The 144,179-nt window shown below is 35.6% G+C and overlaps 1 protein-coding gene across 1 annotated transcript; it reads left to right on the forward strand.

Moving 5' to 3' along the window:
- The first annotated feature begins 258 nt into the window (after positions 1–258).
- GABRG1 (gamma-aminobutyric acid type A receptor subunit gamma1) lies at positions 259–71,745 on the forward strand. The gene is made up of 9 exons (XM_003985410.6): positions 259–993; positions 14,028–14,176; positions 25,466–25,533; positions 47,043–47,263; positions 48,140–48,222; positions 51,369–51,506; positions 51,629–51,781; positions 56,566–56,777; positions 67,273–71,745. The coding sequence occupies exons 1-9, from the start codon at positions 890–892 to the stop codon at positions 67,540–67,542; spliced, it is 1,398 nt and encodes a 465-aa protein (XP_003985459.1). The 5' UTR covers positions 259–889; the 3' UTR covers positions 67,543–71,745.
- The last annotated feature ends 72,434 nt before the right edge of the window (positions 71,746–144,179 follow it).

Raw genomic sequence — 144,179 nt, forward strand, 5'->3', positions numbered from 1 at the left:
GGGAGCAGAGAGCAAGGACTACCCATGTAATAGGTCTCCAACTCCTATGGCTAAGAGGACCTTTTTAAAATAGAATTTTTGCTTATGTTTTTGTAAAATGAGATTGTTCTTGCCGGGGATTATTCATGAGCATCATTTTTGGTGCCCTGGGAGAGGCGACTGCCAATCCTCTCACTCATAAGGGCAGCGGAAGGGGGGGGGGGGCGTTGGAAACGTGATTACCAGGAATGCACCAAGCCCGCTCATTCATTCATTCAATTATATATTCAGCATCTCCCGAGAGCTCATCTGTGCCGGGCATTGTGCCAGCTGCTGGGTCTGCAAAGAGAAACGAGACACCGGCCGACACTCCAAATTACCAACGATGATTAACAAAAAATAGCAGAACCTTCGTGAGCCTGGGGAAACGGATTAGGTACTGCCTTCCCCTGGAAGGCAGTTTCAGAATCCAAACGCGGGAGAGAAAAAGGCAGCAGCCCCCGAAATAGAGTCAGGCAGGAGGGAAGGTCGGGGGAAGAGGGAGACTTCTTTTCCCAGGGAGGGAATCTGTCAAGGCCACTCAAACGTTTCTCCAAGGCTGCGTGAGAGAAGAGGTTTGTTTTTCTTTTGGAAAGACGGAGCCCTTTTCCCTACTGGGCTCTGATTTCTAGTAGGAGAAGCCCCGCCTCTCAGGGCCGGAGATTGGCCCAACTCGTTCTCAGATAATTTATGCCAGCATCCCCTCGGTCTTATTGGCTCCCCTGCTCCATTCCGCTGGGAGTCGCATCCTACCTGGTTGGGAGGTGTACTGCCTTCCCACACTCTCCCGTCTCGTACTCACTCACCCGGCTGCTGCTGAGGTGGGAGAAAAAGTCCTGGCTGGGAGAGCTGAGCGGAAAAAGCAATCCTGATGGGTTCTTGGAAAGCTGCTCTCTTCTCCCCTTTTCTTTTGTGGAGCCAAAGTAGAGTGGTGAGGCTGATGTTCTTGTTACTGACCCTGCATTTGGGAAACTGGTGAGTACATTCAAGGACTTGAAACTATTCTGTGGTATCCACCCCCTCCCCCCTCATTTCTCTTTCTTAAAAAAAAAAAATCATTCTAAGTTAAGTAATTTGCATTCCCCTGGGCACAAGTGCGATATTTTACCGTCGTTTTATTTTCCGATTAGATCTACTTGTTTTCAGATAGAATGAAAGGAACCTACGTGTGAAAGCGCAGAGGGGAGTTGAGTTTGGGTTTGTTTTGTTTTGTTTTGTGTGACTTGACCCATGGAAACTAGTAAAGGTTCAGTTACTGGGAGCAGGGAGGGGGAGTAGAAATGATTTTGCTACTAAATTTAGTGAATGGGTGTCACTGATGAACTTTCTGGATAATTCTGCATTTTAAAGAGAAAGTTATTTTAGAAACTTGTTACACAACATGGTATGTATGATGCTTTTCTACAAAGTAACGTTGATTTTTCCCTTTTTTTTTTTTTTTTTGGTATTCTGGAAAAACCAAAGTTTTATATCAAGAGAGATTATAAATATGGCTTAAAAATCTTTTGGGTTTGAGGGTGTGCTATATTTAATTTGGAGATAACCATGTATATTTTATTGACGTATGTAAATAATTTTTATTTTAATTGGTTGTCTACAAGTAAGAAAAAAAATGTATGGATGTGAATGTGGTGTGTGTGTGTGTGTGTGTGTGTGTGTGTGTGTGACAGAGAAAGAGAGACAGAGAGGCAAAGAGAGAGACAGTAGCATCCCCAAGCCTCCAATTTAACAGGAACAAGACTTGAGCTTCTTGGATTGTAATATCTTCCAATAAAACTTTGAAATAATTCTGGTAGAAAAATAAAATGGTCAGGTATAGAGGAGTAGTGGCTGAATGGAATTAAAATATATTAACAGACACTATTTAGGTCTTGGATATACAATACATATCATGTAAATGTATTTTGTATAAATGCATATTTAAAATTATATTATTATATTATGTTATTCCTGTTTAGAACTCCAGAATAAAATCACTATGCAGATGGAAACATGCCTCTATAACTACTTGTATCATTATTGAAATAAATTATTATAACGATTAATTGTAGTATATAGCTAGAGTGAATATTGTTGTCATTACCAGCAGATAGAACAACTGTATTTTCTCTCCAAAAACAGGAAATGGATTAAGCTATACTAAGCAATATTAGGCTTGTCAGAAAATGTTTGACATGCAATGTTTTTTTTAAGTATTACAGTTTTAGTTTATTTACCTTTTTCCCTTAGAAACTTAAATGTTCTGCATGGGCACAAACATACTACCGACTAATTATTTGTGGTATATAAGTTGTACCATGATGGCTTATTTCTTTGAATATATTATAAAATTATAGAAGATATTTTGATAGATCATGTATCAGTGCTTTCATGAATCTTCATAATACTACAAATGAATCTGTGTTCTCATAAGTAAAAACAGATTTACCCAGTGGCTTTCTGAAATAACAACCTGTATGCTCCTTTACCTTTATAAGTAGGAGTTTCCCTTGCAACCTAATAGGCTGATCCTTAAAGGACATACTGTCTATCTTCAAAGATGTTTTATTGAAGTAATATCTTTTGTTTTTGAGGATATTTACATTGCAATCCTCATAATTCGCTCCAGAAGTCTCTTCAAGCTGCTTAGAATTAAAGAGTTGTGCAGTGTAGTTGACAGGGATGGGTTCTAGAAGTCTGGAGACATGATCACCTGTGTCAAGAGTCCCTAACCTCCTTGAACAGGTTCTTCATCTAGGAAACGAAGGGTGGTTGGAGATCATTAATGATTTCTACACATTTTCGTAGTCAATATGTTTACTATTTGAACTGAAACATAAAATACCCCAGTGGTTGCTCTACTGGGTTTTCTTTGCAGTTTTCAAGAGTGAAATTCTAATTGAAATTCCATGTACTTTGTTTTACCTTATGTATGAGTCAGAGAGGAGGCTTATGCAGTTAAAATTATATATAGATAAATAATTATATATAGATATATAGATAGATATAGATATATAGATAAATAATATGTATATATAAATAATTCATTTTATCACAAGACTACAGATAATTTGGATTATTCTGGCCAATAAATAAAAGAATATTAAAAAATAAAGCTATATATTGCTGTTATAATTAGCTCTCAGGGCCTCCATAATGAGAGTTTGTGTCTTCACTTTAAAGTAGCTACAGTTGTGGTGAAGTTTTCATCCTTTTAATATTTAGTTGGAGATAATTGGTTTCAGCATGTATAAACCACTTACAGTCATATTTCTTTCTCCCTTTCTCCTTCTTTTGAGGGGCCTTTCTAAAAGTAATCACAGTTCTGTTTTTAAGAATTTTGATATGCTGGTTTCTAAAATAAATCTTTAGAGTCATCTATTTGGGGATTTACCAAATTGGGGGTTATTATTTCTTATATCTAATCAAAGACAATAGCTTGCTTCTTCATTAGTTTCCATCAAGTGCACAGAGAAGAGACACTATATTGATTTTTATATTGCTGAACTCTGAAAGCCTATCCTCTTATTGTAACTAAAAGCTGTAGTCATGGTACCTGTGTTTCATTCTCTGTGAGGCTCTATGGCATCTTGATAAGTTGGTTAAAATCTCTTAAGCCTGATTTGACTTATTTTGTAATGTTGAGAAAAGCTAATTATAATCAGATTTTTAACAAGAGTTGAAAAAGTAGTCGGAGGTCTTAGTTCTTTTAAAAAGTAATTTATGATAAGCTTTGACTAAGAAGTTGTATTCCAAAAGAGCCCAGGGAAAATAACTTGTTTTGTTTTCTTTTTTCAACCAATTTCATGAGTCAATAATCATACAGTTTAGCGTTCAGTTGCCCAAATGAAAATATTCAAATACATTTGCTTTATAAAATATATTATTTTCAAGTAATTTCAGTAATATATTTTATGGAGGTACTAGTGAATGATTTTTCTTTAAGCATTTAGATTTTTGACTTAATTTTCTAATACAATACAATGCAAACTTGAAGACAAAATTACTGAGTAATGATATTCCATGATCATAAAATATTCAAAGAAAGACTAAGAGACAAATGCTTTTGAAGCTAAAATGCAAATATCACTATTGATAAATCTCTTGTGTTTAGACTCTTTTAGTTATGCCCTTCTTCCATTTTATTCCATAATATATTATGAGACATGCTTTTGCCTAAGCAACAAAAGGACATGTTTGACTTTTTATTCAATCATTAAATGGGCTAACCTAATATTTTATAGTTATATAAAGGTGATTAAAATTTGTCTAAGAAAATATTAATGAAGGCAGGGTCCCAAAGGAGAGGAGACAAGGTAGGGTGGAAAACCAAAAAAAAAAAAAAAAAAAAAAAAAAGGCTCTTGAGATTTATTTATTTATTTATTTATATCAAAATATAATAAATAACTGCCATGAGAGAAAGAGGAAAGGTGGGCATAAATTAAATGTATGGACCTCAAGAGAATAATTCACAGGCACACATGGTACCAATTGAGAATCCTGGACTTGGCCATTAGAATGTAAATTCTAGTTTTAGCTCCACCATTTCCCACTAGGGTGATTTCAGGAAAATCTTTGAGACAGAGTCCTCATTTGTGAAAATAGAAATGACACTCTCCTTTCCAGCTTGTTTCAAGACCAAGAGAGAAAATTTGTGCAAAGTACATAGCATTTAAAATTTTAACTGAAAAGATATAACGATGGATATTCTGGGAATTACAGTGATTCTGGTATAATTTATACTGGTTAAAGTTGTCTCAAGTACGGTAAAGTCCTTCAACCCTTATGCATTATTAGGTGTCTTTGGGATTCCAGTGAGATCATTCATAATTTCATTCAACAAATACTTCTTGAATGCCTGTTACATGCCAAACAAAGTGCAACGTGCTGTGTTTGCAGTGGCAAATAGACTAGATATGCGTACCACCTATATGCAGCTTTTACTCATGGTAACTCCTGGATGTATGGTATTAATCAAAGCAAAACATCTTATAGTCACAATAAGGAAGTATATATTCAGAACGCCAATGATAGAAGAAGAGTCTGCTGTTGGAACAGATCTCAATCAAGGAAAGAGAATTAAAGAGCCAACAGATTTCTCACCAGCAATACCCGAAGGGGGACATGTCTCCAGAATTCTAAAGCCACATGTTCAGCATAGAACATTATACTTAGCCAAATTACCAATCAAGTATGAAGGGAGAATAATATTTGCTTCTATTATTCTCCCCGTTTTACAGATGGGAAAACTGGGGCACAGCAATTTTTAAACTCGCTAAAGATCTTGCTGATAAGTTCTGAATCCAACACTCAAATCCATGTATTCTATGCCCAGAGCCTGCATTCTTAACCACCACACTTCTCAGATTACAAATGCAATTTAAATCAAAGCAATTAGCATGACTGTAGATGGAGGGGGGAAAAAAGGAAGAGAGGGATGAAAAGAATGATGGAAAGAAAGGACAGACCATGCAGTTGATGGAAGCATAGTAAGTATAAAAATTTGCGTCACTATCACATAATCTGGAATACTATGTATAGTGCCAGATTAATTATTTTAAGAAAACCTTTAACAAAGTGGAACACTCGATCTAGAAAAAAACACCATAGGATAAAGAGTTAATAGCAAGAATTTGGAATCCTGAAAAGATTTTTTGAGGACTCGGAATGGCAACTTATTTTTCAGGATGCTAAATAAAATCATGGTTGAATTTATTACACATAGGTATAATAGACATACCATCACTGACTAGTGGAAGCTACGTGAAGTCATATTTTCTTTCAACACAAAAGGCCTCTAACAAAATTATGGATGCCTTATCACCAGACTTCTTCAAGCAGAAGCTTGTTAGAGTTCTTGTGCTCTGTGGGAGGCAGATGAAATTTATGTCTCTTTCTATTTTTAAATATCTCAGAATCTAATTCTATCTACACTAAAATAGTGTAACCAATTGAAGCCTCATGTTTCAGGAAATAGTCTTAGCTATTAATTCACTCAGTAAACATCTATGCAGCATTAGCACTCATTCAACAAATATTTACTCAGGGCCCACGGTGTGTTAAGCAGAGTTCTGACAGCTGGAGATGCACTGGTAAGTAAGACAGAATCCTTGCCCTAATAACATTTGTGTCCTGTGTATGGGGCATATATGGAACAGAATATATGCTCAATGTACAGAACAAAGAAGACAGAGTCCCTGTCCTCAGTGAACCTGCATTCTGGTAGTTTATGTTGATGATAAAATGCTATATAATTGGTATTCCGAATTCTAGATGAACTAACTGTAGTGCGGGCATCTTAGAGGCTGGCATCAACTGCAACTCTGGGAAAGGACTCAATGTCATGGGCATAAGTTTGGGTCAGTATTAGTGAAGAAGAAAGAGTGGGAGAGACAGAGAGAGAGAGAGAACATTTCCTTAGTAACAGTTCTTTTTGAAAAACCTTCAAATTGTCAGAACCGGAATGACTAGAAAGATATTTTTCTTGTTTCAGTTCTACCCATTTGTATTCTCTTCTTTTTTAAGTGAATGGTCTGAGAGGATCCTTATGTCAATGAATATATTTTAACCTCTCATTTTGTGATTCTAAGAGTTAGGGAAAAAAGGTATATTTTTCTGCATTCAGAGGAACTCATTGCCATATCTTTATTCCACTCGATTTTAAGATCTTTTAATATGTTTTATAATTTAATAAGCTTCCATATTATGCCTCCACTTTGTAAAATTTTTAGCAGAATTATAGATTTTATCTGATGCATAAGAACATCAAAGGCGTAGAGAATGTGAGTGTCATGAAGAATTTTACTGTTTCTGTTGTACGTTCTCTCAGGGTCTATGTATATAAATTCGAACACTAGAGAATTTGGTGTTAATTTTAATATACTTTTAACCCAATGGTCACTTTTTTAATAGATTATAATGAAAATTATGGTTTATTTTCCTTCCTGTAAGAATATGTTTTCTTTTTATTCTGGCAGGGCCAACTTCATCTAATAATTCTTTTTTCGATAATTTCCTATAAACTCCCATACTGATTCTTCTATTTAGTTATGAGGATTTTAACCTCATACATGTGAACTATGGGATTCTGATTAAAACTTCATTAAATTTACAAGCTGATTTGGGGATTATATATTAACGGTAGTGTCTTGTAGCCAAAATATATACGTTGCCTTTATGTTTTGTTTCTGTTCCGATAGTCTTCTGTTTTTTTTCACATAAGACTTGTACCTTCCCTGTTACATTTCCTCTTACTAATTTTATGTCAATTTTATAAGTCTGACAGTAGTACTAGTATCAGAAAGTTACTTTGTTCTTTGAAATTAATTTTATATTAGGTTAGCTACATTAATAAGTTCCTATTAAGGCCAATGATTTTTGTTTTTATTTGTTTGTTTTCTTGATTCACTTTAATTTTACTTGCAAACAGCAAGATGGGCTCGAATATTCTTTCCATTCATTCAGTGAATTTTTTTTATGGGACACCTACTGGGTGTCAGGCACTGGTCTGGGTGCCAATGATGTAACATTGAAAACCTTAACCGCTGCCTTCAAGGAGTTTAGAGATGTCCATAAATAAATAAGGTAGTTAAGAGGCCCCTGGGTGGCCCAGTCAATTGAGCGTCTGATTTGGGCTCATGTCACGGTGTTGCGGTTCATGAGTTTGAGCCCCGCGTCAGGCTCTGTGCTGACAGCTCAGAGCCTGGAGCCTGCTTCGGATTCTGTGTCTCCCTCTCTCTCTGCCCCTTCCCTGCTCGCACTCTGTCTGTCTCTCTCTCTCTCTCTCCAAAATAAACATAAAAAAATAAATAAAGTAGTTAATTAAGATGCAGTGTGGTCAATTTTATGGGAGAATTAGATACTGGACGCTTTGGAAACAGAGTGGAACACACTTAATGTTCCAGGTTAGGGTCCCTTCTCCTTCCTCAAATTTCCTAAGTATTCCTTTTTGTGTGTGTTAAGTGATGAGTCTTACATTCTCTCGTGCTAAAAGAAAAATCATAGAATTGAGTGGGCTATCATTTCACCTCTCTAAACCTCCGAAAGTTCAGATCTGTAACCCTGTTATCTACCAGGCTTTTACTTCTTCTGCTTCCCTAGTAACTTGTACAAACAATAAAAATGATTCAGAGCTGCAATTGTAGAAGGGAGCTTTGTATAAAAAAAAAATTAGCAGCTAGAATATAGAGGAAAAAAGAAAGCAAGAAAATTCGCTTTTCTATTTTACTTTCATTTTCTTGGAATTTCAGATCTAAAATCAATATCTAGTCTCTAAAAACTAGCTCCTGTAGGCTTTGGCATTAGGATATCTCCTACTCAGAAACATGAGAACAGGTATGTTTCTTTCCTGGAACTTATCACTTGTCTTATGCTTATAAAAACATATTTGAAATTTATAAACAAAGGCTAATCTGTCATGAACAACAGATCACAGATGAGGCCTGGCTTTGAAGTATCATCTTGACCCTCTAAACAGATTAATGGAAGAGTTTTCCCCAGGTGTCAGAACCAGGGCATTTGAAGTCACCTTTATATGCACTATATACAGGGTGACTATATAATTTATCATCCAAATTAGGTCATTTTGTGAGTAAAAGAGGGTGCAATTATTATTCTAGGACAACAGATAGAAACCACGGCCATCCTGGGCAAACTCTGATGAATGTTTAGCCTATGTATGAAAGACAGGTTATATTACTTGATTGACTTGCTATAGACCTATATTATTTTTCTCTGGCTATAAAGACGGTATAGCATATATAGCGTTACAATTCTGTTTGTAATTCTCCTTATAATTATAGGGTATAGCATACTTTGGTTTACTTAGTCTGTTTTAATTATTATTAGTTCAAAGCTTTTGCTTGTTTTATTAAGAATAGTAATAACTCATTAGAGTAGTTTTTCACAAACAGTAAGTATATAAACTGATTGATTTGTATAATGTATTAAAATAGCCTAGTAAAACAAAAACAAAAACAAGAAAACCCAACACTGATGCATGTGACTCAAAATTTTTCTTTAGTAAATAGTTAGCAGTGTCAGTTAAAAAATATGTGGGAGGCAGAAGCTTTGGAGAAGCAGATACCAAGCTGAGATTAGACACGTAAGAGAGTTTTTGATCTTTTTTCTTACATTTATTTATTTTTGCGAGACAGAGAGAGATAGAGCATGAGCAGGGGACGGGCAGAGAGAGAGAGGGAGATACAGAATCAGAAGCAGGGCTCCAGGCTCCGAGCTGTCATCACAGAGCGGACGCCAGGCTCAAACTCATGAACCACGAGACCATGACCTGCGCTGAAATCAGATGCTCATCCGACTGAGCCACCCAGGGGCCCCAAGAGATTTTTGAGAGCAATGCCTATGTAAGGTAAGCAGGAGGAAGTGGACATAAGGAAAGAGAGGCTTCAGATAATAATGGAAGTCTGACACCTGTGAACACAGGGGAGAAAGAAAGTTTGTGTCAAAAGAGTCTCAGGCTTCTAATCAAGTTTTGCGCAGGCTAGTGAGAGTTGTCTAACATAAGCTGCCCTTTAGAGGAGTCCCTGGTCCTGTAGGAATGGAGCTGTACGACTAGGATTTCTACTACGTTCAGTTATTGCTACGAGCAGCCCAAGGGAACCTTGGGTCTCCTGTAGATGCAGGTCTGGTCCAGAGGGCCGGCAGCTGGGCCATCAGTCAACCAGGTTCCCATGGAGGGAAAACTGAGCAGCGAATTTTCAGGGCTGCCCCTGCTGTTTTCTTGGCAGAATATAAAGCCCGCTTCTCTCTATAAAAGGCTCTGTTGAATTACTTAAGTTTATGATTAGAAATTTATTTGCGAACACTATCTGATGTATAGGAAAAGGCAGTTCATTTTTTAGGTAGGCATTAATGACAAATTAACTCCTTTTCATGTATTTGTATTATAAAATTCCTCAGAGAGGTCATAGCATACTATTAATATACAAACAAAATTTAATTTTCTATAGCTCCACTAGTGTAGAATACTTAGAATACTCATTATGCAGCTTTCCCACCAAATCTTCAGCAATTTTTTACATAGGCTTTGATAAAAGCAAATTGTTATATGTTATATATAACATTAAATCATGAAAATAATGTTCTATTTTTTACAGACTGTTCAATCTGTATGGTACATCAGTCAAATGGGTACAATCAATCAAATCAATCAAGTGGGTACATTCATTACATCATAGGGCTCTATAATTATTTACTTAAATGTCCTCTTAGTATTTAAAATTTGTGCTATTTAAAATTTTTTTTAACGTTTTTATTTATTTTTGAGACAGAGAGAGACAGAGCATGAATGGGGAGGGGCAGGGAGAGAGGGAGACACAGAATCAGAAGCAGGCTCCAGGCTCTGAGCCATCAGCCCAGAGCCTGACGCGGGGCTCGAACTCACGGACCATGAGATCGTGACCTGAGCCGAAGTCGGACGCTTAACCGACTGAGCCACCCAGGTGCCCCTAAAATTTGTGCTATTATAAATAATACTGTAATAAATATCTTTATATGTTATGGATTTCTGTGTCATTTGTTTAAATAGGTTTCTCCTTTATTAAAAAATAAGATAATCTAGATCAGTAAAGCAACTTTGTCTTATTTTCAGGACTTAGCACATTGGTAGTACATGATATTTACTCTATAAATGAGTTAAAGCATTGGATTGGAAGTTGAGCACACATGTTAGAAAGTCTTTTTCATCAGAGCATATGTTTGTGATTCCTTGAAATTATTATTCTAACCCTTTGGAATTAATTCAAGGATGGAGATTAAGCATCCTATTCATGCACAATCCAAATATACTAATTACTTACCATAAGAGTTGCTGTGTTCTTATGAATTAGAAAACTCACAGTCCAACCATCCTGAAATTTTTAATGAAGATAAAATGTGATGATATTATGGAAACTTCCAAAAAAAAAAAAAAAAAGAAAAAAGTGAGAGAGACAAAACTAGTCTTCAAATTAATCAATATTCCTGGTTCTATTTTTTAAAAGGGTGTGTCCTGGAAATTCTAGAAATTTATTTTTTCTTATCTGTAAAATAGAAACATTAATATTTATTTCGTGGGATTACTCTGGATTAAATGACATAAAATGTGGAAGAACCTAGCACACAATTACTAAAACATGGTAAGAACTTAATGATGCACTACAGGTATTCAGTAGTTGATAGTAACAATAAAAATGTCAATCATTAAGATAACAATTATTAAAATTTTATACTCAGTGGTCTAAATGTATTTCCACTAACTATAAAATTATACTTAAATTATTTAAAAGAAGTGCTTGAGCATGAGTCAAGAAATTCTCAGTGTTACCTAAGAAAATCATACATCTTTCCCCTATGTGAATAGTCACTCAACATATGTAAACATTACAAATATCCCCCAGCCTGTGAAAGATATCGAGACATCAGATCAACTAAGTGAATTATTTTTAAAATTATGACAAGTACTTTTTAATCACCAAAATAATACCAATAAGGTCTTCACATACTTAATGAATATTCCAAAGGTAATTTAGAAAGCTTGGAGGGAAGATACAGAAAAATTAACCATCATGAAATTTCCTTTCTATTATTGCCAAAAATGAGGACAGTTAGCTTTGTGATAGCACTGAGAGTCTCATATTACCTTCAAGCCAGCTGGGAAAAGAGGACTATAAATCACTATGAACTTGTACTTTGGGATTATCAGGACATTGCTACTGTTAAAAAATAGAAAAGGCTTTTATTTTTTTTTTCATGGAAACTTCCATTTGACTACAATCATATTTCAAAGAAAGATCGACTGCTTCTATGTTCAGTGGCCTGCTTTAAACCACCAGATGTTTCACTCCATAAACTGGGAGTTTAAGCTAAATGGATGCTCTAGAATTTGGGTTGTTGCCAATATCTTAGCAATTCTAATTGGATAAGATAATGTTCCTGGAGGACACACCAGCAGGGACTCTTAATACTTCACTATTTTTAGTGATTTTGTTTATCAATGAATGTAGGTGTGTGTATATTTCATTGAGAGAAAATAAATTATTTTAAGGATGATCATATAGCTAGATTTCAGTAGTGTATACTTTTTGAAGTTAAATACAGCAATACAAATCATATAAATGAGTGCTTCCTTGAAAACCTGTTAACTAAATGGACCATTGGAGTTTATGTAGGAATTTAAGTTGTATACAGTGGTAATAAAGTACCCCCAAATCGCAGTGGCTTACAACACTCAATGTTTCTCACTGAGGATGCATGTCCCTTGTAGATCAGCTGTGGCTCTGTCCGTGTTGCCTTCGCTCTGGGAGTGAAGTAATGGAGTAGCTTCTACATGTTTCTGGTCATTTGGCAGAAAGACAAGAGAGATATGATGAACTGTGCTCTGACATCAAATCTGTTCGGTAGTGATGCAGGCCACATATATTCCATTAGCTAAAGCAAACCACAGGGCCACCCCTGAATTCAGTAGAACAGGGAAGTACAATTCTCCAGCAAGGAAGGAGCATTTCAAGTCACATGACCAAATTAGAAGTCAGTGGAGTGAGAAGTATAATTTTCTGACAGGAAGGAGAGAAGAAATACTGAGAATAATAGTCCTCTTCATTATCTGTTGATAATAACCATCAATAGAATTACAATGGAGAAGAAATGACTAGTCGATACTTTAAAGATGAAGTTTTCATTTATAATGCTAATTTGTACTCATTAAGAATAAAAAGGGTGGATGTTAATTAAGCTTATTTACCTTTAAATATACATATAATTATGTTGTACACCTTAAATTTGTACTATAATATACATTGGCTATATCTCAATAAAACTGGAAAAAGTTTTTAAAAGATAAAGAGGGGGAAGGCTGCATTAGGGAAGATGTTTTAGGTCCAAAGCAAAAGAAATCTAAATGGATAGTGTGGAAAAATAAACTAAAGATACTGAGATAAATTTGCATGTTTACTGCTAGAGGGAAGCCTATCTCTGAAATATTTGGAAATAACTGATACATTTTGGATTTACCTAATTTCACCAATGTAAGTGTTTATCCTTTTGACCCTTTTTCACTGGAGGGCTGAGAATTGCTGGAGTAGGTGTTAAGTCTAGGATGATCATACTCATTTGAGGATGGCATTCTTTATGAATAATGAAGAGTAGTTTGTTACTTCTGATGAATTGTAGATGAATATCTATATTGCTGCATTTTCTACCACAACGCAGGATTAAGCTGCATCCTTATGCTTGTTAAACACAGGGGTGTAGTAGGAAGCATTAACTGAAGAGTTAGTTAGGACTTGTTTTTCAGTTTTCCTAATAAAAGTGAGTTTGTGCATTGGCTAGTTCCCTACTGTCTTCAGTTTTCTCATTTACAAAATGAACGCAATGGTGTTATTTGGTTTCTAAAGTTTCACTTCTGTTCATAAAACTTGATAGTCGTGTCCCCCTTCATATATGTCAGGTGAGTCACCCATTCAAGATTTGATGACAAGACAATCTCTGAAAAAGTTCTTAGAATATGATATCTAGGTTCTTCTGAATTGAAAGAAGAGGCATAGATGTATTGAATACTTTTTCCTTTATTCTTCTTTTCTACACATGCATTTTTAAATATCTCACTATATAGCAATTATTACAACTTTTCCTGTATTTATTTACCTTTTAATTTTTGGGGGGGGATGTGTTGTGGTTGAGTCACCATAAACAGTTGTGCAGATTCTATACTGTGCAAATCTAAGACCATCATTCACATTTCCAGTGCATAATCTCTATGACCTTAAATGACAACTGTGGATGTGGTCAAGATTTAACTTATTATTTAAAAATTATGTGCTACACTTCTTGTACTGAATTCTTAATTTTTGAGTATTATTATATCAGCATGATTCATATGAAGAAAGTATCAGTCTTACTGAATGTAAAATATTTTTAATGCTTTTTTCTCCTCTTACTACTTCCTAACAAAGAAATAAGAATTATGATTATCTTAAACTGTGTTTTTAAGTACACAATTTGTTGAAATTTCTATCATTTTTGAATTATTTAGTGTTGATAAAGTGGATGACGAAGATGATGAGGATTTAACAGTGAACAAAACTTGGGTCTTGGCACCAAAGATTCATGAAGGAGATATAACACAAATTCTCAACTCATTGCTTCAAGGCTATGACAATAAACTTCGCCCAGATATAGGAGGTAAGTTTGAATTATCTGTTTGGGGACTATGAAAATCTTATTTACTGATGTCATTTTAATCATATAACTCATATTCCTTGAGTGTCTGATGTATGTCAGAGACTAAGTTTGATAATTTATTAAATTGGCAGTGTTACGAATTCACAGTCTGATGTGGGAAGAAAGACATAAATATTTTTGATATAATTATTTTACAACTGCTACAATAAAGAGTACAACAGCAAAGTTTTGATAAAACTGCCTGAAAAGCTGAGAGATATTTCCTAAAAGAGATTATTTGAAAGGTAGGTAGGGATCTAGTTTTGTGCCCGTGCAACACTGTTTTAATTAATGAATTCTAAGCCAGTAATAGTGCAGGTAATCTGACTTTGTTCTTCTCAGTCATTTGTATTTAAGTGTAAGTTTTATAATAATTAACTTCTAAGTGCCCCCCATGACTTTTTTAAAACAAACAAAAAATATAGTTCAGCCAACATTTTCACTGGGATTGCATTAAATCTATGCTCAATATAAGAAATTGAAATCTTTACCATATTGAATTTTTACCATACCAAGTTCATAAGCATCATCCCTCTCTCTCTCTCTCTCTATATATATACATATATATATGTATATATACACATATGGATATATGTATATATGTATATACATATGCATATGTGTATATATGTATATACATATGCATATGTGTATATATGTATATATGTATATATATGTATATATAGTTTCCTGTGAAGAAATGTTGAATATATTTTACTAGATTTAATTCTATATATTTGGATTTTGTGTTGTAAATGTAAATACATTTTTAAAAATTTATTTTCTAATTTTACATTAGCAATATATATATAAATGGCTAAATTGCATATTTTTTGTCTTCAGAAGCCTTGTGAAATTTCTGTATCAATTTTAATCATTTATTGTTATATTCTTCTAGATATTCTATAAAGATAGTTGACCATTACAAATAATTACTGCATTGCAAATAGTGTCTACTTTGCAAACAAAGAATATTTTACTTTATTTCCAAAATTGTGCTTTTTTTCATGCCATGTTGAATTAGGTAGGACTAGAGTACATTTTGAATAGTCTTGGATTGTTCCTGGTATCAGGGAGAGCAATTCATACTTCACTATTAGGTATGATTGCTGTAGGATTCTTTTTTAAGATGCTTGTTAGTTTCTCTTATTTGCTAGAATTCTTTTTTTCCTCAATGTTTTGAATAATTTCTGTGCAACCACTGAAACAATCATATTGATTGTGTTTTGCCCTTTATTCTACTTACTGTTTGTTCTATAAGTAGCTTTGTCTGATTTTTAAAACTTTGCAGTTCTGTAACAAATACCAGTTGGTTGTGATATGGTAACTACAAAATATCACTAGATTCAATTTGATAATATTTTGTGTTGGAATTTTGTATCTATGTTCATGAAAGACATTAGCCATTTATTTTACTTTCTTTAATGTCTCTTTTAGTTGCAGAACTGAGATCATGATAACATCTACAAAGAGTTATGGTTTACCTCCCTTTTCATCTGAGTTTATCTAAAATGGATGATATTTTTTCCTTAAATATTCAGGAAAATTATTTGGGAAGTCATGCTGGTATAGAGTTTGATTTGGGAAAAAAATTTTAACAGTTCAATTACTGTATTTTATTTTTTTAATGTTTATTTATCATTTTATTTTGAGAGAGAGAGAGAGAGTGCAAGCACAAGCGGGGGAGGGGCAGAGAGAGAGGGAGAAAGAGAGAATCCAAAGCAATCTCCACGCTATCAGCACATAGCCCAACTCAGAGCTTGATCCCACAGATCATGAACTGAGCCCATATCAAGAGTCAGACGCTAAACCAGCTCAACAGAGTGTGAGCCATCCAGGTGTGCCGGTTCAATGAATTTAATAATCAGGTTTAGTAGGCTGAACCTCTTAAGGAATATAAATTTTCAAATTTACTAGTGTTAAGTTGTTTCATAATAACATTTGCGGTATTTTTTGTATTTAAGATCTGAGGTTTTTTTCCCTTTTTTGTCATTTCTTTTTTTAAAACTTTTAAAAGTGTTTATTTATTTTGAGAGAGAGAGAGAGAGAGAGAGAGAGAGAGAGAGAGGGAACGAGAACGCACAAGTGAGAGCCAGTGTGTGAACAGGGGAGGGGCAGAGAAAGAGGGAGAGATAGAATCTCAAGCAGGCTCCATGCTGTCGGTGAAAAACCAATGCAGGGCTGTATCTCATGAACCACGAGATCATGACCGGAGCCGAAATCAAGAGTCAGACACTTAACTGAGTCACCCAAGTGCCCCAAATATCCATGTATTTTTATTTTATATTTTGAAATACCAAAATTCACTCTTATTATCAAAGTGTTTAAAAGCAATTAGTTTTTACCATGAAATTATCCCATTTGTTATTCTTTACTTTCTTCAGTACTGTGTCCCCATTTAGAAAAAATATTCCTTACAGTGTTTCTTTTGGTGTAAATTTCAGGGCAAAAAATTATTTCTGTTTTTACATGAAAAATATTTTTATGTTGCCTTCATTTGAATGATATTTTCAGTTAACATTTAAACCCAGGATAGTTGCTGTTTCCTTTCCAAATTTTATAAACCTCACTCCATTTTATTCTATATTCTATTATTTATGTTGAAAATCACTTTTCAACAACAATGTTGCTATTCTAGAAATAGCCTATCTTTTATCTCTGCAGGGTTTTTTTTTTTGTCTTTGGGTTTCTGCAGTTTTATGTAAGGTCCCCAGACTTTTTGTTTTCTTTTTGGTATTTGGGAGAGTTCATAGGGCTTCTTGAATCCATTTGTTGGAATCTTTGATTGCTTTTGGAAAATTCTTCGTGAATATTTCTTCAAATATTTTTTCTAAGTCAATTTCTTTGTGACTCCATTGCACATATGTTTGACGTTTTCCCTAAGTCTTTTTTTTTTAAATTAATGTTTATTTTATTTTTGAGAGAGAGTGGGGGAGAGAATGTGAATGATGGAGGAGCAGAGAGAGAGGGAGACAGAGAATCCCAAGAAGGCTCTGTGGTGTCAGTGCAGAGCTCACTGTGGTGCTTGACTCCATGAACCATGAGATCATGACCTGGACCAAAAATCAAGAGTCAGATGCTTAAGTGACTGAGCCACCTAGGTGCCCCTCATTCTCTTTTATTATTGGCCTCTTTTCTGGATCAATAATTCTTACTTGCAGTATTTGCAAATGATTTTTAAAGTATTTCAAGTATTTATCAAATTTGCCATCTTTTTATCTATTTTCTTATACATATTAGCTATAATTATTTTAGTCTTTGATAATCACAGTATCTTGATCACTTGTATAACTTTTTAAAAAATTTCTTTTTCATTTTATGTCTTGGTTTAAGTTGATTTGCTTGTTTCATTTATTGTATGTTAATTTTTTATTGCATGCCAGTAGAGTATATTAAAAATAATGGAGGGGCGCCTGGGTGGCTCAGTCGGTTGAGCGTCCGACTTCAGCTCAGGTCACGATCTCACGGTCTGTGAGTTCGAGCCCCACATCGGGCTCTGGGCTGATGGCTCAGAGCCTGGAGCCTGCTTCCGATTCTGTGTCTCCCTCTCTCCCTGCCCCTCCTCCGTTCATGCTCTGTCTCTCTCTGTCCCAAAAATAAATAAACGTTGAAAAAAAATTAAAAAAAAATAATGGAGACTTAGATGATGTTATTCCCTTCCAGAGAGGATTCTAATTTTGTTTTAGTAGTCAAGTTAAGGAAATTGCCTTTATTTGGCCCAAACTGGTGTATTTCTTTTTGTAAAACTTTGCTTTTCCTCAGGGCATAACCATTTGAAGTGTTTCCACTGACAGCCTGAGGTTTGTACTAGGAACCCCTTTCCTTGATGGCCCCACATATGCCAGAAATAGCTGAAATCTCTACATATTATTTCAATTTTTTTTTCTTTTTCAACGTTTTTATTTATTTTGGGGACAGAGAGAGACAGAGCATGAACGGGGGAGGGGCAGAGAGAGAGGGAGACGCAGAATCGGAAACAGGCTCCAGGCTCCGAGCCATCAGCCCAGAGCCTGACGCGGGGCTCGAACTCACGGACCGCGAGATCGTGACCTGGCTGAAGTCGGACGCTTAACCGACTGCGCCTCCCAGGCGCCCCTCTACATATTATTTCAGATTCTGATTTATATTTGGTTTCTTAGCATCACACTGTGCATATGCACAATTTAGGAATTAGTAAATACCTTTTAAGGAGAAATTGCAGGTAGAATGTTTGATTAAATTCTTCTCTGTTGGTTCCTTTTTTTTTCTTTTTTTAATATGAAATTTATTGTCAAATTGGTTTCCATACAACACCCAGTGCTCATCCCAACAGATGCCCTCCTCAATGCCCATCACCCACTTTCCCCTCCCTCCCACCCACATCAACCCTCAGTTTATTCTCAGTTTTTAGGAGTCTCTTATGGTTTGCCTCCCTCCCTCTCTAACTTTTTTTCCCCCTTCCCCTCCCCCATGGTCTTCTGTTAAGTTTCTCAGGATCCACATAAGAGTGAAAACATATGGTATCTGCCTTTCTCTGTATGACTTATTTCACTTAGCATAACACTCTCCAGTTCCATCCATGTTGCTACAAAAGGCCATATGTCATTCTTTCTCATTGCCAAGTAGTATTCCATTGTGTATATAAACCACATTTTCTTTATCCATTCATTAGTTGATGGACATTTAGGCTCTTTCCATAATTTGGCTGTTGTTGAAAGTGCTGCTATAAACATTGGGGTACTGGTGCCCCTATGCATCAGCACTCCTGTATCCCTTGGGTTAATTCTTAGCAGTGCTATTGCTGGGTCATAGGGTAGATCTATTTTTAATTTTTTGAGGAACCTCCACACTGTTTTCCAGAGCGGTGCACCAGTTGGCATTCCCACCAACAGTGCAAGAGTGTTCCCGTTTCTCCACATCCTCTCCAGCATCGATAGTCTCCTGATTTGTTCATTGTAGCCACTCTGACTGGCAGAGAAGTCATAGCTGTTTGGACAGATGTTAACTTCAATTTTTGTTTCTCCAGCCCAATGCGGCAGATGCAAATTCTAAGCCATTTCTGTGCAGTAAAACAGCAAATGCACCAATGGGGAAAAGTGGCCAGCATAATGTAGAGCTTACATCATTGCATTTCCAATCCTTCAAGGAAATTGTTGCATCAAATCCTGATTTTGTTAGCTGCTGTGTGATTCTTTCAATAATTTTAAAATTTTTAAATAAATTTTATAGTTATGTTCATTGGGAAGATTAGTTTGATACCAAATATTTATCACAAGAAGCAGAAAACTGTAGTTCCATTTTACTTATCATACTTCACTATTATTAGTTGATAGTCTGTTTTCTTCCAATAAATAAATTCCCTGAAAGTAGAAATCACCATATCCCTAGTTGTTAAAGCAATGCCTGAAGCATAAGGTTCACTTAATATTTGCTGAATGTATATTTTCTGAATAGAAGCCAGTACATATAGTCTTTTTTATTCCATATGTAGGTATTTTGATAGCTCTATTTCAACAATTTACATTTAAAGTATATTATTTCAGATCAAGATATGGGATTTCAAATTCTATGTACATCTGTGACATCATCACTTTGCTTAATAGTGTAGATTAAACATGTCCCAAGAACCTTGATAATCGTACCATGCATAGTAGCACTTCATCTGTGTACCTCAGAGTATACATAATGAATAGTTGACTTGTTTAGGTGACCTTTGCAGGCATTCCTCTCTGTCCAGAATTTCATTGCTATCTTTACTCTTCATTGATGCTATGAAAATTTATACAGTCAACTTATTGAGGACTTCTAAGCTTAAGGCAAATTAACATTAAAAGGTTGTCTAATTCTAGTGAATTTTCAACTACTCTATGTTGAATCTTCTTTTTTTTATTTCTTAACAACTATTAGGATAGGGTCTATGGCTTTCCAAGGAGTTTTAGTGATTCAAATAGTTTGAGCTAATCTAAAAATTAATATCTGAACAGAATCAATGCCATCACTCTCCTAGGTCATGGGGTAGGCAAGTGCTACTAGAGAGGGACTTGGTGGGGTGAGGTGGTGAGGAGGTGTGATCTGCTCTTTTATTCCATCTGCTTAAGTCTTTGAGGTTCTTAGTGATGGGAACATGAGGAACTACCAAGGGGGATGGTCTTCCTGTTCATTTCATTGGATGCAGTTGAAACCTTTGTCTTGTTAGTTTCCACTTCATTTCAGGCAAATCCTAATTAGCCCTTGATATCCTTTGAGAGGCATTTGTATAAATAACAACGTTTATGAGTAGGAGGGTAGGATTGTTTTCTGTTGTTTGTTCATAGGCGTTTTATACTGTTTACTTCCTTGACCTGGGAAACCTAGATGGTTCTACCTTTCACCAGCATCAGCCCTTCCATCAGTAGATATGAGATGTGTGCTGCTGGTGCACAACTTTCTTGGGTCAAAAACCTAGTGAGATCCTTCTAGCCCAGTCAGCTTCTTTTGATGTGAATTATGCCCACAAGAAATTAAAATATCCTAGACACACAAAAGAGTGGGTGTGAAGATACTCCACTGCTTTTCTCTCTAGAACCCATGGCTCCTCTGTTTCTTTTACCTTGATCAGGTATAGGAGCAGGAGCAGGTTGCTAAGTCTGCTGCCTACAGAGATGTTTAACTACAGAACAAGAGGCCCATCTTATATTTTCCTAAGAAGACAATTTCAGTAAATAAATAAATAAACAAACAAACAAATAAATAAATAAATATGCTTAATTAAATATATATAAATTAGGTTATATTAAAAAAAATTAATGTTTATTTATTTTTGAGAGAGAGACAGAGCATGGGGGGAGGGCAGAGAGAGACAGAGACACAGAATCTGAAGCAGGCTCCAGGCTCTGAGCTGTCAGCACAGAACTCGACATGGGGCTCGAACCTGCCAATTGCGAGATCATGACCTGAACTGAAGTCAGATGCTTAACCAACTGAGCCACCTTAATTTATAGGTGCCCCCATAAATTAAGTTATATTAAAATAGATAGTTAAATATATATTAAAATTGTCATATATGTGCATTGGATACTTAAATTGGTTATTGGCTATTGAGTATTGAAATGTTGTTTGGCTAAGAGAATACAGTTTTACTTTAATTTGATTAATTTCTATTTAAGTAAGCATATGTACCATGCATAGTAGCATTTTACCTGTATCCATAATAAATGACTTGACCGTTGAAGTGCTCTTTGTAGGCATTTTTTTCTATCCAAAATTTGTGTTAGTATCTTTTCTGGATTTTTGTGTTAGTATTGTGGCTACAGTATTAGACTCACTTAAGTACTTATTTACCCATGTGTACCTTTTCATCCACACATAGCCAAATACCTATGTGCCCATATGTAACCTGCAGAGGGAAATGGTGAGTGCTAGTTGACATTTCCCTGTTAGCAAGTCCTGGAAAGAAGTATCTGGACCCAAACCCAAAAAAGTATCTGGGTTGAGAACCCCTGCTGTCTTTTCTGTGGCAAGAAAAACATTAATTATGGTTCTTTCAGAGTCAGTGTGTTATAATGGTATCGTATGAATCAATGGGTTTGTTTCTTTTTTTAATGGAAAAGACTGTTAAACTTATGTTCTAGGATTAGAGTTTTTAATTGACCAGAATTAATTTTTAATTAACCTTAATTAATTAATTGGAATTAATATAAAAAAGTGACCCAGAAGCTACATGATCTGCTAAAGATATCTTTATTTGAATATGTCATCCAAGAAAGCATGGTTAAAAATGATTATGAAGAGAATATTTTTTAAATCCATTTTATTTGATGTCTGGAAAAGAGGTATCTGGTTTTAGCTATCTGGAAGCTGAACATGGAAATTTCATTGACCTCACTGCTTTTTTTTTTTTTTTAATTCTTTTTCCTTCTTCATACTATTCTCTGCACTTTCTTTAAGGTGCCCAAAATGTCCATTCTTTCCATATATTCACTCCCACCAAGAGTTTATATTCTGGTGAGATACTTAAAGCAAAGTACTTAGAATCACAATGCGGAGAGGGGCTTTGCAAAAATAATCCAGTGTTGTCTACCTGCCTTCCATCTATGAAAAATGTAATTTGCTATGGAAGTACATGTTTTTTCAGCATTGTTATGTTGTCACAAAAAAGGAGATCTCTCATTTCCATGTGTGTTGAAGAATTAAACATAGTCTGTGGCCGCTTTCTAATGATCACTTAATGAGCCTGGAATGACAACGTCCTTTTAGTTTTCTTTTTTAAATACCACCCCTGCAATTAAACAACTTTGGACTGAGAAAATCATGGTGCTAAGAAAAAATATTTACTCTTCCAAGAAGCCTATATTTTCAGTGATTTCACCCACAAGTATTGTTTATAGTATGAAGCAATAAAAGTGGTAATGAGTCACTGTTAAGGAACAATGCAGATTTCTGTTGTTTTCCTCATTACTGTATATTTTGAAAGATATCATCTCTAGCTGTAGTTTCAAAATTAATCTGAAATATTTTAGTCCACCTGCAGGCTTATTCTTCCTCATGTTTTGGGCCTGAAGTTTAAAGAACCGAATGAAATACAAAGAGCCCAAAGATCTAAAATAGAAGACACAATAACTTTAAAAATACTCCTGGTATGCAAATATATATTTGTTGAGTTATTTATTGAATATCTTCATCAATAGCAATGTTCTACATGGGACTCACTAAATGTGATTCTTCATTCGTCCCATCCCAGATGGACTTGTTTTATGTTGCTCATGAAATATTTCTGTGTGGCTATGCCCTAATGCAAGAGTTAATACTTTTATAGTATACATATATTTGTCTTATAATTGGTTAAGGAAATATTGATATCAGGAAACCAGGATAGATCACTCAAATCTAAAATGTTCTACACTGTAAATGTGAAAAGTACATCCTGTATATAGAAATGTCTTCAGGAATCTTATTTCTTGGCATAGACAATGTTCAGCCCTTACTATCATGCAGTAAAGAGATGTTTAGTGTTTGTTGATTTATCAGATGAGCTGAAAAATAATCTAATTAAATAAGTCTGAACGTTGCCCTTAATTGCTTTAACTGGCAATATATATACTTACATATGGAACAAATCAACCTATTTTTTATTAATTGGGTTTCATAAAATCCATTAGTGTAAATCTGACCAAAATTATCTTAATTTTGTATGATATTTATTGGCTTCATTTCATAGTCAAAAATAAATGGCAAATCATCTCAGAAGTCATCAGGCTTTATAAAGCCTTCTATAAATCATGTGACCTTACATTTATACAAAATATAATTATTGGCTAGCAGATTGAATAACACAGTCATGTATTGTACAGGTCTACAGACCTATAGTTTTGCATACTAAATCTACTTTTAGCAAATCTCATTTATCTTTCTAGTAAGGAAATATATATGCCACCTACTAAAATCTTTATTTGAGGAAAAACAAACTTTGTAAATGTTATTATGTTTTTCTAAGTGTAGTTTAGTTTTAATCACAAATGGTAAAATTTAACATTTTTCAAAATTCTCTAGGCACTGTTTTTGCCAAATGCCTCAAGTATTCCATTGAATCTTGCTGGCATGGGAGACCCTCTAGCTTGGAAGTTTCCAATACAGGGGCCTTGGAGCAGGATAGAGACTCTGACAGGTGGACTCAGCTATGTATTAGAGGTGGATGTGTGTCCTGAGAGGTTGAACATAGTGTCAGAATTGTAAGAATGATAAATATTAGGCCAGAAATGGGAAATCAGATAAAATTTAGCAAGGGGAGCCGAGTAAATACTACTAAACATGCCACTTTGGTATAGAAACTTTCAATCTACAAGGTGTTTTTTTTTTTCTGTTTTCTTTTGTTTGCATCATCTCTCTATAAATCTCTGTGAGGTATCTAATAGGTTTTCTTCTTGAAACGGTTTTCTTCTTATCTACTTTGTGAACCCTTTACATTCACTCCTCAACAAGTATTGGCTAAATCAATAAATGAACCCTTTATATTTTATTTAGTAGGATAAGGAGAATAAAAGAAACTATGTGACAATGTTTTTCACAGCAAACAAATAAGCACAATTAAATATGGTGGCATTGCAGATGTTTATTTAATCATGTCATTTGACAACATTTAAAAGGCTGACCTGCACTACACATTTTGATAGAATATAAAAACAATGATATACAGTATATACCATTTAAGACCAACTGGAAAGACAGAAATGGTTATGTATGAAACACAATAGATGAACTCTATAGTGACATCTCTACAATATACTCTGTGAAAGTTAGATAAAAATACACCTAACTCTGGGGCACCTGGGTGGCTCAGTCGGTTGAGCATCCGACTTCGGCTCAGGTCATGATCTCACAGTCTGTGTGTTCGAGCCCCGCATCGAGCTCTGTGCTGATGGCTCAGAGTCTGGAGCCTGCTTCCGATTCTGTGTCTCCTTCTCTCTCTGTCCCTTCCCTGCTCATGCTCTGTCTCTCTCTGTCTCAAAAATAAATAAAAACATAAAAAAAAATACACCTAACTCTGGAGCCAACTTAAACAACCTAAAGGAATGTTGTTAACACGGGAGAAAGAAGTAACAGCAAATATTTATGAAGCTCCCCATAAGAATCAGACCTGAACGTAGATGCTTGACAGACATTATCTCTTTAATCCTCAGAACCATGCTTCAAGTCCATTGTGTGCTAGAACATGCTTATATTCGCTCACAATAGCTACTTGATATTGTCCCAAGTCTGCTTTCAGCAACTTCCCATTGGTATCCTTAAATGAGTCTCTGTGGGAATAGTCACCCATGGATATCTGTAAGAACGATAAATCAAGGCTTCCTCCCCACCCACCACTGGAGCAAGGCTGTTGTTAAACATTTACCAGCACACCATTGATATGCATTAAGTAGGATTATTTTGTATTTAGCTTCTAATACCCATTCCAATTCTAAAATCCTATAATATTGCAGAAAGCAAATTATCTAGCAATTTTTATTGAATTAACTTTGTTAATTTTAATGAATGATTTAAATATTTATAACACTTTTAGGTTGTACATTAAAATATTTTAGTTAAAAGTGTTAATTTTTACATACATAATTGATTAGTAAACTGAAAAGGTGTTTGTGTTTTTGTAACGGGCTATGTTTCCTCATTTTCTAATGAGGGATATTTTATTATTTAAATGGTAAATGTTATTATTTATGAAGATTTATTAAAGCTAAAATTTCTTTAACACAACTTCTGATCTTACCTTTGACCACTCCTTGTGTTGGTATTTTGCAGTGAGGCCCACAGTAATTGAAACTGATGTTTATGTAAACAGCATTGGACCAGTTGACCCCATAAATATGGTGAGTAATGAATATTAAATAATTGTCTGCCATAGAGTTCTTGAGTGTATACCTTCACAAAAAAATGGTTATGTGACTAATTCTGATAGCTAATTCTGAATGAGCTCAGGGCAACTTGTGAAATTACTGTGTGCCAGGTTCAGGGACTAGAGCTAGAATATTCCTTATCTATGACTGTGTAGTCTGTTATTCCGAAGTGCTGTGTTTGGTAGGAGCGATGCCAAGGCATAAAAAATTATCTGTAGAAATCTGGAAAGAGAACCAGAAGGACTGAAGGGAAAACAGAGAAGAAAAGGACTTATTGGGAGAGTGGAGAGCACACACAGAGTCATGGAGAAATGAAACAACCTAACAGGATCAGGGGAACTTCCAGCAGTTTGGTAACACTGGAACATAAGGTGATATGTGAGGAAGTGAGGCTGAAAGATGCTTAAGGTCTTTATTAAAGATAGTCTTCCAAGCCATAACAGAAGGCTGTGTGTTGCATGAATTATATCCACTTGGATCAGAGAAATGACTGGAAGCTTTTCATCAGGAGGGTATCATAGGTGGATGTATATTTTAATAGATCACCATTATAACAGTGTAGAAGATGGCTAAGACCAGTTAAGAGAGTTAGAGAGACCACTTGAGAGGTTGCTTTAATCTGGGCAACAGATCTTCTATTCTGGGGCAATCTAAAATTCATATTCTGAGGGAGTACGGCTTAGGGCTTTAAAATATAAATTTTAGGGTGACACAATTCAGCCCATAACACCACCTAAAGATAATTCTTAAGACTGCTGATTTACTCTCTTACTTCATTTATCCATTAGTACAACAGTCAAATCATGTCTTTATTATAGATCTTAACCACTTTTTTATCTGAATAACCATCATGCCTAACAATTGCCTGTGTCTGCTGATTCCTACAGTATTACTGTGAGCCCCAGGTTTTCTCTCACTTAATATGATGTTCACGCAATTGTCATTAGCTTTCACAGCTGCCTGCATTGACTACTGTACTGACAGTATTTTGGCCACACCATAACTGACATCCTTGTCTCCTTGTTGCAAATGAATATGAATTGGCTGTGGAAAGAAGTTGAAGTTGAGAATCCGAAATGAGGAGCTAACTCTCAGGAAAAAGAGCTAGAACAAGTATTTGTCAGAAATTAGCTAAACCTCTGAGAGATGGGAAAAACAATCTTAAAGAGAAGGAAAGAAGGAATAAATATCAGACCGTAAGGAACACATACATTGAAAGACCTGAAAAATGAAGTTGAGGTAGTAAATGAAACATCAAAGCTGGCAACAAAAAGAAGATAAAACAGTGGCAAAGAAACCAAGGAAAAAGGAAGCTCTAATAAGTTTTTGAGTATTAGCTCTGCCCAAATTGAATTCCTAAACAAATAGTTGATTTTTGTAAAGATGAAGCATTCTATATACTTGTGTGTATCAACATTATGTAAATTTGATTACCAAAATGCTCATTTTCTCCTTAGGAGAATCTTACATAATGTTTAATTCTAATTAACCAATGCTTAAAGAAAACAACCCTACTGCAGTTTATGGAAGGCTACGTTTTCTGAACTGTGTGTTTTGTCTTGGGCTCTTGTTTTCAATTTGTTGAATTCATTTTAAAAATGTGGTCATTGGGGCGCCTGGGTGGCTCAGTCGGTTAAGCGTCTGACTTCGGTTCAGGTCATGATCTCACGGTCTGTGGGTTCGAGCCCCGCGTCGGGCTCTGTGCTGACGGCTCAGAGCCTGGAGCCTGCTTCAGATTCTGTGTCTCCCTCTCGCTCTGACCCTCCCCCATTCATGCTCTGTCTCTCTCTGTCTCAAAAATAAATAAACATTAAAAAAAATTAAAAAAGATAAATATTTAAAAATGTGGTCATTAAAATAAAGAGAAATAGGATTTAAGGCTTTGTTAGTATTCCAGAGATGTTTTGACAAGAATGGCTACTGAGAGGCTTCTATAGTGTTTTTGTGTATAAAAGTTTCATAGGATTAAAGATTTAGTTTTCCCAGTAGGGCAAACTACACACTTGTAACCCTGGCCAGTGATAGTTTTTAAAAAAGCTAATTAAATGAAGTTGCTATTTAAACTGGTGATACTAAAAGCACATACGAGGGAAAAAAAAAAAAACACATGGAATAATTGATAATGTTTATTAAAAGGGAAACATTGTCATACTGGGGATTAATAAGAAGCAGTTTACCTGGAAGTCTGTTTTAACTAAACAATGCAGGAAGATTAGAATTCAGTTTTCGTAAAATGAACAAAATTGCTTTGAATGGGAGTGTCATTGAGCAAGCAGACTTGAGTGTAATTAAGCAAGTAGGAGGAGAGGGTGTTCTTTTTTTTCCCCTGTTAACTACTCACAAATTTAAGTTACTGGTAAGGAACAAAATTAATGTAATAGTTTAATGGTTTTATTTGTTTTAATTAGCCAAAATTTGGTTTCATGTACAACGGTTATTTCTTTTTCAGCTTGGCTATAAAAAATGGTATCTCTGTAAATTACTGAGAAGACCTAAAACATTATTCTACAGTAAGATATATTTTTCCTTTTTTTTTTTTTCATGGTTAGATTAATGGTTTCAATTTTGGTTTCACTATCAAAACTTAGGATATTCAGTAATTGACCACTGAAGAAATTAGTCAATAAATAGATTATTTCTATAGTTTACATTTAAATTCAAAATGAGTAACAGAGGCATTAATGAAGACTGAACAAAAATAAAGTAACTTGGATAAAGGCTGTTCAACTACTTGTGCTCTAATTAAAACTCTGAGTAATTTATGAGCACAACAGTGTATAAAATTGTTGAATCACTGTATTGTACACTTGAAACTAATATAACACCATATATTAACTATACTGGAGTTAAAATTAAAAAAAAAACCTGAATAATAATAAACAACCTTAAAAAGAAAGAGAACAAAAACATACAATTGGAATTAAAGGAAAAATAATGTTAAAAGAGGTTATTAGCCTGGAATTAAAATGTGTTTTAACCTCTTCATTTTGGGGGCTTTGGGAAAATTATGAGTTGTTACTCTTCTGAATAAATATCTCAGGATAATGTAACAATACCAGCTTACCCTCTGATAGCTAAGACAGCATTCAACGCGTGCAGCAATTCTCTGACTCAAATGGAAATCACTAAGAGTTCTAAGCAATCCAGGATGACGTTATGGGTATCTAACAGGAGGGTAAGCACAAGGGGGTTAAGTACAGAAACAGTCATAGGTGAAAATTCCAGGTATAGTTTGGAGGGAAAGACCAAGCAGGCACTGCACCAGGCGGTGGAGATGGGCTGGGGAATTGCACAGGCAGGCACCATGATCTCCCTGGAAAACAAGCTCACCTTTTTCACTGAGGACCACTCCCACATCTTCACCTTTGGCGGATACAACCTCCAACCCCTGTGGCGACTCTATCTTTGGTCTGGCCCCCATGGCGAGCGACACGGACCAGAAGCCCTCCGCTGCCATCCTGTGTGGCAATGGGCCTGGCTACAAGGTGGTAGGCGTGAGTAAGAGAATGTTTCCATAGTGGATTATACTCACAACAAACACCAGGCTCAATGTGCCGTGCCCCTCTGCCCTTAGACCCATGGCAGGGAAGATGTATCGGTCTTCGCCAAAGGCCCCACCTGCTGCATGGCAATCATAAGCAGAACTACTTTCCCCACACAATGGTTTATGTGGCCTGCGTCGGTAACAACCACGACCACTGTGCTTTGGCCAGCTGGAGAAGCAGATCCTCTCCAAGCCTCCTGCTCCTTCTGCTGGGCCTGCTCCCCTTATTTTGAAGGCCCAGGGCCTGGGCCCCCACCAGCCTGTGACAGATGGCCAGTGTTCCTCTCTCAGTGCTGCCCACTGCCTGGGAGACCACACCTCAAGAACTGGGTAGGCAGGAGGCTTGACAGCCTCTACAGCTGCCAGGAAGAGGACCCAGAAAACCAAAGACTGCTGCCTGCCTCACTCTCCTCTGGAATTTTTCACTGGGGCCAGACCAGTTCCTGGCCTCCAGCCTTTGCTCCCCTCCCTCCCTGCTGCCCCTTTGACCAACAGAGTAGGTTTCTCTTGGGTAGTCAGAGAATACAGACTGCAGAAATTCTCAAAGCATCTTATATTCCTAGCAAACATATTTCTCCAGACCTGGAAGCCCTGGAGATTCCATGGAACATTTCGGATCTGACCTTTCCACTCCCCTCACCTCTAGAACCACCAGGTCTCACCATGCTCATGTCCCAACCTGCAGGGGAGAGAAAATCCTTCTCTGCAGGATGGGCAGTTTGCTCCCTCACTTTCCAAGGCCCAGGAATGAGTGAACTCCTGGGACTGGCCATCCAACCCCAGAGTGGCAGGGCTGGGAAGAGCAGCCTGGAGAAGCAGGCACTGCCCAGCTCTTAACATCCATGCCCACTCCTCTCTGAAGCGACACTCGTGTTTGGAATGGCAGTAACTTATTTTCTTTTTAGTGTTGGTTAAAAGGGAATACAAACCATTTAAATAAAACTTTCCAAATATTTCTGAGGCAAAAAAAAAAAAGGAAAGAAAATTACAGGTATAATTTGGATGTGACTTTACTTATCGAAACCGGTGCATCCTTATATAGTTCAATATTAAGAGATAACCGAGATTAGTATTTTGATACCCTGGGCCAGAGAAACAGAGTCAACATGGATGGACCTAGAGGGTAGGGCCTTAAGGCTAAGAAAAATAAGTCAGTCAGAGAAAGAGAAATATCACATGAATTCACTTGCATGTGGAATTCGAGAACAAAACAAATGAGCAAAGGAAAAAAAGAAGAGGAAGACAAAGCAAGAAACAGACTCTTAACTACGGAGAACAAACTGAACAGAATTTAAATAAAAACTTAAAAAAAATATAGGTAAAGAATGAGGTCCTAGTTCATGTGTGAAAAACTTACTTTATATCATTCTAACTGCCAGAGTAGTACATCACACAGTCTTAGGATATGGAGCTGAAGCTGAAGAGATGCTTCCTGCATTAAATGGCAATTGGTCTTGGTAATGGAGACAGAGCGGAGGAGTAAGGGCACCTGTCCTGAGGAGTGCGAGTTAGAAAGTAGCTAGAGCGCCAGCCAGACTGGATTGCAAAGTAACTACCTGCTGGAGATGACTACAAGGGGGTGAGCAGGACACAAACAGAGTTGAGTGAACCTAGCAAGAATCAGGATGCTTTCTTTCTGATCAGTATAGACATATTTAAAAATAATGCTCCCTTACAGACTCCTTTTACCAGAAAAGGAAAATCCAAATGTTCCCCATAAAAGAAAAAAAAATACTCTTAAACAAAAGTATATGTGGAACCACAAAAGTAATAAACATGATTCATTATGGACCAGAAATAGGGGATTTTCCCAGCAATCAAATTTTGTTCTACTCATTTAAGTGGAACAGCCAAATATCAAATATGTGTCCAGGGGGGAGGGGGGGGGTTGAGGAGTTAGGGATTATAGTTAATAATCTATGTGAAAATGGTGAGAGCTAACTTTTAGGTCTTTCATTACTTTATCTTATCAGACTCATTTTTGATAATAAACTCCCCATGCATATAACTTGTGTCTAAACATTCTAAATATATTGAGAAAGCTGGTGCTCAGATAAAGCTTTTTCTTGAAGAATTTCTTCCACTGCAAGGAATATATTTCTTCAGTATGTTTCATGCAATTGGCGCTAATATTCAACTGATTTCTCTCTCTCCTTCTCTCTCTCTCATTCCCTCTCTTTTTGTCCCTGTTGCTTCTGGATTCCAGGAGACAATGCTTTAGGCATAGCTTCAACATATCAAAGAAACCCTGTTTATTCCTTTTGCTATATTAACAGGAATTAGTCACTCCTTGCCAAGTACATTAAGTTGAGGAATTATGAAACTGAAACAACAAAAGCATAGAAACTATATATATATATATATATATATATATATATATATATATAATTTGTATCTGGATAATTGATTTGGATATGCTAATGAAGAGGAAGATAAAGGGGTTTTGTTTTTTTGGCCATGACAAACTAACGTACTTGAAGAAATGTATTTATATTTAACAATTTTAAGTTTATTTGTTTGGTTTGTATGATATTTTAAGGCTTGTTTCCATGGTTTTAATTTTTTAACTTCTGCATATTGTGTTAATTTTTTGGCATTTGTTAGTCTAAAATCTATTTATTTTCATAAGCTTTGTCTTAAAAACAATATAAAATTTAGGAACGTTTTGATTGCACACTAGTAAATATAAAACTATAAATGAACAAATGTTATTCTCATCTTTATTCTTCTTTGATCCAGTGTGCTCATTTGCCCCATAAGTAAGAAGTTAAAGCTCTAAGATTAAGAAATTAAATTAATAGCTGAATATCTAAAAGTTATTAAAATAATATTATTATTATTTGATGTAAACAAATACATTTTCATTTTTATTTTGTGGTTTTGTTTATCATGCATTTATTTCCTGCCTGTGTTATGACAGTTGGTGCATTGGCTACTAAGTTATAAAAGATAAGACCGTCTTCTTTCAGAGAAGCATAAATCCTAATGGAGAAATTGGCTAAAAAATGCAAATCAGATCAATACAGAAGGGGGAGTACCCAAAAGAATGCTGTGTATGAACCCATATGTATTTAAGTTACAAATGGTGACCTGATACTATTTATGTATGTATGTGTGTATGTATTTGTTTATTGTTATTTATTTATTTTTGAGAGAGAGAGAGAGAGAGAGAGCGAGCGAGCAGGGGAGGAGCACAGAGCAAGGGGGCTTTATGTACATAGTATTACCAAATGCTACAATATTATATATATTGTTTTATAACTTTGTATATTTGCACTTATTATATCATGACTGTTACTCCATTAATTATTTTTTTTAAATACCATTAAATGTCGCATAATATTTGGGAATGTATTTGTGCCATAATATATTAATAATCCATTATTTAACATTTGGAATGTCCCCACTTTATTGTGATTAAGGAGGTGCATATTTTGAATTCTTTTCTAATGATATGCCTCATGGTAGAGACTCTGGGCCAGTTACAATTTGAGTCCTTTATGAATTAGTAAATATAGAATGTTGTAGAATGTGCCTGTACTTCTTGGTAGTTCTGGCCTCAAGCTAGGCTTTAACAGGGAAAGTTCTGGCAGAATGAGGGTCTAGATAGTATGTTTCAACTTGTGACTTTCACACATGTGATTAAAAGCTGGTTTTGGCCTTGCTTTCCTCTTCCCAGCTGCTCTAAGGCACTTTTTCATTTGTTATGGTAGATTCAAACATACCTCTGGATTCCTCCTTTTTTCACCCCTTTGTTTAAAACTGAATTATTTGGGTTATTTGGTACCTACCAAGGGCTTTCAATACTGAACCCAAAGTTAACAGGCAACCACTTGAAAAAAATTGTTTTGTATCTCAATATAAAATGTATTTATAGGAGAATAGTGATATGTGTTAATGCTTTGCTAATAATATAAAAACATAACCAAACAATAAACGTCTAGGAAAAGGCAGTTTTGTACATGTAGTGGTACTTTAGCAATGGCCTACGTTAACTTCAAGGGGTTACTATTTCCTCATTTTAGAAGATTACTTTCTAAAATTGTGTAGAGGTACATATTTTAGTTGAATGTTAAAAACCATACTTCTCTTAAATACACACACACACAAGTTCTGCTATGCTGTTTAATAAAGGGAGCTTGTATTTAGAAAGGTGGCAGTCCACATGGTTCAGTTTGAGAGAAAACTACACAAATCTTCCCATTTGTAGATATCAACTCCAAAGTGTGTCCAAATGTCCTCAGCTTCTGCAATTAAAGATCTATTATTCTGTATAGCAAGGGTGTCTCTCTTTCTTTCATTTTCTTATTTTCTTCTACTTTTTTCTTCCTTATGCAAAAGCCTGGTCAATATAGTATAGAAATGCATTGAGGAAGGGCTAAATCTTGGCAATATTTTCCAACCCTGTATTACCGAAACTGTATAGAAATACATTTTTTAAAGAAAAATCCAAATTCTCAGCCATTGTTCCAAGAGACTTCGGTTAAGTAATTCATGACAGGGATCTGGAATCAGAAATTTGAAGTGTTCTTCAAAGACTTCTAGTCAACCAGGTTTGGCAGCCACAGCCTGAAGCCATATCCAACAATCAGAAATTAAATGGGATTAAATGAAAGTAACAAAAACACCTACGGAAGTATTTTTATGGGAGGAAGGGTCATTGAAAGACGACACGTCCATTTCAGTCTTTATCCTAACTTATGTTTAAAAATTTTAATTTCTAACATTCTATAACATTCTCATTATCAACAATGTTCTCATGATCACTGGACTTTAGAGCTCAGAAAGATCATAATAATGATCTTGCCTTGTGCCCTCATTTTTCCAGTGAGACAGAATAAGTGACTTGGTCAGCATTATATTCTAGAAAGTCACAGCTTTGGGACTATAGTATGATTTCCTGATTCCATCCAGCCAGTGTTCTTTACAACGACTTCTCACTGCAATATACCCTTTCAGTATTAGTATCCATTCTGTTATCTAACATGTATTTAAAATTGTGCATATAATTCAAAGAAATGCCTTATCTCTTATTCAATGTGTTATTTGTTCATTTTTTAGTAGAAAGGATTTTAATAAAATATTAAAGCTTTAGGTCTTAAATTGGCAGTGAATATGAATGAACATCAATTGCTCTACAATTTAATTAAAATGTGAAAGGAGAAAAACTTGTATAAATGTCTTGACATTTGATGTTTTGCTAAAATGGAAATTATGGCAAATTTCTATAATGGGAATTCTGCAAATTATGTGCTAAGCCTTGGATTTTCTAATAACACTCAGCTTTGTGATATGCACAATTATACCCAAACTATTGAGGTAAACACTGGAAGTCAGTGCTTCTAAAACAGTACACACAATGCCATTCTAGCAGCATACGACAGTGTCAGAAAATTCATTTTCTGCATTAAGAATATGGACAATGGAAATAATCTATAAAGTGGTAATTAATATAAATAATGTAATTATTTATAATGTAATAATAAAATAAATAATGTAATTATTTATAACGTAATAATAAAATTATTATTATTTATAATAAAGTAATTAATATAAATAAGACATGAGACATGTAGATTCTTTCTAAATACAGTATTCCATCTTGCTTAGATAGGAAGAATAATTCTTACAGCAAGAAATGCTTTTTTCAGCTTTATTGAGGTGTAATTGACAAAAATGTATATATTTAAGGTGCACCACTTGGTGTTTTGATATATATATACCTTGTGAAGCGATCAGCGTAATCAAGCTAATGACATATCCATCTCCTCAGAGTTACTTTTTTTTTCTTTTTTTCCTTTTCCTTTTCCTTTTTTTCTTTTTTTCTTTTCCTTTTCCTTTTCCTTCTCCTTCTCCTTCTCCTTCTTTTTCTTTTTCCTTTACTCTTTCCTTTTCTCTATGTGTGTGTGTGTGTATGTGTGTGTGTACGTGTTGAGAGCATTTAAGATCTATCCTTTTGGGGCACCAGGGTGGCTCAGTCCACTAAGTGTCTAATTCTTGGTTTCAGCTCAGGTCATGATCTCACAGTTTCATGAGTTCAACCCCTATGTGGGGCTCCTACACTGGCAGCAGAGGGCCTGCTTGCCATCCTCAGTGTCTCTCTCTCTGCCGCTGCCCCACTTGCACTGTCTCTGTCTCTCTCAAAATAAATAAATAAACTTAAAAAAAGAGAGAGATCTATCCTCTTGGGTTGTCTGGGTGGCTCAGTCAGTTAAGTGTTCATCTCTTGATTTGGGCTTAGGTCATGATCTCAGAGTTCCTGAGATTGAGCCCCATGTCAGGCTCTGCATTGATCGCCTGTAGCCTGCTTGGGATTCTCTCTCCCCTTCTATCTCTGCCCCTTCCCATCTTATGCTCACTCTCTCACTCTCTCAAAATAAATGAATAAACTCAAAACAAAATCTATCTTCTTAACAAATTTCAAGTATACTATTGTTAACGAATATATTTTTAATACAGTGTAGTTACAGATGCAGGAATACTTGTCACACTCAGACCACAGACAAAAAAATCTAGCCATCTCACATTGAACCAATCAATGGCATTTTGCACATGTAGATGGAAAACAGATGGTTCATTGGTGATAGGGCTTCTCTAGGAAGCAGAGCCCTCATTTGAATACCAATCCTCTGTTGCAGGGAATTCCTTACCATGCTTTTAAATGTTTATTTTTGAGAGAGAAAGAGAGAGAGGGAGAGAGAAAGTGTGTGTGTCGGGGGTGAGGGGCAGAGAGAGAGTGAGACACAGGATTCAAAGCAGGCCAAGCACTGACCGCAAAGAACAGAGAGCCTGATGCAGGGCTCAAACTCATGAGCTGTGAGATCATGACCTGAGCCAAAATTGGACACTTAACCTACTGAGCCATCCAGGTGCCCCTACCATGCTTTTAAGAGTACCCATGATGATTATTTCTTTCTAGATGTCATGATATGTATTTATAGGTTTCCCATTTAGAATGTAACCTTCTCTCACATGTTGACCTATATTTGTATGACTTTAGTTTAGATCAAAGACCTGTAACTATGAACTTAGCCATGAATTTATGAGATTTTGGCCTAATTCTTGAAGATTAATTCAAATGCAGTGTAGACACCAGGGAGGTGTCTACATTTATTCCATAAACAACTATTTATTGTCTTTTATATGCCAGATGCTGTTTTTCAGCTTTGAGTTTACAGGTCTGATTCTGCTTTTTATTGTTTGTTGATTCATTTGTTTTGTTTTTTAGAGTCCACATCTAAGTGAAATCATATGGTATTTTGTCTTTCTCTGTCTGGCTTATTTCACTTAGTATACCTTTTAGTCCAACCCATATTGTCACAAATAGCAAGATTTCATCCTTTATATATGGCTAGGTAGCATTCCATAGTGTGTATGTGTTTGTATGTGTGTGTATACATATATATACATATGACATCTTTATTCATTCATCATTCAATGACACAAGCTGCTTGTATATCTTGGCTATTGTAAATAATGCTGCAATAAGCATAGAGGTGCATATGTCTTTTCAAATTAGTGTTTTCATTTTCTTTGGGTAAATACCTAGGGGTGGAATTATGAGATCATATGGTATATCTACTTTTAATTTTTTGAAGAAGCTCCATATTATTTCTACAGTGGCTATACCAATTTAGATTCTTGCCAACAATGCACAAGGGTGGGAGGTATATAGAGGTTGGACAAATTGAGTAAAGCGGAGTGGGAGATATAGTCTTCCAGTTTTGGAATGAATATGACATGGGAATAAAAGGTACTACATAGGGAATATAGTCAATGGTATTGTAATAGCGTTGCATGGTGACAGAAGGTAGCTACACTTGTGTTGAGCATAGCAAATCATATACAGGCGTTAAATCATTATGTGGTATGCTTGCAATTAGTGTACTATTGTGTGTCAACTGTACTTCAATTAAAAAATAAAAAAAATAAAATAATGCATGCTAAACAAGAGTTTAGGTTATAGTATTGGATAATCAAACACCCTTTGTCCTCATGGAGCTTATATTCTAGTTGGGGCAACACTATAAAATAAGTAAATATATAACATATTAAGTGATAACTAATAAAATATAGAGAAGTGAAGCAAAGCACTTGGTAGAGAGGGTCAGGATGGTGGGAAGGTTTTAGTGTACGCAGTATACAAGGGAAACATCACTCATTAGGTGACATTTGAATAGAAATCAACAGTGTTCAAGGAGAAAGTCATGCAGATATCTGGAGAGTGCTTTGTCAGAGGCAATAGCAGGAGTAAAGGCTCTGAGATGTGCATGGAACAGCAAGGAGAACAGTAGTGTTTGTAGTAAAATTAAGAAAGGTTAAAAGAGGTAGGAGAAGTTGTTGTAATTAGGATTCAGATCATCTGGAATTCTAAATACATTTAAAGGTTGTAGCATATTTTTTTTGTCTGAATGAGTGTGAGAATGTGGTAGAAAAGTGTTGATCCACAGGAGTGATAATATATGACTTAATGTTTTCAGTGAGTCCACTATCCTTCTGAATGAAGGACTAAGTATAAGAGAACAGTTGTGGAAGCAGGGAAATTAGTTACAAGTAATTGCAATAATTAAGGAAAAAGTTGATGGTGAAGCAAATCAGAAGTTACCAGATCCTGGAAGTAATTTGAAAATGGTGATTCCAGGGTATTTTGATAGACCAGATGTGGAGTTTTAGAGAAAAAGAGGAGTCAAGTATAACTCCAAGATTTTTTTACTTTAACTCAGAAGGATAAAGTTGTCACTTGATGAGATGGAGAAAAGATACAAGATTTTTTGTTTTGTTTTGTAGGAAAATGGAGATCAAGAGTTCTGTTTTGAAACTTTAAACATGAGGTGTCTATTAACCAATCCAGATGAAAATGTTAAGGAGGCAGTTACACATACACGTTGGGATTTCCGGGGAAGCAGCTGTATATGGAATGTAGCTTTTGCAATTTTCAGGCGATATACGTGATACAGTCACGAGATTGGATGAGATTACCTTGGGAGTAAAGAGAAGGGAACAGAATGGTGCTAAACTAGGGCATGGCATTGCTCAGGCAGATTAAAGATGTAGAGGGACTAGCAAAGGAGACAGAGAAAGAGTGGCCACTGAAATAGGAAAAAAAACAACTCAACTGGTGTCCCAAGTTTTGAGTGGGCCAGATGTTTCATGAAACAGAAACTGATTAACTGATTCAAATTCTGCAAATGAACTAATAATATGAATATTTAGAATAAATTAGCTTTCCAGAAGCTAGAGACTTTTTCCGACTTGGAATATTGGTATTAGAACTGGCAGTCTCTATACATGAAGAAATTTCTTCAAAAATAAAACTATGTCTATAAAATGTTCACATCTTCCAGAGGAGGCATTGCATGGCTATGTCTTATAATCCCTGTAAATTGGATTGTTTGCAAAAGCCCTGTTGCCCCCTTTTAAAAATACTAAGAAGAGGGTGCCTGGGTGGCTCAGTTGGTTAAGCATCCAAATCTCAGTTTCCACTCAGGTCATGAGCTCACAGTTCTGTGAGTTTGAGCCCTGCATCAGGCTCTGCACTGATGGTGTGGAGCCTACTTGGGATTCTCTCTCTCCCTCTCTCTGCCTCTTTCTCTCTCAAAATAAATAAATAAATAAACTTTTAAAAAATAAAAATGCTATGAAGTCTTTCCTTTATTATTATGACCATAATATTATAGTATGCTTACCGTGTGTGAAATCATTATTTTAAGTAATTTACATTAAATATTAGCAAGAACCTTGTGTACTAAACTCTGTATTATCCCGATTCAAGAGGAGGAAAGAGAGCCATAAAGAGCTGATAAATTTGGAGTACCTGGATGGCTCAGTCAATTAAATGCATCTAGCTCCTGATTTTGGCTAGAGTCATGACCTCATGAATGTGAGAGTGAGCCCTGCGTTAGGCTGGGCCCTGGGTGTGGAGGTTGATTGAGATTCTCTCTCTCTCCTTCTGCCCCCCGCCCCAGCTCACACGCATGTGCACACACACACACACACACACACACTTCCTCTCTCTCAAACAGACAAGCAAAAAAGAAAAAAAGAAAGAAAAGAAAGAAAAGAAAAAAGAAAAGAAAAGAAAAGAAAAAAGAAAAGAAAAGAAAAGAAAAGAAAAGAAAAGAAAAAGCTGAGAAATTTACTTAAGGTCAACTAAAAATTATTATGTTCAGAATTCAAGCCCTAGAAGTCTTCCCCAAAGTGCCATTCACCCCACAATCACTACACCAAATTGCCCCTTTTTAAATGCAGTCTCACCTCATGGGTTCAGAATAGTCCAATTATGCATACTGAAAATAATTTGGGTTTCTCTTGACTATATATCAAGATTCCTCACTTGGCTGCTTTTTCTCCAGCCATTTATGTTTCTGTTTTGGTGCTCGATGCAGTGCTATAGTGAATCTGGAGAGTCTTTCTTTTGCCTTCCAGATTGTCTTTGTATCTCACTTCAGCTCCCTGTGTGGCAGACATGTCTGTTCCTCTTTTATATCCATCTCAGAAAAACGTGGTGATGTTAAACATCGTTTTGATGCCTATGCATTGGGGAAGTTCCCAGAATTTTTTCAAGAAATCGTCCTTCCATGTGATATTTGGTATCAGTTGCTCATAATTTTGATAAAATTTCACAAGACATGCATAACTATGGAAGGTTGAATTCACAAATTTATAAATGTTTAGGGGACCTTATTGTTTTTTTTATTTAAATTATTTTTTCAACGTTTATTTATTTTTTGGGGGACAGAGAGAGACAGAGCGTGAACGGGGGAGGGGCAGAGAGAGAGGGAGGCACAGAATCGGAAACAGGCTCCAGGCTCTGAGCCATCAGCTCAGAGCCTGACTCAGGGCTCGAACTCCCGGACCGCGAGATCATGACCTGGCTGAAGTCGGACGCTTAACCGACTGCGCCACCCAGGTGCCCCAGGGGACCTTATTGTTTAAAGATCTGAAGTAATGGATTGCTCATGGTGTTCTGATAGAAGGAGATATTGACATGTCCAGAACTTTTCTTGTCCTACCAGTAGATGCCCTGGAAGAGGACAGTCCATACTTCTTATCCTCCTATGAATGTTGCAGGGAATAGGCAATATTGTATGTTTGATCCCATGCAGTAACCTTAATGTAGGTAACATTTTGGAATTACTCTGCAAATAATCATGTATCTTATTTTGGGAGACCTCCAGTTGAACACTAGAATTTCAAATTTCATTATCTTTATACACTACCAAAATTGAATCTGAAAACTTAACAAATGAATATCTGTATGGAAAAAAAATGGTAATCTATATTTTCTGGAGCATATTTTGTGTTTGAAAGGACCAATAAATAATTCTCCCATTTTATCCCTCTGCATGGATTCTGAATCTACTGACAAATATTCATAGAAGACAGGCAAATGGAGATAAAATAAACAAAAAAACCCCAAATTTCTCCTACTAGTAATTAAAATGGGGCTGTAGAATAGGGTTGGGAAGGTGAGACTCAAATCGCTTTGACGGCACTCCTGTGCACCTACCTGACTCCCACCTTCCGGTAAGATTTTGAGACATTTCATTCAGATCAAGTTCAGGGTGCAGCACATGAAAAAGAGATTAGAACTTATTAATAAATGATTTTTAATGTACCCGATTTAGTCAGTTAAGAAATATGGAACAAACTTCTCTGAGAGGTAGAGTGAGTAAGAGATGGGACAAAAAGGAGAGTGTAGATTCATATAGAAAACATGAGTTGAGGAAATGTGATTCTTCCTACCACAAAAACTAGTTATTGTAATTTATCTAGCAAATAAACACATGCATAATTTTTGTTAAGGCTTCCTGAATCCATGAATATCGCACTCCTACTGCTATAACTGTATAACAATGGTCTATTTTATGTGTCACGTTGGCTATTGTATAATACCCAGATATTTGTCTAGATGTTGCTGTGAAGGTACCTTTTAGATGTGACTGACACTGAGATTAGTAGACTTTGGGTAAATCAGCTCATGCTTTGTAATGTGGATGGGCTTCATTCAATCAGATAAGGCTTTAGGAGAAAGGACTGAGGTCCCTCAAGGAAGAAGAGATTCTGCCACCAGGCTGACTCTGGTTCAAGACTGAAACATCAACTTTTCTCTGTTTCTTCAGCCTGCTGGCCTGCTTTGCCAGTTTTTGCCTTGAAAGACCCCAGAATTTCATCAGTTACTACCTTTAAGTAAATCTATCGATCCTTTCTGGCTATCTCTCTGTCCAACCATCCATTGACCCATCCATCCATCTTAAGGGGTCTGTTTCTCTGGAGAGCCCTGACTGAAACAGGTTCATAAGGGTTGTAAGGATCTTTCCCATGCCAGATTATTGGTTATTTATTATATACATCTAGAATCTAACTCTTTCTTTACAGTATGTATTATACATTTTTTAAGGAGTGGGAATTTTGTTTTATATGTATCCTTTGTAGGGTTTAGCTGTCTGTGATCATATTAAGATTGATGTCTTACTCTTTGAAATTGTACATCGAATATTATAGAATAAATATTTAGCAGGAAATGTATGATTAAGCATGATACATAAAATTAACACACGGAATATTAGGGCTTTCAGTTCATAACACTCAGTTGAGTAGTACATGGGGATGGAGTGGTGTCTAGGTTCGAAGTCAATTATTGGTAATTGTTGTCAAAAACTCTTACAGATGTAGAATTTTCTGTGTGTCTGAGGTATGCACATTTCCTGATGGACACAAAATACACTACGTTTTTCATTGTATATCACTTAAGGTTTTTTTTCCCCATTATGCCCTACACTTTACTACCTCTTTACTTCCTCCCCACTTCTATTATTCGACCCCAGCATGTATCTGAATGTTCATATATCCTTCAGTGTTTGGGTAAAATACTACTTCTGTCATGAAGTCTTCCTCAAATTTCCCTAGCTGAAAATCACCTCTACTGTCTCCATTTCTCTTTATCTGTACGTTTCCTAAGTTTTATTAATTTCTAATTTTTTATTTTTTGTATATAGTATATTCATAACAGGAAGGCTCTATTTTCATCTTTGTAAACCCAGAACAATATAGAAGTAACTTAATCACTGAAAAATATTTTTAAAAAGTTAATTGGTGAATGCACATGATGTTATGTTCTTTTGAAAATCTACCTTTAGAGTCATAAAAATAAGAGCCCAAAGGGTTGGTAACAGAACCCAGGATTCATGTCTACTTTTTGATTCTCAGTATATTTCTGGATGACTTCAATGATTTATCATGACAGATCCTCTTTGTTCCTTATCTCTTTTTCTAGTTGAAAAATAGAATAGCACCAAGCTTTATACTTAACCATATTGTGATAGTATTTTTTTAAAAAAATTTTTTTCAACTTTTATTTATTTTTGGGACAGAGAGAGAGAGAGAGAGAGCATGAACGGGGGAGGGGCAGAGAGAGAGGGAGACACAGAATCGGAAGCAGGCTCCAGGCTCTGAGCCATCAGCCCAGAGCCCACGTGGGGCTCGAACTCACAGACCGCGAGATCGTGACCTGGCTGAAGTCGGACGCTTAACCGACTGCGCCACCCAGGCGCCCCATATTGTGATAGTATTAAGAATTGGTGTTTTTATAATAACTGAGCAAAGTGGAGCAGCTACCTATGAACTTTTACCACTAAAGCTATTTGCACTGTGGATTAGCTATGCCTGTACCTTTTGTCTACATGTCTGTAGCCTTCACATCTAATATATTGATAACCATTATTTGGCCCAGTATACTACTATTTTGACCACGGGAATAGATGGTTTAGGGAGAGATTAATGCCAAGGTGTGAAGACCAGATCAGGATCAAACATACTTCATGATGAAATTATACACCTACGTTAGTTATGTAGGTCTGCATTTTGTGTGAAGTTTCTTCCATTACTAGGACAATAGTATTGAAAACTAGTACGTTTAATTGTGAGACACAGTGCATAACTGCAAGTCTGACCATGTGGTAAGAAGACTACAAGACATATACTTTCGTCAACTATGCTTTGATTTGATTGAGTTAAAAATAAAATGACTCACTTCTTAGCCTTTATTCATGAATGCTGTTTTCTCAGCTAAACAGCTAACTGTTTTCTCAGCAAGGAAAAAAGTAAGTCTCATAATGTACATTGGATCTCAAATGTTAAATGTACTGTGCCTTATTTCAAATTGTTTATCCTAGAAGCTATTGTACTTGTCCTGAGTGAATGGACATTCCTTTTCATGTTTTTGTTTTTTTTTTTTTTTTTACTTATTTATTATCCAGTTAATTATAGCTTCTAAATAAGAACATGAAGAACAATAACACAGTTTGATCACTTTCTGGAAGTTGTACTAATACAAATGAGTAAACGAAATTGGATTTTTCGATTACATATAAAGTAGCAGAAACTTTAATGACCTTCTTATCTCAGTGAGGCACTTATTAAGGATTAGCAGTTTAAAAGAGCTTGAAAGTATTAGCATCTGCAACGGGTTTAGGAAGGTTGGATTATCAAGACATATGCTCTGTATCTTTCTCTTCTTGGTCCTCGCTTGAGGGAATAATTATGAGTAGAAAAATTTTCCCATTTCCCCCAAGACTCTCTCCTGGGAGAGTTTACTCTTTAGAAATCATAACTCTTTCAATGGCAATTAGCAGTTTTATCAACAGGTATTCTAAAGAAGATCCTGTCAGCTGCTAAGCAGGATTTTCAGCTGCTTGCTAAATCCCACCCCTAGACATGTTAGTTCTCAAGTGCAGCCTTTAATGCCCTGTTAGTTAGGAATACTGCAGCCAAGTATATATCAGGTAGCATGATGTCCCCTTTACCAACCAATGTCGGAGCTTTGCGAAGCCATAGTCCTGGCAGGAATGTAAGCCTTATCCGTTATCTTAAGCAGTTTATACTGTTTGATTCCATCCAAAAATACAAAATAATTCTGGCACATAATGTTATTAAATACTCTTTTTCGGATCCACCAGAGAAGAGACGTGAGCATTCTTCTATTTGCATTTGCTATTAAAACCAGAAACCATGTCATTAACACAAGTTACAGTTAGACTCTGAGTAGTTAATTATTTGTGTCAGTCGAAGAGGCTGCTTCGATAAATCATAATTTATTCTAAAGAAAAGACATCTGGCCTGGGAAGCAGGAGGTCAGAATAGGGGTTAAAGATAACTGTTGTAAAGCTGGCCAAGGATTTTCCACAAGATTTAGGGAGAAAGTACCACTGATATTGTCTGGAAGGACCCATTTTCGCCGCCCACCCCCAATAATGCATGCCTAATCCATTCATATTCCTTAGTGAGATGATTAAGCATCTACAGAGTAAATATACTTCAGTATTATGTATTATGAGATATGTCTTGTGTTACAACTCAGCTTGAGTTGTGAACATCAGCAAGTTTGTGGCTATGGAAGGTACTTGGTTGCAAAAGAAACTTCAGCCTATATTCCACAGTACAATTTGATCCCGTGCCATTCCATACTCAGTTGGAAAAAACTAAATCTCAGTCATCTCTCCCTCTCTAAATTTCTCTGGCAACCTCATGGCAATCAAAACTATGTGAAGGGGAGATCATGATGTGAGTGTTTTTGTGCCTAAGGACTTCAAATCTTCACATCCATGCAAAACAATTGACTGGCTAGATGCTAGATGATACTAGACACTAAATATATGGATAGAGTATTGAATGATCACATATTACATCATTATATGGACAAATTATCCTGAGTAATTAATCTATATTTCTTAACCCCTTTATAAAGGACATTTCAACTGTGTAATGTTTAGGCCCCTGTTGGATTTTAAATACAATAAGACCTTGCATTGCAAGTAACTTGTTCTGTGAGTGTTCTGCAAGACAAGAAAACATTTCTAATAAATTTTAACTTGACAAATGAGCGATGTCCTGCAATACGAGTGGTATGTGATGTCAAACATCACAGGATCACAACTGATCCAATGGCTCTTGAAATTTGCTTTGATATACAGGTGCTTTGGATTATCAGCATGCTTCCAGAATGAATATGCTCACAAACCAAGGTTTTATTTTAACTATTAATATGTACTTGCCTTCCCCAAATTGCAACACTGTTCATCTAAAATAGATAAGATGATGGTGGTTAAGGTGGTTAAGGGTACAAACTTGTAGTAAGTTTGTAAATAAGCCATAGACGTCAAATGTACAATATAATTAATATAGACAATAATATACCATAATTATGTAATATGATAAATATTGCTACATTGGCAATCTTTGACAGTACAGAAATATATCAAAGTAACTTTACGTATGCTGTATGCTGTATGCCTTCAAATCATACAATGATGGGGGCATCTGGGTGGCTCAGTCAATTGAGCGTCTGACTTTGGCTCAGTTCATGATCTTGCGGTCTGTGAGCTCGAGCCTCGCGTAGGCCTCTGTGCTGGCAGTTTGGAGCCTGGAGCCTGCTTCGAATACTGTGTCTCCCTCCTTCTCTCTCTGCGCCTCCCCCGCTCATGCTCTGTCTCTCTCTCTCTCTGTCAAAAATAAACATTAAAAAAAATTTTAAATTATACAATGTTACATGTCAAATTTATTCAATAAATAAAAATAAAACGCCAAAATACATAAAATAAGGTTTTCCTTTCTATTCTATATTGCTTATCTATTCTATTTCCTCTATATTCTAGTCAAGTAAATTATACTTATAAATATTCTGCTGGGAATTAGGATTTGATACAACTTTCCTAATAACAAGTTAACTCCTAGTCTGTGTACTTATTATTCTCTTTACCTTTTTAAAAAATCTTCATTCAATTGGTCAAACTCCTAATTACACTTCTCTTTCTTACACTAAACCTGTCCGTCCATGTAAATTGGCCAGTTGCTAGCCTTACATCGAAAGTGAGCAACCAATCTCTCCCACAACAAGTAATTCATATACTATTTCATATTTTTCAATTTACTCTTTTCTGTCTCTCTTAATATCAAAGTTGTACACATACATAATCACTTTCCTCAACAGCATCGATAATTACTGCATTCTTATTCATTAATTTTATCAAATCAATTTTCGTGCTTATAATATGGCAGACATTTTGTCAGGATACAAAGGTAGGTAATACCTAATCACTTCCTCCAGGGTTCTATCATAACCCTGGAATTTCTTATCTACAGTCACATGCTGATAATGGGCACAGCCTGTGCTCTAATACCAGCACCCATCAGGCTCCACTATGACCACCATTATGTATGGTTGTCGTGGATGTGGATTTTGGATTCAGCCTGTGGTGATTCAGTCTCCCTATCATTTACTTATTACCTCTGTGATGTGGGGAGAATTATTTTACTTCTATATTGCTCAGTAAATGTGAAATAGCAGTACCTATTTCACAGGGTTGCAGTAAGGATTTAATGACATGATACATACAAAACTCAACATACAGTGCTTGGCATGTTAAAAGCGCTTAATAAGGGTGTGTGTGTGTGCTTTGAAAATTTTGAGAACAGCAGATCTAAATAATTGTAATTAATTTTTTGGGCAAAAGAAAATGTAAGGGATTTTAGGTAATTTGGTATTTGCATCTTGATTTTGTATTTATTTGTGATTTTTTTAACCGATGCTCCATGTGAATGTCACAAAAATTGATACAATTGTTGACATTAAGGTAATTTGCTTTTATATTAAATGACTATATACTACATATTATAAAATCTTGAATAAAATTTACAAAACAATTATGAAGCCTCACTAGGAAACAGTTATTACTAGAAATCTTGGACTTTATCTTATATGACTCAGGCAAATAATTAAAAATGAAAATTAAGGTAATGGCATATTTTTTATTTGAAAACACTGAGTTTCAGTGCTATTCACTTACAGAAATTTTATAATGTAAAAATGAAAACATCTAAAAAAAGTCTAAGTAGTGACTTTACTATATTATAAGTTGTTACCTTTCTTTTTATCTTTCAGGAATACACAATAGATATAATTTTTGCCCAAACCTGGTTTGATAGTCGTTTAAAATTCAATAGTACCATGAAAGTGCTTATGCTTAACAGTAATATGGTAGGAAAAATTTGGATTCCTGACACTTTCTTCAGAAACTCAAGAAAATCTGATGCACATTGGATAACAACTCCTAATCGTCTGCTTCGAATTTGGAATGATGGACGAGTTTTATATACTTTAAGGTAATACTGTTTTAAAAAATATAGCTGCTTTAATTTATTTTCCATACTAATATTTGGTCAAGTCATAAATTTTCCTTTTTCAGTATTACAAAGAAAGAAATATGGAGTTCCTTTCATACACTAAAATCTAAAATCGCGGTATACTTTGGAAACTTTTATTAAAGCTCAGAGTAACTAGCATATGAAAGGAATGAAAAGCAAACAAGAAAAATCTCTTGATTCCTCCCTCCTTCCCTCCCCAACCCTGCAACAAAAGAGGGTGTGGTGTGAGCATTATGTGTTTTAACCTATGGTGCAAATAGTTGAGATTTTCTCTAGGAGCCCAATCTACTAAAAAATTTTCAATAATGTAATAAAGCATCCTTAAGAAAGGATTAAATGAAGGTTGATGTATATAAGATTCAAGTTTATTTAATTCGTTGTCTTAAATGTATCTTAACACATCTTATCAAGGATCATACTAATCTTAAGAATCATCCTTAGTGAAAAGATGTTCATGAAAACTTAAGAGAAAACAATCACCTTACATAACCCTGTATACTCAGTTAATTGTGTGTGAGTGTGTGTGTGTGTGTGTGTGTGTGTGTGCAATGTGTTTTTGTGATCCTGAAGTATAAAGTTTTAACCGTAAGCAGATTTACTGAAATGTATATAGTGGGAGCTTAATTGGCTGGAAAGGAAAATGTTAGAATTTTCATACTCACTTATGAATGTTACAATATTAACATTTAAAACTTTGAAGTATTATAATTATTATTATTTTCTAGTATATCACAGACTGCTATTACAGGCCAAAATCATTCTTGAATATTAGACAAAGGATTTTTAATGCTTGAAATTACTTATTATTTAATATTTATTTTTTCATTTAAATAGATTGACAATTAATGCAGAATGTTATCTTCAGCTTCATAACTTTCCTATGGATGAACATTCCTGTCCGCTGGAATTTTCAAGCTGTAAGTGACAAAATGCATGATAAGTTCATAGAATTTTAGCCTCAGACCTGTTTATTTAAAAATGTAAAATAAAGTGAGATAAATGCAATTTATATAATTTTCTGAGGTGGGGATTATATTTTTCTCTCAGATAAAATAATTACAAATGACATATTTGTTTCTGGCTTTTGAATTAAAAAGTGACAATGAATGCATAGTAAATGTATATTTTATTATTTCATTCCTTACAAATTTTGGTTTTATCCTAGTGCCTTTTCCTATTTTGATTAAATAAAGTAGTCCTGAAGATAGTGTTCAAATGTTTTAATACTCCCATGAATAAAATGTTGATTCAAATTTTATTCGTCTCCCTGAGGCAAGATTTAACTTTATTACATTGGATTTTAAAATATGTTTCAAAGATTGGTTTGGTGAATAATATTTACTAGATGAATACTAAATCTTTGAGACTTTAATGAGTTGGAAAAGCCAAGGTAGAAATAAGTTTATTTTATTTGAAAGAAATATTGAAATACAGAGAAATGATTAGAACTAAGTAATTTTGATATAAAAATATTTTATTTCAAGAAAATAATTGTTACCTTTCTATATGAATATCAATTCTATTTCATAATTACTGACATATTTACATATATATCTTATAAAAGGTTTTTCTAGACAATATATAAATGAGTAAGTCTTAAAAACGTGTAAAATGATTTTAAGAAATATAATTGCCTATATCCACAAATTGTCTAGTGCTATTTTCCTTCTATTGAAATTTGACTTCTTTGTATATTACATACTAAAATCTATTCACACTACATTTTATATATTCACAAGTATTATCCTGCTTCTTCACTCACAAAAATCCCCAAATATCTCTTGTTGCTTTTATTGAATTTTCTTGGCTTTTCTTAATGATTTGTGTCATATTAAAATATCCTTTTAAAGTTATAATCTATCTCACTATTTTGATTTTCTAACATTAACTTCTTAATGAATAAAATGGCCAAATCATACCAAAGACTTGATGAATACAACATTCAAAGAATAGTTGATATGAAAATATTTGAAAATGTAGCAATTATTGTACTTGCCTCTGGATACCATGACTACATCTTTGGTGTGATATCTCTTTGACTATGATTTGGAAATTAATTGTTGGAAATTAATACTCTATCCTTGTGAATTCAATTGGTTGTCACCTACATAAACATAATGATCACAGCTAACTTTTTTCAGGTATTCCATATCGATCCAGTAGAGAATTGAGTGTTCTATTCCTAATGTTTTGCAACAAATATATTCAAAATATTTCAATATATCCCCATTTCAATAGTCAATATCATGAAATTTAGAGTAATTAAGTAATGAGCTCACTGTTTTTATTTCTACCCACACTCCTATATACTATATTGGATCAACAATGATAATTAAAAAAATAGAGATTATGGAAAAGCAAGATGGTTAGAGCCTATTGAACAAGACAGAACGCGAAAAAAGAAAAGAGAAAACAGATTTTTAAAACAAGTTAGTGGAGAGATGACAGCTATTTTATCATGGCTGATGAAGAGATCCTGGTACAAAATGATATAATGTTCTGGAAATTTTTTAAGTTGGTAGTGGATTCTGTTCTTATAATATGGTAGACCAACTCTTCTGTTGAAAACAATTTAAAATTTATATTATTAAAAACCTTCTCAAAAACATGTGAGTAATCACCAGGAAAGAATTGAAGCAATAAAAATGAAACCAGAAAGTTGAGCTTTGAATTTGACAGATTTGTGGATTAGAGATCTATTAGAACATAATTTGTACATACAGCTGGGTTACAAAGGCTGGGAGCTTAGGGTGACATGAATAACCTCCCCTTCCCCCATATACACACACTCTCTCTCTCTCACACACACACACACACACACACACCCACCCACTAAAGTCTAAAAGAACAGTTGCCTCTGCAATCAGCATACTAGGGGTGAAATAACTCCTTGAGAGGATATAATTGCCGACCCACCCTCACATGAATTTTCAGCCTGAATTTCCTTCACTCGATTACTTTAAAAAGCCCTTGTGGATTTTCCTGACCTGTGTCAGAAACAAAAATTTTTTGAAAGAATGCACCTCCATGTTAGGCAACTACATTTCAACACAAGTAACTAACAAAAATCTAGTATTCAGAGTATGTAGATAACAGACTAAAAAAAGGGTGGGGGGAAGAAAATCCAATAAAAGAACAGGTAATAGAACAAGCAGTTCTCCAAAGTAGAAACCCAAGAATCTAATAAACATATGAAAAAATTACTAAGTTTCATTCATAATAAGGAAAATGTGAAATAAAATACACTTTGAGACCAGTAAGAATAGGCTGTCCACATCAAGTTAAATGAGACTGTGGATCCACATGTATTTTCACACACTGGCTGGTGAGAGAATATATGGTATGCTCTCTATGAATAGAAGATTGGCACTGTTTCATAAAGTGGAAATTCTATGCCATCCATGACCTAGCTCTTCCATATATAGATATATGTCCCAGAGAAATTTTGTGTATATGTATTTTGTGAGGCATGCATGGTAATGGTACAAACAACACTGTTAGTAATAGTCAACAAGAAACATTATAAGCATCTATAATAGCAAAATGGATAAGTAAATTTCAGTACATCTTTACAATGGAAGAAATTTACTAAAGCTATGTACATTGGCATGGATGACTATTACAAATATCACATCAAAAGAAGTAAAATATAAAGTAATGCATCTAGTATGGCACCAATCAAGTGGAGTTGAAAAAGAACCTAAAATAAGCTATATGTTTCAGAAATGCATATCGGAACATCTATTTTCTGATTTCAGAAATCAGGTTAGTGGTTACATTTAATTGAGTGAGGGACTACTACATTGGGATGGGGACATGAATTTCCCTAAGAAACCAGCATGATTCTGTTTTTTGATTTAAGTGGAGTGGCATGGATTATCATTATTGGATCATTATATGGTTATTTTTAAACTATACACATATATTTTATGCTGTATTTTCTATATTTGACATATCCTATCATACAAAAATGAATTTCAAAGAACTTGTCTTTGAATAATGGTATTGCAACAGTGACAGATTTGGATCTTGCTAAACTCTATATTTTAATTTTTTTATCTAGATGGGTACCCTAAAAATGAAATTGAGTATAAGTGGAAAAAACCTTCTGTAGAAGTGGCTGATCCTAAATACTGGAGATTATATCAGTTTGCATTTGTAGGGTTACGGAACTCAACTGAAATTTCTCACACCATCTCTGGTAAGGAAACACCAATCAGTGAATGATGCTAGCATCAAACGGCTTTGTATTTAAATCTATTGGTTCAAACCTATGCTTTTATGTATTTTAATAGCAAAAATAAAACTTTTCTTTTCTTCTAGGGGATTATATTATTATGACAATTTTTTTTGACCTGAGCAGACGAATGGGATATTTCACTATTCAGACCTACATCCCGTGTATTCTGACAGTTGTTCTTTCTTGGGTGTCTTTTTGGATCAATAAAGATGCAGTACCTGCAAGAACATCACTTGGTATGATATGTAATATTATGCTATAGTATCATAGGACTATTGAAATATTTCAATGTGAAAGAGTTTGTAGTTGAATATATTCGAATATCCCTCTACATTACAATCAAGCAAAAATTTAAAAAATACTCCAGTGCAATACAATGTTGAAAGGAATATATGAAAAACAAGTAGTAAATTGAATCACAAAGAATTTAATTTCAGAAAATTTTATATTTTTTCCTGCTCATGGAGATCAAGGGAAGCATAAATACTCAGCAAGAATTAATAGGTGAAAACCATGCATAATTCCTGAATCTTCATTTGGTCAATATTTTCAATCACTTTTCATCAAGATTTTTATTCTTTTGCTGAATCATTGATAGCCAGCATTTATTGACTTATGTGTGTTTAGAAGGCTTCGGAATCTCCTGCTCTTACAATGGTGCTAATCAACAGCCAACTTTTCTAAAGAGCAAGTCGCTGAAAGGGACAAAAACTGCCAGGCTTCTGTAATCTATAAAATGTGTAATTAGTCTATGAATATTTTGAGAGTTGCCTGTACAATAACACTGATTAAAAGGGCAATTTGTGATTCATACTTGATAAAATAGACCTTTGGTTTCTTTCTTTAGCCATCAATTGCAATAATCAAAATCATATAAGAAAATATGCCTAATTACTATACATTTGTTTAAAAGAAAATAACATCCATTTATGTATTGATATACAAAGATATCTTACTGATCAATTTCATTCCCAAGATCAGTGCAAAACATGATCATACTACTGAAAATTGTGTCTTAAAAAATATAAAGTTGGGATAGTCTATTTTCAACAAAGGAGGTTTTCATGTGGTTTCTATGATAGCTGGTGAATAACTACATTTAATAAATACAGTAAAATGCAAATCACACAAAAGTGGCAAGATAAAGCCCGAGGCACCCAGCTCTGTATTTGAAAATTCAGTGCCTTTGAGAGTCTAAAGAGAGGTGTAGATATAGCCAGTGAATAAAATGTACTCATACCTGAGTTTCGTTTCCCTATTTAAACTAGTATTATAATTTCAAATTATTTTATGTCCTAAAGTAAGTAAAGTATTTCAGATTCTTTGTATGCTACCATGAGTTGTTTTAAGAAAATTGGAATGGGTTGTTTCTATTCTACTATTATATTTGTATAAAGCCAAAAAACATGCCATAGTTTCAGAAAGGGTATAGCCAATTGTGGAATTGTGTTGTTATGTGAATTCATAGTTTTAAGTTTTAGCATATCAACTATGAAGCCATAGCCAGATCTATCTTGAAGAATATCTCTTATAATTGTGGGCCCTATGTGTTTGGAGGACCAAGATTTTTCTTAAAACGAGTGTAGGTACATACATACATACACACGCACATAATTGAAGGACAACTTCCTGAGTTTATTTATGTCACATTTATCAAATGTTTTTTTTTTATGAAACAGGCAGTCTTTTGGGGGCTTTAGTGTTAACAGTGAACAGTAGTTATAAAATCCTCATGTTTATGGCATTTATGTTTTAGTGGGGTATGCAGGTAATGTACAAATATAAAAAGCATATAATATCAGTGAGTAATAAAGGTTATGAAGAGAAAGCAAAGTAAATATAAGAGTATGTCAGGGGATGTGCATAAATATGCTGTTTGCTATTTTGTGTTATGGAGTCAGGCCAGACTGGTTTGAGGAGGGAGCAGAGACCCAGTCAAGTGTGGGAGCTAACCTGGTGGATATCTGGTAGAACGATAATCCAGGCAGGAAGAACCACCAGGTCCTAAAGTGGGATCTTCTTTGCCATGCCGTGCTTGAAGGCCCGAAAAAAAAAAAAAGCAACAATGGCTAGACTGACTGAGAGGTGGTAGAAAATGAGATTGGAGACATGCCGGTCATTAGATCATATTTTTAACAGGTCATTTTACAGACTTTGGATTTTATTCTCAATGTGATGTGGAAGACTTGTAGGATTTTGAGCAAGGGAAACCAAGAGGCAATATCAATGAATCTGCTTAATAACCCAAATATTTTTTTATTATTATGGATTCAAAGATATTTTATGGGAAATCCACTATCTTATTTTTATGTGAAAGAATGTGATATTAATTACTAAATTAAAGACATAAATATCTGAAAGCTAAGTCCTGTAGTTTTCATTGATTTATGAATACAAATGTAATAGTACTTTAGTAAAGTGAAATTTAATGCAGTCACTGATATTGAAATCAAAGCACACATTGTCTTTAAATTTTTTTTGAGTCAATTGGGATAAAAGTATGGAAGCCAGGAATACATTTGGAAATCTATCGTTTTCTGAGTGTGGCAATGTTGTGATTTGATAAGTTACCAGAAAAAAAGGTGTAAGGTGAGGAAGAGGAAAGACTTGTTTATTCGTGGTAATTGTTGAGCACTTCCTGCATGCCTAGCCTTAATAAATAGTTTTGGTTTAAAAATCATTGCAGCAAAATTGTCAGGAATAATAGGGTAAAAAAGAAATCTGTTATCATATTTGGATATTTTAACATTCTTTCTCACTCATGGTAGAACAATTACGTGGGAGAAAGATCAATGAAGATGTAAAAAATCTGAATGAAATTATCAACTACTTGACCTGATTAATATTCATAGATTATCCCTAACTGCAAAACATACCATACTTTCAAGTGCATATGGAAGTAAATTAAGAATTAATATACATAATATAGATAATAGTGGCCTTATCTATTTGGAAATTTTAAAATGACCTTTTAGATAACCCTTGGGTCAAAATGGAAATTAGAAAATATTTCAAACTAAATTTTAATAAGAATTTAACACATAAATATCTGTAGATGCAACTAAAGCATTGCTCAGAAAGGAAGTTATAGTTTTACAATGCTAATGTTAGAAAGGAAGATATAAAATCAATATTCTAAGTATCTACTTTAAGAACTAATAAATAAAATAAATACCTCATGTGTAAATTCATTATAAGTAGTAAGATATTACTGTGCCAGTTTTTTAGATGAAAGGCATAGAGAGGTTAAGAAACTTCCTTAAGGTCACAGAACTAAAGGAAGAGTCAGAATTTGGGGCCATGTCTGGTGGACATAGAATGAGAATTGTAGCAGTTTAGGTAAGAAGAGATATGGTATGTGCAGCTGTGAGTTAAGGGTGTCAAGATGAGCTGTGGTAAGAACCACCAGAAAGCTATAACTAAAACCAAACAGATACTCCCAGAGATACATACACAGGGCTGGGTCCCAGGGTGACATCCCAATTTTACATGCTGAATTCTTCAAAATATGAAGATTTTCTCTGTGCTTTTTAGGTATTCCATGGACATAATCTTGCTCCTTTTCTTTACTTAAACTTGAGATTAAAAAATAACTTTAATTCAAGTTATTGTATAAGAAAACACTGTACTAGTTTGGATTAATTTTAATTGTTTGTGACAGAAAACCGCAAATCTCTGTAGCTTAAATTAGGTGGAAGAGGATTTGTTTCTCATGTGAGAAGCCCAGAGGTAGGTAGTGGAAGGGCGATTGCAGTGTGAGGGGCTCAGGCTCCTTCTAGTTTTTTGCTGTGTTGTGGATGATTTTAATTCTCATGATTATCTAATGTTCTAAGATGGCTGCTGGTGCTCTAGCCATCGTATTCCTGCAGAAAGCTCTGAGGAAGAGGGCAAGATGGGCATTTCCTATCTCTTTAATGCCATCTTTTATTTTTATTGAAATACAATTGACATTATATTAGTTCTAGAAGTACAACATAATGATTCAGTATTTGTGTATATTGCAGATCGATTACCGCTGTAGGTCTGGTTAACATCCATCATTATACAGTTACAAAATGTATCTTCTTGTGACGAAAAATTTTTTTAAGTTTATTTATTTTGAGAGAGAGCGAGAGAGAGAGAGCAGAGGAGGAGCAGAGAGGAGGGAAAGAATCCTCTAAGTAGCCTCCAAGGTGTCAGCATGGCCAGACCTCACAAATCGTAAGCTGAAATCGAACGTGAGTTGCTTGACTGACTGAACCATCCAGGTGCCCCTGTGATGAGAACTTTTAAGGTCTACTCTCAGCAACTTTTAGATATACAACACAGTATTATTAACTATAATCACCATGCTTTATATTACATCTCCATGACTTACTTTATACCTGGAAATTTGACATTTTTTACTCCCTTTTTGCATTTTTAATGCCATCCATTGGCCATTGTTTACACCCTTGACTTACTTCTCCTCAGCTGTGTCCACACATAACTGAGAGAAGGGGGCAAAGAAGTTCTTCCAGGCAGCCACATGCCAGCTAAAACTTGGAGAATTTATTGCTGTGGAGGAATGGAAGAATGAGTACAGGGAGTCAGATATCTGCAGTCCACAAATTTAGAAGAGGAAAACTCATACAGACACATGGGTCTCCTGGGTGGCTCAGTCAGCTAAGCATCTGACTCTTGATTTCTGCTCATCGTAATCTCATGGTTCCTGAGATCGAGTCCCACGTTGCGTTCTGCACTGACAGCACAAAGCCCACTTGGGATTCTCTCTCTTTTTCTCTCTCTCTGTCCCTCTCTCACTCACTGTCTCACTACAAAATAAATAAATAAGCTTAAAAAGAAAAATAAAATTCACACAGACACAAAGAGCACATTGAACATAATGTAGCTATGGTTACCAGTAATTTTTTGTGTAAATCAGGAGTAATCATATCCTTTTGTTTCCATTGTTTGTGACCGCTTACAGCATTGCCAAATCAGATGGCAGAACTAAAATAGTCTGTTACTTTTTATCTCCTATTTTCCCCTCCCTCCGCAGGTATCACCACAGTCCTGACTATGACAACTCTGAGCACAATCGCCAGGAAGTCATTACCTAAGGTTTCTTATGTGACTGCGATGGACCTCTTTGTTTCTGTTTGTTTCATTTTTGTTTTTGCAGCCTTAATGGAATATGGCACCTTGCATTATTTTACCAGCAACAAAAAAGGAAAGACTACTAGAGACAGAAAGCAAAAAAATAAGAGCTCGGTATGTTATAAAAATCTGTATTTTATAAACATCAACTTATTATGATAGAGATGGTGTTCTGAATACTCATGCTATACTTGCTTAGACAAATATGGATTCTTGAAGTACCCAACAAAAGATAAATAACGTTAAGATGACACCGGAGTACCTAACATGGCCTACCAGGAGAAGTATATTGATAGTGCCCCTTGGAAAAGACTCTAAATCCCCTTGTAAAGGGTGGTTTCTTACATTGTGGATTTTCCCCAACTGGTAGATTTTTTGTACCCCCAAAATTATTTAAGATCTCTCTTTGATGCTATTTTGTGTTAGGATTTTCACTTCTAACAAAAGGTGGCCCATAAAATTACTTGATTTTTAGAGATAAAGAACCCTCTTTAATATTAGTATTCAGCTGTGTTTGAAAGTCATAGCTATGAAGTGTTTTTGATTCGCCTATATTTGTGCTCTGTTACCCCCCCTTCCCTATCATGTATCTACCCCAACATACATCACATCAAATTGATATATTAGAAGTGGCTGTATTAATTTCAATATACTTAAGTATTGGATGACCAACTATAATCTATTATAATGGCAATTGTAACAACCTTCAAGTAATATCCAGCACTTACTGAGTATGCCAGGTATTTTATGTGTATGATTTCATTTATGTTCCTATGAGGACAAGTTCAGCGATTTGCAGAAGGACAGACAGCCTTAGGAACTGAAGAATCCAAGACTCAAACCTAGGTCTTTTTTGGTGCCAGAGCTGAAGCTTGTAATCACTCCTTGGTGTTTCCTGTTCTTATAGGACTCAGAAAAGTCAACATCTGTTCCTCCAGTATTGACCAAAAAAAAAAAAAAAAAAAAGGCCACTTTTTTGCTGATTCCAGGATATGTTTTTTTTTTTCAAAGCGGATATGTTCCCAAATACCTAAATAAATGAGAACAGCTATCCTGAATGGCAAGCTTGTAAGCCTACCATAGAGCATATATAATAAGTCACAGAGTTTTCTATATTATCTCCTAACTTAGCAAGTTCTAGGATTCAATGCTTTTCTCCCCTCCTCCCATTTTTCATTAATTTCTTTGACATCATTTTCAATTGTATTTTACTTTTCATATTACACTCCAAGGACCAAACCCTATGTGTATTTGCTTTCAGTTTGCCCCAATATTCCAAGAAAGTGGAGCACATTATTGGCAGTACACATTTGATAACCTACATTGCAGAATTAGTCTGTGACTTTCTCAATTTGACTTATTTTAGCTTCCCCATAGGACATAACATAACCCCTGAATGGATAAACCATCAGGGAGCCATAATGTCAACGTTAATATCCATTTGCTAAATTTTTAGGTAAAGAAAAAATGCAGGTTTTCTACCATTTTCATTTTCCTTTAATCAAAGCCAAGCATCCTCTCTGGATTTTCCATTTCATCATTTACTCATCCATGGCTATGTTCAATGACTACTTTGAAAATTTTACTTCTGGAAACTGAATAAAAGGCAGGAAATCTATAATCTCACATAGATTCTCTAATTTCATTATAAAAATACACAATGTAGCGGCTATTATTATATTATCAAAGACACTCAACCAAAAAGTGGCTACTCTACGACTATAGTGAATCAGTTTGGCTATCACATTCACTCAGTAAACTCAACCATTGGAGTGCAAATTTTAAAATTATGATTTTTTAAAATAATTCATTCACCAAATATTTGTTAGGGACACCCATATCCTAGGCAATGTTCTAGAATTTAAGGGAAAAAAATCTATACATTGGGTATTTAAAATTTAGCATCAGGCCCAGGAGGCAAAATAATAAACATGAAAAAATAAGGAATAAAAATTAAATAAGAGCTTTGAAGCACTAAATTTCAAACATTAAAAGTTAAATTGTTGACTACCTAGGTACAAAAATATTTTTATTAGAGCTATCCAGAATAAAGTTCTGTAGTCTCTCCTTTCTGTTCAGTTATGTGATTTATGAGCTCTTTTAATAGTAAATGACATTTTGATTGAAAAACCAGGATCAGTAATCAAATCTGACTCCCTGCTTGGTTTTTTGTTCAACCATATGGTCTTGCTAATTGAGTAAATCAGACTGCACTTTCATGAAGAATAAACAGCTTTGCTTGTTGTCTCGAGTGCTCTACTTAATGGTTTTGTGGAGTCTGTTCTTTCTTCTGCCAGCCAGGACAAAAAATTGCATAACCTAGACCCAGAAGTCTTGAAGCATCTTGGCTTTACACCTTTTCAGATGTTTCTGTTGTTGTTGTTGTTGTTGTTGTTGTTGTTGTTACTGTTCTCGTCTTCCTGTTTTTCTTTTCCTTCCTCTTGCTCTTCCTCCTCTTCTTCCTCCTCCCCTCTCCCTCCTCCTCCTTCTCCCACTTCTCCTCCTTCTCCTTCCCCTTCTCTCTCTCTTCCTTCCATACCCCCACTTTCTTTCATAAACTCAAAATTCTGAGTAGTTTAAAACATAGCATTTTTCCCTTTTGTTCTCTGAATGACTTACAGGAACAGTCAAGTCAGAACCAAAGACCTCGACTAGAGTCACTGAAAGATCAACATGTCTATTATTAAGCAAAACCAAAAGCCCCTTCTTGAGGTCTCTTTGCTTAACTGAGAATCTCAGATTATTTTAATTTATTTAAAAAAGTGATAATATTTGAATACAATAGATTTTTAGCTCCAATGACCCTCTTAAAAATACAAATTAATAAAAATACTTTTTACCTTACTCTCCATGTGATATATTAGGCCTTTTCTCTATTTCCCTTCCTTTTTCTGTTCTCTCTCTCTCCCCCTCTCTGTCTCACTCTCTGTCTCCCCCTTTACCTCCCATCTTCCTTCCTCTCTTACGCCCCTTGCTTCCATCTTTCCATATCTATTTCTTTCCTTTTTATTTTTTTTTATTGTGAATATCATCGACATTTTAATTTGGCCCATATTTCCATCCCATATAATACATATTATTGTGTTTTTACTCATACTCATTAAGAACATGCTTCAGGTGTGTTTATGCCAACATCTTTTTTTTTTTTTTTTTAAATCTAAGAGTGTTGTAGCATGGAATCCAGACTCTACGAAACAGGTAAAGGTCATAGAAATAAAATTGTAGTAAGCCATTCATTATTAACTAAAGAGTAGTTCGTGTTGAAACTAGAATATTCATCCCATAGATGATTAGAAATCTCAGAAAACCATATTATACCTATATCAGGGGCCTGGTATACCATCTGAGGAGAGACTTACTTATTTGTAATCTCTTAATTTGGTTAAGGTATGCAATCATGGAAATGTATTTCACCGATCATGGACAAGGCACTTTGGAGAGAAAAACAATAGAATGTGTTCTTTGCTTTCATAGATCTTAAATGTAGTTATGGAAAAATATAATATACATGTAAACATAAGATAAAGTATAATACAAATTAAAAATAAAAATAAAGATAATAAGAGAATTAGCTCAGGAGACTGGGTTCAAATACTTTTTCAGAAGCAGAGTGTTTTCTATAGTAAATATATATTAGCATATTTTAAAGGAGATGTTCATATTGAAATAAAGACAAGTACCGTGAAGCCTGACCTATGTGGTTTATCCCTCGCATTGAGGAAGTCCAGAAACACCAGGTGATGTGGTCTGTGAAACACTGACTTCAGCACACAGTGCTGAGAGGAGGTTATGTTAATGTGAATCATGATGGAGTGGGTGGTTTCCTTTCATTTCAGGTGTAAATAACTCAGAAAGTTGTAAAGTAATGCTTTCAAAGGGGATTTGACAGAGAAAAATTCATAGGAAGTGTGATGTCATCGAATTCGTTCTTTCAAGAGTAAGTTACAAAGTTCAGGAGAACAAATTAGGAAGAATATTTAAGATAGAGAAAGAACCATGTGAGCCAAGCTGAGTCTTACGTGAGAATAAGATATAGATAGACTTATGAGACTTATGAGAATAAGATATACATAGACTGATATATGTTCCAAGCTGTATTGTCCAGTGCAGTAGCCATTGGCCATACATCGCTAGGTTGATTTAAATTGATTAAAATTAACCCAAATTTAAAATTCAGTATCTTAGTATCATTAGTCATATTTCAAGTGCTCAATAGCTGCATCTGACTAATGAGTACCATGTTGAACAGTGCAGACACAGGACATTTTTGTCATCATAGAAAATTGTACTGGACAGTGCTGGTCTAGAAAATAGGAATCTTAGGAAAGAAAATAACCTAGGTTGAGGATAGAAAAGCGGTATATGGCCTAGTTGTGGAAAGTCTCCAGTACCAAGCTAAAGAATTTATATTTTGTACTGTCAGGACTGTTAAGCCATGGATGTTTTTAGGCAAGATGGCATATTTGTATCTATGTTTTTGAAAGACGATTAGAGGTAGCCTGGAATACACACTTGAATGACAAGGCAGGGAGATAAATTTGGAAACTATTGCAATAGTTCAAGAAGTAATATATCACAGAGAGCAGGACCCAGGATATTAGAGTGAAGATAATGTGTGGGGAAGTTTTTGTTTGTTTTGCCCATAATCCCCACCCCTCAGCTCCTTCTCTTCAAATAAATGATCTTATTTTCAGTTAGTACATATCTATATAAATAAACATTCATCTACCTTTGAGAATACTGAAATAAAAGCCATATAAATACACAGTTTCACAAATTATAAATCTTTCCCCTGATGGCATTTGGCAAAGCCTCTAGGAGAGATCATTTGATATTGATGAGATGTGAAATACAAGGTTATTTAAATAACTGTAAGGTGTCAGTAGGTGTGGGATGTTGTCAACAGACGGCATAGCCATTTAATATCAGCTGTGACAATGGTCATATAAAGATCCTCGGGAGGTATATAAATACCAACAACAGTAGCTCTTTGCTTTTTTAACCTTGATTTCCAAATAACACTCATATTTCTCTACCTACTTAAACCATCATAGATTATTATAGCTGAAAGGGACCAGATTAGTCACAAGTAAAAAAAAATCTCATTGAAAAAATGAATTTTAGGAGTGCCTGGGTGGCTCAGTCAATTAAACATGGAACTCTTGATTTCAGCTCAGATCATGATCTCACGGTCCATGGGATGGAGCGCCATGCTGTCAGCACAGAGCCTGCTTGGGATTCTCTCTCTCCCTTTCTCTCCGCCCCTTACCCACTCGTGCGTGCACATGCTCTTTCTCTCTCTCTCTCAAAAAATAAACTTAAAAAATTAAGTTTAGGGGCGCCTGGGTGGCGCAGTCGGTTAAGCGTCCGACTTCAGCCAGGTCATGATCTCGCGGTCCATGAGTTCGAGCCCCGCATCGGGCTCTGGGCTGATGGCTCAGAGCCTGGAGCCTGTTTCTGATTCTGTGTCTCCCTCTCTCTCTGCCCCTCCCCCGTTCATGCTCTGTCTCTCTCTGTCCCAAAAATAAATAAACGTTGAAAAAAAATTAAAAAAAAATTAAGTTTAATAATAAGTGCACAGTTGAACAAATCAAAAAGTATAAAATGTACAAGTGAAGAATAAAATTCTGTACCGTGAACACTTGCTCCTAGTATTTAGAATTAACCACATTTTATCATTTTGCTCTTACTTTCCTCTGATGGTTATTTCCATTATATATCCGATTCTTAAGGTACCAAGTTTATTAAAGTTGTGAGTCTTTGGTATAAAAGAAAAATATAGCTTTCCCACCATCTCCATCTTATGCTTTCCTTTAGTATTTTATCTTCCCTTTAATAACTATTGTTGACTACTTCTCAAATTTCAAATAATACACTTAAATATCTACCTTTTAATTCATTATCACTAATTATAATGCCAATATGATTATTATTTTTGATAGTAAATCTTTCTGACCTGAAAATTTTCATCTCATCTCTTTTTCCATGGTGTTAAAATTTCTGAGGGCCAGTACACTCTTTGTTTTTTTACCTCATTTATTTCATTACTTAATATTCCTATCTTCTATTTCTGAGAATTTCCTTGATTCTTTATTTCAATTATTTTCTGTTTTCTCCTAAATTCCTCATAGAATTCTTATTAGATACATGTAAGCCTCCTAGGTGAATTATCCATGTGTTGCAGATACTCTTTTTTTATCTTATTTTTTACTATCCTATTTGTTATTGATACACTCTTTGCCTGTATATTGTGGGCAACTTCCTTCCTTAAGATTTTATTTCACAATGTTTTAGATTTTTTTTTCCTGAATTTACAATGTTTTCCTTAATTTCTGAGAGCTTTTATTTTCTAACTGTTCTCTATCCTGTTTTCCTTAAATGGATACAACTTATCTCTTTAAGTATTTCTGAGTGAACTAATGCAAAAGGTTAATATTCTCTTATGTTTCCTGAATTATTAGAATCAGTAATTCTAGCTGTTCATCTCCATGTTTTTCTTTTGTAGTGTTAGTACCTTGAAAGTTCACCTTGGAAGTTCTTGGCGATTTTTCTCCAATAGGCCCTGCAAGCTTGGCATGTCACTCTTGAATTTCCAAGTGTCAGATTTCACTTCCGTGGTGGGGGTGGGGATGGGGACCACGACATCTTAGTGCTTCCAAACATGCACACATACGCTCTAAATGATGATGAGGGTTTTACTAGGACATTCCAATACCAACTTCAGGAGCCCTAATCCTCCCTGGAGTGGCATGGGATGATCTGATGGTCTAAGTTTCAAGGTTCTAAACGTGAGCAGACATCAACCTGTCAGCATCTCTACTTTCTACATGCGTGGATGAGTGATGGTTCAGACCGCGGTAGCTATTCCGGAGATGGACATTTCACAAAGGCCATGTTTTCCATCCTGTTTTATCATTCCCATTCTTCCTGCTTTAGAGTAAGCATCTCTGAAGCTTTGATGGGAAGAACAGCTCTTCCCCTCATGCTTCCATTTCCTGAGCCTCTTCCAAAATGCGGCTTCCTTTGGTCCACTTCGCTTGTTGGCTGTTTTCACCTGTTCTTTGTCTTTCAGGAACAGCACAAACTCTGACATGCTGATTGGCCACTCAGCATCACTAAGGTCCATCTCACGTCTGTTGTTAACACTGATGTGGATTTTTGTAGGTTTTGAAATGGATTTTATGAAAGTACAGTGTCTTGAGAAAACCTGTGCTCAGGCTGGCATTCTCGCATGTGAAGTTTTAAATGGGAAATTAAGGACAGTAATATTAGTCAGTGTTTCATAATATTGATAACATGACCTAATAATATTTCATATTCACATTATTGATATTTAATAACATTAATGACAGTGTATGATACAAATAATAATATATAAGCATACATAAATATAATTTGTACATAAATGTTTTATTTACTACTTAATAATATTTATTTGACATTAATGTGTCTTGATGCTTGAAATATATTTTGTATACCTATCTCCTTTATTAATATCTACATAGTGTAGTCCTTAATATATAACCAGACATACATATCTTTATTGTAATGTTAAGTTCAGCTATATTCTTAGTGACGTTTTCAAATAACAATATAATGGTATATTCTCAAAACTATATTATTTAAAGTAAAAAAAAACTTTGATTATGTAGTTTATTTTTATATCACTTAACCTGATTTATTTTTTTAATTTTTTCAATGCTTGGTATTTTGGGGGGGAACAGGACCTTGACTTGAGAAATTATAAGATGGGTCATAAAGTTGCACTTCAGATAAATGAGGTTTGGAATGTGCATATTCTACTGATTAATTTTTTAGTGGTTTCCAGGTCACAATCTGTGTGTCAAAATATTTTATTTTATTGCTACTGTGTCAGCTCTTGGGATATTTTTCTCAGCACATATAAAATATATTTCTGTTCACATCCATCATTCATTAAAGTGTAGCTTCTTTCAGTTTATGGACTTGTGGTGTTTTGAGGGACAGCAGGAAACTGGAAAATTGTCCATTTAAAGTGTCACTGCAATAGAAGCTCTCCATGATTTTGAACACTACAGATTAGTCCATTTTTAAAATGAACCACTTGCAGTTTTTCTCCACCTTTGTGCACTTTAATGTTTAATCATCCCCTCATACACAACTGATATCTTCTAACAAACACACCGTCTTCCCATTTATGGCAGTGCTGAGGGATATTTGGAATGTATTTTGTGCCATATAACCTTGAAATTGCCTATTAACAAAGTTGTATTTAATTTTTTTAACGTATTTATTTATTTATTTATTTTGAGAGACAGAGCGTGGGAAGGGGAAGGGCAGAGAGAGAGGGAGACACAGAATCCGAAGCAGGCTCCAGACTCCAGGCTGTCAGAACAGAGCCTGACGCAGGGCTCGAACTCCCGAACTGCCCTGGTGCCCCAAACAAACTTGTATTTTAATCAGTTTCCACTCTGATTAGCACTTGAACATATGTTATTTAAGTACTAAGTGACAAAGAAATGAATACCAACTTGCCTCATTTTGTACATAATTTTAGTGCTCCATTAAAGTTTCAGAGTCTTAGTCAAGTATCCCCAAGTGTCAACCTGAAAAGATATGTCATTAACATTTAATAATATACTGCTTCTGCTTTTTATGATACATCCAGGCAAGTGGAGTCATGAATTGATTTGTGTTTAGGGTATTGCTCCTTATCTTTAGGCTGCACATTTTGTTTCTAATATTATGACTTGTGTGATGCATTTATCTTTTTAAAATATCACTCTATGTAATTATTTGCTACTTTTTACATCTACTGAATTTTAACATTTAGTAGTTTGGTTTCTATGTTTCTGTTGAAATAAAATGGATTTTAGTGTAGGTCCAAATTTTTTTAAATTCTCTTTTGTTTAATTTTTAAAATCTTTTCCATACAATATTTAATATTCAAGGCTTTGAGATTTGTCTCTTTCAAAATGCGGGATGAAAAAATGTAAACATTTTCATTAGGAAGAATTTAGGATCAGGTTAAAATAATTTTTGTGATCTCAGCATTATATTTAGTGTTTAGGTAATAAAATTAATGATTCTTACAAGTTGTAGGATTCACATTTTAAGATAATCCCTAAATATGGAGAAATTCTGAAGGAAGAGTTATGAAAACTGGAATCTTCATTAATATTTTAATTGCTGTTTTATTCAAGGGTTCATTGATTTTTTTCCAGTAACATTAAAATTTTCTTTTACATTTATTTATTATTGAGAGACAGAGAGAGAAAGAGCATGAGCAGGGGAGGGGCAGAGAGAGGGGGAGACACAGAATCCAAAGCAGGGTCTAGGCTCTGAGCTGTCAGCACAGAGCCTATTGGGAGCTCAAACTCACAAACCAGGAGATCATGACCTGAGCCAAAGTCAGAAGCTCAACTGACTGAGCCATCCAGGTGCCCCTCCAGTAACATTTTTTATAAGGTCCATGTTGTTGTTACTGTTATTGTTGCTTAGCATGTCTTTTATACCAAATTGTGATATGTCTCCCACAGGCGTCAACACTAACAATGGCAATAAGATTACCTGTTGGCAGCTGAATACTTGTATGTTTCATATTTTGCTTTGTGCTTTATGCACATCATCTCATTTAATCACCAAATGGATCTGTGTATTACTGTGACTTTTGTACAGCAGAAGACACGGAGACAGAAGGAAGAGCACTAACAATTCCTGTTCGAGGTGACATAACTCTGCTGGGCAGAAATGGAATTGTTGACCAAAGCTGTCTGACTCCAACATGACTGCTTTAATGTCTCACAGTATCCTGGACTTGCTTGATTTTAAAATATTAAAAAATTTTTAATTATATAAGTATTATTCAGAACCTGGTATCATAAAAAAAATTAATTTGATATGGGTCCCACATGATCCTGATAAAATTAGCTGCTATAAGTGGGCAAGATGGAGCACTTATCATTTAAATAAGCCATGTAATATACTCATCACAGCCATCACAAAAATCAGGTGCTGATATAATTCCAACTATGAGGCTAGCTATATTGGTAGAATGTACCAAATTTTGGACACAGTTGTTCTCAAACAAAAACCTGAGTTTTTAACTCCTGCATGTTGTCTCTTCCAAATATGATGCCTTGCACTTATCCTCTACTACAAACCCTGTCCATGTCTTTTTTTATTCATTCACCGTTCTTCAAAGCTTTTCTGCATTACAAAATTCCATCTTTGCTATTTGCTCTCATTAGCACCAAAATAAATAAATTATGTAATATAATAGTAGCAAACAGACACTTAGAGAATTATAAATGTTTTAGTGTAAAATATATATTTTTTGTTTTAGAATTAGATTCATGGTTAACAATATTTCGGTGGGCCAGTTTTCTAAAGGTATACAATATATTGCACATTTGAGCGTTTTTTTCCCTGAAAGGTCTTTGGAATGTATAATGATATTAAGTTATGTGTTACAAAGTAAATTATAATCTAAAAACGCATTAGGATTGAACACCTCTCCGATTTCTAAAAACTAAGATTATTTTTATTGCAGAGTTTGCCTTGAGGAGCCAAACTGATCTTTCTTTATGAGATTTTTTTTTCTGAAAAACTCACTTATTATTTTACTCAGATGTCCCCTGGACTCCATCCTGGATCCACTCTGATTCCAATGAATAGCATTTCTCTGCCACACGGAGAAGAGGATTATGGGTACCAGTGTTTGGAGGGCAAAGATTGTGCCAGTTTCTTCTGCTGCTTTGAAGACTGCAGAACAGGATCATGGAGGGAAGGAAGGATACACATACGCATTGCCAAAATTGACTCCTATTCTCGAATATTTTTCCCAACAGCTTTTGCCCTATTCAATTTGGTTTATTGGGTTGGCTACCTTTATTTATAAATTCTGTTCACTAGGCAAAAATCATAAGAAGTTTAACTAAATCCGATAAAATCTACTGCACTTCAGTAACAGGAAGTTTTAAATTTAAAATGCAGAAAACCAATGTAAAATTAAAGCTATTAAAATGTAAAACTATTGAACCATTCTATGGCTTCAAAGGTAAATAAAGTAGCAGCTTTCATATTAATTTACTTAAATGTATGTAAAATAGATTAGTTGCAAAATTCAGTATATAAAATACTATTATATATTTTTACTTTAATCTTATTTATTTTACTTATATCCCATTAGGATTTTGAATTTGTTAAGTTCTGTGATTCATATTTTAAAGATGGATTGCTTTAATTATTTTAATAATATTATATTTAAATATAATCTGTCCCTTTTTGTAATGGGAGCATAATCTCATGCCTAATGTTTATATAGTAATTTTTTGCTTGGAAAATATTGTTATTTTGATTTTTCTCTTACTTTTTATTTGTATGCCCTGTTTGCAATAGAGCTAGTGAAAACCATGATTTCCTGGCATTTCTATCCAGATGTTTTACTCCCAAGAACAAATTAAATTAGAAGAAAAGGCCAGTTTTTACCTTATTATAAGACCAGTTTTTAATCTGTATTTTAGTCAAGTCCATTTCCTGACACAATATTAAATAGCACTCTAGTTACATTTAGTTTTGGTGATTTACCAACTAGGATGGAAACCACCAAGGTCATTTCTTTTAAATACAAGGGGAAAATAAAATGTTACACTTATCATTTTATTCTCTGCCTCACAGCATTTATGAAGTATGAAGAAGTTAACACTGAAATGTTTGGATCTACCAAGACTGAAATTAAATACAGAAAGAACTGATTTTTTTCTTTATGCTCTACAAAAGCATTGCATTCTCTAAATTAAAAAAACGTTGAAGAATAGTGCTTGTATATACTTATTGTGGATAAAGAATTATTATGTAACAAAGTGGGTAACAGTTCATATTGAGGATATGGGCTTAAATATGTATCATTAATAATTACCGGACTAAAACATTCTAGAAATATAGTTTTAGGTGCGTGTCATATATTGTCTTTTCCAGCTCCTACGTTTGGCTCCTGTCAGTTTTACATCTTTGTTATAAATTGTTATGATGTTCTCTTTTTTAAAAAATGAAAGCAGGCTCAAAAATCATGTTAAAAGTAAAATTCTATTATAGGCATCTCTAAGGAACATGAGTGCGGGAGCCCTCTAACTTCTTAGAGATAAAAGCAGAGAAAGCCTCACTGTAGTGTAAAGCCTGTTGGTTAATAGTTTCCCAAATGCCTCTTTCATGAAGAGGAGAGTTAAATTTAGGCTTTAATCATTACATTCTTGTAAATAGTTTGGCATATCAGTTGTTTATTAAGAACCCCATACTCATTCATCTAATTTTGGGGGAAATCACCAAAGTGATCTTGGTAATAACCTCTAAAAATAGTTTCCATTGCCAGGAGCAAGTATGAGGATAAAGAGTGCTGTGATCAAAGCCTAGCCTACGGAATGTGGAGGAAGCTCACACCTGTGCATTTGACACTAGTTTTTAGTACAGAAATTCCCCCAACTGGTTAGTGAATACGTGAGTGAGGCTTTGACATGGTTATACTTATCTTTTTAGAATATATAGTTTTTTTAAATCTAAATACATTTCATTGTGTGTTCCTTAGCTAAATCAGATTTTTTTTTTACTTTGATTATAAACCTCTGAAAAAAAAGTAAGCATGAATTGACTGATAATGCCCAAAATATCCACCGACACTACCTTTTTTGAATGGAGAGCCAAATTAAACTTTGGCCATGTATATATTCACGTACAAATTATTCACGCGTTCATTTTTATAACGTTGAGTATTGATGGATATTCTTAATGTGAACATTCATTTATGGATAAATGAAAAATGAAGTATCCATGGAGAATAAAACACTTCACTAAAATGTACTATGGCTATTTCCGTGTATTAAGCTATAACCTGTTCATTTTCATGAAGGCAATTTTAATTCTGGGATTCCTCAACTCTATCTGAGCATGACTGTATTTTAAAATACTTTAAAATGCTTAATATAAATAGCTTGGATGTTCTCATTGGTGTTCCATGAACTTGGCTTTAAATGTTGGCAATATTAAGAAGCAGAAATAAAATTGATGAAAATATGAAAGATGCTTTACTATATACATTCATTGTATATATCATGGAAACAAGCACTTTGCTTTCAAAGCAAGTGGCATTTTGAGCAGTTTGATTTAAACATGTAGATCAGAAAGAGAGGTGTACAAATCTTGGTATTTCTAAAAATGAGAATAAAAAGGGGGAGATGCAGCTAGTCTCTTTTTACAAGAATTCGGGACGAACTTATTTTCAAAGGGAATGCAGTCTAATTCCTGATGGTCTCTTCCTCCAGGAAGTTTGACCATCTTGAAAAACAATTTTCGGGGGCTCCTGGGTGGCTCAGTCAGTTAAGCGTCAGACTTCAGCTCAGGTCATGATCTCACAATTCCTGAGTTTGAGACCCGCATTGGGCTCTGATCTGACAGCCTAGAGCCTGCTTTGGATTTTGTGTCTTCCTCTCTCTCTGCCCCTTCCCTGCTTGCACTCTGCCTCTCTCTCAAAAATAAATAAACATTAAAAAGAAGAAGAAGAAGAAGAAGAATGATTGATAGTATTCTCACATCAAGGGGCCCATAATTGTAAAATGTGAAATTGTATTCCAAGTCAATATTGTTGACTGTTATGGAGCCCTTGACAAGCCACTGTAAAGTCACAGAAACCATTACCAAATCACCGTCAAAAGCATTCCACATGGAGTTTTCAGACACAATTGACATGGTTCTAGTAAATACAAGGTCAGTTGTGCCTCTTTTGTGTTTGCATTTTAGAAGTGACATAACCTAATTCAAAATGTTTATGCAGCACTTTCTATTGACAAGGTCCTGATTTAGATACAATGGGGAAGGTATAAAGATGAACTACCAAGAAACATATATGAGAGGATTAGTTATATAATTTAAAGGAGGGAGGGCAACTGGGAAACTTTCTAGAGATGGGAGCTTGCGAATTCACTATGTCAGTAGGTATGGGTAACTAGAGATCCCACTCTCCAGTTGAGTAACCAACTCAATTAAAACTTCCATTTTCATTGAAAGTTAAGATGCATACGTAGACAATTAAAGATGAGGCTACAAAGCTGGGTCGGGCCCTATGGTAAAGGGGCAAGAATACAAATCTCAGTAGGCTGCATGGCATTCTAAATTCATGGAGAGTTCACAAAGATACCTAAGTACAAGAGACAGTATTAATACCGCAGAAGTTTCATTTTACCAGGGTCTGATGTTTGGAGTAAGAAAAGCCAAAGCCAGTTCTAAAGCAACTATAAAACATGAGGTGAGGGAGGATGAAGGTTAGTACTGCGGGGATAGACATTCAGGGGAGGCGGGGGAAGATAGCCCCTAAGAAAGGACAAATGGAGACATGAAGCTGTAATTAACAGGCAACATTAACAGAGTGACACTGTGTGTGTGTGAGGGGAGCAGGGGTCCTGTATTGAAGAGTACGGATATGTAAATAGATACTAAAACACTACAAGGATGCATTACAATCTTGTTTGCTGTTACTTTAAACATTTTAATCAAATGTCATTTTTTTCTATTGATCTATGTTTTTACCATATTAGGGATGAAGAACAAGAATAATCCCCTGAAGTACATATCACACAGAAGGTCTACTAAGATTTATTATTATTGTTATTATTTAAATCTGTTTCTCATTACAAGGGATTTCTCTTCAGATAATTTTCTCTTCTTTCTGAGGAAAAAAAATGTATTTGGGCAAAGAATGGAGGAAAATGGGGAATAGAACTAGGCTGCTGTGGGACCAGACAAATCCAGAAAGTTGATTTGTATTCTCAATTTCTGAAATATTTGTCTCAAAATGAATAAATACATTTTTATTGTTGGACAATGACATGTACCTGGACCATGAATAGTTTGAATGTGAATAGTTAAGATAAGCCTGTGATAATTATAATGCAATTAAGCAGAAAGGACTAATGAACAGATTTACAGACATGGCTGACCTAAATGGAAATAGTTTGGATTTCAGTAAGTTCCTGTAATAACAGCTATTTGAATCCATTAAGTGTATGCAGTCACTCCATATAATAAAAGTTTTATGGCTTGTGGTTGTAATGGCTCCTGTTGTCTGTCTCTGCTTTATCATTTTGGGGAGCATTTTGTGAGTGTAAGGCAAAGTTATCTTGACTTTTCAAAGTATTGTGTGCTTTCATGATCCTAAGCGCAAAAAAAAAAGTCAGTAACTTGTAATAAAAAAAAAGTTACTTTCTCTTAAAATGTGTTTTATAAAAATAGTTTTCATACAGATACATCCCTTTATTATTTTATAGTATATAATCATGACTTTAGCAATGAAATTAATTTATGATCAATGTTGTTTCATATTTTTCCAATTAGGAAATGAAATGTAAGGGTTTCCCTTTGATAGAGAGTTCTGAAAATGAATTGAACTTTAAAAAAGTAGGTAAGGAGAGCTCGTATTTATGCATGCTTTTCACTGCAAAGGCTATGAATTTCTGGATTCTTCTAAACAACTTGTGACTTCACCCTAATATGAACTGCCTGATATGCTTCCCCAGGTGAGTCAGTGAGAGCAATATATATTGCATGGATTGATACCCAGGCCTTTCCAAATACCCCATGTTATGAAAATGTCTTATGTTATTTGAGGAAATAGTGCAGGAAAATTAAAAGCCAGAAAATCAGCAAAGCGGGTATTTCCTGCTGCATCTTGCAGTCCTCTGTTCTCTGCCACCATGGTCCAGTACTTTTTTTTTTTTTTTGAAGGTTTTTTTTATGCATCTTCCTTCAGGGCCAATGTTGTTTCCATAAAATGCTGAAGAAGATGGAGGAGGATATTTTTAAAGCTTCTTTTCTGTTATTTAAATTTTATTTTATTTTATTTTATTTTATTTTATTTTATTTTATTTTAAATATTAAATTTATTGTCAAATTGGTTTCCATACAACACCCGGTGCTCATCCTAACAGGTGCCCAAAGATGGAGGACGATTTAATGTTACCTGAGCACCTGCCATTGTCTGGAACTTCAAGCATTATATATTAATAATATAGTATTCACAGCAAAGAGCTCTATTTCATAGATGGGAAAAACAAGCTAAGAATATTAGATTCATACTGTAACCTGAAGTTAAATGCAGGGACCTTTATCTTTCAATTACATGGAACTACTCTGATGACAAAATGGTTGTTCATATTCCAACACTAGAGCGGGTTTCCTTCTCCAAAGAGGAGTTTAGGTCTAAAGCACAGCCACTCACCTCTTCAAAGCACAGAAATACCCTACAATTTAGTAGGAGCATGATCTTCATCAGCTTATTTGTTTCGGCTGAAATGTTTGAAATATGTACTGAAAGTGTTCTGAAAAAGTCTCCGGCCATCCAGTCAAATATAATACAGAGTACTGACTTTTTAGAAAAGGAGTTGGCAGACGATGGTCACAGCACTGGTGATTTGAATACAGCCTTTCCCATCCGTGTACATATCGTCTACGGTTACATTTGCACTGTAATAGCAGAGGTAGGTAGCTGTAACAGAAACCAAGTGGCCCATATAGTGTAAATATTTTTCTCTGGCACTTTACAGAGAAGGTTGGCCAACTTGTATTTTTGAATAACTTTACTTGTGGCATTTAAAAAGGGGCCACATTTTAAAAAAGGCCTTTTCTTAATTTTCTTTTTAATTTTAATTTTAAAGGAAAATAGTCTTGGCTGAAAAGAGTTTTATGGGAAATAAATGCAATTAATCGCCCTCCAGTGTACTTTAAAGTTTCAGCTCCTCTCAAAGAGACACTAATCGAAGCTATGTTCTCTTATTTAGAATTTGTAAAAAAAACATGTTGTAAATCTGTTTTATTAATGGAAATACATGCTTCCTCATAATTGTGTCAATGTTATTTGAAACAGATAAAGTAGATTAATCTAGAAAGAAGATTGCTGTTTCCGCTAAAATTGACACAAGATGCTTTAAGTAAAAGAAAAGTGATAAATGCAAATCTTAAAGTAATTTTAATATTTTCCCTCTTGAGACAACATGAAGTATGTTTCCTCATTAAAATTGTTTGTGTCAATATAAAATCTTGCTTTTAACATTTTTCACAGTATTAAAAATCTAAGCAGCCCTTTCTGAATAATTTCACTGGAATAAATATTTAATTTACTTTGCACATTACTCATGTACTTTCCCTCCACATTTCAGGATGTGCACTTCAATTATTAAAATTTACATTTCGAATAGTCACAAGGAGTAGTTTGTTAAAAAATGCACATTCTGAATAAAATAGGAAAGCTTCTTTAAGATAATACTATAAGAAACTTTAAGATAATAAGAAACTTTAGTAACCTACTACATGTTGACATACTCAACATTTACCATAAACCAAATTCTTAATACTGTTTCAAGTACACCACTAAAGTTTTCTTATATTCATATTAAGATTGAGATTTTTAATTATTTTTTAGCTTCTAACCTTCAAATTATTGTGCCAACATTTCTTCATTCTGATTTGTCTTTTTAAATGATTACTCATAATAAACATTTTGACAACCTCACTTTACACTAATATGAATAATTAATATTAGCCTACTGCTTTACTGCACAAGCTTCTTTATATTAATGATCTCAGCTGACCATTAGCAAAGTCTATGGGATATGAGAGACCAATAGTAAGCACTCCATTTGGCAAACAAAACAATAGTGAACCAGACACTGTGGGAGATCTAGTCAATAACACGCATCAAGCTCAAGCCTTTTTCTTATAAATTCTGTGTTACAATGTAAACTCCAAATTTTAAGAAATTTAAGAATATTTATTTTAAGAATAAATACAATATTTAAGAAATATTGTAAAAGAAATTGAACCATTTGTATAGCATGCATAATCCCACCCATCTTCTCTAACTCTGTCTCTCTTTTTGTAAGAAAATGTATTTCCACCTCAGTGTTTTTGATGTGTTTTTCATTATGGCCCCAAAAAGAGAATAATGAGATATTGGAGTAGTGTCATGTGAGAAGGATTTAATAAAAGGATAATTTATGAAAGTATGGACAAGTATTAGAAAAGTTCCCAAGCATCTTCCAGAATCCTGAAACTAATTATAGAAGGAGGAGCTGGTGCTAAAGGACCAATAGTAGGGGAAAAGGCAGGAAGCTAGAAAGAAATATCTGTGGGCCAAAAGACATTTGACAGGCATTGTGACCTTCAGCTGAAGGACTCTGACAACTCATGGCATCTTTGCTGGAGGGAACTTGTAGAATAAAAATCTCATGGCATCTCTTCCCTCTGATTTTCTGCTAGTGTTCATCATTGGCAACCCTACTGGAAGCCAGGGGTCAAGGGCGATTTTGATATCATCCTTACAGGTCAGTTTTCTGGGATACAGAGCAGACAGCAGAAGGCTAGAGAGATTTAAAGGGAATATGGAAAATACCAAGAATAACGTTTGAGGACACAACTGGGAGATTCAGAATTGATTACAATTAATACACCTTATGGTCATATATTTATTTTCTCTCTACCTGGAAAATAAGAGGTAGAGGCACCCCAGGCAATTCTGAGGTCTGTGCTTCCCACTGCAGGGTCAGCAGCCATGATTGGGCCAGGATGCCTTGGCAAGCTAGACTCATGCATCCAGGAAGCTTCTCTGTCTCTCTGGCTCCATTTTCTATGATATTGCCATGTAAAATTTTTGGCACATTGTTGCAGTAAATTTCTAAGTATATATTTGCTCTAAGAACCAAGGACTATTTTGCTAGATTTTTAAAATTTTCATTTGTTGCCCAAGTTCCAATAATAATGTCTTCTTTTTTTTTAATTTTTTGTCTCCATTGTACATTTTTTTTCCTTGACAGTTTGAATGGAGAAAGAGAAGCAGGACTAAGAACAACTAGATCTGGATATTCCTACTTCCTCCTTTCTTGCTAGGATTACAATGAAGTGACATACTTTCTGACTTTGATAGTTGTTATAATAGTTGAAAATAATATATGCTGAGCTTTTACTCTGTGCATAGAATTGTTTACAAAAATTCAATCATGCGTGAGTGTGCACGTTTAAAATGTATTGACAGTATTGGCTGCTCTCACAATTGAATATTTGTGATTCAACATGAGCACACCATATAGTTCAATTCTAATGTAACCACTTTTGACAAATAATCAATATAGGAAATTGCAGGTGGCCCGTTGAATAACTATGGCGGGACTAAGAGCCATGTTTTTTTTATCATGACTTATGAGACAGAATGGCTTCTGAGAATAAAAAATGAGTGTACAATAACAAATATCATGACAGTAAGAAAAGTAATTATATTTAGCACATAATATTTACTTGATATTATCCGAAGAACATTCTTCATAATAACTAGCCTAATCCTTAAAACATCCTAAGAAGTAGCTAGTATTATTATCCCCAATTTACACAAAGGGAAGCTGAGGCACAGGGTGGTTGCGATACTTGCCCAAAGACACAGAGAAAATGAGTAGTACAAACAGGATTAAACCCAGGCGTCCCAGCCTGTTCTCTGTATCACACTACAAAACTGTCTCTCTAGGCAGCCAGGCTCCTATACCCCCTGCCAAGCCCTAAAGTATTACTGTAAATGCATTTCTTCTGTAGTCACTGACATTGAAGGATAGAATCAGCAGGACATGCATGTCCAGAATGGGATTAAAAGCAGAATATTTCATTAAGAGTCTGACAATCTTGAGAAACAAGATTATATATATGGATCCATATAACTGGAGAGTCAAAGGCCACAGGTTAATTCTTGTAACATAAAACTACAAGGATGCAGGGGAAAGATTTCCAAATGGAATATATATATATACATATATATTTTTAATTATTTTATTGATTAAAATTACTTCCAGAATGATCCAGCAATACTGTCTATGTCCAAAAGAATTGAAAGCAGGATCCCAAATGGATTATTTGCACACCCATGTTCATTGCAGCATTATTCACAATAACAGGTGGAAACAACACGAGGACCACTGATAGAAAAATGGATAAAGAAAATGTAGTATGGGGAGCCTGGGTGGCTCAGTCTGTTAAGCGTCCGACTTCCGCTCAGGTCACGATCTCGCGGTCCGTGAGTTCGAGCCCCGCATCAGGCTCTGTGCTGACCTCTCAGAGCCTGGAGCCTGTTTCAGAGTTTGTGTCTCCCTCTCTCTCTGACCCTCCCCCATTCATGCTCTGTCTCTCTCTGTCTCAAAAATAAATAAACGTTAAAAAAAAAAAAGAAAATGTAGTATATACATGCAATGGAATATTATTAAGCTTTTAAAAAGGAGTAAATTATATGGCATGCTACACCATGGGGGAAACTTGAGGACAATATGCCAAGTAAAATAAACCAGTGACAAAAACACAAATACTGTAGATTCTATTACTATGAGGTATGTATGTATGGTGGTCAAATTCATAGAAACAGAAAATTGAGTGGTAGTTGTCATGAATGGGGGAAATTCAAAGTTGTTCAATAGGTATAAAATTTCAGTTTTGCAAACTGAAAAGTTCTAGAGATCTGTTGCAAAATAATGAAAATATAATTAACACAATTATACATTTAAAAATGGTTAAACTGATAAATTTTATATTCTGTGCTTTTACCACAATTAAATATATATCTGTTAGTAGATTGGTAGATGATAGACAGATGATAGAGAGATGATAGATAAATTAGATAGATAGAGATGATAAATTAGTTTTAAAATCTTTTACAGAATGGATATAGATGGGTGGCATCTGGAATAGTCATTATATTTAGGAAAATTGAAACCCTTTTTGTATAGTATAAAAAGAAACAGCTTTTGAAATTATGTAGAATTGGAATAAAATTCTAACCCTCTCTTATTTTGTGTGGCCATGGACAGATTCCATACACTTACAAGCCTTGCCATTTTGTTTTAACTGATTTAAGAAAGATTACTTTTAGAGAAACTTTTAGCATCTTTCAGATGCTCCAAAACTATTAATATCTTCCCTGATGATTATGTGAGGGGAAAGACTTATGAAAAGGAGGTTTCTTGAAATAATGACTTTCTGATCCAGGATGATAATAAGAAGCATCATTGTACCCCTGCTGAAAATGTGATGCTGATTCAGATGCCCAGTTTGTAGCCCAGCTCTATTAGCTACTGACCATAGGGCACTGGGAAAACTGCTTAACACTTCCAAGCCACCCTCATCTCGACTGTAAAACATGGACAATAAATGCAGTGACTTTATAGGCTATGTGTAGACAAGGTGAAGTGAGTGCTAAAAAAGAATAATAACAGGTCCTTTCTTCCCCCAGCCTTTCTATTCTACAGAGTCAAAAGAAGAAAATAAATATTTGTCTCCTTATACTTTTTTATAATTTAAAGATGACCACGTGAGCCAATTCCCGGATTAGTTCCATCAATTTAAAGAGTATCTGAGTATTCTTTCTGGAAAACTCCTTTTTCTGTTAAAAATTATACTAGACTGGTGTGTGCATCCAGTCCTTAGATCTGTTAGCTTTTGGCCTTTCTTTCCTTCCTCCCTTGGATTCAGACACAAGACCTGGAGGTGTAAAAGTTGATGTTTGGGAAGAAAAGGGATCATTGTACCACTTCTGTGTTGCCAAATAAGCCTTGGACTTCTTATTCCAGATTTCTTGTCTTTATGAGTTAAAAAAAAATAAACCTCTATTTTTTAAGACACTGTACAGGCATATTGCAAGCAGTGAAAGAAGAAAAGGAAATAAAGCACTTATCACAGTGACTTGCCTACAGCAAATTATTATTGAGAGAGATATATGTCAAGTTGAATATACATCTCATGATGCTTCTATTTCATATTCTATGATGCAAAACACATGTTAGAAGAAGAATGCATTAGTATCAATTCCCTTGTAAGTGATAATTCAATATTTTTATCACTTTATTAACTTTTGCCAATAAATACATGATCATAAGAGGCCAATTATATTATGGGTTTCCTCAGTTTTTTACAGGGCTGGTGTCCAATATATTTTGACCGATTAGTTGAACAGTAAGAAAGGTAGACATTCAAGAATGTACGTGAACATATGGTAAGAACTTTCAAAGGGTTTGCAAAAATAATCATTTTTGGTAAGGACTTCATTTTGCATTAAAAATTTGCATGTGCATCTATCTGGTTTGGACCATTTTAATGAGTTTAAAATATCTCGGGGGGAGTAGAATGTCTATACCATATGCTGAAGCCTTAGTTCATTGATTAGTTTATTGAGCCGTGCTGACTTCCTAGTATAAAGCTGATTCATTCTGTGATTCATCATAGGAAAGTTAATAAGTTGAAATGCTTCTTTGACTGTTCAGAAAAATGTGTTTCCTAATGGTCTTTAAATGGTGTGGTTTTCAACCATGACCCACTCTCCTTAAACTATCAAGCTGAAAATTAAAATAACATTTAAAGTTAAGATGATACATTCAATGAAGTAATGATGTGACTGACTCTTTGCAAGTAGCATATAAAGCAAATCATACTTGCAGAGTTCCATTATTTACTGAATCAATTGCACGGTGGATTGTGTTTTCCAGAAAGAGGTGTAACAACATTTACAATGCACATGCTCTTTTTACAATGTGATTTTGACCTTCCTCCAATTAAGAGGTAAGACTTATGTTATTTCTTTATAATCTAGAAAAGCTTGTAACTCTAGTGGAAGTAATGATGTGAGCATTCCAATGTTGGATTGTGAAAAGAATATAACTTTTACCTAGTTCTTTTGGGGCGCTTGGTCCTACAACCTAGCTAGTCTGCTGTGAAAATAGCCTACACAGAGAAATCACATGGAGAGATAATATGCGGGTGGTCTAGCCCTTAGTCCAGCTAAGGTCCCAGCTGACAGCATCAAATTACTGAACATGTGACTGAGATGTCAACAGATTAATTCCTGTCCTCAAGCATTGAATCGCCTCTATCCAATCTTCTTCCCTGAGGTTCCAGACATATTGGAATCAAGACAAATCATCTCCATTGTGCCATATCTGAATTCTTACTCTACAAAAACTGAGAGCATATTAACATGAATGTTTCATGCAGTAAGTTTTGAGGTATTTTAAGCAGTAATAGCAAGTACTGAAACTTTTCTTCTTTAGAAATCATGTAGCTATGAGTGATAGAACCTAGGATTCTCACTATATCCTCTCTCCAATTATTCTGAATAATATGAACCTCACAAATTCAGGGATATGTATTTATCTTTTAATTTAAATACCCTCTAGGCCAGGTGGATTATCTAAATATACAATTTCTGAAACAACCTACCCAATACTGGTATTGGTAGATAGCGTAGCCACCCTAAAGCATATAGTCTAAGTAAGGCATTTAAATTAATATTTGCTTCAATATTCTGGGAAAACCTATATATACTATACACACTACATACCTATTGTTTCTACCTTCAGATTTCTTTCTTTTTAAAAAAATTTTTTTTACATTTATTTATTTTTGAGAGACAGAGAGAAAGCATGAGCAGGGGAGGGGCAGAGAGAGAGGGAGACACAGAATCTGAAGCAGGCTCCAGGCTCCAAGCTGTCAGCACAGAGCCCAATGCGGGGCTGGAACCCACGAACCGGGAGATCATGACCTGAGCCTAAGTTGGACGCTTAACCGACTGAGCCACCCAGGCACCCCCAGATTTATGTCTTTATAGCTCTACTCATAAACACTATCTTCATTATGTCTCTTGAACTCCTAAATTGGTTCAAGACTCTGTTGTTACCCTTTCCACCCTTATTCATTACAATCTATTCTCCACACAGCAATTTGAAGATTGTTTGTTAATATAAATTCATTAGTTACTTATTTACTAGAAAGTCCTTTAATATATGGCCTTGCCAACAAGGCCAAACTAAACTATACAAGATTATTTAGTGCCATTTCAAAGATGCCGGGATATTCACAACTAAGAACTTTAAGTATAATTTATTATTTCTGTTTAGATCATTCTTTCCCTTACAGTTCGCTTTGTTGGCCCTTTGTTATATTTTAGATCTAAGCTTAATTGTAATCTAAAGGAAGCATCCTCTGACTTTTCTATAAATGTGGAATCCCACCATTATTTTCTGTTCTCTACATCTGACTGATCTGAGTCCATTTATTCACTTTATAGCACTTATTATAACAAGTAACTTTTATAACACAAATATTGATTGATTAATTAATTGATTGTTTTCTGTGTTGTAAATTTCAGAAAGTTGGGGCCAAAATAGTTACCACATAAGAGGAAATCAATAACTATTGTTGAAAAAATTATTGAAATAATGATTTAAACAGAGAAAAGCTGGAGTGTCTAGGTGGATCAGTCAGTTAAGTGTCTGACTCTTGATTTCAGCTCAGGTAATAATCCCACAATTGTGAGATTGAGGCTCATCTTAGGCTCCACACTGAGCATGGTATCTGCTTAAGATTCTCTCTCTCCCTCTCTGTCTCTCTCTCTTAAAATAAATAAACAAACAAAAACAAAGAGAGAAAAACTATAATCATACTCCAAGTTGAATACAACAAATTTGTGAAAAATTAAGTATGGAATGCAAGATATAGTCAGTCAAGTAAATAGACAATATTTAATGTTATCATCATCAACTAGAATAAAAGAAAACAGATTGAATAAAAATTCAGACAAATAATATAGCATGTGCAAGAAAACTGGAAAAGAAAATAATAAAGACAGAAAATTATAAATTGATAAACATGACACGAATTTAATGGATTAACACAAGCAAGCAACTAAAAAGTAAAGATGAAAAATCATGGTTAAATAAGTGAGAATAAAGAAGATAGTTCATGTAATCAATATTGGAAATGTAAGGAAGATGAAACATCAGATAAAGACTAGAGACATCTTAGAATACTTTGTACAATTACACAATAGTAACAAGGCAACAAGAAATACCCAAGATTGACATGGAAATATTAACTATTGAAATAACAATGGGAATCAAGAATGAAAGGCACTAGAGCCAGAGAAATGTAACAAGGAACTATTTTACATTTAAAGGAAAAGATTACAAATATTTTTTTTAATTTCTCAATTAAACTTTCCCAGAAAATTTGTTTAAAATCTGAGAAAAGAAAAAGAGGAACTGGTAAAACTATAGCCCTGTTGCCTAAGTGTTAGTAATACATTTTATATAAAATTCTAGCCAATAAAATTCAGCAATCATAATTCCACTACTGACAGAAAATGCTGGCTACATATCACTAAGATCTTCTGAAATGATAATCCAAGAGGGTTGTGATCACCAATATCTCACAGAAATCGTGAAGACATAGCTAAAATATATTATGATACATTCCTTATGCATTTCTATTATAGATGTGTATGTGTGTGTGTGTGTGTGTGTATAATATGTATATAAATAAATACATTATTTCACTTAATTTCTGCAGTTTCCCTATGAAGGGAAATGAAGTAGTGCAGGTTTTGGTGCTAGAATTTTCTGTTCATATCATGTTGTTGGTAAATGGCAGAGTACGACTTGAAGTTCGATTAGCCTGACTAATTACAGTGTGTGTGTGTGCGTGTGTGTGTTTCCTTCCTTCACAGTTTGTTATAGAGAAAAATGAAAGAAATGTGGTTACCTCTATAAAAAGCAAAATAAATTAACAATGAAATCACAGAAACATTAGGAACAGTGGCTCTCAATGTGAAATATAAACATCATGGATTTTTTTCCCCAGATGGTATTGTTTTAGAATAATATTTCCAGCTTGCTGAAGTACCACAAACACAAACATGTTCTCATCTCAAAAGTACATTAATAAGTAATAAAAGTGAAGTGAAAGTAATAAAGTAAAGCCAAATTGCCCTCAGGATTGATGAGAGCATCTATTAATGAAATAAGACTTTTAAATGCCATAAAAATAACAAGTAACAAACTTAAACTTTTCTAGTAAATTGTAAAAAATGGAAATAATCAGGCTGTTTGTGATAATCATTAAGTGCTTCAGAATATTGCTATTGTTTTAATGCCTATTTAAATTGATTGGAATCTCAATGTGATTTCTTTGGCAATGGATTTCAGTGTTCACAAACCATCCATAACAAAGAAAAAAACCGTGGACTCAGCTTTCCTCTTCTGCCTCTATCAACTTTCCCATGGATCACTTAAAATTTTCAGTTCTACTAAATACAGAAATCCTTCACTAAATATTCAACATTGAATTTCAGTGGACGTTTACTCAAGGGTATATTAACAAATTTCAAGTTTGAAAATATTTTCTGTTATATTTGTTTTGTGAAATTCTGACTATAATTCTAAAGGTAACCATTTGATATATATTACACCTAGTCATTTCATATACCCTAGGAAAAAAGGTGCAATTAGAGTCAAACAGACCACTATCCATCTACTCTATCCAATCACATTAAATAAATTACTTGAGTTTTCCATTTATCAGTCTGGAACAATTAGATACAGTCCAAGTGTTTTGAATCTCATCTTTAATATCTGAATCAAAAGTCCTTCCAATGTATGAAAAACCATCTGTTACTCACTTCTGTTTCAGAAACTTCTTCCAGACACACTGCATGACATCTATTTGTCTTGAGAATTAGCATGGAAATATTTGGAGACATAAGATCTAACATTAGAAATTAAAAACCATCAAGAAATTTCAAATACAGTTGATGGTATTAAAAGTAACAAGACAGCCTCATCTCACCAGAGAATCAATGTTTTTTCTCCCTGGTACTGGTTTCAAACTACAGGTGTATTCTATCCATTTTTTAATATGACCTTTTTGAAGTAATGTATGTGTGCAGGGTAGGGTAGTACATGTAAATGTATGGTGGGATGGTTGGTAGTTCTCTAAGAAAAAGAAAGCCATGATAGGATAAGTTATGTAAAATATTTATTAGGAGGGATGCTAGAGGAATTACCATTACCATTTCTACCTTGTATGGTTTTTTAAAAATAAAAATGAGATATAATGTAGTTAAATGGTATATTTCTACACCTAGGTTATCAGTTTTTTAAATGGTATCAGTTTTTTTAATATGGAAATGATATCTATATCTATATTCATCTCTTGACTAAATTTACCTCATTCCTAGGCAGTATTCCATGCCAGTCCCATCATTTCAACAATAGAGGAGAGATCTCATCTCTGGAAACTTCTGATAAATATTCAAACACCTCTTCATAATGGCAGAAGGCTTCCAGGGAATTGTCACTGCCTTTCTTCCACTGGCATGGATATGTTTATCTGAATTGTAATATCTATTTGCTTTTTATGTGTTTTACTGTTTACAAGGCACCTTAGGGAACCTTATTTCATTTAATCTTCAAACATTAAAAATACAGCTACAGAGAATTACTTATCCCCACCACACAGTTAAGAAAACAAGAGCTAGTTGTTTTCTGAAAGTTAGGGAAGTAGTCAATGAAGGCCAAAGATTTGAGACCTTTCAGGGCTAATTCCAGAGTTCTTTCTGCCACGACACCATTCCTTTCTGATTAGTGACTTTCACTTTGTCCAGCCCAGAAAAATCTAGCCTTGTGGGATGTGAGGAAGGAGACAGAGGATTCTGGCTGAGATAAGGGACTGGGCCCACAAGAACAAACATCCTTTGTTAAAAGACTGAGATCATTTGGCCTGGTGGGCAACAAGGAAGCAAAGTGGCGAAAAGCTGAAAGCATTGAGAAGTTGAAAAAGAAGACTACAAACTTCCCTAGGTGTGGTCTACCTATTGCCACACAGGAGATGAGATCCAGTACATTTCCCCAAGAAATTCTACAAATCTAATATTGTAATAAAAATATTACAGTGTTGAATAGTCACCATATATGTCATAAACTATACCAACTAACTTGATTTATGAAATAATGTTTTGATATTTAATTTTAGAGCTAAGAAGATTGGAATTTAGAGAGGTTTGGTGACTTTGATAGAACTCATCAGCCAGCAGTTTCCAGATTTGAAAACAGAACCAGCTATTGACAATCTATTCGTGCTTAATTTTCTCTACATAAATCTCAGTGAACCATGCTTGTCATGTGTAAGACATTTTGGTCCTTTGAGTCCTAATGACAACATTAAGAATAGAATTAAGAATAATATTTAAATAATATTATAATTCCTATGAAACATGAAGTACTAGGTAAAAGGGAAGTCATCTGAATAGACAGATTTCACTTTTCATGATGATGCATGAGTATCTTTATTTCTACATATCTAGAATCAAAATGGAATTGGTTTTGACTGAATTTTAGTATTTTGTCTTTTCAAGAAAATCTTAAAACATGTTACATATTCAGGTGTCTGGGTGGCTCAGTCAGTTAAGCGTCCAACTCTATTTCAGCTCTAGTCAGGATCTCACAGTTCATGAGGTCAAGCCCCACCTTGGGCTCTGTGCTGATAGCATGGAGCCTGCTTGGGATTCTCTCTCCCTCTCTCTCTCCCCTCCCCAGCTCCTGTGCTCTCTCTCTCCTCTCTCTAAATAAATAAATAAACTTTAACAGCAACAATAACAAAACCATGTTACATGTTCAATAATGAGAGATTTTCATACAGATTATTTCTTGTTTATCAATTATCGTACTGAGCAAGCAATAAAAATAAGTTTGGGAAGATTAATTAATTATAGTTATACTCCAGTAATTTATATAAAACCAAATTTATGGCTTACCATTAATTCATTGGGGGTATAATTATTTAACAGTGTTGCTAGAAGAGTTAGCAGGAGAAAGAGCCTAGTGAGTAAAATATGATTTATTGATTTTAGTATAATTTTTTTGCGAAGGAATTCATGGGAACATGAAAGCATTAACATAAGGCCAGAGCAGTATTTGCCTACAAAAATAGTGCTTATAGGATTTTTGGAATAACTACCTGAACATCAAGAAATGTTACTTATGAAAGTCACTGCTTATAATATATTTCACTGCAGAAAAATACCTCACTATAAATTTAATCTACACAATGTTAGTAAAATGTACTGACTTTTTTCTGATAACATTTACAAAAACATGATATACACTGTTACAAGCTCAGTTAAACTAAAAACAGAACTGAGCCATCAGTGATGGAGTAACCCATTCAGGCAACAAACCAAAATGAAAGTGTTAAATCTGTAATTACTTACTGCTATAATTTATTTTATTTTACTTTATTTTATTTTATTTTATTTTTATTTTTGACAGAGAGAGAGAGAGTAAAGAGACAGTGAGCACAGGGTTGGGACAGAGAGAGGGAGAGAGAAAATTCCAAGTAGCCTCCATACTGTGGAGCTGAGCCTGACATAGGGCCCAAACACATGAACCATGAGATCATGACTTGTGCTGAAATCAAGAGTTGGGCACTTAACCAACTAAGCCACCCAAGAACCCTTACTTACTGCTACAACTTAAGCAAAAGTTTGAAACTGGAAAAAGTTTCCATCCCCCCATTCCATTTCCCCACCTCAAACGGCACACCAGTCCAGTGTCAGGAGAATAGACAAAGACATTGGGGTTGGGTTGGTTCACTGTTGAGGAAGCCTTGAACAAGAGGTGCTGGCAGACTTATGGACTTGGGATTGGGGGAGAGATCTAAGAGGAAGGGCTAGGAGTGGAAAAGTACTGGGTCAGACTGAGTAAATGTGCCATCAGGTTTTCTTCCCCCTTCCCGCATAAGGAGGCCTCAACAGAGGCACTCAAAGACCTCTGCCCCAGGCCTCAAGATAGAGACGTAAGGAAAGAAAGTCCTATAGATAGGAATGTACATATGAGAAGAGAATGTACACATGAGAAGAGAATGAGAAGTGGGTCCTGAGCTCTTGACTTCCCTTCCCCCCAGTGGCTGCAAAATAGTGGCTGTGCCCCAAATCTGCTATGGAGTCTGGTGTCCCCATAAGGTCTGCCATGTAAAGCCTTTGTAATTACCTGTGGCTGGGTCTGAAAAAAATCACACAGGTTTGTAAACAGAAGCCATATTCCTCATACATATTTCTCTCTTTCTCCTTGTGGAGGCAAAATGTACTGTTTCTTTTTAATTCTAAAAAATAAATGATAATTCATGATGAGTGCAGATAATTATTCTTTATTTTCAAGACGTATCTTCATTTGTCAACTGTTGCAACTATGGTACTTGATAGGTCTGATTAAGGAACTTTAATCCTCTGTTCTGTTTTTAGGGGATAGGAGTTGGTACTTAGGTCTTAACCATTAGACCATTTTCTTTACTAATTCACTCACATCCTGATTTCATCCAGTAAACATTACTTAATGCTAATGAGTCCCCAATTCATATCTCTTCCTTGAACTCTATACCCAGCTACCAAATTATCATATTTTGTTGGTTCTCCAGTAGACATCATCCTCTTGCCACAAGCTCTTGAGTTCCATCTCCTTAAACATGCCCCTCCTTTAGTCCTCTCCCTGTTAATAAAAGATATCTGCATCCTTCTGGTTAGTTGCTTAGGCTCAGTTTGGGCCTGACCAAACATTTAGCTTAGGCACAAATCATGCTGGTTCTTCCTAAAAACATGTCCAATTTATGGTCACTTTCTGGTTCTTCCAAAGCTCTTTCCATGGTGACAAGTTACTATCATATCTTGCCTGGATCGAATAGACCCTTCATTTGCCTCCTCTGTTCTCCACACACCACAGAGTGATCCCTTTGAAATGTATGTAAGACAGATCATGCAAGTCCTCTGCTTGAAATGTTTTCATGGCTTCCCATCTCTATCAAGTAAAAATCCAAAATTTTCAAGCCATAAGGTTACATGAACTGAGCTGGTATTACCCTCCAGACTTTACTTTCACCCTCTTCCTCTTTTTTCCCCACCTCAGCTGCACTGGTTTCCTTGCAGTTTGCTCAAATACAACGTGCACACTCCAGGCCACACTTTGTACTTGCGGTTTCTTCTGCCTAAAAATGTCCTCCTTTGGATATCTTCATGATTAGCCTGCTCACATATCACTGCTCACATATCACCTTATCAAAGAGGCCTTCCCTAACCTACACAAAATAGCAACAACTCCTTTCCCCTGTCTCCACTGCAGTTGATAACCCCTCACTTTGCTTGACTTTTCTCCCTGAATTTTGGTGGCCATGGTGAATAAATTAAATGATTATTCCCTGCTGTTTTTTCTAAATATTCTATTAAAGTGTTACTAAGGTTAAGTATTTTTTACTTAGGATTTTTAATGGATAAAACTATTGTGTTACAACCCAGAACTGGCGCTCAACAAATCCTTTTGAAATTACGTTCTTTCAGTATTCATTTTAACTAAGCTGAAGCCCTTTTTAATTTTCTTAACAAGTCAATATGTGGGGCTAGAGTTTACTATTATGTAAAAAAAATATTATAGGGGATAATAAGTAATTTGTGAGATACTTTCTTCTGTTGAAACAAACTCCTCAAGCATTGTCATTCATTTTTCTTTTCATTTAACCATTTATATGTACAGAAAACTTTTACTTGGTTCCTTCTACATATATCAGGCTCTAAGTTAGCCGTCCTATTTGCAAATAAAAAAAAAGCATGGCCCCCACCTTTATCTTTTTCAGAAATGAAATGTCCGATTTAATCATAATTGTGATCTAATCAATAAAGCAGGTCCAGTTAAACTATCCTTACGTGTCAACACCATTGAAAACGACTTCATATTTTATTATCTTTGTAAAAACTGATCATCTTTAACCAACTTCCCAAAGATTCTGGTTTTTCAGCAATTCGGGTAGTATTTCCTAATTCCACATCAGTGAAGTTTGATATTATCATTTATTTCTCCCTTGCCAGAAACTGTTTTGGGGCCATTTAAAAGAAGACTAATTTGTTCCTGCAATATCTTGCTGAGTTAATTGACATAATTTTCATCCACCTACATCCTTTGCAAGATGGATATACTCATATTTCAAGAAACTAAACTTATACAGTATCTGCTGTAATTCTTAAATCATGAAGAATAGGACTACTTACACTGTTTTATTCAAGGAGGGCTAAATTCACATCTAGATGACTTTGGATATACATAGACTAGTGGAAAATGTTTGCATTTTCTTCATTAATCAGAGTTTTCATTCTTGCTCCATAAAAGATTTCTTTAAAGCAGTGAGGTGTCCTAACAACAATTATCACATGGTATTACTTATTATAATAGATCCACATGCATATGAAGTTAGCTGTTAGAAGATCTAGGTTAGATGATTTTTATAATATATGTTCTAGTTATAAAGAATCTATTTTTAAATGCCTTGATATCTGACTTTCCAACTTTAGAGAAGACAAGGAAATTTGATAAATTGAAGAATGATCTAGAAATTTTAATAAACCATCCATACTGTAATAATTGTTTTATACTTGTCATTTTGTGACAGTAGCTTCAAGAGATATTTCAAATTAGATTTTTAAGTAGTGATCAAACAGATGTCCATTATGACAGGATACCTGCCTACATCAAGCTTTGAATTACATCAAAAAATTACCAAATGAGTTTCTGTTTCTATAACTAACTATTAGATTTTAATCTTAAGTCAAAATGATCTCCTAGGCTCATGGTGCATACCTGCACCTTCCCAGAAACTAAGAAGGAAAGAAGAGATATAAAAAAGGATAAAATAATGCCCCTTACTTGTAAAAACTTACAATTTTGTTAGTTATGACAAAGTCAGCTGACATTTCAATTACTTTAGGATATGAAAATTATGATATTTTTAGTCAGCATTATAAAAATATGTTCAACTTGGGAAAAGTGATAAATACAGAAAGCTGCTAAATTTTTTTCGTATAAGGTTAATATTGTTTCTGATAGGTTTCTTTATTGCTTCCTTATTGTTTCCTTAATTTTCACCAACTTAGAAAATGTAACCAATGGAAAAAAAAATTGAGGTACAGAGAAAGTACTATGGATCAGATGGTCAGCAAGGAAATATCTAAACAAACAATTATAAAAAATAAAGAAAAGAAAAGGAATGTGTAGGTAAAATACTTTGATCTTACACTTTGATGTTAGCTGCAGTTTGCTGGAATGATACAAAAATAATTGAGAAAGAACATATGGCACATCAGAATTCATCAAGAAAAGAGTTAATGATTCTGAAGATTAGAGCCAGAAGTGGAGAATAAGCTACTCAATTTAGATAATTGGTCAAAATATTGCTAAGAATTCTAAGTCACATCATTGAATTCAGAATCATTTTGGGGGGAAAAATAAAACCATCAGCACTGCATCCAGACTTTTAACATAACTTTTCTATAAAACCTCATTCTTTTATGCTTGTCAATCAGTGCTCATAGTTTCAGTTACAAAGAATTAAGCCAAAGGTAGTGTAGAAAAAACACTGTATGAAAAGTCATCCTGGCCTGAATTTAATCTTACTATGCTAGTTACAGAATAGTGATTTTTCTAAGTCCATCAATCCTTTGGCAATTGTTAGTTGGCATTCTACTGTAAGAAAGAGCTTTCTCCTCTCCCTGAGTTTATTTGTTTGCTTGGTCTTTAGAGTAAATATGTGATTCATGAATTCTTTTGTGCTTGCTGTGGCTTTTTTGTTCATTGACAAAATTTCTTCTCACCTATTTTCACAGCATCCTTGGGTAGTAGGAAACTAATCGTTTAGAAAACTATAAATGAGTGAGCCACTTATTCAAAATATTTAGCATACTGTATATAAATAAACAATGTTTAGTTCTTCTCAAGATTTTTAATTTTACAAGATAATAGTCCCTGTGTAGCTTGATAGTTATATCTGAACCCTTGACAACACGAGGATTTGGGGCACCAACCCCTTGTGAAGCCAAAAATCCACATAAAACTTTTGACTCCCTCAAAACTTACCTACTAATAGCTTACTGCTGACCTGAAGTTTTGCTGATAACCAAGTTAACTAACTCATATTTTGTATGTTATATGCATTATTACAATAAAGTAACCTAGAGTGAAGAAAATGTTATTAAGAAAATCATAAAAAGAGAAAATATATACAAATTACAAAAATTTCCACTTTGTGCTGATGATACCAACTAAATACAGTAAGGTTTTACTTTCCCCATTCTGCGTTTATTTGTCTTTTCTTCCATAGTAAGAACACTGGCTCCCACAATATCAATGTATTTGCTCATTTGCTGATTTTACAATACACATGACATAATTCCCGTTTCTATATTCTTCTTTTTTAAAGTAGGACCCACGCCCAATATTCAGCTTGAACTCATAACCCTGGGATCAAGAGTCACATTTTCTATGGCTGAGCCAGCCAAGCACCCCTCCTGTTTCCACATTCTGAAAAGATATAGAAGTAATGGAATACTAGTCTCAGTGAGCACACCTCACAGCTTATTTTCTAAATAAGTACTATACTTTATTTATATTTTAAAAAATCTGTGTGTAAGTGACCTGCTAAGTTCATCAGTCCAAACCCCTGTTGTTTAAGGTCAACTATATGTATGTGTGTGTGTATTACATATGTATGTATACACACACACACACACACACACACACACACACACACACACATTCCTGCTGCACATCTCAGCTTTCTGCAATACTTTTTAAAAATACTCCATTGTGTTCTGTGTGTTTTGATTCATGACAGTCATTCTTTATTTTGAAGATTTACTTTCCCAGATTTGGTCAGTGGCCCATTTGCCAAATTGGTTCTTGTATCATTTGTATGTGATCCCTCATTTTTGAGTGATTGCATCCTTTCTGGCTCAATAAGATATTCCAGAATCATCTTGTGATCAGCCGTAACTCTAAGTACTCCTGCGCTTAATGAGACAGTATTTAGAAGACAAGTTGTGAGGTGTGCTCACTGTGGCAATAGTTCCATTACTACCATATCCTTTTAGAATATAGAAATAGTAATTAAATCATGTTGTATTATAGAACTGAGCAAATGAGCAAACACAGTCATACTGTTGGGAGCCAGGGTTCTTACTATGGAAGAAAAGACAAAGACAGAATGGAGAAAGAAAAAAATCTTACTGTATTTAGTTGGTGTTATCGCATAAAGTGATACTTTTTGTTTTTGTCATTTGAACTTATTTTCAGTTTTCTCAACTAATGGACTGTTGTTCTTTAACTTCCATTCCCATTGACATAAATACAAGTTTTGTAAGTGTTTTTAACGGAACACTATTCCCACAAGATGCTTGAGAGTTGAATAAAGATTCTGTAGTCATTAAATTTGAAAAACACTGTGTTCTCCACCTCCTTTCTTGAGACAGATAACGTGTAACTGCGTTTTAAACTCTTAAGAAATCCATCAGTAAAGGAACCTGTCTAATCAGTTTCCCTAAACTATTTGATCACAGAAGCCTTTTCCCCTTTTGAAAGGCAAACCTAATCAAACTTGTATTACACAGAATATATTTTAAGAATGCTTTTCTATATCCTTTCTACAGAAATATATCCACTAGTTTGTCAACGGGGCCCTTAAGCAGCAAGGGCAAAGCTAGAGGGAACATATTATTTTCACAGGTGCAAACTGTGAGGGATTCTTTGCTGCCTTGTAAAAGGAAGACATCCAAGGATCACTTTTTCTGGCAAGATCCAAAGGCAAATTTAACCAGAGTCTGCTGATGAGGCTCTTCCCTGCCTCCTGTTTACGGCTTGTAGGTGATGGTTCGATATTTATTAGGCAGCTCTAGTCAGTGGCTTAATGATCATTTGTCCAAAGCCTCTTTTTAACACCAAATCCAGGAAACAAATTGCTGCCTCCTCAGTCCCAAAGAGATTGTCTTTCCTTATGTAACAACAATGATTTAAGTGTAAAAAGACTTGGAATTACCATATGAGAAATGTTACTATATGTCTAAGATCCAATTACTACACATCTACCTCTGCTGTGGAAATATTTATGTCAGCCTGAAATGAACAAAGACTAGTTGAAAGTGTCAAAAGTGAAGTTAGCATATGTAATACAATTTTACTAGTCTTTAGCAAAATTATATTATATATGCTAACTTCATTTTTTATACAAATTATACATTTTTACACAAATTATACAAAAATTATACATTTTTATACAAATATGCTAATGTCATTACCTTATACAAATTAAAACTCAAAGAAACTCTTTGCAAACCCTAGATAGACATATAATTTTGTTTGTTTGAAATGATGGACCAGTTCAAGTCACTATTTCTTAAACTGCATAACCCTTTAATAAATGAGAGAATACACAATTTAAATGATCTAGCTTCTTTTACTATTTCTTTCCTGGTTGCATATAAGGAATTGGAATCATGTTAGAATTTCAAAAATTATTTTCTTCAGATTTGTATCATGCCTCCATAAGCATCAAAGCTCTAAAGATAAGATATCTTAAATAAAATTCATTGACATATATTTTTGCATGATTTTTATACTGCCTTTATTTCATATAGGTGGCACTATCTCTTCCGTTCAAAACTAAAGTTTTATTTACTCTGCAAATATTCACTCAGCCCTTTCTATTTGCTGGATACAATTTTAGAGGTTTAGAATACAAAAATAAAGAATACATGGGTCCTGCCATCAAGATGCTTACAGTATAAAAAGAAGACAGGCATGCAATGAGACACGTGAGTGAACAGTGGCAGAGGAGCCCTAATATAATGAATGAAGCATTATGGGACGTCAAGAATAAATAGATCAATACTGCCTCTAGTGTCTATAAACACTGATGCTTTTCTGAATTAATTTTCATCAACAACTTCACCTGAACTATCAGGCTAAAATTCTGTAAAGGCAGGAACAGAATGAATTCTAGCATTCAGGAAAAACACTGATATGTGAATTAGAAAATTTCAGAAACAGAAATACCATTTTATTGCCTTTTATTGAGTTCAGAATGATGGCAAAGAGATTGCCGGCGTGGTAATAGAAGGAAGGAGTCTTCTTCAGTATTGTGGCTTGACATGAAGCATCCTTTTCCTATTTATTTGGTCCTGACTCAGAACAGGATTGAGAAGACACAGGATGCCAGAGACTTCCAACTCAGTTGTTAGAGCAGTCTGATGAACCTGTTGGATTATATGATCCTTAAAGGGCATTTGAAGTTTAAGATTTTATATATCTGGTCATAACACCATTAATTACGAATAGAGCAGAACGTAAAAGAGGCACATCGGAACAGGAGGAGGGCCAAGTAGATCACTGGACTGAAAAAATTCTGACAATCAGGGGGATCCAAAAGTGTGTGGGCCCCTCGTGGGGAAAGGCTATAAATGTTGGAGAAGGTAGCAACAGAGTTGGGGTGGGGGGAGTGATGTGTAAGAAAGAGAAGGCCAGGTGAGGACTCTTGTCCAGTTCTTTCTCCATTACCACTACCAATGGCAGGAACCTGTTTTTTTTTTTTTTTTCAGGTATTATTAAAAAAAATGCTTGCTTTGATTTTCCATGTGGTGACTCGGAAAAGCCAAACACCTATATATTCGTCTCCACTCTTTGCTAGACTGCAAGCACACAGATCAGGGAGCTGGACAGCCAACCTGGAGAGAGCATCTTCTCTGGACAAGGTAACAGGTCCCTCTTTTTGCTCAGATGAAAAGGTCCTGGGCTAAGGGGAAAACATTCCCCAAATCTGAATGAAATCCCTTTGGTGTAACATTTATGCATAAGCTGGAAGGAGGCAGTTTTCATGTGGTTTGGGGTTTTCCGATAAAAATTTCACACTGTTCTAGTTTGTTGGTTTCCCCTAGGAATCTTCACAAATGAGCCTGTGTGAAGCAGTTCCCAGCAGACATTTCACTTTATTAGCTTTCCTCTTTCTCTTGTGGCTGCTTTTTATCTTTCTCTTTCAAACTCTCACAGCCTAGTCCCTCACAGCTATGTGGTAAGTCAAGTTTTCATGGCACTGCTCTCTGAAGGCCCCTGGTGGGGGTGAAATGCTCCTTTCAGTGTAACCTGAGCTGAACACTCTGGGGTGTATTTTTCCAACGGAAAGCGAATGGGAGTCCATCCAACCCAACATCTTTATTTCCTAGAAGATGAACTTGAGGCTCAAGGAGGTTAAGTGAAATTGACTTGTCTACGTCTATGACCCTAGTGACTTGAAACTGCCACGATGCCTTCCCTTGTTCGCTGCTATACCTTAAGTGGTACCATTGTCTTTAGATTTGCCTGTTTCAATCCTCTCTCCACACCGATAAATGAGTGATCATTCAAACATGTTCTCTTCACGGTGGTGCCATAAAGTTTCTAAGGTTTACCATTGCCTTAAAATAACCCCTAACTCCATTACAAGTCTGTGACTCATCTGGCCACTTTTGATTTTCTGCTTGAACTCTTCTCATCTCTCCTTCTCAAGGGCTATCCTCCAGCCGTACTGACCTCAGCATGCTTTGACATGCCTCTGCGATTTGTAAGTGCTGCTCCCTTCTCTACATGGACTTCCACCTTCCCCTTAAATTTGACTCCTACAGATTACAGGTCAGAACTTGAATGTCACTAATATCTCCTACATACTGCCTTAATTCCCTGTACACATGCCCTCCCCCCCCCCCAGATACCACTTAACAACTATAAGATATATTATAAATATTTTTTTAAAAATGTATGTTTATCTGCTAGATTATGAGCTCCACTGAGACAGGGTTTTTATTTGTCTTTGCTAATTGCCATAAGCTCCAAAAGTAGTACTGTGTCTAGCACATAAAAGACTCATGATAATTGCTAATAACAAAGGCAAAACTGGAAACAAACATTTCTCCTTTTCAGTCTAATGTTCTTTTCACTACTCCATATATTTTAATCACACTCGAATCACCTATAATTCCTCAGTAAGCTTGTTCATGTCCTAGCTCTATGCACTATTTTTTTCACAATGTGGTTATAGCTTAGAGGAGGATTACTTACTGTTCTTCTAAAGCGCCACCTGACTTGTGAATTTGTTTCTCTACTTCCTCTTCAATCTGGTGAAATCTAGTTCATAGATCACCATTTCTACGCAGCTTTTTCTGACTCCCCAGGTTGACATTCTTATGCCTCCACTATATTTTCATTGCAATTGGGACACGCTTCCAAGATGATTTTTACTATGTGTATTTGGCACATACTTCCAAGATGACATTTTCTGTATTTGTTTCTTTGCTTGTCACCATAAAAACCTCAAGATCCATGTGTTTAGGATTATGATTTACTTTTTTAAAGTTTTTTGATATTTATTTATATTTGAGAGACAGAGAGAGACAGAGCGTAAGTGGGGGAGAGGCAGAGAGAGAAGGAGACACAGAATCTGAAGCAGGCTCCAGGCTCTGAGCTGTCAGCACAGAACCCGATGTGGGGCTTGAACTCATGAACATGGAGATCATGACCTGAACCGAAGTCTGACACTTAACTGACTGAACCACCTAGGCACCCCTGATTTACTTTTTAATGTCAGTATTTATCACCTGGTCTGATGCCAATCATACCCAATGAATACCTGTTGAATAAATAACAAAACTGGTATAGTATTTTACCTGTTTTTTGTCCCTTTAATTCTTACAAATAAGAGAGAAGCACCCACATAGTTTAAAGCCAAACATACATTTAATATCAGAATACCCCAGGGTTCCACTTTTACCATTTATGAGCTCAGTTACCTGGGGCTGTTCATCTCACTATTCTGAACTTCAACTTCCTGATTAATAAAATGGGTTGAGAATAAATAATTGAATAAATAAATAAAGCTTAAAATTAAGATATTTAGAGGGGATCCTTAGAAATCATTATGACAATGAATAAAATTTTTTAGATCAGTGGATTGATATTCTGATGTTGTTATTATTAGAAATATACAGATTGAAATTGAGATCTGGAGGGGGAGGTAAGACCGTGGTGTAGTAAGAGGACACTAAGCTTGCTTCGTCCGCTAAAGACAGCTGGATAACTATCAAATCATTCCAAATATCCAAGACATTGACCTGAGGACTGGTTGAACAGACTGCACAATTAGAGAGAGGGAACAGGCCACATGGAGAAAGGTAGGAAGTGTAAAGACGTGGTTTGGGGAGAAACTGGTCCTGGGTGCTGTGGACCAGGGAGCCCTGGTCGTGGAGAAAGGCACGAGAGGGTAGGAGTGCACAAGGGGAACACTTCCCCAAAGCCATTGGCTGGGAAATGAGAGCATCTGATTTTCGTGAGTTTTTGTTACTAGTGGGGCTCAACGACTGAAGTTTTAGACGTCTGTGGGCTTGGCTAGGATAGAGACCTGAGGACACCGCCCTACTTGGGGAAAGAAAGCACCCAAGCAACCCCAGGGTAGATGGGCACAATCTGAGGATCACCTAAGGTGTACGGGGAGAGACTGTTCCTACTTCTTAATGTACATCTGTGAGAGGTGTCATTGCCGCTCCTGGAATAAAATAGCCAGCAGGTGCCATTTCTTTCCCTACCCCTCAGCATAGGTACAGAGACACCTGCTGAGGGCGGCCAAACCAGACATTGGCTGTTCAGCTTGCTCTGCTCCCAAATCCACGCCCTATACTCTGGTGGGACTGCCCTTCTGGGTCAAACATATATTCATCTGAGCACGGTGAAACCCTCCCCCAGAAGACCAGTGCAGGCCCCTGCCAAACCAGGTTCCTAACGTTTGGAGTTTAAAAAGTCAGCAGACGTGGGGCGCCTGGGTGGCTCAGTCAGTTAAGCATCTGACTTCGGCTCAGGTCATGCTCTAGAGGTTCGTGGGTTTGGACCCCATGTTAGTTTCTGTGCGGACAGCTCAGAGCCTGGAGCCTGTTTCAGATTCTGTGTCTCCCTCTCTCTCTCTGCCCCTCCCCCCCTCATGCTCTGTCTCTCTGTCTCTCTCTTAAAAATTAATAAACGTTAAAAAGAATTTTTTTTTAAAAGTCAGTAGACTTGGCTAGCATACAGCCCAAAGTGCCCTGCACTGCTCTAGCAGGCAAGCAACACAGACACAGTGTGAAAACAGTGATCTGTAAAATGCCTAAGATGCGTGAGGGGAAATTATTCACTCTTCTGAAAGTGGTTCTCTGAGATCAGCAAGCACAGACTCCCCTCAGAGGGCACAAATGGCTGGAGCCATTTTGCTCCCCTACCCCTCATCATAAACCAACTTCGATAAACAGCACAGTGCCAACACTGGCTCCCTAACCTACTTACAACAAGTTCTGTCACCCTGCAGTCTGCTGTACTCCTTTCCTTGGGCAAGCATGTCTAAAAATCAGTGCAGCAGGCCCCTTCCCTAGAAGACCAGGACAAACACCCACGCGCACCACATCTACTAAGCATAGAGTTCTGCAAAGCTTCACTTCTAGTGGAAAGAGCATCAGATCTCATCTAACAAACAGACCAGAGCACACCTAATTAAAAGTTGCCACACTCTGGACAAGGTCCAAACACTCCCCATTGCAGGCAAAGAAAAACTCAGCAGACAACTGACCTGAGGAAAAGAGCAGCCAAACACGGGTGCAGAATGCACACAGCACATACCAGAGACAATTCCTGAAGCACCAGGCAATAGACATTACATGGCCTCTTCTTCATAAAGCCATTACTCTCAGGAGCATGAAACATAACAAGATATTCTAACACACGTTGGAAAACAGAGACTTAGACAAAATGCCAAGATGGAGGAATTCATCCCAAAAGAGAGAACAAGAAAAGGTCACAGCAAGAGATCTAACCCAAACAGATATAGTAATATGCTTGATGTTGAATTTAAAGCAACAATCATAAAGATTTTTGGGTAGGGGACTATCCAACAAGAATATCTAACAGTTTTAACTGTTAATGCCCCCCAACTTGAGAGACCTAAATATACGAAACAATTCTTAACAAACATAAAGGAATTCATTAATAATAATAACAATAATAGTAGGGCACTTTAACATCCTACTTACATCAATAGACAGATCATCTAGGCAGAAAATCAACAAGAAAACAATGGCTTTGAATGACACACTGGACCAGGTGACTTAACATATATATTCATCCTAAAGCAGCTGAATAGAATAGACAGTATTTTCAAGTGGACATGGACATTCTCCAGAATAGATCACATACTAGGTCACAAATCAAGCCTCGACAAGTACAAAAAGATTGAGATTATATCATGCATCTTTTCTGACCACAATGCTGTGAAACTTGAATTCAACCACAAGAAAAAATTTGGCAAGACCACAAATACATGGAGGCTAAAGAAGATGCTACTAAATTGGGGTGCCTGGGTGGCTCAGACATTTGAGTGTTGTATTCTTGGTTTTAGCTCAGGTCATGGTCTCAGGGTCATGGGATAGTGCCCCAACTTTGGCTCTGTGCTGTGCGTGGAACCTGATTACGATTCTCTTTTTCTTTTGGGGTTCCCGGGCGGCTCAGTCAGTTAAGTGTCCAACTTCAGCTCAGGTCATGATCTCACGCTTGGTGGATTCGAACTCCACCTCCTTGTCAGGCCCTGTGCTGACAGCTCAGAGCCTGAAGCTTGCTTTGGACTCTGTCTCCTTCTCTCTCTGCCCTTCCCTGCTCATGTTCTCTCTCTCTCTCTCTCTCTCTCTCTCTCTCTCTCTCTCTCAAATAAATTACAAACTCAAAAAATTTTTTTTGAAATAAGAAAAAATAGGGTCGCCTGGGTGGCTCAGTCAGTTAGGCATCCGACTTTGGCTCAGGTCTTGATCTCACAGTTTGTGGGTTCAAGCCCCACATCGGGCTGTGTGCTGACAGCTCAGAGCCTGGAGCCTGCTTTGGACTCTGTGTCTCCCTCTCTCTCTGTCCCTCCCCCACTCATGCTCTGTCTCTCTCTCTCTCAAAAATAAATTTAAAAAATATTAAAAAAAATTCTCTCTGTCTCTCTGTCTGCTCCTCTCCCCTGGTTACACTGTCTCTTCCTCTCTCTAAAAAAAAAAAAAAAAAAAAAAAAGAAAAAGAAAGAAAGAAAGAATATATATTCTACTGAATAATGAATAGATCAAACAGGAAATTAATAAAGAACTTTAAAAAAATACATGGAAACAAATGAAAATTTAAACACAAGGGAACAGAACCTTTGGGATTCAGCAACAGCAATCATAAGAGAGAAGGATATAGCAATAGAGACCTACCTCAAGAAGCTAGAAAAATCTCAAATACACAACCTAACCTTATACCTAAAGGAGTTAGAAAAAGTACAACACACAATGCCTAAAGCCGGCAGAAGAGAAATAAAGATTGGAGAAGAAATAAATGATAAGTAAACTAAAAAATGGTAGAATAGATCAATAAAATCAGGAGCTGGTTCTTTGAAAGAATGAATAAAATTGATAAGCTCTTAGCCAGACTTATCAGAAAGCAATGAGAAAGAGGCAAAATAAATAAATCACAGATGAGATAGGAGAAATAACAACCAACACCACAGAAATACAAATAATTATAAAAGAATATTATGAAAAATTTTATGCCAACAAATTGGATAATCTGACTTCACAGGGGAAGTCTCCCAAACATTTAAAGAAGAGTTAATATAATTTCTTCTCAAATTATTCCACAAAGTAGAAATGGAAGGAAAACTTCCAAACCCATTCTATGGGGCCAGTATTAACCCTGATTCTAAAACAAGACAAAGACTCCGCTATAAAAGAGAACAAGCCAATGTTCCTGATAAACATGGATGCAAAAACTCCCTACAAAATACTAGCATTTGAACCCAACATTATATTAAAAGAATCATTCACCATGATCAGATGGGATTTATTCCTGGGCTGCAAGTTTGCTTCAATATTCATAAATCAATCAACCTGGTACACCACATTAATAAAAGAAAGAGTAAGAACGATATGGTCCTCTCAATAGATGCAGAAAGCATTTGACAAAGGACAATATCTATTCATGATAAAAACCTCAAAAAAGTAGACTTAGAGGGAACCTAACTCAACATAGTAAAAGCCATATATGAAAAACCTATAGTTAGTATCATCCTCAATGGGGCAAAACTGAAAGCTTTTCCTCTACGGTGAGGAATAATACAGAAATGTCCACTCTCAACACTGTTATTTAAGTAGTACTGGAAGTACTAGCCTCAGCAATGAGACAACAAAAAAGACATAAAAGCCATCAGAATAGGCAAGGAAGAAGTCAAACTTTCACCATTTGCAGATGACATTATATAGAAAATCCAAAAGGATCCACCAAAAAATTGCTAGAACCGATACACGAATTTAGTAAAGTAGTAAGATACATAATCAATATAATCAATGTATATACATCTTTTGCATTTCTATACACCAATAATGAAGGAGCAGAAAGAGAAATCAAGTAATTGATCCCATGTACAATGACACCAAAAATAATAAAACACCTAGGAATAAACCTAACCAAAAAGGTGAAAGGCCGGTATTCTGAAAACTATAAAACATTGATGAAAGAAATTAAAAACACAAAAAAATGATAAAACATTCCATGCTTGTGTATTGGAAGAACAATTATTGTTAAAATGTCTACACTGCCCAAAGCAATCTGCACATCTAATGCAATCCCTATCAAAATACCAACAGCATTTTTCACAGAACTAGAACAATCCTAAAATCTGTATGGAACCACAAAATACCCCGAATAGCCTTAGCAATCTTGAAAATCTTTAAAAAGAAAAGCAAAGCTGGAGGCATCACAATTCTGGACTTCAAGTTATATTACAAAGCTGTAGTGCTAAAGACAGTATGGTACTCGCACAAATATGAGCATATAGATCAATTGGAACAGAACAGAAAATCCAGAAATGAACCCACAACTATATGGCCAACCACTATTTGACAAAGTAGGAATCATTTGTAAATAATTATAATTATTTATAAATAATTTAAAATTCTACTTTGATGTATTTCTCTCAGCCTTGCTTCTGAGTACCCAATGGAAAAAAAAGTCTCTTCAACAAATGGTGTTGGAAAAACTGGACAGCACATTCAAAATGGATGAAAGACCTTAATGCAAGACTTGAAACCATCAAAATCCTAGGGGAGAACACAGGCAGTAATCTCTTTGACATCAACGTTAGCAACTTCTTACTAAATATGTCTCCTGAGGCAAGGGAAACAAAAGCAAAAATGAACTATTGGGATTTCATCAGATAAAAAGTTTCTCACAATGAAGGAAACAACAAAACTAAAAGGCAGCCTATGGAATGGGAGAGGATATTTGCAATGACATATCTGATAAAGGGTTAGTATCCAAAAAAACGTGAGGAACTTATAAAACTCAACACCCCAAGAAACCCCAAATAATCCAGTTAAAAAATAGGAGAAGATATGAATATACAGTTTTTTTCCAAATAAGACATACGGATGGCTAACAGACATAAGAAAAGATACTCAACATCACTAATCATCAGGGAAATATAAATCAAAACTACAATGAAATATCACTTCACACCTGTCAGAATGGCTAAAATCAACAACACAAGAAACAACAGATGTTGGTGAGGATGTGGAAAAAGGGGAACCCTCTTGCCCTGTTGGTGGAAATGCAAACTGGTGCAGCCAGTCTGGAAAACAGTATGAAGTTTGCTCAAAAAGTTAAAAATAGAACTACCCTACCATCAAGCAATTGGACTACTAGGTATTTACCCAAAGGATACAAAAATACTGATTCAAAGAGATACATGATTCCTAGTGTTTATAGCAGCATTATCAGCAATAGTCAAATTATGGAACGAGCCCAAATGTCCATTGACTGATGAGTGGATAAAGAAGTGGTATATATACACAGAAGACTATTACTCAGCCATAACAAAGAATGAAATCTTGCTATTTGCAATGGCATGAATGGAGCTAGAATGTATGATGCTAAGCGAAATAAGTCAATCAGAGAAAGACAAATACCACACGTTTTAAGTTTTATGTGGAATTTAAGAAACAAAACCTATGAACATAGGAGGAAAAAGAGACAGAAGCAAATCAGAAAATAGACTTTTAACTATAGCGAATAAACTGAGGGTTACTGGAGGGGAGATGGGCAGGGGGAATGGGTTAAAGGATTATGAGGGATTAAGGAGGGCACTTGTGATGAGCGTTAGGTGTGTAGTTTGTTAGTAATGAAACACTGAATTCTACATCTGAAACTAATACTGCGTGGCATGTTAACTGTTAACTGTGTTTGTAATAAAAACTTGTTCTTTCTGTTAAAAATAAAATAAAACAACATGAAGTAAATATAAAAATAAGATCTGAATTTTTCCTATAGCAATGAATTAATTTTATTTCAAATGCTTTTTTTAGTGATTTAAATGTCTATGAATTATTTTCTCCCTAAAGCAAAGTTTGCTTTGTTATTTTATAATATATCCTAATTATATAAATATGAAACATTTAGAAAGGTATACATAACAAATCATATTTTGGTTTTTTATCTGTAAATAATTTAAAATCCTACTTTGATGTATTTCTCTCAGCCTTGCTTCTGAGTACTTTTTATTTCCTTGTTTTACATAGCTGTGATCATAGCACATAGTGTACCTTTTATTCTTCTGTTTTAAATTAACAGTTCACCATAATAATAGCTCATGTTATGTTCCAAAATGCATCTTAATAATTGAAATTAACATAATTAACAGTTACTTTTATAATTTTACATTGTTTAAAAAATTCACAGTTATGAAATATGTTATACTAAATTTTTGCCTACAGCTATTTTAACCTAACAGCAAAATTGCAAAATATCATTTTTAGGCCAAATAATAAAAACATTTTAACTCTCATGATAAATATTGCCAGATCGATTTCCAAAATGGTTATATGAATTCACATTCCCATTAGCAATATGCAAGAATGTTTTTAAGGGTAAACTTCCTGAATAATGTTTTCTTACATTTTCCCATATCTATGCTACTTTTTTTTATATTTTTAAAGTTTATTTTTATTTATTTTGAGAGAGAGAGAGAAAGTTGGGGAGGGACAGAGAGAGAGGGAGACAGAATCCAAGCAGGCTCCATACCATCAGCACAGAGTCCGACGTGGGTCTCAAACTCACAAACGTGAGATCATGACCTGAGCTGAAGTCAACAGTCAAACGCTCAACCAACTGAGCCACCCGGGGGCCCCTATACTACTTTAAAAGACAAAAAATATTTTATTTTTTTTCAATATATATTTCTTTGCTTACCAGTGAAGTTTGCATTTCTCATAAACAATCTATATTTTTTTGAGTTATGTATTTATGTCTTTTCTCCATTGATCTATTTTAAATATTTCTAATAGATTTATGAGAAAAATTAGTATAGCCAAATATCATCACATTTATTGAAAACATTCATTCTCCTTGTTCTTAATGATGACTTTTGATATTAAAAATTATTTGAGTGCTTATTTTATATCATGTGCTTTATCAAAACAACCCATGCAGTTGGGCACTGTGACTATCCTTACTTTTGATAATATATGAGTTTAATGCACAGAGAAGTTAAATAATTTGCAGTGGGAAGTTCGAATTCTTACCAGATGGTGTGCTTCAAAACCTATAGTGCTTGGCAGAGTGTTGTGCTGTGTCAAGATCCAAATTAATTTAAAGAATGTGATTATTTGAAAAAAATGCTTTCATCTTACAGTTTTCTACCATTCTTGATGTTATTCAAAACCTATTAGTTCTTTTTTGCTGAGTCGTAAACTATGTGGTTCCACCAATTTGGATTGTTATAATGTTGACATATAACATAAATATATATTTAAATTCCAGATTCGGAACTCTACTAGTCCCAGAAGTCCATATGAAATTGCCAAGAATTCACATGCCTGCAATCACTTAACTGACTGCAGAAAAGCAAGAATCTTTCATCAGACACTGGGATATGAAAAAACGAAATCTCTTCTAAATTCACCATGCACTCCAATTTGATATACAGATCTGGCTTTGGTAAAGTGAAACTTTACCTGCTCAAAATGACCTGCTGAAATCTCATTTGACTTTTATTCTCCCTGGAGTGGAATTCAAAAATATCAACTATGGGGTTTTTTTTGAAATGTCATTATTCATAAATATTGCATTTACTATTTCATAGAGATTCTCTGACTTCCCATGAGTTGCCTGAGAAATTATTTGCAATCTTGAGATAGCAGGTCCTATGTAAACATCAAACAATTTGATCTATTAGATAATATAGTGGCAGGGTAATTTACAATGTACATTAAATAAGCAAGAGAGCACATAAAACATACCTTCCAGCTTGAATTTTTGTACATGAGACAAAGGCTATATAACTAACATCAATATAAAAGATGGTACTTACAGCATTCTCACTGAAAAAGAAATAAAAGCGCAAAATCCGTCCTGATTTTTGAAAAAGCTGACCTTGGTTTTGAATAAAAGGACAGACTGCATTAAACAATACAACATGGAAACAAATCTTGTCATGTTAGTTTTCTATGTAGCATGAGGTGATAGGCATTGTGTTTTACTACCAGTGGTAATATCTACCATCGGAGATGTCAGGAAGACATTTTATTCTGAAATTTCAACTCTAAAGTTCTGCTTAGTGTCTTTCAGATAAAATGAATTGTTTAAGAAAAACCCATAGGAAGATGCAATTATTCTTCTCTACTATTATCAGCAATGTAATTTCTGGATGAATACAATTACCACACATCACACTTGTTTTGCTGCTATATACTAATATAAAGCTATGCTGAATATTTTCTCTTATATGTTATATGGCACCATAGTATATACACAATATGTATTGAACACTTAATATGTACCAAATTTACTTCTTATAGGATCCTTAGTGGTAGGTGTTGCTAGTATCTACTTTGAGAAAAATTAAGACATGCTCATAACACTTTCTGTTGATCCTAAAACATAATATTTGCTATATTTGTTGTCATCATTGCTATCATTCTATAATTAGTAACTAATACATATTGAAGGCACATGTGATTAATTTAATCACTAAGATTTATGCAGTGAGAAAATTTCAAAACCATGTTTTAAATTCTTAACAAATAGGAAGAAAAAGAGGAGATAAAGGGGCTGTTAATGAAGACATATTGTATACAGTACAAAGCAACGTTTTATTAATATGTATTATTGAAGTGACTTAAAAAGAAGACTCTGAAGTTTTATGTCATTCAAATACCAAAGACAATGATCCTTCTCATCAGGGGGAAAATGCTGCTTACTGTAGTTACAAATCAAGACATAAACATATTCTTTGTCATATGTTCTGTTTTAATGAACAGAGTTCTGTTGGGGTTGCTAATCTTGGATAACTGAAAAGAAAATAGCAAACACATTTACACAGACAATGTATTATGTTAACATGTGGAAGCCCAATCACAGATCAGTATGGGAATCAGGCAGGCAGGAAGAGGGAAGTGGCTTGGGAATTGATCTGGCCAAGATTTGAGGAACACAAGAGAAGGACCCAGAGCACTACACCCAGAGATGTGGAATAAGTAAGCCTTGGTCTGATTCACATCCACTAAATATCTAGGGGCACTAGTCAGGCAGGTGGCACACATCCATCATAGGAGTCTCTAAGCACAAATGAGGGGATGATGAGCCTAAGTCTCACTGAGATCATAGTGAGTAGAATCTTCTCAACCACGTTGGACATACTGATGAGGATTTTAACCAGTTGCTATAGCTTCTGACAAGTTCAAGATGAAACGAAGGCATAATCAAAATGCTGTGGCAGAAATGTCCTCACACTGATTTTCTACACTTGGCAGAGAGAAGGGAATGGGGAGCAGTTCAGTTCAGGCCTGGGGGCCTCGCTTTAACCATTTTAGATAATGGGCTGGAAACAGAAAACAAAACGCTGACTCTGGCTTTTGCATCCAAAGACTTCTAATATGCTATCAGGTTCATTGTTAGTTGCCTGGGGACAGAAAGGAACAGCGGCGGCATCTGTCAGGCTTCATTAATTGGGCAGCTCAGCACAGGCACGAAGGGACCGAGATCATAAAGCATTAGGATTACATTTGTTATTTGTGAAGTAGTGACCACTGAATCCCTGGGAAAGAATAAGCTCTTAAATACACAAGCAAAATCCACCAGTAGAGAGGAGTGGACATCTCTGATCATAATATCTATTCATTACCTCAACAAATCATAACTGAGAATCTAAGTGTCAGACATGTTTACAGGTGCTAGGGTTAAAGCTATTAAAAATAGTAGATGCTTATACTCTAGCAGGGCAAACTCGATCTCCCTTTCCCTTTATGCAAACCAAAAAATAATTTGTTTTACAATCAGAAGTTCTGTATGTATATTATTGTTATGGTAAGACTGAGCAGCACTGAATTTTGATTGTATGTCTTTATATGATTTCCTAGAAGGTTTTTAGGGTATTATTCTCTAGATACATGATCAAATGTAAATTTCGTTAAGGATTTGTGCAAAAATGGTATTTTAACTAACTGTGACAAGTTGTCCTGAAAAAGCCTGAATACAGATGAAGTTGTTAAAATAGCAAGGTAGTTTTATTTAGATTTCAACTGAGAATAGGTTAGATCATGCTTCACTTCCACTCACGGGACTCTATCATCATCAATCTTTACAAGCCCTCTCCTGTACTTTATGTTTTATTTTATTTCTTTCCTGCATTTTATTTTATTTTATGCCTATCCTTCCCTTAAATAGATTCTCACATTCATATACCATCAGGGAAGTGCATAGAACTTTAAAAAATATACAGCATTGTTGAGTGTATGTACATGTTTTAAATACATTTTACAATAAATTATAAAGTTTTAAGAATTATTCGGCTCTTATTAAGTACCAGGCACTCTTGAAAGTGGTTTTGAGGGGCACCTGGGTGGCTCAGTCAGTTAAGCATCCAACTCTTGGTTTCACTCAGGTCATGATCTCGTGGTTTGTGAGATTGAGCCCTGCATCAGGCTCTGTGCTGTCAGCTTGGGATACTCTGCTTGGGATTCTCTCCCTCTCTCTTTGCCCCTCCCCTGCTCATACTCTCTCTCTCTTTCTGTCTCAAAAATAAATAAATAAACTTAAAAAAAAAAAGAGAAAAGAAAGTGGCTTTCATATATACTGACTCATTTAATTATTACAACAATTTTATTGTGGTGTAAGTACTACCACAATAAAAATAGTACTATTTTTTTCTATTATTTACGGATGAGGAAACTGAGACACAGAGCTAGTGAGAGTTCCTCAAGTTTACACAGCTAACAAGAAGTCATATGCAGGTAATATGGCTATGGGATCTGGAAGTTTTAACTTGCCTCTATGCATGCTGCCTTTATATGTGTCGCATTGTGATGTAGCTCTATTTTCCATATCTGATTTTCCACTTGACACTGTATTTTTTAAGATCTGTCCACCTCAGTGTAAGAATGTTATTCATTGCTTCCAACTAGTACAGCTGCATACCATTCTATAGTATATATTAAGTGCATTTTTCTTTAACTTCTTGTTAGAGACACCTAGATTATTCCAACTCTGTTTCTACAAACAATACTGTGGTAGATATTCTACAGGATTCTCTTTTGAGGCCAGCTTGTATGTTTGGATGTGGAATGGAATTGTTGGGTCATGCTACACACGCATGTTAAATTGTACTACATCTCATTAAAGCGCTCTCCAAAATGGCTGTACCAGTTTTCATTCCAAGAGGTAGACGTGCACATCGCTGTTTTGTTACCTAATACACAATCCTTGATGTTTATTACAGCATTTGTCAGTTTGCCAGTCTGATTGGAGGTATATCACGTCATTTGCTGTTTCTCCTTTTAGAGGAGTTGTCTTTTCATACGGGTTTAGCCATTGGAGTTTTTTGTTCGGTAAATGGATCCTGTTCTTCATCCATTTTTATAATGTGTTTAGCTGTATTTTCTTGTTGGACATTTTTTAGACTAATGTAGAAATCTTTAAAATTTTTTTAATTTAAACCCTTTTGATTTTTTTTTTTAACTGGCAGTTCTGGTATTAACAATCACAAATTGCAAGCAGATGTCTGTAGTGGAACCAAGAAATTCAGTGATAATCACAGATTAGCATGACTGAAACAAAGAGAATAATGACAAGGACAGCAAATCCATAGCACAATGTTAGAGAAAACAGACTAGTGTACTGCATAAGAAGGTTTATTAAGCATAACAACCTGGGGAAGCGGGTGTTGTTATCCCAATTTTAATGATGATTAAACTGAAACTTTGGACAGTTAAGTTACTTAACCATAGGACTGGTAACTGAAGGTCAATAGTACTTGGGCAAAGTAAGATACAGTGGGTCCTGTATATTCATTTCTTATCAATAGAAAGAGTGATTCTGATGGATTCATTCTTTGCTAGCACTTATGAAAGACTGTCTGTCTAGGGGAGCCTGGGTGGCTCAGTTGGTTAAGCGTCTGAGTCTAGATTTCAGATCAGGTCATGATCTCATGGTTCATGAGTTTGAGATCCACATTAGACTCTACACTGACAGTGTGGAGCTTGCTTGAGAATCTCTCTCTCCCTCTCTCTCTCTGCCCCTCCCCTGCTTGTGCTGTCTCTCAAAATGAATAAATAAACATTAAAAAAAAAGAAAGACTGTCTATCTAAATTCTATATGAGTGAGATTTGGTGACTACTGCTTTATATACAGAGGAGAAAAAAAAATATCAAAGCATAAGTAAGGGGGAAATGCCAGCTGTCCTCTTTCTTCTTTCTAAAGCTATAAATGCCAGAGTATCTCTTGGTTCACATAGAAGGGAAAGGTAAGTTTTGGTAAAATATGATTGAAAACAAAATCTTCTGTCAATCCAGGAAACCTGTCCATAAATAGAGAAAGAAAACAGTTTATTACTGAGGAAGCATTAAGTCAGAAGGTGATGTCCTTCACAGGCAGTTGGCTAGGAGGTTGCAAAGACAAAAAGATATGGTATCCTTTCATGTAGTCAAGAAGACACAATCTGTTGTGTATATGTTTTGAAGATAAACAATAACTAGTCTTCCAGCAAAGGGCTTGACAGCCTCCTGATCACCCATAGGGTAATCACCTATGATCACCTGGCAACTGGGGTGACTCAAAGGAATGATAAACTTTTCATATCTCTGTGACAGAAGACAATTTTGCAGCTGGAAGCCAGCTGAAGTTAGTCTCCTAGACAGGGATCCTACCTTCCTTGTATGTTTATATTCCCAGGTCCTCAAGAAGGCCATTTCTGAGTATTCACATAGCTAACAAAACACTTGTTTAGTTTTAAAAATGATTTCCATACATTTAAAAAGAGAATTTATGATGATGAATATTCTAAAGCAAATTGTCAAAAGAAAAAAGGAGCAGAGGCAGAGGGAAATCTTTTTCCTTATTTCCAACAAGGAGCATTACATCTTTTATTTTTATTTATTATTTACTTATTTTTAAAAGTTTATTTTTTTGAGATAGTGTGCATGTGTGCACTAGCGAGCACAAGTGGGGGAGGGGGCAGAGAGGAAGTGGGGCAGAGAAAGAGGGAGAGAGAGAGAAAGCTAAGCTGGCTCCATGTTGTCAGGGCAGAGCCCAACACAGGTCTCAAACTCACGAACCCTCACATCATGACCTGAGCCAAAATCAAGAGTCCCAAGCTTAACCAACTGAGCCACCCAGGCACCCCTGTCTCTTATTTTTAATTTGTACTTGCCTTTACAGCTGCTAATGTATTCTGCAGTTAATACTCAGGGGTACTCTACAATGTCTGAGTGTCTTTTACCCACTGGTAATTTTAGGCTAACAATGAATATATTAGGGTAGAACAAGGCATATGCTTTGATAAAGTGTTTTGTGTATATTAAAGAGATTTGTTCTCACCACAACCTAGGAGAACAATACTATTACTATCTCCTTTTCTGGATGAGAAAGTAGAGCACAGAACGGAAATAATAAATCCAGGTAGCCTGGTTCTGAAGTCTAGATAATTAGCCACTCTAATATTCTAGAATCTCTTTCAGCTCTGATTTTATCTCTCTCCTCACCCTCTTATATCTTACACCTTTCCTTGAGGCAATTTTGATGACATTTTAATTCTGAAAAGCACTAATAGTTTCCTTCCACACACATACAAGCTTAATTTTCTGAAGGAACCAGACTACTGTTCTGACAGCAAATGACTGCTAATAATTTTAAATGTTTGGAATTTATGTGTTAATTTCTGCTCAACAAAACAAAAATGTATAAAGATTTAAGACATGGGATACAAAATCAAAAAGTGCTTGCCTCATAGTCTTTGTTTCTTCACATCATAAAGTATATAAGATGTCTTCAAAAAATCTGGAATAGTTTATTATATTTCTATTAAAGTGATTTTTTTTTTGTATAAGACAGTCATGCCTATGAGTATATAGGTACCAAACCAAAAATCTTGCCTTCCAAATATATGTTTCTTATTGAATCTCCAAGGTAAATTCACTGTGAGTATTGGGCTAAACACTGAGAATAGTTGAGGAGGATAAGGTCCTGGCCTTCAGACATTTACACACTAATGGGCAAGGTGGATCCATTAATGTTCCAAACAGTGTAGCAGTTCCAAACCTCTTTTACATTCATTAGCTCATATGATCTCCATTGTAACTAGCAATAGAGGTCTTATTTTAATTCTCGCTTTGCAGGTAAGGGAATTGAAGCTCAGAAAGGTTAATTAATTTGTTCAAATTTATACTCTAAATGAGAGCTGAAACCAGGACTTTCCCCTAAATTTTATGCTCAATAAAACTGCACAATAGCTGTTTCATTTTCTAATCCTGCCCTTTAAAACATAAAACCAAGATTTCTAGTATTAACCAATTAGCCAATATTTTACTAAGAGGTATTTTAGTTTGTTTCTAGAATTTGATTTGGAGAATGTAGTGGAGCTCTCTTGTTTTGTACTACACAGAACTCATTTTACCTATATTCTGGTAGCTGCAGCCTGGTTTTCAACAGGACGGAATCCCTAGCTACTCTTGACCTTAGGGTTTGGAGTAAACACTGCTGCTCCAATCTTTTTCAGGTTCTTCATGTCCCTGCTCAACACCCATGTGCATTTGCTTCCAGTGCCCTGAGTTTAAGACTTCTTTTCCAAAGAGTGCCCTCAGGACTGTGGACCGCTCTGCCCTCACACACAGGAGGCCTGGAGTTTATGTTTACTTATGTCCAATAACTGAAAAGAGTAGGAGTAAAATGGAGGAAAGGTTAAAGACATCTCCTTCTGGACAGTATCTGAAACAGACTCTTATTCTAGATTCTGTCTTAAATTGCACCCTTGTTTGGTTTCCTTCCCATCTCTATCCTCCTTTCTGGTTTCTCCCAGGAGTAGTATCTTAATCAACTACAGAGGGATCATTGCCTTTGGGATCAGATTCTGGAGAATCATGTGAGTGACCTGGCCCTCAGACAATTGAGGACTCATATTCTTCTGACATACATTTGTGTTAAGCCTTGGTATCCAATTTAAACCAAAGAGATGCACTAAAATTGTCCCGATAACTCTATTGGAAAGAACATTGCCTCTTCCTAAGAGAACTGAAGTTGAAAGAATATAAAACCTTGACCTCCTACAGCTAGTATTTCTAAGCCTGTTAGAGAGCAGAGCCAAAGCATGAAGAGTCAAGTTAAGCCAAGTGATGAGGAGAAAACAGATGCTTAAGGATGTCATTTATGCCAGTACATCAAGCTGTGCTCAAAGGCAGCCCTACCTCTGGACTTCTCAGTTACATGAGCCAAAAAATTTCCCTTTTTGTTTCTGCCAGATTGGCAATTGGCACAAATTCTCTGAGAAATAAAGAACTACTCCTTCTTTTTTTTTAAAGTGTCAGGGGTGGGAGGGAGACTCTAAATACTCTTTATTTACTTTTTAAGTTTCTGTTTAAATTCCAGCTCTTTTTTTTCTTTTCTTCTTTTCTTTTCTTTTCTTTTCTTTTCTTTTCTTTTCTTTCTTTTCTTTTCTTTTCTTCCTTTTCTCTTTCCTTTTCTTTTCTTTTGCATTTTTGTGCATTTTTGAGAGAGAAACAGAGATAGAGACAGAGTGTGAGTGGGGGAGGGTCAGAGAGAGGGAGAGACAGAATCCAAAGGAAGCTCCAGGCTCTGAGCTGTCAGCACAGAGCCCGACGCGGGGCTTGAACTCATGAGCTGTGAGATCATGACCTGAGCCGAAGTTGGATGCCCAACTGACTGAGCCACGCAGGCACTCCTCCAGCTCTTTCTTAATAGAGAAAACTGAAATACACTTTTCAATTGGGATAAAGGAGAGTTGAATCCTCTTTTTCTCAGCAGTTAAAAAAAAATCCTGATACCATTCAGTATACCCAAATTTAGGTCTATATAATAAAGACAAAGATCAGGTCACTGCCTTTTTTTTTTTTAAGCTATTGGTACAAATGTTTTCCAGCAAAATAAAAAGCTTTCTCTGAAATATTGTTTCTGTGCTGAGAAAAATTCCATCTTTGGCAGTAAAACCAGGTTGTAAAGTTAGTGCAATACAAACGATTTTAGTAATTTTTCACTAAATTAACCCAAAGCTTTATATATTTTATGTAAATATACATAAATTTATATATATATATTATGCTATCAATTACTATTTATAAATGTTGAGAGATAAGGGGTGGTATGAGGTAGTACATCCTTACCAAAAAGAGATAATGTTGTTATTATTATTACTATTATTATTAATTTTTATTGGGGGTTCCTGACTGGCTCAGTTGGTAGATGTGTGACTCTTGATCATGGGGTCGTGAGTTCAAGCCCCATGTTGGATGTAGAGCTTACATTAAAAAGAAGTTATGATTATTTCTACTCTTATTAATTAGAAGCAATACATCACTGAGAGTATGGTTCTGAAATAGTATGAAAATTCTGACAGATTCTAGCTGTCTACTTGTATAGTTTTTGGGAAGCATAACTTTTCTGAGACTGAATAACCTTAACTGTAAAATGAGAATTATGATGGTATTTATATATTTAAGTTATCTGATGAATAAGTGAGATAATGTACATTTAAATTCTTAGCACAATGTTGACCATGTAATAAAAATTTTAAATTAGCAATTGTCATTGTTTCCATGGGGGAAATAATTTACTCACATTTGTTATATACACAATTTTTACAAAAACTACTCTTTTTTTCCATGAAAAATATCTTAGTGTGTAAAAAGCTCACATAGCTAAAAGTAAAATATTTTACTTTATATCATATCTCTGGAGAAGTTCTCCCTGCCGTATGTACAGTGATTAAAATTAGAAAATGTGTGATATGTTTTGAAAAGGTGCATTAGGAGTGTTTATTGAATTAATGAATGCCTCTTCACTGTGAGGTTGTGCTTATGTGACATCAAAAAGGTGTGAAAATTCAATTTTAACTGGTCGCTTGCTTTTTTATATGACATGTTTGAACAAAAAGTGTTATTAACTTTTAATGAATGTTTGTATTTATTTTACTCTATTAATAAACATGTGCAATTAGTATTAATACAAATGGGCAAAAATCACAACTAACCAGTGTAGTGTTACAAAGCTTTTACAATTATGAAATAGTTTTAAATATATTAGCACATTTAACTCAAAATCTCTATGGTTAAGAGGTAGTAATACTACCTCCATATCACAAATTAATAAACTGATACTTACAGAAATACAATACATTGAATGAAGTTATGGAGTTGAGATACTGAATCTGCCACTTGACCCTAAATCTCATTTTGCTCCGAACAATTCTGCCATTTTGAATTACTCACTCATGGGGTCTATGAGAAAAGCTAATGAAGGAAAATTTGGTGATTAAATTTGTGACAGGCAAAGGCAGGGGATCTCTGCATGATCTAAATCCAATCAAACCTGATACATAACATATCTAGACTAGAGCCAAAGACAATGCCTTTATTCTGTGACAGGATGGTAAACAGGGTTCTGACCTTCACAGTGTTCTCTTGGTAGGCATTCACCAAACTGGTAGAACCCTGCCTGTTATTTTAGCTGAGAAAGCTTAATAGAAGAAATGCTAAACGAGAATTGATTTTTTTTTTTAAATTATAAAGTTGTAAAAAAGCAGAAATGGAACACTAAAGCAGTGGTTATTAAAGTATGGTCCTGGGGATCACTAGGACTATTTTGGGAGGTCTGTGAGATGTAAAAATATATATGTGATAATACTATGGCAAGATTTCCTTTTTTTCACTCTCACTTTTGTCCCCTACCACTGGAATTTTTATAGAGAATATATAATGTGATGACATCATCAGTAATGATTAACAAAATATGTGGTGTGTATTATGTTTTCCAGAATTTCCAGTTAATAAGTTTGGAAATAATTAAATATGTACATACTTAAAGATTACCTCAGTTTTTTTTTCTATTATGATCTTTCTAGGGTATCTGTGGTCATACCTGTTATAATGTCTATAACATCCTTATTGTCTAAAAAATAATTATCTTGATATCCAAAATAATTTCCTTATGCGTATATGTAAGTAATAATGAAAAAAGTGCACTTTGTTATGTTTTTTGCAATAATATTTTTATTTTTTCTAAACACTTCTATGAATTTACAAATTTCATGTATATCTGTTATTATTTTAGAATTTATAATATTTTACTTAAAGTAAGATAAAAATTTTAAGGTTTTTCAGTTGTAGGAGTTGTAAACTCCTAAAAAAGGTGTTTAAGTGCGCCTAGGTGACTCCGTCAGTTAAGCATCAACTCTTGATCTCGGCTCAGGTCATGATCTCACGGTTCTTGAGTTTGAGCCCTGCATCGGGCTATGGACTGTCAGTGCAGAGGCTTCTTGGGATTCTCTCTCTCCTTCTCTCTCTGCCCCTCCCCTGCTCTCTCTCTCTCTCTCTCTCTCAATCTCTCTCTCTCTTTCCGAATAAACTTTTAAAAGGGGGGAGTTTAGAAGAGTTGCTTTCTCAAAACACAGCATATCTTACTCTTAACTATAGAGAACAAATGGTTACCAGAGGGGAGGTAGGTAGGGGGATGGCTTAAATAAGTGATGGGGATTCTGGAGTGCGCTTGTGATGAGCACTGGGTGTTGTATGGAAGGTATATTATACACATGAAATAATATTACACTGAGGTAACTACCTAAAATTGAAATAAAAACCTAAATAAAAGTAAAAGAGCTAAAAAAGATGAAACTGATGCAAAGAACTTTTGGACTCAAAAAAAAAAAAATCTAACAAAAACACTGACACAAACTTAAACATAATGAAAACTGTTTTCCTCATGTTTATAGGTGTTAATAATTTCCCTTATTTTGTCTTATGAACCAACATTTTCTAAGAGTATTACTGAAATATTTAAGTTGTGTTGTTATCAGAGATAATGAATTTCTTCAATAGATATTTGAGAAGACTGGACACAGCAGAAGGAGAAAAATAAGTGAGCTTGAAAAGAGGCTCATTAAAATTATTCAAATCTAAAGGCAAAGAGAAAAATGAGTGAAAAAAAAAAAGCAAAACAAACCATTCAAGAAGTATGGGACATTATTAAATGTTCAGACATATGAATATGGTAATGGAGTCTTTAAAGGAAAAGAGTGAAAACTGGTCATAATAAATATTTGAAAAGACAATGGCCATTTTTTTCTTAATTAATGAGAAGCAGTGAAACATCATCTTAAATCTTAGAGAAATCCAATGAGAGACACAAAGAAAGAAACCCTTAGTTATATCATAATCAAAGTGCTAAAAACCAAGGATTAAAAAAGTAAGTAAGTCCAGAAAAAAGAAAAAAAATATTAGAGAGGAAAAAAGAAATATAGGAGCTTTCAGAAACAATGCAAGCCAGAAAATGGTGGTGAGACTTATTTAAAATATTGAATAAAAAAATACATTCTCAAAACAGAAATCAATAACCGTAGCGAATAACTTTAAAAAATCAAGATAAAATAATAGCAAGAGAATCTATTGCCAGCACACCTGCCCTCAAGAAAATATTAAAGGAGGTATTCAGGCAGAAGGAAATGATACTTGGTCATTGATAATTTGGATGTATACAAAAAATGAAGATCAGTGAAGATAGTGAAAATAAGTGTAAATGTAAAGAATTTTTATTTTTATTTTTTTAACATTTATTTATTTTTGAGACAGAGAGAGACAGAGCATGAACAGGGGAGGGGCAGAGAGAGAGGGAGACACAGAATCGGAAGCAGGTTCCAGGCTCTGAGCCATCAGCACAGAGCCCGATGCAGGGCTCAAACTCACGGACCGCGAGATTGTGACCTGAGCCGAAGTCGGCCGCCTAACTGACTGAGCCACCCAGGCGCCCCAAGAATTTTTATTTTTAATCTCTTTAAAATACAATTTATTACTTAAGGGAAAATATTAACAAAGTATTGTGATGTTTATAGCACATGTACAAATTAAATTTATAAAAATAATAGCACAATTGTAGGTAATAAATAAAAATAAACTGTTTTGAGTTTTTCATTCTATACAGAAAATAATATTATTTTGAGGTAGACTATGGTAAGTTATATATATTTTGTTAACACAAAAGTATGCTGTAAAGTAATAAAAATATTTTATAAAATAAAAATATCAATGTTTTAGATTTCAAAATTGGAAAACGATATTAGTTTCACATTTAAAAGATATAAAGAGAAAAGTCCTGGGATTTTACTTCAAACTATATTCTAAAATTAATATGCATGGGCGCCTGGGTGGCTCAGTCGGTTAAGCGTCCGACTTCAGCTCAGGTCACAATCTCGCGGTCCGTGAGTTCGAGCCCCGCATCGGGCTCTGGGCTGATGGCTCCGAGCCTGGAGCCTGCTTCCGATTCTGTGTCTCCTGCTCTCCCTGCCCCTCCCTGTTCATGCTCTGTCTCTCTCTGTCTCAAAAAAACAAACAAACAAAAAACCCACAATTTCACAGGTATAGTTGGAGTTTTCAACATACATCTTCTTGTCATTAAATTTTTTTAAATACAAAAAAAGCAACTTCATCAATAATCACAAAAAAACTCTTCATCAAATGTTAAATGGATAAGTAAGGCATGGGATGTCCATACAGAGCAGTACTATGTAACACAAAGGAATGAAGTACTGACAAATGCAACGAGAGGGATGATGTCGATTGCATTCTGCTAAGAAACACAAGTAAAGAAACCAAACACTACATACAGTATAATTCTATTTATATCGCATCTGAAAATGCAAAACTACAGAGACAGCCTATCAGTTGTTGCCTGGAGCTGGATTCACCTTAAAGTGGGACAGGGGAACATTTGGGGATGATGGAAATGCTCTATGTATTGATGGCGGTAGTGTTTACATGACACATTTGTAAAAAACTACTCAAACTATGACTCAAAAAGAAGTGGACTGTTGGGATATGTATACAAACATGAATAACTAAACCGGAGTTTAGACAAATTTTTAAGGTAAAAAATTCATCTGAAACTTTGTAGTGGGTAGCAAGTTACTTCTGCTCAAGAGTCTGCTCTTTTTGTGTAAAGCGATAATAAAAATATGTAGCTTTGATCAGTGTTATGGGGCTGGCACTCAGTAAGCATGAAATCAATATTGGCTACCTTTATTATTTTTTTATAAATTATGATATATTACAAGCCTTCTAAATATATAAATTCTCTGGCACATCAACAAAAAAGAAAATCAATTAAAAATTTGTCTTTTTATCTCTAGAGAATGGAAATAAATTAAATCTACTAGTTTAACAAGAATTTCCAAAGTCTAGTAGTTAGTTCCTAATTTTAAAAATTATTTATATATAATTTTTCTTTTCTATTTTGAAGTAGTCTGTATAATGGAATATTTTTGAACCATTTAGCATAAATTTATGGAAGAATATTCAGATTTATAGATATGGACATTACATATTTTAAGTCAAAGAATCAAGATAAAATTGTATGTATAGTAAGATCTCATATTTGTAAAAATGAATAATATATGTGGATTGAAAAATGTCTGGAAAGATGTACTCCGAAATTTGAATATTGGCCAATTCTGAGTTACAAGATACTAGTGTTATTTCAATCTTTTCTCTTAATCATATTGTCATTTTTCATATCATTACTGTTTTACTTTTCAAATAGAAAACAAAAGAAAAAGACATAAAGAAAAAAGTAAGCAATAAAAAACATGGCTACCGTTGCACATGCTCGTCATAGCTAGAGAACACACTGAAGCAAGCAGAAATTTGTTGTTTCCCTAATTGCTGAGACTCATCTACACATGGCAAATTTCCTAAAAGCCATCTATCTGTCAGAGTATAAGTAGGAGTTATAAAGAACACTTTCCCAAGTATTCCAGAGCCACCTAGGTCAGAAAATCTCAAGTACTGCCAATAGCCTTGTTTTCTATGGTTTAAGCCATGCCTTCTGGAAAGACATGCATTTAAATAATTTAGAATCCACACAGTTGAAAAACAGAGTTTATGGGCCATTTCTCTAAAGGGAGAAATAAATAAAAGCTGTCTCTTTAACAAGATTTCCAAAGTCTACCATTCAGTTTCTTAGATATTTTATTGTTTAAATTTTTAATTTCCTTCCTCTGGTTCTAGTTTCGAAAATTCCGAGTGGAGAGAACATTAAAGCGGAAGCATACAGCAAAATAAGTACAAACGACTTAAGAGCTTTGGTCTTTGATTCAGAAGAAAGACCTGGGTCTTAGCTGACTCTGAACTAGGGGAGACATGGGTCTTCAAGAGTCATATTAAGTGGGTGTTGGGTGGCTCAGTTGGTTAAGGATCTGACTCTTGGTTTCAGCTTAGCTCATGATCTCAAAGTCCTGTTAAGTATCTCTGAGACTTAATTGCCTTATGTAATAATTAAAGTTAGGATTAGGTGAATAAGAAGTTCTTTTCAGTCCCTAAAATTACATTTATGCATTTATACATTTATAGCTAAAGGCCTATGGTCAAAAATAAACACAAAAAATCTCAATACAGATTAACGTGTTAACTATTTGCACTATAAATTCTCATGTCTGCCAAGATCACATAAACAAAGTTTTCTTATGAGCAATACCTCAAAGCTTGACAATTAACTCTCCTAAGTGATATTCTGCTGCTTCATCTATTGAGAGCAATAATATATATTTATCTGGAGGTTGGTTATGATATTAGCTCCATTTAGGGGCACCTGTGTGGCCCCATCGGTTAAGCATCCAATGTCTTGATTTCGGCTCAGGTCATGATCCCAGGGTAATGGGATCGAGCCCTGCTTCAGGTTCTGCTCTGAGCGTGGAACCTGCTTAAGATTCTCTCTCTCTCTCTCTCTCTCTCTCTCTCTCTCTCTCTCTCCCTCCACCCCTCTCCCCTGTTTGTGCTCTCTCTCATTCTAAAATAATAATAAAAAATATCAGCTCCATTTAAAGCAAAAAGCAGCATAACTTGTATTTCCTCCAAAAATTTATAAAATTGTTTTGGCTCTTTCTAAATTCATAGAATAGCTTAAACATTAGTTACAAAATTTAAATAAGAGACAAAAATTAGAGATGAAAGAAGGAAAGAATATAGGAAAAAAAGAAGTAGGGATGTATGGAAATGGAAGAGAGAGAAGTACAATTGTTCTTGATTCCATTAAGAATATTTACGTTATGGGGGCGCCTGGGTGGCGCAGTCGGTTAAGCGTCCGACTTCAGCCAGGTCACGATCTCGCGGTCCGTGAGTTTGAGCCCCACGTCAGGCTCTGGGCTGATGGCTCAGAGCCTGGAGCCTGTTTCCGATTCTGTGTTTCCCTCTCTCTCTGCCCCTCCCCCGTTCATGCTCTGTCTCTCTCTGTCCCAAAAATAAATAAACATTGAAAAAAAATTAAAAAAAAAAAAAGAATGTTTACGTTATGGATGTCTCAGCTCAGGCTCTCTTAAAAAACAAAGCCTGAAGTGAAACCTTAAATGCTAATATTTTGTGGGTGAGTGAAATCTCAGGAAAACTGGAGTGAGGTAAAATGAGCTATGGATGGAGGAACACCCCATACAAAGGGGTGCATTTCTGAGCTGGCTATATAGCCAGAAACAAGCACAGCCAATTGTTCAGTGTGAGGGACATCTGAGACAACCACTGGGTGCAGAGTTACTTGGTTTCCTACTTCCTACTGGCCAAGTTCACCCCATAGAGTTTTTTATACTCAGAGTTCTAGGCTTTCCCATTCAGTATTACTGGGAAACTTCTGGGGAAGCTGAGCTCAAAGCCAATTTCCTGTGGGACTCATAGGAGAACTCATGGTAGAAGGCAATTGGTGTAGCTAAAGGTGTGTGTGGTGAAATGCCGTCCATTTATGTCAATGAACAACATGCCAAACCAAGAACCACGGCTTGAGGGTGGCTTGAGGGTCTGGCCACCCAGCCAGGTAGAGTACATGAGTCTCATCACAAGGTGGCATTGAAGCTCAGAGGGACTTCCTCTCAAGATTAAACCCATCATAATGAGGATAATTCCAGGAAATATTCTTGGAGGTGAATCACAAGCAAAGAACAGAAAGTGATGGCTGAGCAAACCTGGAGAGATACATAAACTGAGTCCCACATATGGGGTGAAAATTCTCCATTTCGGTACTTTGACTTAGAATTACAACTTTTGTGTTAACTCATACACGTTTCTAATTTATGCATATTCTGAAGATAGGTGGCATTCTGAAGGAGGCTAATTCATGGCAAATCAGTCTGCAAGGAAGTTATTGATAACAGAAAAGAACAGATCTCCGCGATAGCCAGGTGTCTTCACTGTCTGAAATATTCTGTCAGATTGTAAGGGGAAGCATAGTAATATAATTTCCACCAATTAGCTTTTATGTAATCCTTAGGCGACCAATGAAAGGATTTTTCTTTACAATGATTATCTAAGGATGAATTTCAACTAGACAAAAGATTTTTGGTAATGGTTGTCTTGTCTTTTTTAAAAATATCAAAAAAAGAAAACAACCAGCAACTGTCTCCCTTAAGTTGATTTTGATATAATTATAGGACTGGAACATTAGCTCTTGGTCCTGTCAAACTTGTGTCTTTTAAAGAATTGAGCCTTACTTGAGAGAGAAAAGAAGCCATCAACACTCTGCTGAGCAGTGTTAATGGATGACTGGTTTTTCCTTGTGTAACTGCAGAGAAAGATAAACCACGAACCATAAATCTGTTTCATTTTTCCTTAATCTGTATTCAACTTCAGTTCACTGACATCTGAAAGATTCCTTGTCATTAAAAGCCTGCATGTTACTGAGTTAATTCAGAAGAAATTACTTGCGAATAGGAAAAAAGATGGTATTTCAATAGATCAGTAGACTGCTTATTGATTTTAAAATAATTATTTTGGTGACACATATGAAGTACCTTAAGATGGCTTTGAATTCTGAATTTTTATTTATAACAGAATCCAGACCTTCAGATATTTCCTAAAAATGAACTGAACATATATAATTTTGTCCACAAATTTTGTACCTGAGACTGAAATTTTTTTTACTCTTTTGAAAGTTTATTTATTAATTTTAGGGAGAGAGAGAGAGAGTTCAGAGGTGGGCAGACAGATAGGAGGGAGAATCCCAATCAGGCTCTGCACTGCTAGTACAGAATCTGATGCAGGGCTTGAACCCACCAACCGTGAGATCATGACCTGAGTCAAAATCAAGAGTCAGATGCTTAACCTACTGAGCCACCCAGGTATCTTAAGACTGCAATTCTTATTTCAATATACTTTCTCACTGCTTTTTAGTAATGGAATCCTTAAATATTAGCAAGATATGTGGTTGTCAGAATAAAGATCGTATTGCATGGTGTTCCTTGCAGGTAGGTATAGCCACCTAACTGAGTTTGGCTCATGACTTGTGAATGAAAGTATATGTACACCTAGATCTTGTTCTTGAAGAAAAGGAGAACACCCTCCACTTCTAGTTTTATTTCTTGCCTCTGGCTGAAAGAGACTACAGTGGCAAGCCCTTTTAGAAAGTGTAGGCTGCAGCAGAGATAGTAATGCTCACAAAACATTCTATGCATTCTCAACATAGCTTAAGCCCATATAGTCCAATAAGACCAAATGACAACTTCTGTTCAATAAAATATGAGTGGAAGTTATCTATATCACTAACTGGCTTAGTAAGAGAAAAACTCTGGTAACAATCTTCACTCTCTTCCTCTCCAGGGTGACCAGGAAGCCTCATATTCCATCTGATGGTGCTCTAAAATGGTAGAGCGGCCTTTGGCCCATGTCCCTAAGTGACTTTTGGGAGCAGAACCCTTTGCTGATGATATGTTACAGAGTGAGTAGACAATAACCTTATTTACATTAAGCCTCTGGGGCTTAATCTGTTACATAAGGTAGTTTATCCTCACTAACAAATGGAGAGAGACAACATCCCATGAAAGGCAGAACACAAAGTTGAAGGAACGTGGGTCTCCAGCATTGCAGGTCTTCTGCATAAGTTTTGGTTCTCTTATATAGTTAGGCAAGAGGTAAATTAACATCTTCTTTGTTTAAGTTCCTGCTGATGACCTTATACATGAAGTTCCACACTATCCCAAGGGTCATTTACCAAACATGAATTTAAATTCCTTTTGTTCACATTTTCTAACATAAGAATTATAATTGTACATAATAAAATAATAATTGTTAGGACTTTCCAAGCCACCATTTCGATATCTCCTTTGAATAATAGTCTGTGAAAATGTTCTCATCCAAGATTGCTGTATTTTAAAATATATATAACTTTGAACCTTTATTGCCTCTTTCACATAGAAATGAACTTTTATTGAACTATGACTACATTCTGGGAGTTACACTAAGTAATTTATGCCCGTGAATTTGTTTACTCTTTACAAAACTATGCAGTAGATACTATAATTATAATCTCTATTTTAGGTGGATGTGTGTGTGTGTGTGTGTGTGTGTGTATGAAACTGAAATATACAGAGGAAAGTAACTTGCTGGAAATCACATAGACAATAAATGACCAAGACAAGATGCAAACCAAGTTCTTAATTATTCCAGAACCTAATCTATATTCATATTCATGATACTGTATTCATGTTCATGGTGAGATACATGCATACATGTTAAAAAATCCTTTCTCTGTTGCTAATTTTATATTTATTTCTTCTCTCTTCTTTCCTCCCTCCCTCTCTTCCTCCCTTCCTTCCTTCCTTTCTTCCTTCCTTCCTACCTTCCTTCCCTTTCATCCCTCCTTCTCTTACCTTTCCTTTCTTTCTTTCCTGTATTCTTGTTCTTTTTTATCTTTCTTTGATTTTTTCTTCTTTTAAGAATGGAATGCACCCTATATTCAAGATTAGAAGTCTGTAGGATTGCTGTGTTTGTCTTTCACTGTATGACAATAAATCTGTTTGAGAAATCAGGAGTTCTCTCTGCTTGCATCAAATCTCCCATGACTCCTGTAGCCATAATTTTATATCCAGGAAATTACTTTTTGAAGACAGCAAATTCATTCTGGAGGATTGTTGTGCCGACAGTTCCAAGGGTGGGATCAATCTCCTTTTTATTGTCCCTTTCTCTCCATTTAGTAAAGGTGCCTGTGTTGCTCTTTGCATCCCAAGTGGCTGGATAGGCAGTCCCTCAGTGTACAGAAAGCAGGCTGCAAGTGGGGCTAGGGGCTTGCTTCTAGGTAGGCTCACAGGGTGAGTGTGAAACTTATGTCAATGTGAGAAGAAAAATTATTGCTACTGTCACTTCTAATATAATTTTTATATGTCAACATGTGAAATATATGGCAAGTGCTAAAGCTACAGGATTAAAAAGCATAATCTTACAAAAGGTATTTCAAGACTGAGAAATAAACAAAGAACACACAGGGCGCCTGGGTGGCGCAGTCGGTTAAGCGTCCGACTTCAGCCAGGTCACGATCTCGCGGTCCGTGAGTTTGAGCCCCACGTCAGGCTCTGGGCTGATGGCTCAGAGCCTGGAGCCTGTTTCCGATTCTGTGTTTCCCTCTCTCTCTGCCCCTCCCCCGTTCATGCTCTGTCTCTCTCTGTCCCAAAAATAAATTTAAAAAACAGACCCCTAAAAAAAAAAAAAACCACACATGATTAAAGTTTGATAGAGATCTCTTCCCTGTACTGTGGTAACAAAATGAGATGTGGAACTGAATTTACTCAGAAAACAGAAGGTAAAGGGTTGGGGAGGCTCTGGGAGGAAGTGGTCATTGCTCTGAATCTTAAATAATGAGTGGTAGTTAGCGAGAGAGATAATAATAGTAATATTAAGTTGGGATGTATGGAACTGCTGACATGCAACCTTTTTTTTTAATTATAAAAATGACAGTTTCACGTCATTTAACTTATCTAACCTATGCTTTTCACTGATCTAAGGTTCAATAATCATTCATTCCTGTAGTTCTCAGAACAATCAAAGAAGGTAAGTCCTGCTGTTTTACATATGAAGAAATGGCCATAGGAAGGTTAAGTATATTCTTCAATATCAAAAAACTACTAAATGAAAAATCACAGTTCAAATTCATGCCTTTTTGCTCCAGAGGGCATCTTCTTAACAGCACTGATTTGTAGCAAGGACAGTAAGGGACATTCCATTCCCCTTTAAAAGTGGATGATTCTGTTTACACACATCCACATCCAACTCATAAACTTCCAGCATTCATGCTAGTCTAGAGCCCTCTTAAATAATAGAAAAGGGGAATGCTTATCTAAAATATCGATTCACAGAGAAGTGTCTACCTCTTGATGTCTTTTGGATTATGACATCAGCAAAGTGACATTATTAAGATGTTAAAATTTCTAAGATATAAAGCAAAAGTTTACTAAATTCTTTTTTTAATGTTTATTCACTTTTTGAGAGAGAGACTGCAAGCAGGGGAGGGGCAGAGAGAGGCACACACAGAATCTGAAGCAAGGCTCCAGGTCCTTAGCTATCAGCCCAGAGCCCGATGTAGGACTTGAACTCACAACCTGTGAGATCATGACCTGAGCAAAGTTGAACGTTCAACTGACCAAGCCACCCAGGGGCCCCTTACTAAATTCTTAACAGTTTAAAAAAAAATGAAAATTGAAATATAATTGACATAGACATGGTATTAGTTTCAGGTATATAACATTATCATTCTATAAATGCATACATTGAGAAATGATCACTACAGCAAGTCTTCTTAACATTTGTCACAACAACATATAATCACAGATGTTTTTTTTATCGCGATGAAAACGTTCAAAATCTACCTTCCCGACAACTCTCAATTATACAATGCAGTAATATCAACCATAGTCACAAGGGCTGTGCACTATACCCCCAGGGCTCATTTATTTTATAACTGGAAATTTGTACCTCCGGTGTTTTTTCCCCAAAATTAATTGTATCTGTTTTAAAGACTTAAGAGTGTATAAGTTTCGGGGCGTCTGGGTGGCTCATTCAGTTAGGAATCCAACTTCGGCTCACATCATGATCTCGTGGGTTCATGAGTTACAGCCCCGACAGGCTCTGTGCTGACAGCTCAGAGTCTGGAGCCTGCTTCAGATTCTGTGTCTCCCCCTCTCTCTGCCCCTCCCCTGCTGGCGCTCTGTCTCTCTCCGTCTCTCAAAAATGAATAAATGTTAAAAAAAATTTTTAAAAAAGAGTGTGTAAGTTTCTGTTTGATTTCTTCAGTGTGCCTCAGATATAACCATTCCAATGTGAAACTCTCTTTAGTCAAATGATGCCAAATTTTACTTTTTGTTTCAGACTTTTAAATATAAAATGTATTTATAGCTTAAAAATTCACCCAAAGTGACAGCTAATATTTCATAAACAAGGTTGAAAGCCAACCTCCAAAAATATTTTATTCATTTACTTTTACTGCAAGTCTAAACAATTTTAAATGAAGAAGGAAAATTCAATAAATGTACACATTTTATGCTCAGCCACTGAACTCAAATTGTGTGTAATCAGGGTAAAATCACAATGCCGCACTGTGACGGCTTATAGTATTGATATGACACAGTTATTCATAGGTAATTGCAATTCTCATATTCACATCTAGAAATGAAGGAAAAATATTAATAGAAAAGATTAACAGTAAGGGAATTTTAATTTGTTTCTGGTGTCACCACCACCACCACCACCACCACCATCATCAGTTAGCTAAGGAGAATGGCTAGTTTGCTACATTTGGAGTAAAATTAATAGATATTTCCTGTGTCCCTGAAACCTCTTTTCAATATCAATAATTTACCAGCCCTACTAAAGACCTCCTCAGGACTTCATCAACTTGTGTAACTTTTACGTAGTGTCTGTGTGTTTGCTTATCTTTATATCCATCCAGGATAGGCTTTCCACATATCCAAACTTTGTTGAGGCTTCTTGCTCTCATTGTTCCTTCCTGAGAAGGGGAAGCTAGGACCTTTTTCAGCCAGTATTAAGTGGTGAAAGACCTTGAACCATTTGCCTCCACACAACTGAATATCCTTATTCTAGTAAATACTTCTAGTAAAAAATGAGTGTGTTTCCCCAGTCAGGAGTATCTTCCCTTACCATTTCTCTCCTAATTCTGGGATTAGGTTTCCCAAAAATTCCTCCCGGGGTTAATGAAAATCATGGGCTGGGGTCCATGCTCAGTGTCCCCTGCTCAGTAAACCCTGCTGGGTAAATAGCACCCCTTGATGATGAGCGCGAGCGTGAAGCTTGTGTGCCTAGCCATCTCACAATGGATTGAACTCGCTCAAGTTTACTCTATATCCTGGTCAGCACTGTTATCAATTTTACTGTTTGTCTCAGTCAAGCTCCTACTTTGTGCCAGGAACTTTGAGGAACCAGGTATGTTCTGGGGATCAAAAAATCCTGGGTGCTTATTGAATGCTGCGGTTGGTGTCCTCACCTACTCAAAGACCTTTTTTGTTTAGATGAAGGCAACTAAGTCACCTCCTTCACTGCTGTGCCTGTTTCCTACAAAGAAGATAAGTCCCACGAGAGGTTCCTGAGGCCAACGAAAAAGCTGCTCTTTAGAGATGTTTCCTCGGTAGGGTTTTACCTTTTATAACTCCTTTTAAATGCCCCCTTATTTTTAGTGTATCTTAAGAGCTTAACATATGCTTGGAATAATGAAGAGGCCTCTCTTACCGGGATAAGAGAAAGGAGAGAAATCTGTGGCATTCTTACCTACAAAAGTGTCAATGATTTAGGCCTTTGGTAATGTTTGAATTGCAGGTGTTTGAGCAAACTTGGATCATGAATCAAAAAATTGGATTATAATTTGGAGAAAAGCAGAGTAGAAGACATTCAGATAGGGAGCATGGATGTTAAAAGTTATTTTTTTTCCCTCTCATTTCCATGTAGTTGAGTTTATTCCTCTCCCTTGAATTTGTTCAAAGAGCATGGAAGTCCAAGTCTCCTGGCTCAAAATTTGGAACGCTGCCTCAGGGACCTGCATTTTGACTGAGGAAGTTCTCTTCTCTAACCAAAGAGAACACATGTGACGCAAAGTCAAAACAGCGAACAGACAAATAAAAAAGTGAAAACATGAAAGTTTGAGCCAAAAGACCAGGGTTTATCTAGCTGCTACTATTTAGTAAGTTGGATAGATAGATAGATAGATAGATAGATAGATAGATAGATATGATAGATAGATATCATACCAAAATATATTTAATTTTTTTATCCTGAAGTTTCTCATCTATGTAAAATGGGAGTAAAATACTTGCCCTTCCAACATCACCTGATTTTCATGGCAGTTCTATAAGATGGTGAACATTATAGGTATTTGGAAAAACAAATTGCATTTCGAGTGCAGTATGGCTGTAACAAAGTGTGTGTAGGAAAATTAGTAGTTAAGTGCATGTACTTGGAAATCAGACAGATTTTGCTACTTATTATCTGTGCTATTCAGCAATTTCTTTAACCTTTCAAAACGTACTTTCCTCATTAGAAAAATGATGATAATCACTCCTCATAGGGTTTTATGATATTTCCGTGACCTAGTGTATATTAATAGTCTCAACATAAAGCCTGGCATATATGAGCACTTAGAAAATGGCAGCTGGCATTTTTCTTCTTCTAGAGAAATGCATATATATTGCACCTTGATGTAAATGATTTTTGATTCGACTAAAGCCCCATATATTTTAAATATTATGTCAAAGTTAAACCAGAAAGCCTCTGTATGTTGGAGAGGTACAACATCCTTGGGACTCAGGATCCTAAATCAAACCAATGATGCATAAAATTATTTCTATCCTGTGATATTATTTATCATGCTACTGCATTCTCAGTCAAGTAGAGGCGATGAAACATGGCAGACTATGGTCTTATGATCTATCTCATCATTGCATGTTTGCTCCATTTGCGTAGTGTTAGACAAAGGACAGCTTGGAACACAAGAGCTTGTTTGTTCCGGATGGTGAGAGATTAGTTGGCTCTTGCATTTCTCAGCTTCTTTTTGTCTTTAGAGAACACTTTTGTCATGCAACCAGATTTTCTTTTTTTTGTCTAAACATCAAAAATTATACAGTTTATGGGCTATCGGTCTGTAAATCAGGTTTCCTTAATGGGTATAGGCTAATTATCGCCACTCTAAATGACTGTTAATAAAATGCAAATATAGACATCCACCACAAGAAACTTTTTCGATCCATTTTAACGTGTTTCTTGTTCAATTCATGGGAGTCATTCCTTAAATATGTTCATGTCCTTTGTTTATATTTAGCTAAATTAAAAAATTATATTTCATTTTAAAGTTCTCTTCAGGTAATGAAATATTTTTCATTAATAGAAAAGCTTGCTAGTTTGGGAAGGAAATGTGTACTTGTTATCATTTTTATAATTTACTTTGCTAATAAAATAAGTAATTTAAGATTTCTACATTTCAAAGAATCCTAAAAGATATGTTCAATTATTTCAAAATTAATTTACATTCAAACTTATTTTTCAGGTACGTCTACCTGAATATTTTTAAAAAGTCACTTAGAATAAAACTTGAACTTTCTCCTAATATGGTGTTCTATAGAACTCTGTGCTTGTTGTGATCCTTATCACAATTTTAATTACTTGTTCTACGATTGCCTTACCCATCAGGCCAGAGACTATTTCCATTTTGTTCCCTGTTATATCATCCAATTTTCTAAGATAGTGCCAGAATATAGTAGGAGCTCAATACTTATTTGTCACTGACTGAATGAAAGAATAAACTGAAGATACAATTTCAATTGTAAGTATTTATCTTATTCAATAAACAGAATGGCATCTTAAAAAACATAACAGGCTTTTCCTCTTCTATTTTTCCATGTAAGGATCTTGCTTCTACTTCACCAGAAGTATCCAATGCCTGAGGGGTAACTAGAATTGTCATAGAATGCACAGGGGGAGAACAGTGATCAGCTGTTAACTTGGAAGAAGTATAGTGTGTGTGTGTGTGTGTGTGTGTGTGTGTGTGTGTGTGTGTGTACATGCTTGTAAAGCAAGATAATAACCTCAAATAACAGGCTTTGGGTAGACAAACAAAGGATTTTTCAAATTTCATTTCTATGTCAAAAATGTCAGGCCACTAAAGACTATATAAGTCTCAACGAAGACAGGGCTCAAAATGAGACAGAAGGGAATTCTCACCCACTGGAAGAAAAGAATGAGCACTTTTAAGACCTCAAGAAAAAGAAGATAAGACAGAGAAAGAAGAAAATAAGAAGTTAGATGACAGACAGTTCTTGATTCTTCCTCTACTTCTCATTTGGGGTTGAGCTTTATGGGGAATAACAGAAAGTACACAGCTAAGTTGGGGGGGGGGAAAGAGAGTCCAAAGCAGAAATATTTTTTAGCCTGTTTGAGTTCACCTACCTTCAGTGTAGACCACCACTGAAGGTGCACTTACTCCCTCATGGACATTATGGAGGAGGAAGGGAAGCATGTTCCAGTTGCAAAGGTCAACACTAGTACTCCACCATCGCTTGGTTCCAGTATTTCCTCTTGGCTCCTTACAGAATGCAAGGTAGACTTTTCTCTCTTGTTCTTTTAAGAAGAACCAGAAAAATAGGCTGGTTCTATCCTGCCTGCTGTTGTGATGAAGGGAAAGGAACATCATGAAGATGACAGCCCAGCCAGGAAGGGTAGGAGTGCCAGTGATCGCTGTGCTGGGACTACCGTCAATGCTGTGAGGGCAGATGCAGGGGCCCTGATAATTCACAAAGAATTGTTCTTTGAAGTTGCATCAAGAGGAAACTCTCTACAAATGTCTGCAGTAATGTATTTGCTCAGCAACTGCATAGGAGAAGATACATTTCCTGGGGAATCCAGATTTGAGGACAGCAGACCAGGTAGACCCATCCCTGCTGCCACGAGATCATTTATGTGCTCTCTGACACCCAGGAGTCTTTCTAGGTAAATGGAAAGAAGAAAAGTTACCAGTTGAGAGGAGAGAATTATCCCTACTAGACGGTTAACTTTGAATTGACTGAATATTTGCCCCCTAAGAGATCATTTTATATTGAGAGGGATTGTTTATATTCAGAGGGGACTAAACTTAGTTTTCTTGGCAAGTGAACCACATCCTCCTCTCACCTCTAAAAGGGATATGGACTTGAAAATAAGAAGACAGATGGACTCTGTTGTATCCCATGACTAATGTTTGACATAAATTTCTTCTTTAAATCTTTAGAATAATTTTATATAAAATACATTATTCTCATTTTGTAGATGAGGCAAATGACAGAGTAAAAGACAAATCTATGAGATTTCAAACACAGGTGTGCTTTTCTTTAAAAGCAGCCCTTGTAAATGTCATGACCCACTAGTTCACTCCTAAAGCAATAAACTTGTCAAGACCTCTCATATAGTTTATTATTCAAAGAGCCATTAATAAGAGCATTTGGTAGCCCCTTCTTGCTTCACATAATAATAATTGTTATTATTGCTATGATTATTGTTATTATTCTGTAGCACTATCTAAATATCTTACTAAGCAAAATTTGCATCCTCATCTTGTTACTAAATGTGATGCTTTTCTTCTTCCACCAGTGAATTTTTGTAACCGTGTGCACTGCTTGCTTTAAGAGTGCCCACAGGCTTGGGGAGAACTCCCTTACCTTATCAAGGTTTACTGTGACTCATCTAAACATCAGTATTCAACTAAAGATCTTTCATGGTTAGTGTTCTTGGTTAAAAACTACAGAAACCAAATCACATTAACTTACACAGAAAAGAAGATGTATTCAAAGTGTGTCCAGAGGTTTGTAGAAGTGATAGAATGCTTCAAACCAGAATGACCACAGACAAGGCAGAGCAAAGGTGCAGGTTGATACTAGTCAGGCACAAGACAATAGCCAATACTGGATACTTTGGGCAAGGGCACCCATCTAATCAGCTGTGGGAAGACTCTGGCTCTTAATTGTTATTTCATGTCTGTATTAGTCAGGTAGGGTTGCTATAATATAATGCCATAGATTGGGTCAACTGAAAAAATCAGAAATTTGTTTTCTCACAGTTCCAAAGGCTGGAAGTCCAAGATCAGGGCACTGGCAGGGTTGATTTCTTTTGAGACTTCTTCTTGGCCTGCAGTTGGCTGCCTTCTCACTGTGGCCTCACATGCCTTTCCTCTGTGCATATGAGGAAAGATGCATGGGCATTGCTACTGTCTCTCAGTTGTCCACATCTCTTCTTCATCTGATTTGATAAGGACCCTCCCTAAAGGCCTCATTTTAACTTAATCACCTCTTTAAAGGTCCTCATGTTCTGAGGGACTGAGGATTAGGACATCAACATATGAGATTGGGGTGATATATTTCAGTGCAAACACTGTCATAAGGTCCAAAGTCCTGGGTAGAATCTTTAACCTACGTGCCGGGGCGCCTGGGTGGCTCAGTCGGTTAAGCGACCGACTTCGGCTCAGGTCATGATCTCGCGGTCCGTGAGTTTGAGCCCTGCATCGGCTTTCTGCTGACAGCTCAGAGCCTGGAGCCTGTTTCAGATTCTGTGTCTCCCTCTCTCTGACCCTCCCCCGTTCATGCTCTGTCTCTCTCTGTCTCAAAAATAAACGTTAAAAAAAAATAAAAAAAAAAGAATCTTTAACCTATGTGTAGATTTATTTATTTATTTATTTATTTATTTATTTATTTATTTATTTTAGCTTGTGTTAAGTTTGGTTATATTCTTAAATGTTTTTGGAGAAATCAGTCTAAAGTATCTATAAGTTACAATTACATTTTGTACCCAACAAAAGGTATTTTTTTCCATTTCTTCCAAATTTAGTATAAAAAAATGTTTTCTATCGTATTGCTGTATAACAGATCACCTTAAAAAACTGGCTTAAACGGGCGCCTGGATGGCTAAATCAGTTAAGCGTCCGACTTCGGCTCAGGTTCATGACCTTGAGGTCATGATCTCAAGGTTTGGTGCATGAATTCAAGCCTCGCATCAGGCTCTGTGCTGACAGCTCGGAGCCTGGAGCCTGCTTCAGATTCTGTGTCTCCCTCTCTCTCTGCCCTTCCCCCGCTCATGGTCTGTCTCTCTCAAAAAAAAAAAAAAAAAAAAAAAAAAAAAAGCTGGCTTAAAAATATGCTACTATCTTTTATGGTTCTATAGGTTAATTGGATTTATCTGAATGGTTTTCATTCAGAGTTCAAATGTTGTTTTAGTACTTGAGTCATGGGCTTGCACTAGAGTCATCTGAAAGTATACCCGGGCTGGATGTCCAGATGGTTTCTTCACTCACATATCTGGCACCTAAGCAGGAATGGCTGGAATAGCTGGAGACTGGCTGGCATATCTTTCTTTCCATATTGCCTCTCCACATGAGTAGCCTTGGTTTTCCTACAGGATGGCAGTTCAGGATAGCAGAACTTCATAAAAGGTCACCAGCTTTATTCATTATGCTTTCCAAGATGCCCAGATAGATGCTGCAAGCCTTCTTATGAGCTTGCCTTTGAAATCACTATCACCACATTCTACTTGTTCCATGGGACCAGCCCAAATTCAACTCCAGAGGGGACTAAACCAGAGCATGAATATCAGAAGCATGGTTCAGTGGGAGAACATTTGGTATATGAACTACAACAATTATTTTATAATGGGATTAACAACAATGACTGCAATTAGATAGAGATAAGGAGAAATTTTCAACTATTCCCTAAAAACTGTATCGGTAAGTACAGAATCCACAGTGCCATAAATAAATTTTACCTAGTTGTTGAAGTAAAACTGAGTCGAAAAGTCTCTTAAATATTCTTTGTTGATGATGGCAATATCCTATATAATCATTTGCACACTGAATGCATAACTAAAGTACTCCCTTATAGGCACTTAACATAAGAGGAAGTCAGCAGCCACTAGGAAGTTGCCCTGCAAGCCCTTTCTACCCAATAGGAAATGACAATGAACAATAGATAACCATTAGCAGAAAAAATGAAATGTACCAGTAATTGTATAAGACTTTTTAAAACAAATTGCCTCATCATGTCCTCACTGCAGCCTTTTTGAAAGAGCTATTATTATTCTCCCTCTACTGGTGAAGAAAAGATAAGAGGAGAAATGGAGTAACTCTTCCTAGTTAGCGTATCTAGTCAAGGCCAGAGCTGGGATTTAACTGGGATTGATTGACACTATGTTTTCAACTAGGTACCAGCTCTAGGAATCTTTAAGGTAAATCTACGACATGCTTTCTAGTCAATCTACCATTTTGGAATTAGTTGAATGGCCAGTGTAATAAAAAGTCCATGGTGGTAAGAGGAACGGGCAGCTGTACTAAGAGATTTTCACCTGCTTTGCCAGTCATTGTCAAGGGAAGAAGAACCTTGTACTGAGGGTGACTTTACAGACACTTGGAGGCAAGAGGTGGCAAGCCTCTGAAGCAAGCTAAAGTTAAATGTTACCTCTTTTTTCTCTATAGACAATGCAGGCATATCATCCTTTGAATAGTAGACAGGTAGACAGTACAACAGTTACAATATTCCTGTAATTGTCTTTGTGGAGTCACAGCATCACATTCTCTCTTACCATTAGTGTTTCGACAAGCATTTAGTTGTTGTGATATTAGTGATCAATACAAGTATTTACAGGTTGATGTAGTGTTTGCTGATCACGGTGAAGATTTTTAAAGGCAAAAGTGATAAATAAAGAGTTAGCAAGCAAAACCACTCAATACTACAGATACTTTACAAATTACATATCTAGCTGGCAACTTCAAACCTAATAGTAAAAAACAAATCAGAAATTACCTCAAATATAATTTGAAACTTAAATGTAATTTAAAATATTTTCTCATGTGTTAAACACAAGATCCTAGGCTAAGTTTATATTGTCAATTTAATGTTTTACAAACTTCTGAAGGAGAGATATTTAATTACATTCTTATGGTTTTGAAAAACCCTACTTTGAATCTGTTCATATAGGTGATATCTGAAAGCGAAAAATAGACACCATTTTTAATGGGATGGCAAATCAGAGAGTGCACGGATTACTTAGTAGAGTCTATTTGGGGAAATACAATTAAAAACAAAATTTCCTACCAACCCAGGAAACCTCTCCACAAAGGCAGAAGAGAAAGAAAACTGTTTTGCTATTGAATAAGCAGTAAGTTGCAGTATGATGTGCTTCACGGGCAATCTGCTGAAAGACTGCCGAGAGAGATACCAATCTTAGCTTTTTATAGAGCCAGACACACCCTGTTACACACACATTCCCCAAACCAACACTGACCAGCATTCAAGTAAGAGGGCATGACAAAACCATTTGTCACACATGGTTCATCCTAAATCCCCCTGGTAATTGAGGTGACTGTGAGGGTTAGTTAATTGACTTTAACCAAAGGAAAATCAACTTTTCATGTCTTCCTGACAGGAGGTTGTTTGGGAGCAGGCACCTGCTGTAGTTAGGTTCCTATTCTCCCACCGAAACTGGTAGATAAGGACAGAGTCTTTCTTGATGATTACATTTCAAAGAGATGGTTTCTGGGCCCTGGGGAAAGACATTCTGGTTCTTGAAGTTGGCAAGAGGCTTATTTAGCTTTTACAAAATATCTTGGGGCACCTGGATGGTTTAGTCGGTTGGGCGTCAGACATCAGCTCAGGTCATGATCTCAGGGTCCTTAATTACAGCCTCGCATCTAGCTCTGTGCTGACAGCTCAGAGCCTGGAGCCTGCTTCGGATTCTGTGTCTGCCTCTCTTCTGTCCCTTCCCCCACTTGTGTTCTGTCTCTCTCTGTCTGAAAAATAAATTAAAAACTTAAAAAAAAATTAAAGAAAATACCTATATACATTTCAAAGAGACAGGAAAATAACTTACATTTGTGAGTTTTCTAAAGTAAATGCTTTAAGAAAAAAAGGGCAGGGAAGGAAAAGGAGTCCCTTTCCTTCTTTTTATCAGGGAGAATTAAATCTCTCATTTTTAATTTTTTATGGGTCCTGGAAGCAGTGAATCAATTTATGAAAGAAGGCCAACATAAAGATTCTACAAGAATCGGGAATACTAGAAACTATCCATGTTTTTAGAAGAACGTATTTGGGAGGTGCCTGGGTGGCACAGGAGGTTAAGTGTCCAACTCTTGATTTCAGATCAGGTCATGATCCCAGAGTCAGGCTCAGTGCTGAGCATGGAGCCTTCTTGAGATTCTTTCTCTCTCTCCCTCTCCCTCTGCTCCTCTTCCACTCATTCCCTCTCTCGCTCTCTTTCTTTCTCTCTCTCTCAAAAAAAAAAATTATACCAATGTTTTAGATTTCAAAATTGGAAAATGATATTAGTTTCACATTTATTTATTTATTTTTTTTAATTTTTTTTCAACGTTTTTTATTTATTTTTGGGACAGAGAGAGACAGAGCATGAACGGGGGAGGGCCAGAGAGAGAGAGGGAGACACAGAATCGGAAACAGGCTCCAGGCTCGGAGCCGTCAGCCCAGAGCCTGACGCGGGGCTCGAACTCACGGACCGCGAGATCGTGACCTGGCTGAAGTCTGACGCTTAACCGACTGTGCCACCCAGGCGCCCCTAGTTTCACATTTAAAAGATATAAAGAGAAAAGTCCTGGGATTTTAATTGAAACTATATTCTAAAATTAATATGCAGGGGCGCCTGGGTGACTCAGTCGGTTAAGCGTCCGATTTCAGCTCAGGTCACTATCTCGCCGTCGGTGTCCGTGAGTTCGAGCCTCGCGTCCGGCTCTGGGCTGACGGCTCAGAGCCTGGAGCCTGCTTCCTATTCTGTGTCTCCCTCTCTCTCTGCCCCTCCCCCGTTCATGCTCTGCCTCTCTCTGTCTCAAAAATAAAATAAGCGTTAAAATTAAAAAAATAATAATAATAAAATTAATATGCAAAATAATAAGGTATTTATGTGGTGTTTTTTAAAAATGCTTATCATTTTTAGTCTGTCTAACCTCTGACCTTTCAAGATAGAAATATTCATTTTATCCCGTGCCTAAATAAGTCACTGTGAAAATGAATCTCCTTTGAGTTATGTTGTTACTCGTAACTTCCTTTTATAGGACCTCTATAACTGCAACTTTATTAAGATATAGTGAGTAGATCTCATTGCTTAATACAGAAAAAAAAGAACAATGCTCCATTTTTTGTTTTACCACTTTGCTTTTTCATGATTCCTTCAATTACCCCAGGAGGGTTTTCTTTTCTTTCTTTCTTTTTTTTTTTTTTAAGTAAATACTTTAATGACTTCATCAGACTTCTTTCAATAGCTAAATGAATAAAGAACAATAAAACTGTGTGAAGCTTGGATATTGGGAGTTTGTCCAGGCTCCCTTCATAGTGAAGGGAATTAATCATATATACAGGTTTTTCATGCAAAAAATGTAATTTAAATCATTATTTCAGCAAAATCACAATTAGTACATCTGAAATTTTGAGATAACAGAGTGCCTGGGTAGTTACTTCATACTCAGTGGTCAGGCATGCCTCTCTGTGGAAGTAAACATTTAAGGTAAGGTTATTGTGGGATAAATCAGGGGGAAGAATGCTACCTTGACTTTCTTAGGTTGATGGTGGGGGAATGTTTGTTATATTCTCAAACCTAGAAGAAATTAAAAATGCTTATACTGATTGAATAGCGTTTCCCTCAAATTCATGTCCACCTGGAACCTCAGAATGTGACCTTATGTGGAAATAGTCTTTAGTTATTAGTTACAGGAAGTCATACTGGATTGGGGGAAAGGGGTCCTAATCCAATGACTGGTGTCTACCAGAAAACAGAGACCTCCAGACTGGAGAAGAATGCCCTGTAATGAGATTGGGGTGAAGCACCTAAAGCCAGGGAATACCAATGATTGCAGGCCAACCACCAACAGCTCAGAGAGATGCATGGAATGAATTCTTCTCAGAGCCTCTGAAGGAAACAATCCTGTTGACATCTTGATTCAGACTTCTGAATTCCAGAACTGTGAGAGAATCAATTTCTGTTGTTTTCAACTGCCCAGTTTGCTGTCATTTGTTACAGCAGCCCCAGGAAACTAATACAATGTGTTATCCAGACGTTGACAAATTTTCCTGTGAAGTGCCAATCAAAAATATTCTAGGCTTTGTGGATCACATAAAATCATTGTTGCTTGTTCTTCTTTGTTTCATTTTTATTATCCTTTAAGTGTAAAACCCATTCTTAGCTCTGTGGGCCACACCCAAATAGGCCCCAGGCTGGGTTGCCTCCCCTGCCTTATTCTCTCAAACTATTGCTTGATGAGAAGAAGAGATTACATGGTCAAAAATACAAGGATAAAACTGATGTGGTTTGAAGTGGGGTTTGGGAGCCAAAGGCCTGGAAAGAATTCTTGAGATTTTGGTGCAAAAATAGTGTTTTTATTATAGCACTGGGGCAGGACCTGTGGGCAGAAAGAGCTGTACTGGGGTTGTGAGGACTGACTGATTATGTAAGATTTTCTATCCTATGGAGGAGACGGTGATGTTAGGGCCCTGGGAAAATTGAGTCTGTAGGGTTTTGGAGGCCTGGCTATTGATAGGTCTATTTTTTTCTTGTAAATCAGTAAGACAGTTGCAAACTGATGGGGATTCCGGTTCTGCATGACTATTATCTCTATCAATTAACCATTTGTTTTTCCTCTTCCTTTGTTCTTGGGCAGCCAGGAGTGCCTGAGGAATGTCATACATACCCACCTGGGGTTAGGGGTGTTGTGGGGTGCTAGCTTGTGCTTTGATCTCAGCTTGCCTTTTGCTTTCTCATCAAAAAGGAGTCTGTTAGGAGGTGAAGTGTGTGTATGGGGGGTATGAATATAAACAAAGATGGATTTGGAAAACTCCTTTACATAGTGAACGTTTTGTTGGATTTCTTTTTTCCCCTCACATTTATAGGACACTTCAGTGCAATGCCTGGTTCAGAATCCAAGTTTAAAGAATGGAAGCTGTTGCTAATTATGGTTGTCAACTTGAGGCATAAAACATTATGAGCATTGGTTCAAAATGAAAGAAGTTTGACTCGTTGCAATGATCAGAGTAGAATCACATTTGGATCATTGTCATTATCATCTCCTTGTTTTGCTGTTACACATTGCATACTTCTGTTGAGTGTTTGGAAAATTCAGCTGCTCAGCTCAGTTACAGATGATATGGAATGGGTGATGGTATTGTTTCTGGGATGATATCTCAGCCTAATGAGATAAAATTAATTTAAGCAGGGCATCAACCTGGCCCTACTTGACCTTGAGATTGACAGAGATTAACTGATTTCCTATCTTTACAGAAACTCAGTAAACCATCTCTCCTCTGGTCAGTTCTTGAAGGACAGAATCTAAGAATCAAATGAGCCATCTTTCCCCTGGGTGCTGCGTTATAACAAGTAGGATAAATACATTGATTTGGAACTAACTCTTCCTTTTGGAAGGTTGACTGTACTAGGCTTTTGCCCTTTCTTAACTCTCCTTGCCTATCAAGGTTATACTGTTTGTAGACCAAAGGAAAAAGCCTGCCAAGAATAATTCCTCATGTAGTTTGCATGATACACCATGATCAGATTATACATGAAACTGGCTTGGAATATGAAACAGTGTAATTTTTGTTCTGTGCATCCCTTCTGGATATCTCTGTCCAGTTCTTGTGGCTACTTTTTCTATTAATTGTTTGGCTAGCTTCTTACATTGGAATGATTAACAGAAAAGATTAGATCAGTTTTCATAAACTTTGAAAACAAACTTTTTTGAAGTTAAGAGATTTAAATTCAGAATTTTCTTCTTATCATTTCATCTTTGCCTCATTTTTTGCTTCAGTGGCTGCTTACTAGTTAAAGGATTACAATAATTGAATTGGTAAAACTAGATTTCTTATAGAAGTTATAGGAAAGGAAAGTTTTCTCAATAGTAGCGATAAATGTTTGAGCCAAACCATGTTCCCAAGATTCTTTTGAGATTGCCTTCTTTCCCATTAAATTAAAAGTATTCTGCAATGCCACTAAGCATGGAAAATACAACTACAGTTCAAAATAGTTACAAATCAGTAACAGCAATGTATTTCAAAGTTTCCTTCAAAGTCTGATCTTCATTAGTTTCAGAACTCCCCATGTAGAAACATTTCTAACACCAATTACAATGAAACACATAAACCAAAGGAGGATTTTTCTCCGCTTTTTAATTGATGTATTTGTTTATATTCTACCTTGTTTCAAAACAGAGTTAAGAAGGCACTGCAGATGACTTAATCCCTTCCCAGTGAGATGCATGAATATACAATATCGTTACCTAGCCTCGAGTACAAAGCTGATATATAAAATTGAATACAAAAATTGGAATGAGATTTAAAAATGGCTACTTAGGAATGCTGCATTTATTCAAATAATTATTAGAGGGAAGATTCTATGAGTCAAAAATGGAAAAAGGACCCTAAGCCAACATTTTGTCTCTTGGTAGATTTTTCTCAAATATATTCTGATAGAAATGTCTGGCTTTTAGATTTCTCAAGGGGAAATGGATTTCATAGCATCCCTAAATAACTTATTCTAAAGCTTAAAAAGCTACTGTCAGAAAATATTGGTTAAGCAAGTTTGAAATCCGTTCTGTTGCTTTCTCTGTTCAAACTCAAGTATAGAGAAGCAAAACAAAAGGACAGTACTGTTCATATAAAAATACTTGTAATGTGCAGGTATGCCCCTCCGGTGATATGATCCCATCAACTTGTGTGTCTCCAGATACACGATAGGACATTGTAATTAGCGAGGCCTCAGATAATCCCCATACATAGGGAGGAAAATTTGTCATAGCCAGGGACATAATTACAAAGTCAGTATGAATACATGCATTAAACATTGCTCCAACAGAGAATAGGGGAAAATCAGGTGATCAGTATCATTTTAAAATTCTCTTGTCATATTCATATATCACAGCACACATTTTCACAATTCTATAATGCTGCCTTATGTTTGATCCATACAATCATTTTCTAGCTTAAGTACGTGGTTATTTTCCTTATTATTACTTTGCAGTTATTTCTGCTGTTGTATTCTGTAGGCAATCACTGTGGATTTTCCAAACTGTGTTAGAAAATAAAACTTGCCCAAGGTTTGCACACACAAATAGAAGCAGACCTTTTAGCCACTAAGAAGTACTTGTGGAGACGTTTTCAAAAATCAGAGAACAGAGAACAGAGAATGCATTTAGAGGTTGGTTATTTAGCACGCAATTTAAGGGACATGGGAGTTCAGAAAAGATGAAGATAAATGAACACAATTTCCTTTCCTTTCCTAACCCAGATGGAGAGATTCAAAAAGTTAAATTTCAGAGGGTTTTTTAGTCTTCCACATCAGGAAAACCAACCATGACATAGCGGGAACAAAGAAAGACAAAAACATACATAAGCAAAGGACTCAGAAACCCAACAGATCTTGGATTATAATGTGACATTGATATTTTGCTATATGATCTTTGCACAAGGCAACTAAACACTTGGGTTCTCAGTACCTTTACTGTCCAAATCAAGGTAATGCTCCTTCACACGGTTTATTTAAGGATTGGAGAAAAATATCAAACATTATGTCACATAGAAGTTATTCGATACATGATAGCCACTCAACCATCAAAGTTATTAGGGAAGTCAGGAAAAAAAACAAGCCGTTCCAACTCACAATTACCTAAACCTTTACACCTGAATAAAAGTCTCTCTTTTCATGATGCACAAAATTAGTGCCAATTTTGGAAATACACATGAAATAGGTCAGCTCCATTTCAGGCAAAGATACAGTGCTAATGGTTTTTGTGATTTTTTTCCCTCAACAATAAAAGGAATAACAGACGTCAAGCAGAATCAATACTTTCAGAGTTCTGTGACAGCAGTAACTTTTTACCCTGGACACTTTTAACAGGAGGATTTTGAATCTTAGACAACAACATCTTTTAGAGTTGCTCTTAGGTTTCTAGAAGGTGCTCTTTATCTGGTGAAAGACCTGGAACTTTTTCCAGGGGAAACAAAAAGTAATTGTAAACTGGAAGAGATGGTTGGCCTTCTGTTCTCACTTCAGGTCAGGGCCTTTAAGAGAAGAATGGTTGTTCAGAGACAAAAAGTGCTTGGCAGAATTCTACCTTTCTATGATTTCAGTTTAATTAAATGAAACTGATGAATCATGCAATGAGGAAATAGCATTATGGCGTCAGTGATTCAAAGCTGGAAATGAAAGCTTGTATATGAAATGAATAAAATTTCCCTTAGTGGAAACACAGATGGTGAATTCTAAATTCTGCTTCCCCATGTTAGTGAACCTGCACAGAGCAATGTGTCTTTTCCATCATTTTTACATACAGAAGATATAAGATGTGCTGAATTTGTCTCAAGTCACCATTACCCTTAAGGATCCATTATGGATTTCCAGGTTTTACACATGCAAATTTTAAGTCAGGTTTTCTCTCAGATGTCAGTAACAGACTGTAAAGCACAACTTATTTTATGCCTCGATGATTTCAATTAACTAGACCAAACCTGAACGTCCATTCCTCTCTGCTTGGTGTATCAGACAAGGATAAATGCCTGAATATCATATAATTCTTATTCTCTGCAAGGATAGGGATAACAGGATTGTGGGGATCAGTACAAGGAAAGAAAAATCAAAGCAAAAAGTGGATACCCCCAACTGATCTCCTCTGGAACTTTTGATCTATCCTTTCTACAAATCAAAAGATCTTGTTTCAGTAGCTGAAAAGTGACCTTTAGATCTTGTCAGATCATAGCCATGCTAGCCTCTGGAAAAAGTGAGCCTATGGATAAGTATCAGGATCAGCTTTCAGAGGCCAGGAAGGTTTAGATGCATGGCTTCCATGTTTCCAAACAACTATACAGTTACTCTTCCATAAGGGTCAGCCAATTGTGATCTGCACTGTCTGTTTTTATAAAGAAAATTTTATTGGAATTTGTATTTTAATTTGGAAGATCATAAAATGATCACATTTCTCCTGCCCAATCATCTTTAAAAATCTTATCAATCCGTGGGACACCTGGGTGGCTTGGTAGGTTAAGTATTTGACTTCCGCTCAGGTCATGATCTCACAGTTCATGGGTTTGAGCCCCGCGTTGGGCTCTGGTGCTGACAGCTCAGAGCCTGGAGCCGGCTTCAGATTCTGTGTCTCCCTCTCTAACTCTCTGTCCTTCCCTGCATATGCTATATCCCTTTCTGTCTCTCTCTCTCTCAAAAATAAGTAAACATTAGGAAAAATTTTTTAAAAATCTTATCAATCCATGTTTCTATATATTTCATTAGAGAAAATAGAATACTTTTAGGCTGTGCTATACTCATAATAAAAACAGAGTATTGAGCATAGTAAACATAAACAACATTGCTTGATTTATTTTCTCTGGGTATATGAGGGTCATGTTAAAAATCAAAGCCAAATTCTTATCAAACCATCATAAAATGTGGCCAACTTCTCTTAAATAATTGCATTTTACACTTGGTATTTCCATTTGACCCCAGGGCCAAGCCAGGAGTGACTCACAGGTCATTGCAAATAAAACTCTGTAAACTAAGGGCAAGATTGAGTAAAAAAACCCATCCATCTTCTTCAACCCAGAAACCAATGTGATACAGATTTGTCCTGAGCTAGACCTAAAATATAACAAATTTCTTATTTGTAATCAAGGCACACACTTAAAAGTCTGTGGGAGTTTGAGCAGATTTGCAGAAAGATCCCTTCCTCGGTTGTATTTTATATAATGTGTGTTATCCCAGATATTTCATATTAATTTAAGCCTTCTAGTCCTCCCCCACTGCTCCATGTAAGAGGGATCCTAATGCCTTATCTTCATGAAAGCAAGAAACCAAGCACTATAGTATCCTGAGACCCCTTCTAGGTCTGAGATGAATGTGGCAGGTGCTCACTGACAATTAAGTCAATCATTATTTTTTGTTTCCGCTGACAGCTTCTACTGCTGCTTTAACAAGAGAAAAAGAAAACACACACTCATTCATACACACAATTAAGTTTGTTTAAATGATTGATTGGACCTATTCATATTGAATATGTCATTGTCAGAATTTTCTAATCTGAATTCCTTAAAACACCAGTTGCAGCAGCCATTGGAGATATACCACTGGGATCTCCTGTCATGTAGTATCCACTGTTCAGTGGGAAGGAGGACAGTGGCTGACAGCCTCCTGGTATTAATGCCTTCACAATTGCCTCAGCTTTCAAGTTATACCATGCTCTTTCTGGACCCCCCCCCCCCCCAACTCCAAGCCAATTACCGAGAAGGCTAGAGGCACCAGGACAATGCATTTGTCCTCAACATAGGGTTCTTGGATCAACCTTTTTATTTTTTATTTTTTTTAATTTTATTATTTATTTATTTATTTATTTATTTATTTATTTAATCCAGAGCTGCCTGTGGTTTGGTGAAGATTCACGTCTTCATTGCCAACTGACACTCTCTCTGCCCAGTCTTACTATCTCAACCTTTCCCCCTTTCATAAGCATTGCC

This window comes from Felis catus, chromosome B1 (genome assembly GCF_018350175.1).
Source record: "Felis catus isolate Fca126 chromosome B1, F.catus_Fca126_mat1.0, whole genome shotgun sequence".
In the NCBI taxonomy this organism is placed as follows: domain Eukaryota; kingdom Metazoa; phylum Chordata; class Mammalia; order Carnivora; family Felidae; genus Felis; species Felis catus.

What these genes read in the sequence shown, in the direction of transcription:
- GABRG1 (XM_003985410.6), top strand. Translation starts at nt 890, where the DNA reads ATGGGTTCTTGGAAAGCTGCTCTCTTCTCCCCTTTTCTTTTGTGGAGC. An exon ending in ACCCTGCATTTGGGAAACTG is followed by an intron (nt 994 to 14,027) that starts GTGAGTACATTC and finishes TGAATTATTTAG; the next exon opens with TGTTGATAAAGTGGATGACG. An exon ending in TCCGCTGGAATTTTCAAGCT is followed by an intron (nt 48,223 to 51,368) that starts GTAAGTGACAAA and finishes TTTTTTATCTAG; the next exon opens with ATGGGTACCCTAAAAATGAA.